Source organism: Corvus hawaiiensis, chromosome 1 (assembly GCF_020740725.1).
Source record: "Corvus hawaiiensis isolate bCorHaw1 chromosome 1, bCorHaw1.pri.cur, whole genome shotgun sequence".
Lineage (NCBI taxonomy): Eukaryota > Metazoa > Chordata > Aves > Passeriformes > Corvidae > Corvus > Corvus hawaiiensis.
Window position 1 is genome coordinate 21,980,454 of NC_063213.1, and position 102,111 is coordinate 22,082,564.

Below are 102,111 nucleotides of genomic sequence, written 5' to 3' on the forward strand. Positions count from 1 at the left end.
TTTTTTTTTAACACTTATATTTCATTTTGGGTTTTTGATTAGCACTTTTCTGTTTTACCCAACTGGTAGACTAATAGTACTTCTAAAAAATATTTTCCATTTGTACTTAATAAACCAAATCAATATTATTTTTAAGCCAATTATTTAGGAATCATTATCTTACCGGGGAATGTAACAATTCCCAGAACCAGAGCTTTGGAAACTGAGCTATAGAGCTCAGTTGAGATGGTAGCTGCTAAATCACAGCTTTGAGTACATTGTAGTCAACTGCCTTAGGGACTTTGATGTCCTTAGAAACCTGAAGAAGTTGCTCCTTTGATTCCAGTTATTTTCACATCTCTCTGCCTTATGAGACAAATTAATTCTTCTGGTTTATATTAGAAGCTCTTCTGCTGTAACTAAAGAGTGTAGGAGCATATTAAATAAATTTCCAATGTTGAAAGGCTTTTTGTTTGATAATTTAGTACTAATGGGTAGGTTTCTGTTGATGGTTGTAGGGTTTTTTTCCCCTTGTGGCATATCAAGTATTTTCCTTCTGTATCTCTGTGATTCAATCAGAGAACTAGTTATTGTTCTTCTCCTAAATAGGATATACATCCAATATAAAAGTACAAAGCTGACAAAATATGTCATCTTTGCTCTGAGTAGCTCAACTGACATAATTTTAGTGATCATTCAACTATGAGCACTTAAATGTGATCTGAGACTACTCTGATCCCCAGAGTAGTTTTGTTTTTCGTCTGACGTGACTTGTATGGCTGCTCCACGTGCACACACACACAAAACACAAACAAAACCATAGCAGCCTGCCTCCCCCCTCTCCCCCCCGCAAAAAGCAAAGACATACTATACCTCAAGATTTGAGGCTTTGAATGTCCTCTAGCAATTCATGCCTGATTTAACCCCATTTTAATGCCTGAGTTCTTTTTCTCCTTATACTTACTTGCTCTTGCTCACCACAAGAGTTTTACATTCCTAGAGCAGAAGTAGCAGAGCACATTTTCCTCTCTCAGGTATTCCCATCCATAGCCTGACACAAAATAATCTACCTGTAGCAGTACTTTGACACATCAGAGTATAAAATTTCCTGTTTGACATGTGGAAAAATACTCTATTCAGACATTCTGTTACAGAGGTGATAAAAGTGGAAGAAGTCTAATTTAAACACCTGAATACAAGAATAACATGATAGCTTCAGCAAAATTTGACAGAGCATGTGCCTGTGCCTTTTAGTGTGGAAAGAACAGTCTCCAACTCCATTGATTAAAAGAAAATGTTGTATTAATTGCAATTATTGACCAGAAAATATTCTGATTTGACTCTAGTTGACTGTTTACTTCATATTTTGTGGTTTCTTGGCTTTTATTTGCAATAGATGAAGACCTGAATTAAGAGTGGGACTCATCTATTCAAACACATCTAAGGAATAAACACTAAGTGGCCAAATTCAACATTAGGCCTAAATCAAAAGCAGCACAGAATTTGAAAACCTTTTCTGTATTTTACCCTTTGCTTCATGTTGAACCACGTGCTTCCTAAGCAGTACTGAACAGATTATGTTTTGATGTGGTTTGGTTTGGTTTCATTTATTTGGCTTTTAATCTGATTTTTCTATTGTTTTATTTAGTAACAGTAACTGAGAAAGTAAGGGATTTGCAAATGAAATGCTACCTCCTTTAATGTTAATGATAAAGGTCTTAAATTTAGTGGGGCTAGAACTTCACGTATTGATTTTAGGTTGAACTACAATAAATCCATGTATGGTGCCGGTACATACTCACACTGATCAGATGAGCTCTGACAAAGAGCTGTTTGTCTTAACATCATTAGAAAAAATGAAGTAGCACAACTAAGTCTGCTGGATAGGCTCATGTTATTGTCTCTAGACAAGAAATAAGATGACATGGTAGCTGCTCAGATAACAGTCACTTAGTTTTACCACAGATCTACATCTCTTATCAATTAATTTCCTAATCAATGAACACTTGTTAATAGTTGTCTGTTAAAAAATGTCCCAGTAAAAGAACTCTTACTTTTGCACAAAGAAAATAGTTGTGGAATTCAGTGCCAGGGGCAGTCAGCAACATATGAGATGAACAAAGGTGACTTTGAGCAATGCTTCATATATTTTCTTATTTGCTGACATAAAGTTAAACTGAACAAAAAAATACCCAGTGTCTCAGATTCCAGCAGCCAATTGCTGCGAGTACCTCTTCAGGAAGCTTCTATTCTGTGGTCAGTCTTGCTAAAGTTTTCCTCTTTCATTTTGACTTTCCCAGCTCTCCCTGAAGCATTTGAGAATGTAGGTCACTTAAGGGAAAGCAGTGCTGAAAAAGCCTTGTGCTAAGGAAACAGCAAGGCATGGCCATTTACATATAAATTCCATCAAGATTTTTTACTGTCTTAACTGCAATGCTGAATCTTAGGTATTGAACTTCACCGCTGCTCATCCTCTCTGCAGTTCTGAGGTCCATCTCCTGGCCATTTCCCCTCCTGTCAAAAAGAGAAGAGTGATTTACATCTCTTCCTAAGAGTATTTTAGGGCTCTGGAAAAATGCTGAGCTAACAAAGATAGAGTGAAATTGGGACTATACATGATAAATTGAATAAACTACCCAAAAAGGGACAACAAAATGTTTTTCAGTGAATAGCTGAGAAAGAAAGAAATCAGAGAATTAATAAGGCTGCAGCAACTACTTTAGTCTTTGTCCATTGTATGAAATTATATTGAATACAGATATTTAGAAATGGCTCAGTGGTACAGGCTTTTGAATGTGTTGTCTTAACTACAAAGTCAGTGGCTTTAACTACAGAGTCACTTCACATAGAGTTAAGATATTCAGTGGATGAAGGACCTGTCTCTTGTCATAACCTTCACATCCCTGAATGCTTTCCTAATAAGACGTTTTTTCCTTTTAAGGAATGACTTTGTGCTACAGTATTTCTATGTTGCTCAGATTCCTTACCGCAAAATGGACTATCCCCAATTTATGTGCACGAAGCAGGTGCAGAGGGAAACTGAGAATGTTGATAGCTTCTCCATGGAAAGCCTGTACAAAATACACTCCTGGAATCCATGTGTCTTAAATCTTGATCCAAAGCACTGGATGTCCTGCAAAGTTTTTCCTTTTGTACAGCTGTTCTCCATTGTCCTACTTTTTGTTAGTTTTCACTTTTTGGAAGGGCATTGGGGAAGAGAATGTAATAGAAATTGGAACAGCATTCCATCTGAAAGAAAGATCATGTGATGAGTTCTCCCAAAACAGGTTTGTGTGCAACAGAGAAGACTGAATGAGAAAGGGTGTTTTAAACTTTACAGCTTCTGAAGCTCTGATTGAAGCTTAACTTTTCATTACAATTTTTGATGGAAGGTTTGGCAATGAAAATTTTATCATGGTCAGTCATTTGCAGGACTATACTCTGTACTGATAGAGTGACCAAGTTATTTCATTAATACATCTGCACATCTCCTGCAGTCTGGCTTCCATATTGGCATGATTTTGTCAATAATTTATATTTCAGTAAAATTGATGAGCAGACCTAATTCCTTAACTATAATCAGATTAGCTTCTATACAAAGTTACAGGACTGCATATGGCAAAATACAGAATGTCCTAAGTCAAACTTTCTGTGCATGAGAATGGCCCTTTATGCTTGGCTACCGATTTGAACTTCTGCCACACTGTTCATGCAATTAAATATTCCTTGCAATTTTGTATATTTAGAAATACATTTGTACTGCCAGTGGGTATCTGGCAGGTAGCTAGTTTTGCCCTCCTGTAAGTGACTACGACTATACACGTAGCTGTACATAGATTGACTGTGTGTAACATAGTATGACATATTGACAATATGTATGTTGCACTTAGATATACAAATGACAATATTTATGACTGTTGGTATAACTTGGAAAGCTGTACTTAATTTTCACAAGATGGAGTAGGCTTGATTGATTTTTAGTTTTTGTAATTATTCCAAGAAGTGGTTAAAACAAGGAAAAAACCAAACAACCCCTATTTTCCTAAATGAAGTGACTACTAGGCATTTAAGAATTATTCCATAGTTTTGATGGAAGTTTCAACCAAATTAATGCTCTTTGATTCACACAAATTTCTGATTCAGACTTACCATATCTGAAATTTACAAGTGAACTAAAGTGACCTTTCATAATAATTATGTGATCTTGGTGATACATTTCCCTGCCCAGGCCTGATGGCTCAAGAAATTCTTTTATTTACTCTTCACTAGTTCTGGCTGAAGACAGGATGTGTCTTCTGATTCATTGAGTAACATAAGATTTATGTAATCTACCATTTTGTCAGCATTACATCTCATGCCTCTCAATCTGGGACCAAATGTTGGCCACAAAGTTTCCCAACTCTGGTGGAACTGGCTTAATGTTAGCAAAGGAGCTGTCTAAGCAGGAAAGAATTCTCTGTCTTACGGAGAACCAGGGAAGGAAGGACGAAATAGCAAAAAAAAAAATTTAAAATAAAAAAACCTTTGAACAGAATTCATATGAGGATAGATATAGAAATAACAGAAATGGCACTAAGTATAGAAGCTTGAAAAGAAGCTGTGTCAAATGCAGGAAAGAGATCTGCATTCCTCCCACAAAACTTTGTCTTGAAGCAGAAGAAGTGGCATGTTAGTTGATGGAGAGAATGAAGTGGGAAATATGTACAGTTTTATTTTGAATAGATTTGTGTATTTCTTGTAGTCTTAATTAAAATCAGTAATATTCTTGAATTCAACATGAAGTCTGGTTGTGCTTTTCTTACTGTGTAACTCTGGAAAGGGAAAATGTAGAGCAAGTTTTCTACTCTCTGTAGAAAGACATCTGTTGCCATCAGACCAGAGGCAAGAAAGTTCATCCTTAAACTGCAGCTTGTAGGAATTTTGCATTCTGAAAGTCCCAGTGAGACCCAGGGTATAGGCAGTGCCTGCACTCTGCTCCATTCCTGGGTTCTAAGGATACGTACTCCTGCTGCAGTAGCTTGGGAGTGTTTAACAAGAGTGTGTCTGAGACAATGACATTTGATCAATCATTTAGTCTGTTTAGAAGAGCAGAAGAGAATTTAAAATGCTAGGTCACACTGAAAAATCATCAGGTCAGGTCTCATGGGAACCCACACAATCAGCCTGTGCCTAGAAGAAAAGATGGTATCCTTCATCCACAGCAACAGCCTACAAACACAGCTGTACTAACCTCCTGGGGAAATGCAGCTAATCTTAGGATAAGACAGTGAGATCTCCAGGTTGTGGTCAAGGGTCTTTTCTCTTGTGAGAGAATAGACTTCCTGAGGAGACCAAGATAATCAAGGGTTGGACTACTCTTGGGATTTTCTGCAAGGCCTTGTTCTGTGGCAGAGCGCTACTGTCTCATCAGTGTACAACTGAATAGATTCTTTTCTGGACTGAGAAAAAAAACTCTTTGTGCAAGGATGAGAGAGGGCTTCTGGGAACTCTCAGGAATTAATCATAACAGTGTAATTGTATTATGTAACACAAGTGTACTGTAGAAATCCACAACATACATGTTGGCATTCACATTATTTCATTTTTTGAAAAAATGTCCAAGGCACACATAGCACCCAATGACAGTATTATTGAGCTAAAAATGAAAATAAATGCAAAGAACTGCCAAATTTGCTTTAAAATATAGAAGAAGTTAATTTCCACACAGGATTATGATGAACCCAAAGTTACATTACTTTTATTAAGATAATGTGATAATATGTTGGGTTGACCTTGGCTAGCCTGCAAGGTGCCCACCAATCCCACTATCACTTCCCTGCCTCAACAGGAGATGTGACAAAAGGCTCATGGTCAAGACACGGACAAGGATATGACACAGTAATAACCGTCATGGGCAAAAGAGACTCAGTGTGGGGAAATCAGTTTAATTTATTGCCAATCAAAAGTACAATAATATGAAATAAAAACAAATCTTAAAACACATTCCTCCCACTGGTCCTTCCTTCTGAGGCTCAGCTTCACTCTTGACTTCTTTATCTCCTCCTCCTGAACAGTGCAGGGGGATGGGGAACAGGGGTTCAGGTCAGTTCATAATGCTTTGTCTCTGACACTCCTTCCTCCTCAAACTCTTCCCCCAGCATGGGGCACCTCCCATGGGAGACAGTCTTTCACAAAATTATACAACACATGTCCTTCCCATGGGCTGCAGTTCTTCATATACTGCTCCAGTGTGGGTCTTTTCTACAGGGTGTAGTCCTTCAGGAATAGACTGCTCCAGTATGTGTCCCCAGATGACCCCCAGATGGGGTCACAGGTCCTGCCAGAAAACATGCTTTATCATGGACTCCTCTCCATGGGGTCACACAGGCCAGATCCAGCGTGGGCTTTTTCTTTTTCAGTTCACAGGTTCCTTCAGGGAGTATCCACCTGCTTGAACATAGGGTCCTCCACAGGCTGCGGGGTGAATGTCTGCTCCATGGGCTGCAGGGGCACAGCTGCCTCACCATGGGCTGCACCACAGGCTGCAGGGAAATCTCTCCTCTGGTGCCTGGAGCACCTCCTGCTTCTTCTTCCCCTCTAGACCTTGGGGTCTGAATAGTTGTCTGTACCATTCTCTTGCCCATCTGCTGCTGTTGTGCAGCATTTTTTCCCCCTAGTTAAATACGCTATCACTGCGTGCTGCCACCAGGCTCAGCTTTGGCCAGCAGTGGGTCCGTCAGCCAGCTGGAGCTGACTCCTTCTAATGCGGGGGCAGCTTCTGGTGTCTTCTCACGGCAAATACCCCTGTAGCCTGCTTGCTACCAAAACCTTGTCATGTAACCGAAATACAGATAATCCAAAAATGGGCTTTTGTGATTTTATACTAGAATTTTCTAAAAATTACTTTGGGAGGTGTAAAAGACAAGCATCTTGAACAACAAGCAACAGTTGAAAGAATAGGAACCTTTACTGAAATAAAGGAACCAACATTTTATCTCATCTCTATCATGGCCACTGGAGAGGAAGGTACCTGGTAGACTGTGAACTGAAGAGTGGAAATGAGGCTGATGTGGATTAGGTTGGCAGCCCATATATGCCCTGAGGTATCACTGATTTATTTTCATGACTCATTTGTCTTTGCCAAACCTTCATGATGCCACATTTTCATTAGTATGACTTTGGGACTAGGAACTAAATTACTAAATTCAGTTAAATTAAATTGCTAAATTAAACCTCTAAAACTCTCTCCATCTGAGAACATAGGGTCTTCAAAGTGTGACCAGAAATAATGTGTTGTTAGGTTCTTTGATAAAAAGCTTGTCTCCACACTCTAAGTTTGCCACAGGACAACACTATCAGGCAGGGGAGTTCCCCTTCATCCTTATGGGGAACTCAGAAAAAAAGATTCCCTGCCCCAGTCTCAGGAATGTCACAAAAGAGAACTGACAATCATCATCCAGGTCTGAAACGCACCACATGAGTCTGGAAAGGCTCTCCAGACAAACTTAAGGGTTGAAGTCAGGGCTACTGTCCAGAGGGTGTAACATACACTGTGGGATGCAGGGGAATAGAATAGAATAGAATAGAATAGAATAGAATAGAATAGAATAGAATAGAATGTTCATCAAGTCCAACTGCCTGATTCCTACAGGGCTGATCCAAAGTTAAACCTTGTTTTTAAGGACATTGTCCAAATGCCTCAAACACTGACAGGCATGGGGCATCAGCAACCTCTACAGAAGACCTGTTCCAGGGTATGACCATCCTCTTGGTAAAGAAATGTTTCCAGGTATCAAGTCTGAACCTCCACTGACATTCAGGGAATCTTAGGATTGCACACAACATCTTTTGACTGGTGTAGGGGACAAAACCAAAGGCAGAGGAAGGGAGGGCTCATCATGGCTTGGAGAAAATGGGTCATAGAAGGCTAAGGGGACAAAAGCAGTTGTCCATGTGTAAACAGGTTGCTGGGCAGAATGTTTGTCTGGCCATGACCCACACCCGATCATCACCTGCTGTCCTTCCTTCTTCCTAAATTACATTTCTAACTATTTTCGTGAATGAGTGGACTGTGTTCTGTGTGGATGTATGGATGTCTGTCAGAAACTGAAATCAGACAAGGGATTATAGGGCTTGCAAATCAGCAAAGTCGTCAACTGAAGAGACTGGAGTGAGTAAAAACAAGTACCAACAACTGCGCTGTGGATCAAGGGTTGTATGTGTCTGTGGTGCAAGCAACTGGACCAAGTGAGAGTGCAAATACCAAACCAAACTATGTGGAGAAGAGATTAAGAGGCTTGGGAAGGAAGTATGTCTCTGGGAGTAAGGCAATTGGAGAAGGTGACTTCCAAAAGGACCAAGAAGTTTCTGCCAGCTGATGGAAAGGATGTAAAATCTGAGGGTCAGCGGAGAGACTGCATGTGTGTGTGTTTGTGTGGGAGGAAGCTGGAGACAACAGTGATCTGGGCTGGAAGGAGGGCCTGTGTAAGATACTGGGTGGTGCTTGCCCAGGAGAGATCCACAGTGTGCATGTTTATGTGCTGCTGTGTGCAAGGAAATCTGTACCAGCAGCTGGAGTGGGACTGTGGCATTTGGGGAATAGTGTCCAGATGCCAGCAACTGGGGAGACCTGGGATCCACGGCTGGTTACTGGATAGACTGCGTGTCTAAGCCCAGCTACTGAGAGAACCCTGGTGCATGTGAGTGAGGAGGTCTCTACCAGCCCTTGGAGAGGGGTTCATTTGTGAGTGTACAGCAGATGAGAAGATTGGGGATCCAGGTAGCAGCAGATCCATGGTGTGTGTCTGTGGGTGACAAGTGAAAAGCAACTACTGTGGGATTGCAAGTCTTAGGAGCTCATATGTCCAGGGTAGAGCAGTGGGGTACATTGTGGATCCAGGGATAGACTGAGTATTTATGGTCAGCAACTGAAGGAATCCACATTATACATATGGATACATTTCCTAACAATGGACTTTCATCCTGATTAGCCAAAAGGCCACAAGATGAAGCCATTGGTGTTGTTTGTGCTTGTGTGAGTGCTGAGTGTTTCTGGCTGTATTGATCTGTGTAGCTGCCCATGTGTGTATATGCACATACGTACTGCAGAAAAGAGTTTGTATGTCTGTGCCTACCAAGAACACATGTTTAGTTTCACTACTGAGTACCCGTACAGGCTGGGGGATGGAGGGATTTGGAGGAGCCCTGTGGAGAAGGACTTGGAGGTGTTTGTGGATGACTTTGATTTGTGCTCTTATGAGACATTACAACTGCATTTGCCTTACACTACCACAAAACCTTCATTCGTAGTACAGCCAAACTCAATCCTAACATGAAGGGTCCTTTAAAGCCCTTTAAATGACATTCTGGGTCATTTCAATAATTGCCTTAAGTTACTGAAATCAGAGATTATAAGATAATTGTATAATAGTTTGTAAACTACTTTGCATCCTGAGGCAAGTATAGTTATATGACCAATTAAAAAAATTAGCCATATATCTCCTGTATTTGAAAAATTTAGAATCCATTGCACATTAGCATTTTGCTCTCCTCCCTCACGACTGCAAGCAGATCGTTTTAACTTCATTCCACCACAGCAGTAATCAAGTTACAGTCCACCAAGCTCTGCGGGGTCATTGGACTCGGGCTGTAAATTCACAAATGAGGGTGCACAACGGCTCACTAGATTCCTGCTGACTCCTGGACTGTGTCTGTGCTCTAGGATTTTGGATGGGATTGCTCTAGACTAGGTTGGTGGCTGCCCCTCTCCGCTGTGCCGGCCTCAGGCTGCTTCCAGGCGAGAGGCAAGCTGAGGGAAGGTGAGGCTTTGACGGAATGCCCGCTGCACCACACAGCCCAGTCTTTCACACGGTTTTCATCTGCGTCGACAACCCCAGCTTCAAGCACAGCCGAGCGGCCATCCAGACCCAAACCTGCCGGAGCGCGGCAGGACACAGAGGACATTGGTACCCCTGGGTGTATCGGAAAGGGGAGGCACAGGATGCGCGAGCCGGGCGAGGCTCTACCTGCCGCCGCGCACCTGCCGCTGCGCGCCGGGCGGCGGGGCAAACGGGGATAACGGGGATAACGGGAATAACGGGGAAACGGCGCCGGCGGGAGCGCGCCGCACCAGCGGCCCATGTAAGGCAGCGGCGGCCGCCCCGCCGCCCCTCAGCCAGCGCGCGGGGGGCGGGCGCGGCCCCGGAAGGACGGCGCGCGCCGCCTATGGGCGCTCGCGGCGGGCGGGCGGTGCCGCGAGCCCGCCAATGGCCGGGCGGGGGGGGCGGTGCCGCTGCAACGGCCGCGCCGGCTGCGGACACCCGCGGCTGCTCCCGAGCGCGCCGGACGGAGCCCGGCCAGCGCAGCCAGACCTGCCGCCCTCCACAGCCGGCGGTGAGTGCGCGGACGCCGCTCCCGGGCCGGGCTAGCACCGCTCCGCCGGGGGTGGGTGGGGTGCATGTCGTGTGCCGTGCCTGCTACCTCCTTCCCGTCGCGCCGCTAATCGATCGCCGGTCGGTTATCGAAGGCGCGAGAGGAGGGGACGCTGGCGGCGCTGCCGGGGGTCTGGCGGCCCCGGTGCCACCTCCCGGTGCCCACCCCCACCGGAGGGACGCCCGAGCCCAGCCCGGCGCGGTCGCCGTCGTCGTTATGTAACTCCTGCGGGGCGCTGCGGGCAGCGGCTCCGCATCCCTCCTTGGGGTTCACCTCCGTGCTGTCCTCTCGATGTTTTGCGCTTCTCCTGCGTCCCTCCGGGAACCGGGGGCAAGGGGCCGGCGGGGAGCGGGGCTCAGTGCGGAACTGCGCACCTTTGCCTGCCATGGGGATGGGCTCCGAAGCCGCATCCTCTGGTCGCCATCGAAGGGGAACGCGCGGCCGCAGCCAGCGTGGGACCCGGGGCGGCTTCCCGGCTCCCGGTGGCATCAGGTCCGTGGCTGGGCGATGCTGGAGGCTGGCTACGAGCGGCTGGTGAGCCCCGCGCTGCCCCCGCGGGCGTCTCCCGGAGGCGCCGGGAAGGAGCCACCTTGCGCGCACACACCGACTGCTCCGCACTCAACAACAAAGCCTCGGCCGCCCCAGCTACTGCTGCTTCATGCGCTCACATAGAGGCAGCTGTCCCCTTTTATGGAGACCGATGGGGAGAGGCGATTTGCCGTTTCCTTTTTTTTTTTTTTTTTTTTTTTCCCCCTTTAAATCCCGGAGTGGTAGCTGGAGGGGCTTCGTCTTCGAGAGCCGCTCCTGTATAGCGTCCTCCACTAAACCAGCATCAGGTGTGGGAGACTATTTAGCGCCTGCAGGGTAATACCCGTAGGTAAACAGCCAAGTACTCCGGGGTGGAAAACAAGGACGAGACAAATCATGTGAATTAATTTGTGACCCCGGCAAGCTCGTTTGAAAATAAATACATCCCCTGCCTGCGCGCCTTCCCCGTCCCTCCTTCGTCAGATTACCAGCGGTTGCAAATATTTCTGCGGTCCTGGGTAAAAGCTGTTGTACGCTGGTGAAATTTTTCCAAGGAGAAGTTGAGTACAAGGTGCTGAACACACATGTGAATAGCATCTTAAACGCTGACAGCTTCGAATCATGTAGGAGATGCTGCTGACAACCAGATTCCCTGTTTATGTTTTGCAGGCTCTACATGGGCAGGTTTGGGAGGGGACAAATTTTTTCGGATTTTACAGAGGGTTGCATAACTGCTCATGTTTATTTGAAAAGAAGAGGAGGAGCAAACCCAAGCCCTAGCCTGAAATGAAACACATGATGTGAGGCTGTCTTTTATTGAGCCTTCCCACTGTTTTTTCAGCTAGCATCATCAAATAGCATGCTTTAGACGGCTGGAAAGGGTTAGCATGATAATAAAACATTAAGGTTTGGTTTTTATTTCTTCTAGTGCTGTGAAAATTTTGAGGAAAACCAAAGAGATGCCTATATACTTTCATAGTCCTAGGCTTAAAGTAGCATCACTGTTTATCAAACCTGGACAATTTATTTTTAAAATGGCAATAACCATTTTTCTAATCCTTTAGTGATGAGCCACTTCTTTATGTTTTTAGAGACCCTTTCCCAACTCAACCTTTCATCTCCCCAGTCCAAACTAAAATGCTGTTTTGAATACCTTTTTACGTCTCTGTGTCACAGTTACATGCGTTTAAATAGTCTGTCATTTGTAACTGCTGAAGTGTATGTCCAGTATTAAATTATAGTACAGTGTAATGCTTAGAGAGCATGCCATGCAAGGATCAAATTGCAGATAAAGTTCACATAGGAATCTCCTGCAGTGCTTGCAGTTGACCCTTGTAAATCTAAGAAAAGATATTTATAAATGGAAATATACATCCACCAAGTAGTCGTTTCTGTGTCATTTGTAATCTGTGGTTTGACTGTGGTGAGAAATAATGTCTTTTAATTTAATTTTTATGGTAGATGTATTCATTCCAGTTACTTTCTGGAGGCATCTGTGTGGTAGAAGCTATTTTTACTTCTTGTATATTGAGCATAATTTGAAAAAATAAAATAAGGCTCTTTGAAGGAGTGAGGCAGTCAGTTATGTCAATTTATGTTAAGGGTATTCTCATTATAGATAGAAACAATTAATTGTACTCAATATATCTCATAGGGCTTCAGAGAATAAGCCATACAGTATTTAACCTTGGTAACTTGCTCTCAGATGATAAGCTAAGATACAAATGAAGACAATATCAGATAATTTTCTTGCTTTGCATACTTAAATTATGTAAGTCTCCAGTGTGAGGATATGACCATACTCACAAGCCTCTATCTCTCTATATTTATATATTATTATGTATATATTTCATATATTACAACAAGAACAGTCATTCTGCGGCATAGTCAGTCACTCAGTGATCTCATGTCCTTTTTATTTGTACATGGATACTGCTTGCAGGCTTGCATAAATGGAATGGAGTCTCTTCAGCAAGCAACAAGGTTTGTTTCTGCCTCCCCCTGAAACCATTTTTATGCAGTGTGTAACTGAAATTAAGTGCAGGGGTATAATTTCCACACCTCCTGTTTCTCTGTTGTACTGGCATGACTACTGTGGGCATTATAGCTTTTAGAAGCCTCTGCCAGTTAGTTGAAAGGAAGTATTTGCTTACTACTTGTATTGCCGTAGTGTCTGGGAGCTGTGGTCAGGGACCTTTACTAATGTATTGTGTCCAATATAATGGAACAAAAACTTGGGCATGACCCCCTAAATATTATGATCCAAAATAAGGAACTGTAAGTGGTGGAGAAGAGTGGTGCAAAAGGGGAATCAAGCTGATGTTAAGAAGGATGCATTGGTATGTGTGTGCATTATCCCGCTGTGTACTTTCTTGTTCTCATGTGTAAGAGCAAAGGGGATTGTAGAACTTTATGTAAGACTCCCACTTTTCTCTGAGGAATATCCTTGGGACATATGGATGGCTTGGGTTTGGGGGATTTTGAAATGTATCTAACTTGACTAAATGCTGAAAATTAAGGTAAAAAAAATCGACATCAACCCAATATGAAAACTTTTCTGTTCAGGCTACCTAATTTTTACAGTTTTTTAAATTTAAGGTTATTTAGAATTTTGAAATGGAGTTTCATTTCAGATTCCGGTTGTACAGGAAAAAATCATAATGTTTTTCCTTTTCCTCAGTGTTTTCTATAAGCTGTTCTAGTTCTTTCTTCATCTCATCCCACTCATGTGCCTAGACCCCCCTGAAATACATAATAACAACTACACCTTCAGCTGAGAGATATTTCTGAATGAATGCATCACTCTGCTCATCCCAAATTGCCCATACATAGGAGTACTGCAAGAACTTCCCATTTCATTGTAACCTGGTTGTTGGGATACTTTGGAATAGTGCTGAAGAGAACTGTGCATTGAAAGGATGTTACTGGTAAAATACCCCTATATAAATATGGTCTTTAAGTACCCAAGGACTGTACATGTGTTACAGGACAAGTATGCATATCCTGCTCAGGTTTCAGGACACTCTTCCTGAGTGGGTGTTTATCTCAAGTGCTGACAGAGCAGAACAGACGGATTCTGTGCTACTCTCAGTTTTCTTGGCTTGCAGTGGTATGTCCCATCAAAACAGATGGGAAGTTTTTCTTTATTGTTAGTTATGTGTGGTGGGTGGCCAATTCACTTTGCTGCTGCTAAGAGGGATTCTTAACTCTGTCAGGACTCTGAGGCAGCTGTAGAGAAGCTTAGACTCTTACTTTTGCTACTTGTCTTAAGGTTCCCTCTTTTCCTCCTCACCCTTCTCCTGCCTCAGTGTCCTGAGTTTGTGGTATGAGTTTACCTTGTCCTGGATAGAAACCCAAGAGCTGGGAACTAAGAATGTACAGATCAAAGGTTCAATGCATTATGTGGCTGATGAAAAGATAATAAAGAATCTGCAGTGTAACTGTTTTAAATAATCATATGAAGTTAATTCTTGCTCAGTTTGGGTAATCTCAGGAATACGCTTCTGTGTCAATGTTCATGTATTGGGAGCATTTGACAAAATGAGCACAGAGAAACTTGAAATAAAAAAAATCAACGATATAACAGTTTTTGCTTGAATCTCTGAGGGTTGCAGTCCTAGTTCAGATTCTTAAATGGAGTTTTATTGGATCAATGCTAAGAAAATTCTTGCAGTAGTAGTGAAAGTGCTAAGAGTTCTTGCTCACAAAATTATTTTTTCATTGTTGATGACACTGTTTATTTTTATTTTAAAAACAGACCTGTTTTGGCCTGTCTCTTCTGATTTGAGTCTTGAAAGGACTCGTACCCAAATATTTCATCTTAGAGGAGCTTATAGATGTGAAAGAACTTACTGATTTAGCAAACGATGTATTTCCCTTCTTATTTTGTACCAGGCTGTGGGTGGTTGCCAAAAATCTGTACTTAAAGGTTGGTTTATTTTCGTGGATTCAGATAAAAGTGAAGTAGCAGATTTTAAGAACAGAAGGGATCTTTAGACCACCTAATCTGATTCATGTATTAGTTATATTGAGTTAGGTACCCAAGAGCAGTAAGCTATGTTTGGTAAAAGTCTGTGTTTCAGAGATACTTGACTAAATTTATCTTCTGTATTAAAGGCAGCCTAATATGCAGACATGAGGAAGTAAAGAATTTTCAGCTATTCTTGGAAGTTACCTTTAGTACCTGGCATGGTTGATTGTCTCTTCATAAGAAAGTCATGTTTCTGAATTGCACTGGCGTAGCCTGAATTTTCAACTGTTGAGTTTTTTGATATCTTTGACAGTAAAGAGCCATTTAGTAGGTGATTCAGTTTCTCTGCAGAGCTATTTGGATCTCTCAAGAATTCCGCCAATGTACTTTGTAACATGTCTTATGATAAAACTTCTTGTCTCATGATTTTGCATCTCTTATATCATCTTCATTTCTTTGATCAGAGGTGGTGCTTTGTGGCTACTAAATCTTACAGTGCTTTCAAGTCTCTGTTAGCTCAGTTTTTCTTAGATCTAATTCTGTCTCTGTCAATAACATCAGTATGGTTCTCTAGATACTTTTACTTATGGGTGGTACTCAAAGTCCCCCATCTTACTGGAGTTTGAAGTGATCTTTCTGTACAGTCTCTGATCCTGTTTCATGGAGTGGATCTTCATTACTTATGGCTTTTCCGGAAATATTTTTAAAGGATTCTGTGAAGTTCAGGGTAGAGTCCGGGCTGGGTGGAGGTGGTGGGAGGATACAATGTACAGTGTGTGAAGAAATGAGGCTAAGCAAGCTCTACAGTTGTAGTGGAACCTGTAGTCAACTAATCCTAAAGTGATGACAGGCCCAGCATGTTATTTGGAGCTGTAAATTAATTGTATGACTAACTACTGTGAAGAGCAGCTGTTGTCTTCCACTCTTTTAGGATCTGTGATTCCCAAGTCTTTTTTTGATACACCATGAAAAAATACCTCATCTAAACAGTTGAGTCTCCTGTTTTGTTGTGCCTTAGTTGGTGTCATATTCTCTTTCTCCTGTGAAGGCGGTTCTAGACACTGGCTTGTACCCTTGCCTGTGTGTGAAATTGCAGAATGTTTGTGTCCAGATTATTCATCTACCACTGACAGCAGCCCGGCAGAGCTTTAGGATACGTACTTAGAAAGTGGAACTCCCGAGTGGAGTAGTGGCATAATGAAGAAAACCCAACATAATAAGAGTTCACCAGTACATGTATATGTTGTGGATGTCTTATTTATGCTTTTACCTTCATAGTTAAAACCTTGTGTAAGTGACATGGTGGTACTACAGGATATTGTAGAGCTAGTTAAGAGTTAGGTAGATAGAGAATTTTTGTATACTTTTAAGTCAGGAGAACATGTTTTTTAAAAGAAATAAGTTGTAATAAAACCGTTACTGATAAAAGTTTGTGTGTCTGTGTACAAGTGCTTTGTTTATATAAAGAGGTGATATTTATGAAGTGGTTCTTTAAAATGGAGGAATGTAATTTACTAAGAACTAAACTTAGTTTTGTGTGTAAGTGATACTGTAGAAGTAACTAGCTGAATAGCAATAGTTTTTAGAAATACAACAGTAACAATAATTTGTCAGGAGTCAAAGTAATCTCTGTGCTTGATAATGTGTTTTCTAAGTTAGATCCTTTAATGGCATATGTGATGGCATATGTTCACAGTCTGAAATACTGTTTTGCTGAGAAGAAACATTGAACAGTTTAAGTAGGCACCTTTTCTGTTACTCTGTGTGTGTCCTGCTGAAAGTCTGAATGTATCTGCATGATCTGGCCAGCCTTGCCCTTGTCCATAGTGCTAAATTCACATATATTGTTAAGAGAACTTGAGGTTCAGCCATGCAGTTCCTCATAAAGCCTGCAAAAGGATTTAATTTTCTTTAGGTAAAGATGAGTTTAACTGTAGATAAAGTTGTTAGCTTTGCTTGTTTTGCAGTGGTCTCTGCTCATTTGTCTTCTCTGCTAGGGAAAATGGATGGCTGTCATTCACTTCCGCATCACATATGGAGAAATATAACCAGAGCAGATCTCTGAAGAGAAATGCTTTAACTCTTGTTCCTACACGTAGCTGTGAAGGAAGCTTGAGGGAAGCTTTAAGAGCAGTCTAAGGCATTGCTTTTTATTAGGAAGGTGTTGCATTTCTCCATCTGTTTATCCTTCCCTAAGCTTGAATATTTATGCAAAAATGTGGGAAAAAGATTCCATCTGCTGTACTTTGTCTCTCCTGTTTTTATTTGGCATAAATGATTACAGACAAAATAAATGAGACTTCCCTTTCATTGCAATTTTGTGAAGTTTTTATAACAAGGGGAAGATGGATCAAGTGCTAAAACAAACCAGAGGCAGTCAGAGAAATTCAAATGCCTTGCACTGCTTCATAATTCATTATGAATTAAATTAACTCATAAAAATAACACCTCCTGTGCTCATTGAAAAGTTGCTTTCTTTTTTGCTTGGATTGGCTAGAAGGTCTTAAGAAATTTTGGATGACAGCTATTTGTGGTGCACTGAATAAGTTTTACCAACAGTGCAGAAACAGATTCTGATAGAAGTTGCATCCTAAGCACCTGCATGCTTACCAACACTTGATGGGCAGGAAAAATGAGCAGAATGGAAGGTAAAAACAGGTAACACTTAACATATAAAACTAGTCATCTGGGGCATATGGTAGAAAGGATTAAGAAATTAGGGAGGTATCAGGGCTGAGATTGAGAGCCTGAGCAGATAGTGCATTTTAGGTTGTAGGAGCCAGAGGAATTTACACTGCAGACTTTGGTTGTTAGCTAGATGGTAGCCTTGATGCTCCGTGTAAACATAACTCTGGGGTCTTCTGTTGTTGTGTTGGGGGTTGCATGGGAGGAAGGTATTACACCTGAGAAATAAGGCTGGCCTGTGCAAAGGTGGGTGTTACAGGAAAGGGGAGACACTAGTGGTACCGTTATTGCATCGCAACTGTGCCATTGTGCTGTTGAATCTTTTCTGCAAATTCATCAATCTTAGCAGTCAGAGGTCCGCTTGATCCTTGAATGATTCTGCTGTTAAAATGTGAATTGGAAGTTTCCCTTGGTTCACACTAGACTTTTGACCTCATTTTAGTGAATTCTTGGTTGATAAGTATTCTAAAGAATGAAGAGTTTTAAAATACACTGTCTTTTCCATTAACATGGATGTATCTGAGGCTGTAATAATGCTGTAGTATTCTAGTCTGTTGTTCTGTCTTAGACAGTTGCACTCATATTCATCCACGGCAGTTAATGTTGTGAGGTGACTTCCATTAAAACTGTTTTTTAACATTGTTTAAAACTTGCTGCAAATGAAAGCAATTAGAGGTTATACAAAGCAGATGAAAAAGTATGTGGTATAGCCCCAAAAAATAGGCATTCAGATTTTTGTATCCTGCTGATATATATACAGATATAGATACAGATTTTTTTTTTTTTTCCCCAGAAAACACTTTTTTGGTGTGGAGATCCTAAAGTGGCTTAAATAGATTTGTAGCTGGTGAGAATATGTTTCCTTTATCGAGCCAGAGAACGCTGGTTCTTAGAGTAGTCATTACACTCATGTATCTGTTTTATGTGACCTTAATAATTAAAGTGGTGTAGAATATGGGTCTCAGGGTCCTCATGATGTTATGAATACTGGCAGCAGAGCAGACATGTTTCCTCATCCCTCTCCTTTGGTTTCTCTATCTGTGGCATGGCAGCAATGGTAACTGTGTTAGAAATACTAAGCTTTCTGCTGAGCAAATAAGCCATGAATTAGTTGTCAGGGACAGGGCAGGCAAGGTACTGTGATGAATTCTGACCTGGTAGGATACGTGCATATTCAAAGAGTTGCGTAAGCTTCTGAAATTGTTGGAAAAAATACTCTGGATTTTAATAAGTCTTCCTAGCTGCTGAGAGATGGATTACTTCTAGGAGCAATTCCCACAAATCTAAATCAAAGCTGTACCAGAATTCCTGCAATTTGTTGACACCTGGAGAGGGTGTTGATAAGTTAAAGAGTGTAAATTAATGTAAATATTCAGTAGAGTTGGCAGTTGGTCAGTACTGAGGCTTTGGGTATTCACACAGCTTTAGAAAATTGACAAGTGAAATTCACAGAAACAGTAACTTCTTGTCCCATCTTTTATGGAAGAATCCAGGTTAATAAATGGCTTTGTCTAGTGGAGGTCACCCAGCTGTCTGTCTGCAGATGAGTATATATTCTAGTCTGGCTAAAAGGAAGTTTGATGATAGTAGAAAACTTTTTCTAATGGGTTTGTCATGTGCTGAGAACACAGATCTGCACTTTCAGTCTATTTAGCATAAGATAGTCGTGATGTCAGTGATTAACATCAGTTAACATGAGTTAGTTTGATCCCAGGCTTAATCTCTATATAATGTGCTGTATTATTTACCTACTGCAGAGTGAGGGGAGGGACAAGAACTGGTTTTTTTTGTGTTGCTAAAGGACACAGACTGTAGCAGTTCGTAACACAACACCTAACAAGTGTTCTGTGGGTTTCTGAAGCTTCATCTTTTGTGGGGGACAGTTGTTCCTTCACAAACCTCCTATACTCTAGCATCTGCTTATACCTCTTTCTTATCTGGCTGCTTTTGGTGATGTGGACCTGCTTGGTTGGAGCATGCAGTATTTGGAGAGGGTGGTATTGGTGTCTAGTCCCACCTTACTTCTTTCTGCTGGTTCTGGAAATTGGTATTATCTGATTGTGTACACATTAAACTTCTTGGATGGTGATGAAAGGCATTTCTTTGGTTAGCTGTAATTGCGGTAGTCAGCATCTACACAGCTCGTGCTTTTAAACAGCAGCTTAATTTTGTTTTACTGAGTTTTAGATTTGGTATTCTAGAGTAATCGCTTTCTTTTGTCTCTTTCATCTATCATCTTGCTATGCCCCAAATTACTGCTAATCTTTACTTCTAGCAGAATCTACCAAGCACCTTTTGATCTCTTTGTCCAGGGAAAGGGTAAGGAAGACTCAAAACAGCATTTGATCTTGAATTTTTGTCAAACACGTTGTTCTTCATTTCTGTTTGAGAGGTCATTTCTTCCACATGACATGATCTGCTTCCTTATCTCTAATCACTAAAAAAAGTTAAAGGAGCTGACCCCGTTAAAAGTCTAATTTCATATCCTGTGTGGTGCAGTTCTTTACCTTCTAATTATAGTACGTTAATATAGTTCTCTTCACACTGTGTTGTTTGTAGTGTTAAGAAAGAAAAGTTTAAATTGAGACTAGGTAATTTTTTCGTAAATCCAGGTAGCTTCTTTTTAATACATTTCATGCTATTACATAGGATTTTAACAGGTAAACTGTAATTATGATTCAACAAGGAGTGTCCATGATAATATTTGGCAACCACCACAGAGCCCTGGTTTTAATCTCTCCTTGACTTTCTGCTTTAGATGGCGAGGATTTATTTGAAATAAGTCTGTTTTGCGTACCAGATTTCACCATTCAAAACTAAATCCTTTTCTGTAGTGTCTGTTCTGCCTGATCCAGAAGTACTCAAAACATCCCAATACAAAGTTCATTTATTAATGAGTGAGAGAAATAAGTCTGGAACTATCTTTCTGAAGGCCAAATATGTTCCTTTGAGCATTTTTCTTATAGAAAGTTTATAAAGTTTTAATTTATTAGCTACTGAAAGTAAGTTAAAAATACTTTCAATTGATACAGCTATCATACTAAAGACTCTACAAGACAGTAAAACACTATTCTGCTGTGCTGTGCAAAGTTGGGTTATGGTTATAGGCAACAAAGCATTAAGCAAAATTGGCCAGCAAGGCACTGACACTGGCTAAGGAAGATTTTGTTCAGGAGATACTTAAAAATGTAGGCACGTGGTTATATTTTCCAATTTCAGATGAGACAGAGTGGCACAGGTGTTTTCTGGTTTATAGCTTGTAAACCGTGCTATTGTTGTATCTTTTAAAGATATTCACCCTGAGTATAGCTTCTTAAGAGAATTGCTAAGAGCAAGAAGGAGCTATCCCTGAAAATTTCTTGGAAAGTTTATTTGCCGCAAGATAAAATTACAAAATGACGCAAACTGTACATACCTTACCATGGCAAATTTCCATGCTTTTCTGTCCTGTTGCATGTATATGAAGGTAACTTCGGTTTTTAATATCCTACACAGACTTTGTTTTTCGCTGATCTGTGCTCTTTCTCTAGCCAGTTAGTATTAGCTTGGAAAATTTCTGGATCTGTATTCCAGCTTCAGTTGATTTGAAATGGAACAAGCTTGGAAGAGACTTCTGGTTTTGGAAGTCAAGCTTCCTTGAATATAGAGGTACATCATAGATCTTCATGATCTGATTTTTAATGAAATAGTCTTTTATATATGTTGTGTCTATAGTATTTTTTGTTTTTTTCTTATGTTCTTTTACTACTGTTTTGGTAGCAAAAGAATGTAGCCTGATGAAACAGAAGATTTGATCTAGATATACTTTGGTAAAAATGTATGCATCTGTAATGTGTGTAGTAGCTTAAAATTTACTGTACATGCTTTTTGTTTTGGAGTTTCAGTGTTGGGATGCTTTCAGATAAGTTTTTTGAGGTAAAATTCCTCTTCTTTAGATAGTAGGCAGGATGCAAAGGAAATAAAAATGGGAATTGGTTACTTTTTAAACTTATTTATGAACTTGACATTTTCAAACTCTTTTTTTCCCCTCTCTGCTTCTCTTTTTTATTTCATAGGGGCACATACAGTTCTCAGGCTACAGTTAGTACATTTCTGTCATATTAATTTTAATTTAGCATTTTGGTTTGTTGGCCAAAACTTCTGCTGACTGTGTAAACAAAACGGAAGGACCCCCAGGCTTAAGATATAACAAGGGATTTAAGCATTTACTTAAATGTTTCCAGAATAGGCAGAAGTGCTTTGGCCATGCTGTGTTTGCTCAAGTGTGAAGGACAAAAGTCCTTTCAGTATGTTTTTAATTAAAATATTCTTTCTAATCAAAAAGCTTAACAATAACTGCTGCATAGCAAGTAGCTATAGGTTATTTCTGTTACAGTATGCAGGAAATGGTATGTCATGGTTGGTTGAGTGACAGCATTTAAGCAATATAGGAAGAGGTTGAATTTTAGAACCCATTCCCTTCCTGAGGTGTTTGTACTGATGTACAGTATATAAGGCCAAAGAACTTCCTATCTGATGAGGAAATAAAACCTTAACTAGAAATACCTACCAATCTCTGCATATATTAATCACATCCCACGTACAGCTGGAACTTTAGAAGAAAGGCCAGGTAAGTATGATGGGCTTTCCAGCACTTATCTAGCACTTGCCAGATTTCTGATACCTGAAGCATCTCTTTATGGGTTAAAATCTGTAGTAGCACCACTGATGTGACTGTGGCAACAGTCTTTATGCAGATGTTGGGGCAGGCAGACAGCGTACCCTGTGCCTAGGCTTTCTAGTGCCTCTTGCTTCTGCCATGCCAGGAGTGTGTGGGCAGAAGGCAAAGGTTTCTGTGACATCTTCTGGCACTTTAGGGGTTTTTTTGGTTTTTTTTTATGAAGACACCTGAAAATAGTATTCTGTTGCTCAGTGTAGGGTTTCATTTGAAAGGCGAACGTATACTCTATGTACTTGGAGTAGTCTGAAAGTTCTTGTCTGCAGTAATGACATCCCTTCTCAGTATTCCTGCATCATGGATGTGTTCATTCCAAATGAATTCCACAGCTACAATTCTTTGCACATAAACTTGAGAAATAAATGGTCTTGATATGAGACTTGTCTTGTACTTGCTAACCCTAACATTAATATTTTTGCTGCATTTCAAAAATACTTAGCTTTTCAGTAAAATAAAAAATAACTAAAAAGCCAAAGTCCAGAAAATAAAGGAATGTTTATTTTTTCTTCAGAAATACAAGTACGTAGTAATGCCTACAGTGTAAAGGACTTAATTCTATTCAAATCAACAGAGTGACTGTGGTGATTGCATTTAAGAAAAAAAGAAAGGAAGCAAATACTAAGTGTTCTTTTGATGGCTGATGTATGATGGTGAAACTAGTTTTGTGTCGTTGTGTCCCTAGTTTCTTGGCCTACCTTTTTCTTTTTTTTTTTTAATGTACTAGAATTTTTTCCTAGATGGGCAGAGTTACATAGTTCTGTGTTTAGACTGATGTTTGATGGTGGAGGCCAGTGAGTTCTCACTAACTTTATAGACCATTTGTTCTTCATAAGTTGTGACATGGACTGTAGCATGTAGATGGACAGAAAGTAATCTAGTGCAAATTAATGTAATAAGTTTGCCCTCCTTTTCTTTGTAGCACAATGGCTGACAAATCGGCCAAACCAACAAACTCCCATGAGGGAGCTGCGGCAGGAGAAATAAGTGCACTGGAAGAGGCCTTTAGAAAATTTGCCGTCCATGGTGATACAAGAGCCACAGGAAAAGAAATGCATGGGAAGAACTGGTCAAAGCTGTGTAAGGACTGTCATATCATAGATGGGAAGAATGTGACAACCACAGATGTTGACATTGTCTTCAGTAAAATCAAGTAAGTTCATTTTAGCCATAATTTCATTGTTCCCCCCACCATGTTTTGTAGACACTATATAAATTTACCTTCTGTTGCTTACAGATGTTGTGTGACACTCTTTGTCAAAATCAATCTCTTTCTTGTTCCTTTACAAAATTTTGTTCCTTGGTCTGAAGATACAGCTTTCAGCTTCTGACCTGCTATCTTAAATTGACTTCGGTTTCACAGGTGTTATACTGTAAAAAGAGGTATAGTGTGATCAGGACAAATGCAGGCTATTCCAATAAACTGCAGTAAGTGCTGTCACTGTTTCCTGAAAGATATCTGAATGAAGTCAGGAAGATCTTGCCAAAGTTTGGCCTCAGAGGACTGAGGCTAAGGTGGGATACGTACTAAAAGTCAATATTCTAACAACAGTCATGATATTCATCACAACACCAGCTCAGGTTCGAAGTGTAGGGCCATGCCAAACTGCTGGTGAATATGGCATGGTGACCCATGGCTGTGATGAATTAGGATTGTCTTGGTGGTCTGATCTTATTTTTGTGACCAGACTGGAGCTTTAGTGAAACTTCCTCCACAGTTGAAAACATAGGCAGGCTTAGAAACTCGTCAAATCTAAGAGAAGATATTAAAGGAAAGATGTTAGCAAGGAATTAATCTGTTATGGCATATTTTGTATGAAGCCCCAAATAATTTTTTTTTTATTTTGCTTTATGTGTAGAATTGGATTATTTTCACCTTTCCTATTCCCCTGGCATCTGATATGATAATCTTGTTTTTTTCTGCTTTTTATTACCACTGTAACTGTTTAAATTGTTTCCCACCTCATTGTGTTGAGAAACATTATTTTTAAAGGAGTCCCTTAGTTGTACTTGTAGCTTGTAGGAACACTTATTTGGCTTGTGCAGTCAACTGTTCTGGTGTTATGCTGGGAGAAGATGCAAGCTGCATTTCTTACAAGGTAATTGGAAAATCTTGCTACAAGCACTGACCCTTTAGACTACATCAAAGTGGAGAAAGGCAGAGAAGTAAAGACCTTTAATCTTGAAACCTGTCCAGTGTGACATACATAGTTAGAATGACCTTACTTGATTGATTTCTTTGTTTTTTTGCTCCTTGGGGATCTTATCTAGATAAATGAAAACACTACATATGCACACTCCCACCCTCTTGTCCTTGTATCAGTCCCTACTTGTGTTTTCTTGAAAGTTGTGTTGATGGAGTTAGATATACCATCAGAGAACTGGCTTATTTGAAATGAATGTTTAGGCTGTGGGGTTTTGTTTCTTTCTTGATCTGTTATATTTTCAAATTTTCTGTGACTTTCATCAGCTTAAAATTTTGTTTTATTATTTCCTGTAGATAAATACAATCTTAGTGCTACTTTTTCATACCAGTTTCTGGGCTCTTTAGTGATAGGACAATCCCATGATATGACATAAACAGATATGCATTGTTAGCAGATATAAAGAAGTATCACGTTTGGTGACTGTTGGGGCAGAAGGAATCCAGTCCTGTTCCGCAGGAGTGAATTTTGAGGTGGCGGGTACCTGAGGCTCCTGGGGAATGTCAGCATATCCCCTTGCTGCTGTTGAGCACTCCCAGCTTGGGGGTTCTTGTCTTTGTCTCTGGTGGGGGAGGGCTAGCTCAGCAGTTCCTCAGACCTTGCTCCCGTGACCTCTGTTAAGTGTTGTCATTTCTCTCGGAAGAGGCATGCCATCTTTTCCTCTATCCAGTTGTCCTGGTTTAACCCCAGCCAGCAGCCAAGCCCCACGCAGCCACTCATTCACTCCCCCATCAGCAGCACTGGGGAGAGACTTGGAAGGGTAAAAGCTGGAAACCTCATGGGTTGAGATGAAGACAGTTTAATAGGAAAAGCAAAAGCCATGCACACAAGCAAAGCAAAACAATGAATTAATTCACTTCTTCCCATGGGCAGGTAGGTGTTCAGCCATCCCCAGGAGAGTAGGGCCCCATCACATGGTAACAAGTTGGGAACACGAACACCATCACTCCAAATGTTCCCCCCTTCCTCCTTCTTCCCCACACTTTATACCCTGAGCATGATGTCCTGTGGTCTGGAATATCCCTCTGGTCAGCTGGGGTCACCTGTCCTGGCTCTGTCTCCTCCCAGCCTTCCAAGCACCCCCCACATTCCTCGTCAGCATGGCAGTATGGAAAGCAGAAAAGGCCTTGGCTCAGTGCAAGTCCTGCTCAGCAATAACAAAAACATCTCTTAATTATCAACCTTGTGCTCAGCAGAAATCCAAAACAGCCCCATACCAGCCACTGTGAAGATAATGAACTCTACCCCAGCCAAAACCAGCACAATAGTGTTTAATAGCTTAGTAGTAACTGCATCAAATGCAAAAGTATCTTAGTTTTAATTGTTTATTAACTTTTTGTTCGTTTCCTACCTCTACATGTACATATAACATGTATTTTATATATTCTTCCCTTTTAAAATGATTTTATTTTTAAATTGTATTGCTTAAATGGCATATGGGACAACCTACAATAGCTGAGATCTGCTATCTTTATTAGGAGGATCTGTATTTTTCAAGTGTATGCTTTCAGTAGGTATACTTCCACATTTTCTTAACTGTTAGGGTTTTGTGGTTTTTTTACATTTTTATTCTTGAGTGCATGTGTCAGCAATTCTTTTTAGTCTAGATCACATTCATTTCACATACAGTATTTTAGGTTTTAAAAAGGAAAGATCTAATGGCTGTAGGAACTTGTGTTAGTAATATGCTTTAACTTAGGAGGGTTAAGCATAAGCTGAGTATACAGGCGTTCTCAAGCATGTTCAGACAGCTGTTTTTCCTTGCTTTCTCTTTTACTTCATATTTAACCCTAAGCTCAAGGATAATGATAGATTTGGTAGTGCATCAAAGCAGGCATGCTCACATAATAAACTCATTTTTATTTTACAAGCAGCTTTTTCCAAGCAGAGCTTTACGATTTTTTGAGAGACCAGGTTTTTCCCCCTCTGTGTTAAATGTAAAACCTTAAACACTATAAAAGAATCTCCAACTCCCCCCAAAAGTGCAAAGTGCAGTTTCCATGCCTCAAAAAGAATTCTGCTTATGGTTACCAGGAGGCTCTGTGCTTCACTCTTGGTTTTGGGCTCTTAAGCTAAAGTGTGTCTCAAAGGATTACCCTCAGCCTGGGATTCTGATGGTGAGCCGCAGTGATGGTTCAATGGGATGGGGCTGGTGGATTTTAGCAGTTGTAGGCTAGCCAGGGAACAACAAACATAAGAAAAAGTGTTTGTCATTCTCAACTCCAATTGCCATCTAGCATTGTGTTAGAATTTCCAAACGTATTTTCTGTTGATTCTGTTACTGGGAAGCCACTGTACTTAGCAGGGTTGTTTTCCAGCAAAGCTATACTTAGAGTTTATGACAATGGCACATGTTGTTCAGACACTAGAAAATAATTAATCTAGTAGAAATGCTCTTTGGATTTATGAGTTACTATGTATAAAGCCCACATTTGTTGTCTTGCTAACTTTCCCAGGCTTCATTTATTATTCTGCTACAGATACTGGCAAAATAAGTAGGAACTAAACGTTGCTGATAGGGTAAAGTAACAAGGAAAATTAATAAGAGATATGTTTACCTAAGAGCTACTGAAAGATAATGTTCTATTTGCCGATTGGCAACTTTCTCTGCTCCAGGAGAGATTTTATCTCTGAAGTAATGAACATTTTTGTAGACTTAACATCCCCTCTCCACCTCTGCCAAACCATCTGAAAGTTTTAAATAGTCTGTGATACTTCTTCAAAGCTGGGACCCATGTGTCTCTCTCTCAGAGTTAGTTCTGTCTTTCAGTTCATTAGTTCATTTAAAGTTAAGTTTAATGTTGTTACAAAGGTTGAAGAAATTCCATTGAGCCTTTGTTACAAATAAGAAAAAAAGTGCAGAATGCGTGAGGATGTCAGGTCAGACATAAACGTAATTTGTCTGTTTATCTTGCATAAAAGTTCTACTGAAGGCCTTCTTGTGAGCACAGCATTTATATGTGCTTGAGGATAAGAAGAAGGAATAGTCTAATGCGAAGAATCTGCAGTAGTAGACATGAAAGAATTATTGCTATAATTGTGTTCTTTGGTAAGAAAATACGTAAATTGGGTGATCTTCCCCCCCCAATATTCCTGTTTAACAGTAATTTATAGGGTCCCACAAGTCCTTCCAATTTGGTGGACTGTAATATAAGTTTATGTTTTTTAAAATTGTCAGCTCAGAAAATACAAGAAATGAGGCAGCAAAGAATTTCACAATGGAATTACTTGAAATGAAAAGCTAAAGCCTGCTTATGAGAGTAGCTGCATGTATGAATATTTATGATTTGCATCCCTAGAGAACAAAGTAAAAACACCTGCATTTTTGCCAAATATTTGGATTGTTCTAATGCAGCTGGAATAGACTGCAGTTTCTATAATAAGTAGAAGAGTAAACTTTCCTTATTTTTAGGTTATCAGGCATGCAATAAAGCCATCTCTTAAAATGTCATTAACTTTCCATACATCCTGCACCTGGAAGAGCAGAAGAAATTGTGAAGAGTGAATTACAAAGTTCTACCATGTCTTATGGGATGACATCTGTTAAAAAATGCAGCAAAGCCAACAGAAGTGTACATAACTGTAAAGGTATTATGCAGTAAGCTTTCTTTTTTGTAGTTTCATGGTCAACACCTGAGATGTTGTACTCCTTTCTTTGTATGCTTTTTGGACTACATAAAACAGTAACACTGGTTGTAGGGTAAATTTTAATTTCAAAGCTAGCTTAAAGTTATATAAAAATCCCTTCTCCTAACTGGTACCAGGAAAACTTTTTCTCTGTAAATGGCGAAAATGGAGCAACCTCTTCTCAGAAAAAATGGCTCATATGATTGTTAAAAACAAGCCTGAAAATACTTCATGGGAAGTAATTTTTTTAACTGGTCCATAAATTCTCTGCCATACTTGAAGACAAAGAAAAGTCACAGTCATGTTCTATGGGAATGGAAGGCTTCTTAATTACTTTATCTGAAGTATTTGTGACAGGACCAAAACTAGTACTCCAACTTTTTTTGTTATGATATTTCCCTGTAGCTCAGGTTTCTGCAAAAATATAGGGGTTTAATATAAATATCTTAGTAATACTAGATCATTCAAAGCATTAATTTTTTCACATACTATCTGAACCTTATATAGATATCTTTCTTTTATATTTTTTTAATGAAAAGTGATAATGGAATGCCGGGCCTACTGAATTTAGAGACATACAATATGCAGACATGCAATAGCATTTGAAGATGGATGTTCTTCATGACAGTGGGAATTCCATGGGTATCTTTTCAGTAGCTGAAACACTTGCCTGCTTTCTTGGAAAATTTCTTCATTAACTGTTTCTTTTCTGGTACTCTTCTGGAGTTCCAAAAGTTTGTCAGCTGTGTGTCTTGTATTGTGCTTGCAGAGTGCAAGTATGGATTTAGTGAGTCTTGTTGCCTTGGAGAAAGCAAGGTCATTGGTGACAGAAGAGAAGGGCACTGAAAGGTTCTGCACTTGGTATGAAAAGTAACATGTGGCTGCATTCTTATTCCAGCAAGATGGTGAGGCACAACAGTCTAAGAACTTCAGGATTTTTGTATTAAGGAAAGCAGAACACCCAAGAATAATAGATGCTACTGAGCTCTGACCAGCATTCCAGCATGTTGCCTTAGGAACTCTAAATTTCTTTGTTTATTGGGGGTCAACAACTGCTCTGGGAAATTTGATATGTTAGCTATGCCATACACATACTCCACTTGTTGTATGTAGTTAACATGGTAATAGTAATAGCCCTGATATAAATACCTCTGCTCTTATTTTAGAAGTGTTACCACTGAGCACTGCAAGAATATGTTTTAAGCACTGCCATAAAACTGCTAATTCTATGACACTATTAGATAGAAAAATAAAAATATTTCTGTTTACACTGGCATGTTACTATGGTTGCAGGCAGGCCTGGGTGACGTCAGCCCTTGGATCTGTTGTGAGCATTTATTTAGGTAGTCATCTCCATGGAAACATTTGTTTGTTTTGATGTTACTATGTGTTAAATTTTAAACAAATTTTTGCAGTTCTATACTGGTTTGTTACTGAAGATGAGTTAAGCTACAGAAGCTTTGTAAATATACCTTACTCCCCACCCTCTAAAATATTCTTGGTAAAAGATCAAGTGACAGAATAATTGTCTTCTGAAATTCCATTAGTAGTTCTTGATGTTGCTTTGACATGTTTTCTTGTTGCTGAGGAAGCCATGTATTATAAAGGCCAGAAAACTCTCCTCCATCTTTTTGAGAAAGGAAGGTTTTGTTCCCATGGAGAATATTCACAACACACTTTATTGTTCCCTGACTTTTGAGCAGACCCACCCGTGCTCTGTCCTTGCTGTCTTGCATGCTTGGCTGTTTAGCCTAATTCCCACAGCCTGGATCAGTCAGGTCTCTGCAGGACTGCTTCCACCTGAGAACAGCTGGGCCTTAATGCAGCAGTACTTCACCATGGCTGCAAGACTTGAAATGGGTAATGTTTGCTCTGAGAAGCTGACAAGAAAACTCTTGGCAAGAATGAGTACATGCTTTCCTCATTTGTCAACTGTAATATAATTGTTGTCTTTTCTTTGTATTGAACAAGTATGATGCTTCTTGCTTTCTTATTGTTCTGAAAGGACTAGTACTTTGACATCTGAGCTCATTCAAAACAAATACCTATCCACGAGGTTTCTCTGAAGCAAATAGTCTTCAACAGAGATTTTTACTGAAGCCTCTCTTAAATTTTTGAAGTACGTAAATAGGTATGAAGTGGTCTTTATATATAAATGAAGCACACAGTAGTTGCAAGCTATGTTTTACATCCCTGCTGGAGACATTCTTCTGATAATGACATAGAAAAGGATTTTTGTAATCCTACTTTATGCATGAAGTAGGCATAACAGTTAACTTTTGTACTTTGTCTGCATCAGGAAATACATTTTAAGTAGATATAGAACAATATGCAGGGCAAAATCTGTTCTGGTAATTCTCAGACAAATTGTGAAGTTGTGTGTTTTTAGGTAGAAGTGAAGGTAAGTTTCAACAGAAAGTGTTCTTTTTTGCCACATCTGTATTTTAATTGAAATTAAGATCTGCCTTTCTTGCCTAAAGAGCCAAATGTAATGTTGCCATTTGCACTTTATACTTCAAAAGCTTTTTATTTAAAAAGACAAAACAGCTCTTCTCCCTCTTCTGCCAAGAGGCATAAATTCTAAAAGTAAACAGTGATTGCATATGAGAAGGAAGATGGTTTTAAATTCACTTGCTGTAACACAGGCTTGTTTTATGCATGTATAATGGCTAAATTTTATACCCATATTGATGTTTGCTGATGAGGATTTTAAAAACACCATTTTGCATGAGCAGACATCACATGAAAACCTATAGGTACAGTGGTGAGTGATTCATTTCCCAGCTGATACGGAATGCTGCGCGATGTCATACATGGTACTATATATAGCAGCTTACTTGGTATTTGCCACACTTTGTGGCATATTCCACCTGTGTGCTACAGGAACTTCTACTGGCTTAGAGTAGCAGTCGGTTGTTGTTTTTGGATTTTTTTTTTTTGGCAGGTCAGCCTATTGTGCCATCATTTAAAACTACCTATTTTTCATTTATAAAAGCAGCTATGTGAAATCTGCCTTAGTTTTACTGACTAAATAAACTAAGTAACAAGCAAGTATTTTCCATACTGTTAAATACTAATGTAGACTTTGATTTCATGGATTGAAGTGGAAGATGATTAAGATGTAGAGGACAACTGCAGCGTTGTCTGCAGCAACCAGGTGGTTGTAAAGTTTAAGATCCTGAAAGGAATGATCAAGATTAACAACAGAATTACAATCCTGAACTTCAGAAGGGCAGGTCTTGGCCTCTTCATCTTCTCTCTGGAAACTGCCCTGGAGAGTTGAAGTGCCCAGGAGAGCTGGTTGATCTTCAAGGCAGCTTCATCAGAGCACGAGAACGTTTCATTTTCATGTGCGGGAAGTCGGGCAAGCGTGGCAGCAGGCTAGCAAGAGTATACATGGAGCTTGTGACTGGGCTGGACCATGAGGAGGAGGTACACAAGAGACGGAAGCAGGGAGAAGGTTTGTGGGAAAAATACAGCCCATGCTTGAAGAAACAGAGAGAGGAAAGTTAAAGTTCAGGCCGGTCTGCATAACCTCAGTCCCCAGGGAGGTTGTGAAGTAAATCCTTCTGGAAGTCCTTTCTCTACACACGAAGGACAAGAAGGTGATTTGGAGCAACCAGCATGGATTTGCCAAGGACAAGTTGTGCCTGATTGACCTCATTGCTTGAGGTTAATCATTCACCTCCCATGAAATGACTGACACTGTGGGTAGAGGGGTGTAGTTAGTATCCATTGATTATGGCAAGGACTTGACCCCAGTCACATCATCACCAAATTGTTGAGGTATGGGCTGGAGAGTGGGCCAGCAGTCTAGGAGGCAGCTCTGGAGGTGGTGGTGGTGTCAGTGTTGTGGTTTAACCTGAGCTGGAAAATAAGCCCCATGCAGCCACTCTGTTTCCCCCACCAGTGGGATGGGGAAGAGAATCAGAGGAGTGAGAAAACTCATGAGTTGAGTAAAGACAGTTCAATAGGAAAAGCAAAAACTGCTCACACAAGCAAAGCACACCAAGGAAGTCATTCATCCCTTCCCATGGGCAGGCAGGTGTTCAGCCGTCCCCAAAAAAGCAGGGCTCCATCATGCAGAGTAGTAAAAGACCATCACTCTGAATATCCCCCACTTCCTCCTTCCTGAAGCTTCTATGCTGAGCATGATGCCGTATGGTATGGAATATACATACCATAGGTCAGTTCGGGTCAGCTGTCCTGCCTGTGTCCCTTCCCAGCTCCTTGCACACCCCCAACCTCTTCGCTGGAGGAGCAATAGGAGAAGCAGAAGCCTTGAAACTGTGTAAGTGCTGCTCAGCAATAACAAAAACATCTCTATGTTATCAACACTGTTTTCCACAAATCCAAACTACCACTTCATACTAGTCACTGTGAAGGAAATTAACTCTACTCCAGCCAAAACTAGCACAGATGGGAAACTTCTGAAGGTGAGGTGACAGCAGTCCTTGCAGTGAGAGTGAGTTGTGGCAGCAAGGAAGGGTAGCGACATCCTGGGCTGCGTGAGTCAGTGTGTGGTCAGCAGGTCTGGGGAGGTGATCCTTCCCTTCAGCTTGGGCTCCTGAGACTGTGTCTCAGTGCCCAGTCTGGGGCTCATACGCTGGAACAGGCCTGGTGCAGGGCCACCAGGATAGTCACAGGGCTGATTGTGGTACATGGTGACCTGTGGGATAAAAATAAATTTCTTTGTGCTCCTGTATAGGCAGTACAAATTAACTTCTTGTTCTGAAATTAGAGTGGAAATTTTATAGGGAAAAAGTGTGTGTGTATGTATGTTGTTTACTCCTAAAATGTCAACATGACCTTGAAATCCCTCATCTCATAATTAATATACTATATATGTTGCAATTAGATATATTTAATCTGCCTGTGTGCATAAAACTACCAAAAATTTAGATGTGGTCTGCTTGAGATGTGATGTTTATGAGTGGAAGTGTGCTCCATCTGATGTGGTTTTTATCTTTCTTCAATCTTTTTGTTTGTCTTTCCTTAAAAAAACAACAATGGGTTGACTTGGGAGAGCCTAGTTGATGTGTCCTTCCCATTATCTAGAAGTTGAAGAGGACTTTTTTACAACTGAATTGGAACAAGTCTCATTAAAGACTGGACATTAAATCCTCACCAGGATTAGTTAAAATGGTATCACTTTCTGGCATTATTGAAGTGGAGTTGCTTATTGGGTTTTTTTGTGTGAGTGTGTCTGTGCACACACTAAACTGAAGGAACACGAACAAAATGCAAATTTTATTTGAAGCTTGATCTCGGTTTCTGACTTTGTGCAGACTTTTAATGAATGTGCATGTATTCCTATGAATGTAAAAACCAAGTAAATACAATTTTGGTAGGGAGTTCTGGTACAATTTCCCCCCCAAAAAAGGGCAAACTTTCCCTTTGAAATTTTTTTTCCATGTTACAGTCATTTTTTGTTTCTCATTTTTACGAAGGTTGTGGATATTACCAGCAGACCAATAATTTTCTAAGCCTTGCTGAGACTGTGAATGTTGGTGCTGATTCTGCAGGCTCCCAGAACATTTTAATTCCATAAAGAAATCTCCATGGCAACTTTTTCTAGGAAGATGTGGTGTTAGATACTGAATTGTTATGGTTGAAGGAGCAGATGTAGGAAAGCACTCAGTTTCAGTGAGGAAAGCTGACTGCAGGTGACAGTGTAGCCAGAAGTGCTGTGGCTAAGATGTTGTGGTGAGGAGTAATGAGCAGCTCACCTACTGCCTGTCACCATCCTTCTTGGCAGTGCACGCAGTCCCAGCACTGATTGCTGAAAAGGCACAGTCAGTCCCTCAGGCAGGCAGGGACTGTTTCTGTACTATCTGGACATTTGTAATTCAGGAAAGAAAACCAACCAGAAAACCCTGCTGCAGGGTGTTGCATCATTAAGTTTCTGCCTAAGCTGTGGAACAGCTTTAAATCAAACCTGCATCTTTGTCAGTGGTGGCAAGCGGTGGAAAACATCTTCAGGCAAAGTTGTTTCAGTGGAGCCAAGAGTTCGTTGTGAAAGCGAGGGCACTCGGTGTCTGTTTTGAATATATGATATTCCTGAAGTCCAGTAGGTTTTCTCGGTGCTTTTCCTTCCCAGGAATTGGTTGTGGAGAGCCTTTTGGGAATGGTGCCATGCTGTGTGCAGAGCCGCCTGGCACAGAGTTCCCGCGAGCTTGCCAGGGGCGTGGTGCTGCAGAAGTGAGCCCCGTGGAGCTGCAAGTGCGTGGTGCTGCACTGCACTGCCCTGCTCGTGGAGCCCACTGCACTGTGCCAGGTGCAAAGCTTTTGTGGCATTTGCTTGGGATGAGAACTGTGAGCTTTTTAGAAGGGATGGTACTGTGTGGTGACAGAAAATGAGGAACGCTACCTTGGCAGCACTGAATCGTCTTTCTTCTTCTTTGCCTCAACTTTGTTCTGGAAGGAAAAGTCCTGAAAGTGTGGGAGATCTTTCAGATTGTGGCACTAGGACGCTCAGAAAAGCAAAAAGATTTCTAGAGTGCTCGTTTTCTAGGCAGAAACATAGAAGACTCTAAAGAAAAGAATAAGCCACCACCATCATCTGGTGAGCAGGAGCTAGTTCATCTGTTTGTCTCTGCTGGTACAGCAGAGCATTGTACCGCTTAGTGCCATTTGTGGTCATGGGCATCGGCAGCTGCAGAACACTGGTGATCTTTGGCACCAGGCTGTGACTCTCATGACTCATGACAGCACTTGCTTCATTGCCCAGATGTCTTGGATCTTTAGTATATGCTCTTCAGTTGCAAATATTGTTTAAAAGTGAAAATAAGCTAACAAGTAGTTATTGTACTCTCAATATGACATTTTTAATGGTATTAAAAGATGCAGCTGATAGCTTTTATATCATTATAATTGTATACAAGGTAAGTTGTTTTTCTTTCAGTTAACAACAGATAATACAGTGATACTGTAACGCAATAGTAGTTCATTACAGCAGTATGAGAAAACAAAATGGGTCTGTACTTACCGTCTGGAATCTATCTCAGTTATACAGGATCTCCAGATATACTCATTACAATTCCCAATGCAGTACCAATTAACCATGGATTTAGCTGCTTTGTGATATTTGAGGTGTTTGTTACTCATTGTGGGGTGGTGTTTGTTAAACTTCTGAATGGAACTGATTGTGCTGAGAATGGAGGGTTTATGTGACCCAGACCGGTGTGGGAGTAATATGAGAAGCTACTGATGAGAGGATCATGGAATAGAGGGTGGGCAGTTCTTATTCATCATCATATGCAGTCTGTATTTCACAAAAAGGTGTTGTGTGTTTGCTTCTGCTAGAACAAGCCTCTGTGGTATGGGCTGCCTTAAAAGTGATGACTGCAGTATTTACCATCAGCTCTCCCGTGACTTCCTGTGCACAGCAGCTACTGCTGCTGCACACTAAGAGAGTTCGTGTCACTAGGGGAATACAAGGAGCCCTATTTTGATACTCCTTGTGGGCTCTCTTCCTGTGTTGCAATTTGAAACAGGTAGTAAGCAACCTTTCTTCCAAATTTAGGCTGTTTACATTTTCTTCCTGTCATGGATGCTGTAAGAAAAAAGATGCCTGGGGCATTTGTAATCCAAGTGGAGATGAGCGTGTGTCAGACTGTTCTCATTTAGCATGGTGTCAATGGAAGGTTTTGTAGGTTTCTCAGCAGTATGCATTGATAAGTGTTTTCAGCTCTACAAGAGCGTTTCTAGGGAGGATGTTTTATTTGGGTTTTTTTGGCACCTTTTTGTTTTCAGCAAAAAAATTTAACAGGTGAGCTGGCATTCTTAAAAGAGCCTATAAATAGGAAAAATAAGAAAAAGGGAATAATTTGGCATTTATAGGTTCTGCCTTTTTTTAGTCTAAAGAGATTTGTAGGTTGAGACATAGGTTTCAAATCTAACAGAACAATATGAGAAGGTACTGAAAGGTAGTTGCAGTAAAAGAAAATATATACCTCATATGGTAACTGATAGCCACTCTATTAGGTGACTGTCCTATGTATATGCAGAAATAAAGAATTTTAATTTTAGATGTCAGATGAAAATGGTAGTGAACTGAATGTTTGAGATTTGAGTTCAGGATATTTTTAATGCTAATAATTAGAATTAATGAATGGTGTGAATGCAAATCTAAAATTAATGACTATAATCTGATTAAATGTTTCTTGTTCCCAGTAAGTCCTGGTACTAGTTTAAAAAGAACAATGAACAGTATTCAGTTTAGTAGATCCTTGAGAGAGCCAGTGCATTTGCCATGTGTTTCAGCAGTTCATCCTTTATTAAAAATACATAAATAGCATGACTTTTTTTTCCAAGACTTTGTTGTGAAATCAAATAGAAATAATTTCCTTACCTTTACAGAAAAGATGGAACTGTGCTGTCTTCTTCCAGACAGGTTGCTTTTTTTTCATCACTTCCTCAGATGAGAGTAATGGGAGAGCTTTACATTATGCTGAAGTGAATGTCATGGCTGGGAAATCTCTTGATCTAAAATGCACAGAGCTAGCTTGATTTTTTTTTTTTTCCCCCCAAGACAAAAGACTGTGGCCTATTGGGACTCCTCTAACCAGATGGAGAAAGCTATAGAGAGGGTACTAGGCAGTTAAGTAAGCTGCTTGGTTTTCCGATTTCTGTACTGAATAGGATGACCTCTGTGTGCTGATTAAACATTCTGGTTTTGAGTTTGACCTGCAAATCCAGCTGCCTGCAGCTTCAGTCAACATTGGCCATTTTGGACAATTTTGATAATTCCTTTCCTGATAGAGTTTTGTGTTCTTTGCCCAACAATACAGTATCTCATCCATGCTTGGAAGATGGTTCCTTTTATTTCCCTTTTAGATGCTATACTGTGTCACCCAGTCATTGTCTTTGAGTACTAATCTGTGAAAGCCATAGTCCAGGTGGACAGTGAAGTGATGGTAACCTGTGGTAAACATGAGAGGTGTAAAAGAGCAGTCAGACTTAAGGACTACCCTTAGAGAACTGGACTTCTTTAATGTTAGGGGCACTGACTTGATGTTATCTAACACGACATTTGCTCTTTTTGGAGGTTGTTCAACTCCATTTGTCAAAGCTTTGAGATAAAGAAGGTGACAAGACATACTTTCTGACCAGTTACCCAAATAACTTAGGCCAAGTGTTGATTAGATTCCTATATGTGCTTGCCCCAGGTGTGATCTCTTAATCTTAGAGGAAGTCATTTGCTGAAGAGCACAGCTTCTGCAACATATATAGTGGTTTTTAAAGGAGTTATATTATTGACTAACCTCTCAACAGCATTATTAATTGTCATATGCTGTTGTTTAAGAAAATGAAGCATAGAGTGTACCTGATTTGCATGTACTCAGAAGATTTCTGGCTAGAATTTCTGCTTGTCATCTTTGTTGAGCTCCATTTGAAAACCTGGAGGGTTTTTTGAGCTTTGAAGTGTGAGAGGATTTGGCTTCTAATGCCTCTAAAGGGGTGGACATCCTGTAAGTGCTGTGGATTAGAAAGATATAAAGACATATAGTAGTTTTTGTAGCTGCGATCTCAGGGCTTTGTTGGCGTGTAGGTATAGGGTACTCTGTAGGTGTAGGATAAGATGTTCAGGAGTGAATAAAGCTTGCTTTGGTTGTGTTCTGCCCTGTCAAACTTTGCTAAGTAATTGAAGGAGAGCATTAGCCTGAAACATTTGCTGTTGAATTCCTACTGGCTTTGCTGTCCTTACTATGAGACATTAAATAACCATAAATACATTCATCAAGTACTTAAGGTAGTTTAAATTGACTACTTGTATAAACATTCTTAATGTAGAAGTTCTGTAATAAAAATGACCAATATGTAACCCTGCAAAGATGTTTGTCACTTGTGTGTTTTGGGAGGTCTCAGAGTAGACCTGCACAGGCTGGTATATGCAGCACAAAACATAGAGCTGAACTGTGTATATATACATGGCATTGTGTTAATCTGTTGGTTTCGTACCATCCTATTTTCTCGCAAGAACCAGTTTGCAGTTGTGCTTTATAGGTTGTGAGGATATACTTGATTTGCTTATGAACAGCATCTACCCTATTGGCACTGCTGGTGGAGGGTGAGACCCCATATGTTGAGTTAGATCCCCCGGAAATTCATCACTGGTCCTCATTCAGAAGATTTTGTACCACAGGTAAGTTAGTATATACCTGGAAAGTAAGACAGTTTTCTGACATTCATTGGAATAAGAGCACAGAAGTCTAATACTAGTTGCACCATTAAATGCCCACTATTTAGAAAACTTGCCCTTCTATACAAAACATTGTGCGAATAGATACATTAAATATTCTTCCACCAACATGCCAGTGGATGACAGTTTGGAGTAATACTTTGTTGCTTCTGCTGGTGAAATCAGAGGCTTTGAAGAAAATACTAGTTTCAGAATAATACTAGTTTCAGAATTGATATAGTAATCCAAGAAAAATGGATGTGAAGCCGCATTTTCTGAATGTAAGTAACTGAGAGCTGCTGGAGATTGCTGGTGTAAGAATGTACTGATGTTTGTAAGATGAACAGAAAGTACCCTTTTGTACATAGCAAAAATCAAGAGGGCAGCACATCTTACCCAGCTCTGGCTTGATACCTTCCTTCAGTAGCTGTTGGTCTAAATAAGTCACAGTTTTCCAAAAGCTTGCTCTTTTATAGTCTCCTCTCTGCTTCCACAATTAATTCCAACGTCCTGGAGTTTTCCCAATCGTTCCTATCATTTTGGTTTGTGATGATGATGTCTGCAACTATGTGGGTAAACCTCCATTTATTGTGAACTTTTGCATGTTTTGAATAGAGAAGTGTGATGTAAATGAGAGAATATCTGTATTGGTATCAACCGTCATAATTTTCTGCCTTTCTTTTGGATTGGTTTCAAATGCACATGAGTCAGCACTGTAAAGACCGATATATAGATCTTTAATCCAGGGGAGGTGATAGATCCCCATAGAGAATTTGGTCACTCTCTGTTTATAGCTTTCACAAAGTGCCAAGGCATTATTGGCATGGACTGTTCTACAGATTCTGTGGCACAACTGAGTGTTCCATCTGGAAAATGTGTTCCCCGCTTTGGACACAGAGAGGGAGGATCAGTCTCTCTCATCCAAGGAATCAAAATGGCTTCTTTCTGAAGCTGAATGTAGCTTTATTGTAACTACTTGTTTGGCAGGCTTTCTCTTTCTCTGGAGTTGGGGTTTTTTTTTGTCAGGAGATGGATAAAACTCTGTGCTTTGCAAAATCTGTATTTTTTTCTCTTCAATCAGTGCTTTGCCTATGTTGAATTATTTAGGTCTCTGAGCTCACAGGCGTGCCTTCATTACTTGTGAGGTATGTTTGGGCTTCCTACAGTTGTTCTTGGTTTTGATTAGTAGGGGGATCTTCATTCAGATTGAGGGTTGCATTGTCAATTGCAGCAACCTTGTGTTGAGATGGAAAATGCCTAGAGATGGCTCTTGAGGTATACAAGATAAGTGGTCAGATGCATTAGCTATTTTTTCCCTAAGCTGTGCAAGGGTAGATGTCTGTCTCCACAAGATCTGGTAAGGAGAAATGATAAAGGCATAGCAGAGGAACTTACTAAAGAATATTCTCTGCATTGGCAATGGTAGACATATGTAATTGGCTTTAGACTTGTGGATCTGTAGAAGAAACGAGGTGCTCTCATGTGCAAGTGTTACATGGGTTTTGCTGCTCTATAATTTAGCCTTAATATTGCCCATCTGCACTTTTTAAAGATAATATTGTTCTCTTCAAGAGGATACCTCTTCAAATACTCTCCTACTCTTGTTTGTAAACTGATTGGGAGACTGTTTTGGCCACAGTCTACCTATTCTTCTGTCTTGCTTTTTGTTTTGTAAAATGAGAATGCTGCCAGTGCAGACAATTACATCTCTAACTGCTGTTTCAGAAGACATGAAGATAAGAAGGACATGGGGAGCAGGACATAATTGTGGATGTTGTAGGTTTAACAAAGAGTGAAATTGAAATCTCCTTTGCAAGAAACAGACATAGAATGGGAAATTCTCCAAGATTGGGGACTGTATATTTAGAGCTTTGCTGTGACAATCCAATTTTCCCTTTCATATGGGAAGGCAATCTTCCAGTAGGGGAGAAATATGCAGTTTCTTCATTATTTCTATTATATTTCTTGTTTTCTTTGAAAGGGAAAATCTCTCTCTGCATATCTGCAGTCTGGATTCTTCTTTCTTGAAGGTCCTGATTTGGTCCTTGGCTTTTGGTTATGGCAAACAGTTTTGTGGCTTTCTCTGCATGTGACCTATGGATATGGACTAACACTGTAGTTAGTTTCTCTTTTTTCACTTGGTGTATCATTCTTGGTTTCACACCTTTCTATCTCCAACCATGGTCCATGACTCTTACAGACTGAGATCATGCTGGCATCAGTTAATGCCAGCTGTCTATTTTTAATGCTGTCACCTTCTCATATTGCCAGCAAAAAATGTTAGCAGATACACATCTGTGTTTTCTCCCTGTCATCAGAATCACTGGAACAACCTCTCCCACAAACACACACTTTTTCACTTAGAGAGTTCACTATCAGTGAGCTGTCACTGGGTTCAGAAATTGCCTTTGTGGTTAGATGTGATTTGATGTGGAAAACAATCCAGCTCTGTAAAATCCTTTGAAAAACTGGAATGTTGCTGTTGTAAAACCATCTGACAATGATATTTTCTTATTGAGACAATCTGATAAAACTTTTGGTTTTAAATTCTGTGTATTAAACTCTAAAGGAAAATTCCACCTTGAACTGCTGCTCTGGCTTCCATAGTAGCATTTTAGTAAGCAGTGAGTTGCTTACTGCTGAGCTTGTCTGCTGAGCTGGCTGCAGTTCCCAAATAGATCAAGCTGTGTTGCTTAATGTTTAAATTATGTTTCAGAAATAACTATGCAAAGCTATTTTTGAAAAATATGTATAGTATTTCTTATGCATAGTATTAAATGGTATTGTACTTTTCTTACAAAAAACTCACTGAAAACCAGTCTGCAACTGGAAATATTTACTTGGAAGGTAGGGAGGAATGTCTTGGAGCTGGGTACCTCAGCTATCAGACTCCGCTTTCTGAATTTCTTGGCCAAGAAACACAAGTAACCTTGCTGTATGCTGGCACAGTATGGTGGTTAACAAACAGCTGCCATGCCTGAACAGTAGAGTGAATATGCTCTATATGAATTCAAGGTTGTGTTATTCATCCCTTTTCCTTCATTTCTCTTGTCATCAGCCAGGGACCTCTTTTCTTTATATTGACCAGTGTAATTTCTGAATTAGGATGGGAGTTTTGTTAGAGGCCTCACTGAAACAGTGATCCAGACATCTTTCTCCATAAGAACAAGCCATAAAATGTTCAAATTGTACTTGTGGTTTTACTTGAGCTTCATAGTGATTTAAAAACTTGTCCTCGCAATACTCACCCTTTGCCTTGCCACCATTTTGCATTGTACTTTGCATGCTGCTCTGATGTGGGTTGGTTCAGTGTAGGAAAAATGGCTCAAAATTTTGGTAGTTATTAAATTCCTGTCTGGAAATTAAAAATCCCTCATAATATTAGACATTGTAAGGATACACAGCTAGGCTTTTTACTGAAGCATCACAAAATCTGGGGAGGAAAATAAGAAAGAAATTCCAGGAAAGTTAGTAGCACATAAAATTAGGGTTTTTGTTTTAATGTAATTTTAAGGAAAAACTGAGAGGAGAAAAAATTTTGGGTAGTATGTTGCTAGAAAGAAGCTTGGATGCTTACTTGTTCCATGATAAAGAGTTGGCTTCAGTTATTATTCTGTCCCTTGTGCAATGGTTTACTTTCAAAGTCCAATTCAGTTCTTAATGAAAGCATAATTTAAGCTCTAGTGTCTTGAGACTTAAGAGTTAAGGTGTTACTATGTCCAGTCCTATTTAATAATGCCATTGTTCTTTATCCCCTTGACTTTGAATTTTCTTTAAATTGAGTAGGATGTCATACCATATAACCATTCAATATCTAGTTCTTAGATATGAAGCTTTTCTGTTCTGGGTCTCATTAATAAAACCAGCGCTGTCTTATGCAACTCTGTTTTCTATTGTAAAAGTTCTGCTTTTTATTCCCCTGTCAAATGTCATATCCTGTCCTTGGTTAACTGATCTCATGAAAAAAGGTAATGTCTTCCCTGAATGTCAACTCAGTCAAAATATTGATGCTGTATGTAGAGAGAAAGCAGTAAGGTTACCAATAAGCCTGAGGGTGCTAACATGGAAGTTCATTAGGTTGTGTCTCTTTTCCTATCTCTGAGTGTCATGTATTTATATAAATTCAGGTTAGTAATACAAATGAAGTCCTGAAAAATAGCTAGTAATCTGAAAGCTGTCCTTGCGAATCTTTTTCTAGTCATACTTATAAACAATTTTGTATAGTTTCTGTGGATTAACTGCTTGGGATCAAATGCATGTGCTTTGTGCTTAGAGGATGTTTGGCCATGCAGCATTGACCTTACTCTTGGTCATGGCTTGTCACAATGTTCTAGTTTTCTTTCAACAGTGTTTGTGTTGGATGTTGTTTCATTATACTTTGATTGGTCTCATTTTTAACCAAATATTTTAACACTAAGTGTGAAATCAAGAGAGAAAATCAAAATAAACCCAAATGCTGGGGTTTTTTGTGCTGTTTCTTTTTTTTTTTTTTTTTTTGTTCTGGGACATGAATGAGACATGTTGTCAGCTCACATGGGATTGCTGCCGACCTGTAGGAGGATGCCTTATCTGTGTATCCTACTTTTCTTTCCCTGGGTTATCAGGCAGTGTGTTTATGTGCACTTCTTTAACTGGTGGAGAAAGTACAGGTGATGTTGGTTCTTCGCCCTGTCCTCTCAGCTGTTATGCCTTTGCCCTAAGCCCCTGCACTTCAACAGCAGAAAGAGCTTTTGAAACTGCAGTGGTTCTATCAGCTTTTTCAGCTCTCTGAAGATAAAATGGTAAGTATTATTATATGAAAATAGCTTCTTACCACTAGCTTGTGTGGTAAGCTGAGCCTGGGGAAGACTGACAGACGAAGTGATTGGCTGTTAAGACTGATTAGTAAATCTTCAACTGTTCTTAACTGCATTAATTTATTTTGTTTGAGGCTGACTTAATGAGCACTATGAGATCATCCTCTTGGATTTTTGTATTTTGGATGTGCTCAGCAGTGTCTCTGGCAGCTGTGCACTGTATTGGGTTATTACACTGTGCTTAGTTTCTGCTCCCTTTCCCTATGGTCTGTGTGTATGCCTAGCCTAGTGCATATCCTTAAGATGACAAGAACCAAAGAGAACAGCAAATAAATTGAGCCTTCTAGAGAAGAGACCAGCATATATGCTGGAAGCCTGATTTTGAGGCATTGTCTTTCTGCTTCAGCACTAGTTTGTCCCCTACCATATGTCGAAGACCTATCTGCTGCCTTCTTTTTTAAATTGCTCCTAATTTCCTACATCTTTCTGTACTTTGGCTAATATTCGTGCTAGTTTCACTCACCCCTGCCATGTCCTTTACTGTCTTAACTTCCACCCAAATTGTGCTGTCAAATGGTATCAGTCCTTCATACACCCAAGGGATGGATTTCTATGTTACTGAACAACATTACCTGCAAGTTTTATGTCATTTATTGGATTCTTTCACAGGAGTAGACAGCATTCTAAGGAGTGATAAGATTATTGTCTTTTATCTGTTGTGTGTATACAGTTTTTACATGCTTTGTGTAGGGTCCACAGGATTGACAACCAGAAGATGGATGATCTCTCTTCTGTAACAAGGAAAAGCTGAAGTACTCTCAGACTACTTGGTAGCACGTTTCTCTTTCCAAACTCTGGTCCTTGCCTGTCATGCCAGATACACTTGCAAACTCCTTTGATGTAAGTTGGGGTATGTGCTTTCTTCAGGCTTCACAGAGTTTTCCTAATACTGCTTTTTATCAGTAGCTAACCATTAAATGAATCTTCATTATTAAATATTCAAATGTAACATTATTTTTGTTCTCTTAAACTGAAAAAAACCTCAAACAAATGTGAAGTAATTGGATTCTGCTACTCTCTTTAATCTAATTTAATCTTTTAATCTAAGCCGTATATAACTATCAGACCTGCTGTCTGCTTGGACTTTCTCTTTTCCTCATCCTCTGCAAATCCCCCTAAATCTCTTCAACCCCTTTAACTCATTTTGGGATTTGCTTTCTTTTGGAAGCTTTTACTTATTAATGTTTTTGCCAAATCATATTCTTTCTCCAGTCCCCCTTCGTTCCCTTCCCAGTACTATTTTATCTGATAGGGTCATAGCTGTTGGGCTTGTCTTTTCTTAAATTTCAGGTTTTATTTTAAAGGAAATGAATTTTCACCATGAGTGAAGCACATAGGAAGCACACAGGATAGAAAAAAAAGTCAAGAAGAGAGAAGTGTTGGCTTAAGTCTCAGGAAATTGTTTTCATAAGAGAAGCCTAAAATATTTAAGTTGCAATGAAGTCTAATAAAGGTATCAACTGCTGGTTTAGTGAGCCATTGACATCCTCTTGCTTCAGATTTTCATAGTGTAGCAGCTGTCCCAGTTTTGGATACTTAGAATAAACTGGGCATATGCTGCTTTACCCTTGCTCATTAATGAGACAAAAGCACCTGGAGGAAAAACTGGCCATTCCAGGTTCAGTTTCTGAGTGAATGATCTGAGGTGTTCTGCCCTTGTAGCCCACTCCCAGAGAGGTTTCTGTAAGTCATGACTATTTGCAGTGATACAGTGAGAGAATTCTGTATTGCATTGTGCTTTCCTTGTTTTTCTTTCTTGAAAAACTGATAATGGCATTCCCCTGTGGTCATGGTAAATGAAGCCGTCTAGTCCAAATCCTGTAGTGTGACTTGGCTGAGATGCTGTCTATCTTAGAGAGACTAACTGTGAAGGTCATCTGGATGTCTTCGTTGTCAGTTGTACTCTTCCCCTCAGAAGAATCCACTAGTGTTAAATAGCCCTGCATTCAAAAGTGACCACTATTTCAGCTGAAGATCTGTTGTAGCTTCTTCCTAGGATGATTTTTTGGAAGGTATCTTCTATGCCTCTTTCCTCACAATTTGCCAAATTACTCCTGCTTGAACCAACACACAGATGTCTAATTTCAGTATCCCAGTTCTACCCATTAATTGGGGCAGAAGTCTGATGTGAGGTGATATCCGAAGTTTTGTTACCTTAATTTTGTTTTATTGGCCACGTCTCTTTAGAGCTGTTAGTGCAGTGCAAATACCCTGACAGTATTAAAGTAGCTTTCTTCGTTTGCTCATCTGTCTTCAGCTGTATTTGTAAAATTTATACACAAGCCTGTGCTTTGGGTTAATCATACATTTTTCAGTTTAATCCAAGAAAATGTTCTCTTTTTCATTTTTAAGGTTTTTTTTGCACTATATATCTAGCAGGTTTTTTATTTTATTCTTGACTGATATGTAGCAAAAACCAGACCTTCACAGGATATCTTAAATACTCCATTAGATTGCAAGGTTCTACCAGGCTGGTTAGCTACTTAGGGACCTACCTTTAGTTCAGGGCTTCTTGGCTATGAATTATCATGCTAATAGCCAGCAAAAATTCAGAGCTGTATAAGAGAGGAGAAAATGAAAATTGTAAACCACAAACAGAAAAAAATAAACCACCAGCACTGCAGCATAATCTGCTTCTTGGTTAAACAGCCTTGAACTTTGTGATTATAGTGTTACAGCAGACATTTTTGGAAAAAAATACATCTGTTAGATGAGTGTTGTATTTTGCAGAGACCAGTACAAACCTATTTTGCTTCAAGGAATTTGAATTTGTCTGTGGTACCTTATGATTGTCAAAGTGTACAGTACAAATACCACTAGCAATTGTTATTGACATACATTATGTTTATAGACCATATCATGAAGATTTGGTGTTTTTACAAGTAGCAAGTAAGAGAAAATATCTGTTCTACTAAACAAAGAGGGGCGAATGCTCTGGGCTGTAACAGTAATAATAATAAAGTTGCTGCTGTAAAGTGGTAAATAAGAAAAGTCTTTGTGTGAAAATCAGTAAGTTTCAGCTGTAGTGAGTTTTTTAGTATGGCTTGTTAAGATAAAAGAGAAACAGCTGAAGTTTGAAGTCAGGGCTGAATATCATTATGAAATACGCCTTTGGTTACCCCCTTAGGATGAAATGCCTGACTAATGGTCTTGTTCTCAGTGATGATGCCTTTATATCATTAATTTGAATAATTTTCAATGATTACTTCTGATAATTTAGAAATGTTTAATATTGGTTAGCAGTTGCCTATGTAGATGTGGGAGCAATAGTGGCAAATCAGAAATAGCCTGATCAGTCTTATTGTGCCAGTAAGTCAGAAACTGTGATAAATAAGCTGCTCATGCATTCTCTTGCCAGCCTGGTCCTTCATTCTGTTTTCTGAATGAATGAGACTGCCTTGGTAAGAGAATAAATACAGGAAGTACTCAAAGTCCTGTTCTGCTTTACAAGAAAAGATGCTGTTGAGTTTTACTTGACTGCTCAGTTGATCAAGACACCCAAGTCCCTGGTGAATTTAGAATAAATAAACCTTACAAACAAAACTCCTTCTGTTAGAGTTTATGGACAAACATTTGTTGGGCTCCCACCTCTAGTTATGGTGTTTTTAGAGCCTTGTCAGACCTACTATACTCCTTAGACCTTTGTGAGTGGATGACAATTTCCACAGCAGAACAGTCCTGATTATTGTATCCTGCCGTAATCCTCCCTGGCACGCTAACAAAAATAGAAGCTTCTCTCAGTAATTCTACATCTTCCTTCCTATCTTCAATGTAAGAAAATAGAAAAACGTCCTATTGTGATGGGAGTTTAGGATGACTTTGGGTAGCTTGGAGATTACATCAGGACCTATTAAGTTGTAGACTGTTGTATTAGTACTGAGCTGTTTTAGTGCTTTGGAGATGAAGGTCTCTAATACTAGCCAAGAATTTTGCCTATTGGATGTGTGGAGTGTAATTGTGTAGCTTTTCAGCTGAAGTTGTGGACAACTGTTAATCCAAGTAGTATTCAAGTATCCATTTGCAGCAGTACACTTTCACACTTAAGAACTCAAGGCACTGTTAGTAGTAATATTTGCAAATGAAAACTGCATCACTTGCTGTTCCAATCTACTTTGGGTCAATGTTTGATACTTCGCACTTTGTTTACTCTGCTAATGTCTAGACACAGAACTGATGCTTTTGTATAGGTGAGCTTGGGCTCCCAAGAGCAAACTGAGGATTTCAAACTTCAGAATCTCCCAATATGTAGTGGCCACATGTGGAGAGACTTACCAAGGAAGGGGAAGTGATGGGAAGCTTCCTAAAATTCTTCTATGTTCATTCTGTTCCCAAGTGTAGGCATAGATACAGGAGGTTGTCATTAGTGTGCCATGAACACAGTTTCCACCACTGAAGGATGATGCATTAGAGTAATTCTGTTTGTTGTAAGAAGCAGAGCTTAAAATAGAATGGTATGTAAGAATGTATCCTTTCTAAACATAAAGGTTTCTTTGTGTCATAATGAAGTATAGGGCTTTAAAATATTTTAGTATTAATGTCCATCATATATTTTGTTCTTTTCACTGATGTGGCCAACTTTATGACACCTAGATTTGTAAAAACCTTTTTTCCCTCCTTCCTTCCCTTGTTTGTTGCTATTTTCCATTTTGTTTTATTTTCTGGTCAGTTTTAATTTTCGTTCCGATGTCTGATTTTTTAGTTTTTTTTTTTTTTTTTTTTTTAAATGTACAGTTTTTTCTCTTGTTTCTATACTAACTCTCTGGAATGCTAAACCTAAGAGCTGAGCGATCACCCTTGGCATGCTTAATTGTCGACAAGTTGTTTGAACTTGTAACACTTGGAAAATGGAACTGAATATATTTGTTTTGCTATTCCCATGGAAACGAGGTATTTATAATGAGCTTCTAAAAAAAGTTACAAATATAGACAAAGAAGCTGATTCTTTGTAGCAGTTGCTTAATAGAAAGGAATTAGTTTATTTGGGGGGTTATGGGTTGGGGTTTTTTTCTTTAGTTCATGAGGTCCGAAAAGCTGGTATAAGGAAGGGGTATCCTGAATGTGAACAGGTGAAAATTAACTGGGGACAGCCTTGTGTGTTATGCAGTGTTCATAGGATTATAATTTTTCATACAATAGTTTGAGTTGGAGGGAGCCGGTTACAGATCATCTAGGTGAACACCACCACCTCGCCCTTCCCCCAGTGAGCAGGGACATATTGCATGAGATCAGGTTGCTCGTACCCCCATCCAACCTGACCAGGGATGGGCCATCTACCATTTCTCTGGACAACCTCTTCCAGTGTTTCACCACCCTCCTGAAAATGTCTTCTTTATATCTAGTGTGACTCTACCCTATTTTAGTTTACAGCCATTACCTTGTCATATCACAACAGCTCTGCTAAAAAGCCTGCCCCCATCCTTTCTTGTAAGCCCCCTAAAAGCCGCAGTAAGGTCTCCTGGATCCATGTCTCCACCAGATTGAAGAACCTCAATTCTCCCAACTTTTTTTCATGGCAGAGGTGTTCCTTCTATCTGGTCAACTCTGTGGCCCTCCTCTGGACTTGCTCCAACAGGTCAATGTTCTTCCTGTGCTGGGGACCCCAGAGCTGGATGCAGTGTTCCAGTGTTCTCACCAGAACAGAGCAGAGGAGCAGAATCCCCTCCCTTGCCCTACTGCCCACGCTGCTTTTGATGCAGCCCAGGACATGGTTGTTGGCTTTCTGGGATGCGAGTGCATGTTGCTGGCTCATGTCCAATTTTCCATCCAATAGTACTCCCAAGTAATTATCCCTAGGGTGTTTTTGTGGACCTGGATTGGAGAGAGTGTAAATCAAGGTTGGTTGAAAGACTTTGTCATTTCTACCTACTCCATCAGTGGTCTCCTATACATTCAACCCATGACTGTACAAACAGAAGTGAGGGGAGCATGCTGTAGTAGTTAGTAGTCATGATGACAGCAACTGCTCAGAGCTCTTCAAGACTGTCTCTAGAGACAGGAGGGGTGTAGGATTGCTGCTAGGTAATTTAGATGCTGGTACATGGCATACATGTACCATACCTCACATACCTAAAGTGCCAGAGCACGTTGTGTTCTTGGGGTTTTCCACAAGACTTGACATATGTTGCAACTGTACAGTTTTGGAGTTAATTACGATGCTATACAAGTGGATTTGATAATATTGTAATAGATGGGGGAGTGAGAGGGGGTATTTTTGGAGTGTAGAAAAAGATAACACATTTCAAAATTAAAGCTGTTTTATTTAGGAAACTGGGGATACAGTTGTAAAAGTCCTTTACTCTCAATCCTATTTTTAACATCACTCCAATTAATGTTGTTTCTGGTAGAGAATATCAGCTACAATGCCCATTTGTTTCTCTTTTAGCTGCAATACTACATTTGTCTATATGTGTCCAGTTTGGCCTTATACCTTAAGCTGAAGGGGAAAAATCCACTCATTTCCTTGCCCCGTGTAAGTGACAGGGAAAAGACCAAATGTGAGCAGTAGGTATACCTGTATCTTAGACCAAGTGTTCTTTGTTCCCTTTGACAGCCATATTTATGTATTTTTCCTTTTAATTCACACACAAAAAAAGTTATGCTGTTCTATTTAATGCATGTGAACCAAAAAAATCTTCATGTGTTACTAAAACCCTGAGATCAGTTGATTTGGTTAGAGCATGGTGCTAATAGTGACAAGGTCATGAGTTTGATCACATAAGAATTGGACTCGATGATCCTTGTGGGTCCCTTCCAGCTCAGAATATTCTGTGAAAAATAAACAAGTCAACACGAATTTCTGCTGGTTTTGCTGAAAAGTGTTCGTTCTCTTTCCCATTGCGATGATCCTGACTGATGATCCAAACTAAACCTATGTGCTGCAGAAAACTGCCTTTGCAAGGCCTGTGTGGCTAGACTTGGCTGTGAGTCTGTAGAGAATTTAGGGCCTTAGGGTGTTGTTGTGCTGAAGCTTTGCAGCGATTGCCAATGCTTTCTTTTTTTATATGAGAGGCAAAACAAAATGAAGTCTTGACCTCTTGAGCTACTTAAAAGTTCTTGGACATGTTTAATCAGAAGAGGGATGTTAATCCTATTAATGAGAATCCTGGAGAAATTCCAGGTAGCTAATTGCAGTTTATTCCACGTGTCTTTCTGATTAATGAAATGCTGGATTATATTCTTCATTTCTAGTGTCATGATGTTCTTTTACTAGCTAATCCTGTGAGATACTCCAGCACATGCTTTACCTAAAGCAGACAAGTAGTTGCAAACAGCAATGTTTGGTCAAAAAACACATCAAGTTTATTTTGTGGGGGTTGCTGATGTTTGCTACGTATATTGGGCTGCATTGAAAATAAAGAATTATTAGTAATGAACAATTATATAAAGGGTTCCCTTAGTGTTTGCAATTATGTAAAGTGTTTCCCTTAGATTTTTGTTTTGAATAGCCATTTTCTCCTTGTTTTAAAAGCCTGGGATAAAATTTCATTTTTTGTTTAGTTAATTGAGTCGGAATCCCTTTATAGTTGTTGGTTGCTAAACCAGAAATCTCCCTTCCCCTTCTCATTAGTGGAGGCATCCTCCAGCTGAGAGGGATTTGACCACTGAAGGTGTGTAAGAGAAGATCAAAGATAAATCCATGACATATCACTGAAATTCCCTTCATAATGGTCTTTTTGACACTTGAATTTAAATTAGATTTCTATATACTGCTTTTCTAGCCTGAGATTTCTGTTGCAAGCACACACTATCCTAGCATCTACTGTTTATTCCTATATAAACAGCTGTCTCTGTTGAAAGGACTGGTCTGGGTTGTGTGGTGGTGCTTGGTTATTTTTTTCCCCTGATTTGCTTGAAATGTTCTCTAAATTGGCATAAAAAGAAATGCTCAAGCAGCAAACAAAGCTTGTGTAGTAGCATGTTTCCCAGCAACGTGGACTCTCAAATATTACTTCAACTTTGAGAGTTTTATAATGTTGTAAACATTTTCTGCTTTTGAAGATGGTACTATTTAAGATTATATCAACATAAGTATCAAAACATCTTTTTCAAAATGGTTCTGTTTTGATCTGCTAAATTTTGGGGTGTAAATTCTTGTTCAAAAGATCAGAGAATCTGTAATTTACTAATACAGGGAAAGGTGTGGTTTGTGTCTGCTGTAATTCATAAAAACTAAAATAGTTGGGTTTTTTTAAATGGTGAGTAAACTCACTAATGCTGTGAGTTTAAAATTTTAAAATGGATTTTAAAATGAGGAACACTAAAACTTGTTTAATATTAGGGAATTGAGTAGAACAGTGTATACTCCACAACGTTATCTCCTGCCTGAACTAAATATTTTAAAATGCTAGAAAAAAAACATGCATTAACCTCCTTTTGGTTAAACACATCTCTGTAGTGAATGCTTTGTAAGAGTTCTATCAACTGAACCCTTTGGTGTGATGGACCAAAAAAGATCTGCAGGAATGATGGTATAAATTGGTGTTCGTAAAGTGTGAATTTCCCATTAGTCAGATTTTGCACCACACACTTGTACAGCAAAATCCTCTCAGTTAAAAGTAAATATAGGTAAGTAATTTACTAATGTGAAAATATGGTCTTCCTATTAGTGAAAACTACAGCAAGTATTCAGCTCCAGATTTCTGGGAGATTCATGAGTTTACTGGTCTACTGTATTGTATTTTCTGTGTATCTGTGAATGTTTTTTGAAGGTGATGGTCTACGAAGGAAAACAGGTATTGAATTCAAATGTGTCAGTTGAAAATTTGTCAGTCTTCAATTGAGGAGGAATTTCAAGTTTTTAAATGCTTTTCAATTGTTTGCTTTATGCAATAGTAGAATTAATTTACTTGTGAATACATGGTGACTTGTAAATAATATGATAACCAGTTATTCAAAGTGGAATAAAAAAGTAGTAAATAAAAAGACTTACCTAAGATGCTTCAGTTCTTGTCTTATACATGCAGGCTTTATAAGTGATCAACCAAATGAGACTGTATTTAATTTGATGAGCTGCAGGCATTTTGACAGTAGACCCAGTCCCTTTATTTCCTTTTTATTTCTGAACATTCATCAAGGGAAGTCTATGAAGTGCTGTCTACTGATGTACATATAAAAAAAGTGATATTCCTGGGATATGTTCTATTTGACACCATAAATTGGCTGCATGGGTCTTCCTGTTCTATTGCAGTTTTCTGTTGTTCACTGTGGTAAACTGAAACCATTCTGCTATTCTTGGAATGCTTTTTGTACTGTCTTGTAATTTCTTTCAATTGCTGTGTGTTTCAACAGGGGAAAGTCTGTAAGAACTATTACTTTTGAACAGTTTAAGGAAGCTCTTCAAGAACTCTCCAAGAAGCGATTTAAAGGCAAAAGTGATGAGGAAGCACTTCAAGAAATATATAAACTAATTGAAGGAAAAGGCCCAGGTTTAACTGGAGTAACGGTATGTTACTGGTCTAATGGACAGATTGTTTCTACCTGTCCTTTGTTCTACTGCAGTGTTGTTATGTTCACCTGCTTCCCTTTACAATCCACAAATCCAATTTCTCCGTGAGCCCGAAGGCAGCAACTGCTAAGCAGAATGGGAGCAAAGACTATGCAACAGCTGAGTATTGCACTACTGTGTATTCTTGTGTGGCACTGTCATTGCTCCTTCTAGGAATTGTACTACCACCTAGTAGCACCTCAGGAATATCCTGAGCTCTTGTGTATGCTTAGAACAATGAAACATTAATGAAGAGTGGTGTATCCAAATCAAAAAGTGTAGAAGGACATTAAGTTTAGAGCCTTGATAAAAAAGTTCTAAGATGTTTTGTGACATACCAAAAAGACTAAAGCAAAGGCATCTTAAAATGCGTTTAATTACACCATGTGAATCCCAGAACACTGGAAATCTGGGAATAATTATCATGTGGTCTGGTCTTTGTTTCTTGTTTGTTCCAAGTCTGTCAGAGCTATAACATTCTTTCTTTTTAATTTTAAAATATTGGTATTAAGCTTTGTATGTGAAAAGGAAGCTATAAAGCATGCTGTACATAAGCTTGGTTGTCCTTTTAGGTGACCAGGCTAGGCAAGCTTTTTTCCAGTATTTTAGGAGATACTCAGTACTATACTTGAATAGTTCTGTTGGTTTAGTTCATCTGCTTAAAATTTGTGATGCTTCTGAATTTTGCCTGTAAAGCTGTGAACAAAAATACAATCTTTTCAGAAACTGGTTCTCTGCAAATGATCAGTGTAAGTATCAAGTGGAAAGATCTCTTTTGAGTTGTAAAATAGTCAGCTTTTTACAAGATTTTATTTTATTACTCTTGTACTCTCATTTGAAACAAGTGGTAATTTTGATACAGACTTAAAATATTGAACCTTCTTTTTTTTTCTTCACTTACTCTAGTAAATTTGAATAACAGCTTCATCTGTTCAGAGATTCTTGGTTTGAATTGTGTACATTATTCTAGGCCTCACTCCTGATTCCATTTTTGGTATTTCAGCAGGCAGACATTGAAATGGTTTGTGTCTACCACTAAGGGAACAGCCTCTTTCTGTGTGGGGGACATGGATGAGAGAGCTTTGCAGATGCAGAGTAGTGTCATATAGGCTCTGCAGAGGTATAAGTATGTGCAAGCAGCAGGCGGAAAAGAGTGAAGGGGGAATATGAGCCAGCAATGTGAAGCTTGACTGTTCAATATGTGCAGTTCTGGGGAGAGTTAAAGTGAAGAAAGGGGGATCAGAATATCTTCTGCTATCTGGAAAAGTAAGGGGCAGGAGGCAGAGTTTAAAAAGGAGGGAGATTGCAGGCTGGGAGCATGTGTGTGTGTGTATGTAAAACCAAGCTTCATGTTTGTTTTGTCATGCTAATTTAGTTCCTGGATGGTAAAAGTGACCCACAAACTTGGCAATTAAAGACATTAAAGTAAGTAAATGAATAGATGGCCACTCTCCTTCTGCAACCCAGGAGTGCATATGTGAAATCTCTGTACAAGCTTTCTAATGCTTTGTTTACTTTGGGAAGTCGATGTTGTGGAAATTTTAGTTTGTGCTGCTTTCTGTATGGTTAGACAAAGTTACATTAAGCTTTTCGTAAAAGTTCTAGGGTAATTCAGTCATGCCATGTAGTGTGTGCCCTGCTCTGTAAAACTCTGCTATAGGTCATGTAGATTTGGTTCAGGTTTCAGACAGAAAACTTTATGTGATTACTGACACATTACTCTAAACATATTAGGGAACGAGCTGGAAGTGTGATTAAGTGAAGCTTGTGAATAAGAATACTTCAGCAGCATGTGGGGATTTTTGAGTCTTAGCTCCTTATGTTCTGTGTTGGGTATTTTGGGGAGGCAGGCGGCAGGGGCAGTATGTCTGGACTAAATGTCAGCCTGGAGAAAGCACTCCTGCAAAAGGACAGTTGGAAAGTTTACCTTCACATTGGACAGTCAGGATTTTAGTGCATGTTGTTGTGATAGAAGTGATAGAAGATTTTTTATCTTTTTCTGTTTATTTTTTCTTCTCCTACAGAATGTTGTAGAATTACAAAAATCCCTGCTTGTGGTTGATGTGGTTGAGAAGGCTCAGCAGCCAGACATTGAAACTGAGTGAATTTTAGGGCACTTTCTAATCTTGCAACAGAACATGTATGATTGACTTTGTCACACAGGAAGAAAAACAACAGAAAAGTGATAAGGTTTAATGAAGCCAGTGGCTTTATTAGCTCCCTTGGTAGTGATCTGTCAATAGAATATACAGTGCAGGCCATGTAACTTGGACATCTTGTAAACAGTCATGTAAATGATGTCTAGGGCCTTTTAATTGGCCTCATTCCTACACAAAGGTTGCAAAGAGCAAAACTGAGGTTCTTTCTTTTCCTGTTCCAAAAGCTGTGTGCCATAACAATGCTGAATGCATTTCTACATCTCCAGGGTAACAGATTCTTGCTTTGTTCATTGCTTGCTGTTAAAATAAAACCAGTTGAACTTCAGTGTATATTCATCAGAGTCCTTGACATAGAAATGCAGAACAATTTCAAGTGCAAGGGATCTGGAATGATCTCATTCAAACCTTCTGTTCATAAGAGGGCTTACTTAAAGCCAGATCAGGTTGTTTAGGGCTCAGTCCAGTCAGATTCGCTGTGAGAGGAGTATGGGTGGCAGGGCAGTACAGCAGCAGCAGCACTTTAAAAGCTGGGTGATGGGTGCTCAGGGAGATGTTGATGTGGGCAAGATCACATTCTCACCAAAATGTACCTGTTAGGGCAAGAGCAAGGAAGCCAGAGTGCAGCCCACAGAGTGTGGTAAATGAGGCAAAAGAGTTGTTGCAGCAGAAGTGCAAAGAGGCCTAGAAATTCCACTTAAGACTATGTGGATCTGCTTGAGGACTATACAGTAGTATTCTGAAAAAGCTGCAGGACATACTGTCCAGCACATGGACATCCATTAAGATGTAGAAGAAGTCTGCAGGACTGCCGTTAGCACATCAGAGTCCTTGGCTCCGTTAGGAAGAAGTCCTATATCCATGTTGCATACTTCAAAGAGCTCCTCCGTCTTCATGGAGGTCAGGGCAGTGGTGGCCACTCTTGTGGGAGACGTGCTGTGGTCAAGGTCCTGAGATTCCAGATGGCGGGAGAAGATGAAGAGGAGACTGATGTGGTATTTGTGGAAAACCCAAGCTACACAAGGTCAGGAGGGAGTGACAGCTGGAGACCAAGTGGACAGAGACTATTGAGATAGAGAAGGCTGAAAGCTTGTGGCGTCTGGCAGCAAAAAGTCATAGATACGCTTCACCTGTAGTTCTTCAATTTCAGAATACATGCAGTATCCTGAGCACTGGTGAGGATCAACAAGACCAATCAGAGTCAGCTGAGCCTGAATTTAGTGCTCACACAAAAGAGGGAAAATGAGTGGTAGTGGTGACCAGCATGGTCTCACGCTGTGGGGACAGACAGGTTCTTTTAAGGATCCTTGGTTGAATGAGAGCTGGCCACAGATTTGTGGTTACATCAGGCCTTAGCATGAGCTGTGTGTTAGTGAAAATCTGGAAACGAGTTGAGTGAACAGTCACAGAAGATTTTGCCATCCCCAATATCTCATGTGTTATTACACTTCCCTGTTCCGAAATGGGTGACACTATACTCTAGCAACAGTGCTGTACCTGGAGTCAGGAGTAATGGGTACCAATCACAGATCACTGAAGATTCTTCTCATGGATGATTAAGGCATGTATTTTCTGATCTCACCCGATGTCTCAGGAGTTTTACTGCTTGGTAGGTGCCAGGATCTGGGATTGTTGCAGATGCTTGGACAATATTTGTCCAGCCTCCTAACATGGACCTCTTCTTCCTCTTCCTTGTGGGTACCAAGAGTACTGCTCTGGAGTTAACCTGGAACATATAAAGAGGAACTACAGAGGTCTAGAAGTGAGGCTGATGGGTATGGAGCTCAGATTTTGTCTTCCCAATCCAGGGAGGAGGAAAGATTGGGCAGATATGGACTGTATGGCTTCTGTTGAAGATGGGGCTTTGGCTTCTGGGACCAGAGAAATGAGGGCTACTCAGCAGGGATGGAATAAATTTAACAAAGTGGAACAAGAGTAACTTTACAAACTAGGCTTACTGATCTGCTGAGGAGACTGTTAGACTGGGTATGGAAGGTTACCATAACCTGAAGATGAAAGATCATAAGGGGCAGAGCAGATATGTCTGGGTGACAAGCCTGACAAGGGAGGCTCTTGCCCTTCTGTAAATGCAGCAGGACATGGTCCATCTCTTACGCCTGCACACAAAAGTATATAGTATGGGGAAAGCAGGGCAAATTAGTCACAGAGATGTGATTCATTGGGATTGTGCAGGTGTGTTAACACAGCTCTTCTGACTGGAGGGCTGCACTGGATGAATAGAGGCTCTTCAGGAAATACATGAAAAAAAATGAGGAAGAAGGATTGTAGTCTATGAAAGGCTTATTTTGACATCTAGCTTTGGAACAAGTCTCATTAAAGACTGGTTGTAAGAAGGATTCAGCAACACCCTCACTTAAAATAAAAAAGTAACTCTGTAATAATATACTTCCCTTTCTGTTTTGTCTTCAGCATCAATATGAATGAAAAACTCCTCCTCAGGGAAGTGTTGGCACACTGTTTTTAGCTTTGTGGAAGGTCATGTTAATCAGGCTGCTAGATCCCACGAGTTGAGACCATGTAATGACTTGCACTGTTGAAATGCTGGAGAACTGGAGTTAAGGGGCTAATCTTACAGAGGAGGAAAGGAAAGGGTCTCTTGGAGGTGCCAAATGGGCAACACCTGATCTGCCCTTACGGCTGGACATTACATGGTCTTCTTTTGGAGCTACACCTGAGTCAGGCAGATTTGAGAGATTAATGTGAATTTATTGCTAGAAGTGAGTCTTACATAGAAGTGCCTATGTAAGGCACCTTTTTGATGTCTTTTGCTCTAGCTCTGGCTGGACTCCTAGTTGGTAAGAAGGTTTATGTACAGTATATAGAGTTTGGACTTGGAATATTATATCACCTGAGTGGCGTTACTGGGAACCACTCAATTGAAAGTCCTCACCAGGATTAGTTAAAATGGTGTCACTTTCTGGCATTATTGGAGTTGCTTATTGGGTTTTTTTGTGTGAGTGTGTCTGTGCACACACTAAACTGAAGGAACACGAACAAAATGCAAATTTTATTTGAAGCTTGATCTCGGTTTCTGACTTTGTGCAGACTTTTAATGAATGTGCATGTATTCCCATGAATGTAAAAACCAAGTAAATACAATTTTGGTAGGGAGTTCTGGTACAATTTCCCCCCCAAAAAAGGGCAAACTTTCCCTTTGAAATTTTTTTTCCATGTTACAGTCATTTTTTGTTTCTCATTTTTACGAAGGTTGTGGATATTACCAGCAGACCAATAATTTTCTAAGCCTTGCTGAGGCTGTGAATGTTGGTGCTGATTCTGCAGGCTCCCAGAACATTTTAATTCCATAAAGAAATCTCCATGGCAACTTTTTCTAGGAAGATGTGGTGTTAGATACTGAATTGTTATGGTTGAAGGAGCAGATGTAGGAAAGCACTCAGTTTCAGTGAGGAAAGCTGACTGCAGGTGACAGTGTAGCCAGAAGTGCTGTGGCTAAGATGTTGTGGTGAGGAGTAATGAGCAGCTCACCTACTGCCTGTCACCATCCTTCTTGGCAGTGCACGCAGTCCCAGCACTGATTGCTGAAAAGGCACAGTCAGTCCCTCAGGCAGGCAGGGACTGTTTCTGTACTATCTGGACATTTGTAATTCAGGAAAGAAAACCAACCAGAAAACCCTGCTGCAGGGTGTTGCATCATTAAGTTTCTGCCTAAGCTGTGGAACAGCTTTAAATCAAACCTGCATCTTTGTCAGTGGTGGCAAGCGGTGGAAAACATCTTCAGGCAAAGTTGTTTCAGTGGAGCCAAGAGTTCGTTGTGAAAGCGAGGGCACTCGGTGTCTGTTTTGAATATATGATATTCCTGAAGTCCAGTAGGTTTTCTCGGTGCTTTTCCTTCCCAGGAATTGGTTGTGGAGAGCCTTTTGGGAATGGTGCCATGCTGTGTGCAGAGCCGCCTGGCACAGAGTTCCCGCGAGCTTGCCAGGGGCGTGGTGCTGCAGAAGTGAGCCCCGTGGAGCTGCAAGTGCGTGGTGCTGCACTGCACTGCCCTGCTCGTGGAGCCCACTGCACTGTGCTAGGTGCAAAGCTTTTGTGGCATTTGCTTGGGATGAGAACTGTGAGCTTTTTAGAAGGGATGGTACTGTGTGCTGACAGAAAATGAGGAACGCTACCTTGGCAGCACTGAATCGTCTTTCTTCTTCTTTGCCTCAACTTTGTTCTGGAAGGAAAAGTCCTGAAAGTGCGGGAAATCTTTCAGTCTCACACTGTTACCCTATTTTCTTGACTGTGGCACTAGATTCATATGATGCTTCTAGCCTTTTAATACAAAAGTTGATTTTATGGGGTCTTTTGAGTCCATAAAATTAATGCAGTTTTCCTGCTGCAAACAAGCCAATCCAGTGCAGCTGCAGAACTTTCAGTGGATATATTTTCCTTCAGCAAACTGCTATATACTTCTGTACTACTGTAGATAAAATACATGTTCTTGACTTCTGTGCTCTCATTTCCTCCTTACTGTAGTTCATTTCAGTTTCCTAAGGACTGATAATACATTTCTGAAACTAGTTCAAATTCTCAAATTGATGAAATGGGTTGTGTTGCTTGCTCTGTAAACTGCTTCTTGATTCATTAGTTATCTTCAAGTAGAAGACAAAATCTGTGTAAGTTTACAGAGTTGTCTTTCTCAAGAAAGGGCAAGGGAGGAATGTGGTATTTGTTAAGGTTTCCAGGGTTCAAAGACTACAGCTTTCACTTCCTGTCTTTGGTATGAGGGCTGTTTCCGAGAGACAGAAGTTGGAATATTGGTAATGTGTAATTTGGATGAGATGTTGGATTGTTTTGTTTTGTTTACTTACCTGCAGTGTGGTCAAACACTGGAATAAGTTGCCCATGGAGGCTGTGGAACTTCGGAGGGTTTCAGGACTCGACTGGAGAAGTTTCTGTGTAAGCCTGTTTGAGCCTTGCTGTAAGCAGGGCTTTATCTAGATAAAGACTCATATTCAAAGGTTCTTCCCAACCTAAATTGTTCTGTGACTTGGTAATTTTAAGTTCTGATACTCCTCAAGGACAGAGAATCCCCCACTCTTTCCAGGCTTGACCAACCACAGTGGTGAAAAATTCTTATGTGTCTAGTTGGAATTTCGTATCTTCCAAATCATGTCTGTTATTGTTTACTCCTGAACTGTCTCTGTTTCTAATATAATCACTCTGTTGAGGACGGGAATAAGATTTGTCTCTCCTTTTTTTTTGTTCTGAGTCTTGATAAACACATTCCCGTCATCTTTTCTGTGTATGTCACATGCTCCAAGCCCCTTGCTCTCTTAGCAGCACTTCTCAGTCAACACTAACACAAAGCGAGGAAATATACTGAATTGCTAACAAAAAATGCACAAAAAAATGAATAAACTCAATTTGGAACACTAAATGATTGATTCTGTTGTGCTAAGTAAAACTTTCTCCCTATGAGAAAGTTTTTTTTAAATAAAAAATTAAAGTCCATGGGCACCTTCTGTGATATGCCAACTTTATGGTTAATTGTATGTTCAAGTAAGAGCTGGAAAAGGAAGGCTTCTATGGTCTCACAGAAAGAAAAGGGAGGAGGTTGGCTCCAAGGAATTCATTGCCTTTAGAATAATGTAACTAGAGACATTATATAACTTACTCTAGATAGTAAACACTTCAAGCAGAATTGCTTTATAAAGGACAGAATCATTTGTATGTGATTCATTGTGAAAAAGAAAGGGGAGTAGTAACTCACTAATGTGGAAACTGTCCTCATCCAGCCCTTTGTGCTCTTCACTAGATTTCTTCCTACATTTTTCTTCACTTAAGAAGGATGGTCAGCTTTCTCCCCCCACCCCCCACCTTTTTTATTTGTCTCCCAATACCCTTGTAGAATTAAAAATGAGCAGATGGGTTGTAGAGAAGAATGAGCTCACAGCTACCCTTTCAATTGTTTTTGCCTTTTGCTCAATATCCACTTTAATCTGCATAGTTGGTTTTGTTGTTCAGAAACAGAAAAAAACATTTTGATAAAAACAGTTGGTTGCACATTCAGTTCATGAAGGCCGTTCACTAAAAATAAGTCATCAGCTCATAGAGGAATCTTTATGGATAAACCTTTCACGTTAAGACACTGAAAGTAATGGTACAGCTAATCCTAGAAATCACATCCAGGCACATGAAGGACAAGAAAGTCATCAGGAGTAATCAGCATGGCTGATCACCAAAGGAGAGTCATGCTTGACTGACCTGTAAATTTCTACAATTAAATTACTGCCCCAGGAGATAGGGGAAGAAGAGAGTGGTATAGTGTCTACCTGGGCTTCAGTAAGGCCTTTGATGTGGTCTCTTACAAGAGCCTCACAGCCCCTCAAGCTGTTGCTGTAGGGGCTGGATGGGGAGACACTGAGGTGGACTGAAAACAGGGTGAATAGTTGGGCCCTGAGGGTGGTGGTGAACAGTGCAAAGTCCAGTTGGAGGCTGGAAAACAGTGGTGTACCCCAGGGGTCCACTGAGTCCATTAATCATCTTCATGACAGGGTGTGGTGTACTCTCAGTGAGTTTGCTGATGACATAGAGCTAGGAGGAGTGGCTAATAGGTCATCCAGATGGGATGGTTGCCATCCAGAGGGACATGTGGGAGATACGGGCTGACGGGAACTTCTGCCAGCTCAGCAAGCAGTGCAAAGTCCTGCAATTGGCGAGGAAGAGCCCTGTGGGAAACAGAAAAGCAGAAACTTCCACAGGGACTAATGAGTTTGATTTACACCCCTGGAAAGAGCTTGGGTTGGTGTAGTGGCAAAGCTACACAGACTTTAAGCAGAAGAATTATAAATCTGTGTTTCTATAGTTATAAGTAAGAATATGTATTGGGTGATATGGTGAAGGGTTTTTAAGTATAGTAATGTGATTTTATAGTTTAAGTTAAGAATTTAGATGTTATAATAGAAGTACATGTGTGTACGTGAGCTAGCAAGTTATTGGTTGAGAAACAGACGCAGTGCAGTAAAAAATACCAAAGGTGATAGGTTACAAAGTCAAAATGAAGTTTTGTGTTAATTGCTTATTGGACCAGAAAGTTATGAATTGCCATGTAACTTTGAAACTCGTGACTGTCTTCAGTTATGGCGACTTGTTAGTAAATCTATGGACTCTGAGACTGATGCCTTGTTGATTTTTCAAGTAATAAATTGTGATAATCGTGATGGTCCCATCTCTTGAATGAGGTGCCTACAGAGCCCCACACACCAGTACATGCAGGGGGCTATGCAGATAGAAAGGAGATTGGTCGAAATGGACCTGGGAGTTAATGTGGACACCAAGTTGAACATGAACCTGAGTGGTGTTCTTGCTGTATGGAATGCTGCTGGTATCTTGGCTGCAAACAGGGTGTTCCTTCCCCTCTGCTCAGCCCTGGTGAAGTCTCATCTGGAGTGCTGCATTCAGCTCTAGGCTTCCCAGGAGAAGAATGATATGGAGCTGCTGGAAGAAGTCCAGCAATGGACCATAAAGATGATGGAGGGACTGGACTGTCTCTCCTATGAGGAAAGGCTGAGGGAGCTGGGACTGTTTAACCTGGGGAAGAGAAGGCTCAAGGGTGAATCCCATCCATGTATATAAATACCTGAAGGGAGGGTGCAAAGATGGTGGAGCAAGGCTTTTTTCAGTAGTGCTCAGTCAGAGGACTTTTCTATGATTCTGTGATATATAGTACCACTAGCTGCTTCTGGTTGAGGAGCCCAAGGTGGATATGAAGTTGTTGTATATTCTACTCTGTATTTACAAAGGCTTTTTTGAATGAAAGCGTCTTAGCACAGCCTTAAAAATGTTTACACAACCTTAAAAAGAAAGGAGTATTTTCTTTTTAATGTATACGCATTCATTGTAAGAATGATGGAAAAGAAGAAAAAAAGGAGAAATGAGGTGGCATCTCATCTCTGATCTTTTATATAAATATATCATTTCAGGGAGTGAGAGCATAATGTACAAGGAATTAACATTGCTTGAATTTTGTTGGATACAAAGTGAGCCTCCCATTTCATAGAAATTTTGCCAACAGCAAATCAACAGGACTTCAGTTGTAATAGTCTGTCACGTGTTGGAAGGGGCACACCAGTGACATTACATGCAACTTAGGAAACGGCTGCAGTTCTTACTCAGTAGAAAGCAATTTGGAGAAAAAATATTCGCCTTGCAGCTACTGCCTTAGTGTTCATTTCCACATATCGTGACTCATGTGATGCAGGAAGCCGCCTGATCCATCTCGGGCTGAAAGACCACAGGATGTGGGATCACTGTTCTTGCTCTGGTTTTGTATGTTCGTTGTGCTGGGGTTTTAGGTTTTGTTTGTTTCTTTGGGATAAAAAGGTCATATTTTTTAACCTACCAAGCTGTTGCCCATCCTCAGTTTTCTTGTTGGTTTGAAACATGTTGCTGTTTTCCCTACAGACTAGTAGGAAAAGGAAGGGCTTGTGTGGCATGCTGCTATCATCTTGTTGTAAAAATCCAACTTGATTTTCTGATAAGTCATCTGTGTTGTGGTCTTACCAGAATGCAGGTGTCTTGATATAAACACCAAATTTCTCAAGTTTACTGCTGGGAATAGTTTTCTGGGAATATCCTTCATTATTGACATGAGCCATTCTATTAATCCTCATTTTACTGTTTCTTCTTTCATGTTAACATGTGTGCATTTCCATCCACTCACACAAGTTTTAGTATGTATGTTACTAAATATGTTACTGTACAAAAATTCTCATGTATTTTTATTGTAGTTTATGTATTGAGGAAAATTTCATATATTTCATGCCACACCTTCGAAACAGAGGAGCAGAACCTGTAGTCTTTCTTTTTCAAATAGTGATTAAGTTTACCATTACAAATTCTCAGAATAGAAGCGCGTCCTGAGAATGAATTTGGTAAAGGAAAAGGCAGTCAGCTAGAGTTTCTGAGAGTTCTCTGTGGATGTGACAGTAGAGAGTGTATGCACATCTAGATAAAACTGTTTTTCTGTAAGGTAGTGGTTTTTAAGTGCAAGGAAAGTAAGTATGTTTTAAGTTTAATTAATTCCATATTGAATACTGCCCTTGTCTTGCATTTGGAATTTTCCTGGTTATAAGGTGCTACCAGGTCATTTTGAACAAGTAAACTGTATATATTAGACCAATACTTCTTCCTAAGCATTGTCTTGATATCTATTTGTTCAGTATAGAAAAATAACCACTTCTGCAAATTGTATTCTTAAGTCTACAAGGCAGAAGTCCCTAAAGAGCGTTTAGCAATGCTGTTTTGAGGAAAGAATGCTCCAGGGGTCATTTTCTTTCAGACAGTGACAGGTGGTGCACATAAAAAAGATGCCCAGATTTTAGCAGTCTTTATTCATTTTAGCTCAAAAGTCTTGTGTGTTTTTTCTTCCCCTGATTTTAAAATACAGATTTAAGGATCAAAGAGGCTGCTCCTAGTCCAAGCACACAAGTTAGCATGCTTCTATGTTGTTGTGAAATACATTTTTTTTCTGTTTGTGTAGTCAAATTGTCTTGATGACAACAAAACTGATTTTTGAGGAGCTTGATATAACTCAGTGGAAGGAAAGTGTTTGCTCAATGCCATTTCATAGACTGCTAATTTGCTGACATTAGAAGTCACTTTCAGTCCTTGCAGTTGGTTACTTCACTTATGAATCCTAGAGTTTAGAATAAAATTGTCTTTCGAAGAAATGAATTCTAGTTGTATTGGAATACTTTTTCTATATTGGTGGAGCCAGGCTTTTATGCTTTGATGGTGACATAATGGATTTTGAACATGGTTCAAAATGTGGAATCAGGATATGACTTCTTTGTATCTTTGGTACTTAGAACTTGATTATTAATCAGAAGTATCTCATACTGAAGGTCTCTTCCAAAAGGTTTTGACGTAATTTGCGCTATTTCCTTTTCTGCTATATTATTATTGTCACTGTATGTAATGGCAAGAAACACACATCTTTTTTATCCTGGAAATGAGTAGGTATTTGCATAGTCTTTGTCATTAGCAAAGATTTAAATCTTGGTAGCATGTAAAAGTATCTGTATTAAGAGTAACTGATTTCTGATGTGTCTTTTTGTTTTGTTTCTTTTCTTTCTTCCAATAGAAAACCGTTGCATCTCCAACTGTTTCACGCCTTACAGACACTTCAAAATTCACAGGTTCTCACAAAGAGAGGTTTGATGCCAGTGGGAAAGGAAAAGGCAGAGCTGGCCGAGAAGATCTGGTGGATAACTCAGGATATGTATCTGGTTATAAGCATGCAGGCACATACGATCATAAAGTACAAGGAAACAAGTAAGGCTGAGGGTTTACAACACAGAGGGGGATAGAGTATATATTTGTAAGGATGACGTTATGAATCCCACATGTTTCGGTTTTTGTGAATGTTGAGACTATGTTGTCAAGAAGTTGTCTTCAGGAACTGGAACTGATTTCAACATCTGCTGAGCTACATGCAGCACAATGCCACTTCATTACATTCCTCATGCATATATTGGCAAAAATAAATAAATATGTAGGTATAAAAAAAAAATATCATTTTGTTGAGCTTTAGATGAAAAAACCCAAACGAAAAAACAGCAAAGCCAAAGTCAAGAGCAGTTATACTACACTTTGTCAATTCAAGCAAAATATCTCAAACATTCCTAATGTTCAGTTGCCCTGATTATGTCAAAGAGAACCTCTTGAAAAGAGGATCTTTTGTAGCAGTCTTTCTGAAGAATATCCCATTACTTAATGCAGTTTTATTTGACTACTGTTTTGGGGTTTTTCTTTAAATGTCTTATATGGGATCTGGCACTTTTCTTAAACCATTCAACAATATACTATTGGGAAGTAAATGGTAGTAATATACTAGGTGCTAGCCTGTGATTGTCATATACCACTCATGGAAAAACTGAAAAAAAAGCTATTTCTAGGACAGTATAGGCTCCTAAAGTATTTTATGTCAACAGAAAGAGTTGGAAAATACCAGCCCTTAACTTCCCTCCTGTCTATACTTTGTGCTTGTTATTGTGTGTACTGTAGCACGGTTCTGACTGGCTGGATTTGGATGGAGCTATTGTACTAACCTGAGAGGTAAAGAACAAGACATTACTAAGAAAGTCTAGTAAAGGATTTTCACAGTCTGTTTTCAAGTTTGCACTGCCTTGCATTGGAAGTGAAGGGAGCATTAAGCTAATAATGCTTTAAAATATTGTTTATGACTGAACACTGCCAATCAGATTGCTATTAAATGAACGTTACTTTGCACATGTGTTGGCACGTAGTCCCTTTAAGCTCTAACATACGCAAGGAAAGCTTATGGCCCCTTGGAGTAAGGACATTTACAATTAATATCTATGTAATTAGGTGCATTTACCCACAAAAAACCCTTAAACCATTATAACTGGGCTACATTTTATGTTAGATTCATTTGAAGCCAAGGGCTTTGATTCTCTGTTCACTCTTGCTGCCAGACTTGGGAGTAATAGTATTTCTGGGAATGGCTTTCCACTGTTACCAGGAGAACCAGTCCCACAGGTGTAAGGTACAGACAGCTGAGTGTGACCTAGCTGGGGTCCAGAATGCCAAAAGAAATTAATTGGAATAAAAATAACTTTTTTTAAAGTATGGGTTGAAAAGGAGAGAAAAGGCCATTCTAATTTTCTGCAAGAGCTGAACAAGTACCCTGATGTATTACTCTGATTCTCTAAAGTTATGAAAGATAGGATGTTCAGTATTCAAAACCAGCTCTTTGCAGTTCTTCCTTGCTTTCTTTCAAAAAGAGCTTGTGCACTGATTTTCACATTCAACTCTGAATAAAGCTTAATAGATGTATTGCTCTCCCCCCACCCCTATCAGCATTCCACTCAGAGTACATAAAATGTAGGTGAGCAGTGTGTGCTGTTATGTGCCATGCAGGTGAATAGTCTCAATTTGGCCAATGTATGGAAAAGGGAGCACTGTTTTTCAGCCCTTAAACTGTTCATGTTTTGTTCTACTGACATTGTGTGGTATCCTGTCTTGTAACTTTGCCCTCAGTGACCCTTTGAGCCCATACATCAGCCTAAAACCAAAACAATGCCAAACGAAAGTCAAGGGCTTCCTTGTGGACTTGGACATCCTTTTGTTTGTTTATAGTTTATTTTGGTGTTTGTTTTTAAGGGGGAGGGAAGTTTGACAAAACTCAGCACACACTGTCGTAAAGATTTAAATGGCTTTTCGCACGGATGGCTTTGGTTACCTGGGTAGATTTTAGATGTGTGTAAAGATGCTCAGGATGCAAAGTGTTCAGCTTTGTGAACCCTTTCCAAGAGTTACCCAGTGTTCTTGAAGAATGAAGGGTTATCCACTCCTGTGCAGCCAATGGGGACCTGTCACACTCCAAAGCAGAAAATAGGATACTTGACACCAACAGCGGCTAAATTATTCTGGCATGGGAGTAAACTGTCTAAATCTAAAGAACCTTCTTCATTACTGGTGCCTGTGCACCTGAAGATGGCTCCAGGATAGTCCTGGTTTTTTATCAATAAAAAAGCTGAGCCTCCAACCTTGATGAATCGTTCAGTAAGTTACAGGCAAAATCAGTGTCCCTGTTTTTCCTTTTGACTTTAAGACTTGACTAATAACTCACTGGTAATGGACAAGCCTCACTAAAAGGTGAAGTCCAGTCTACTGCAGAGTCCTGCCGGCACACTTTTGACCTGGCTGTTTATTGCTAGCTGTCTGCCGTGTCTGGCACATCAGGTCTTAGGTGCACAACGGACAGGCTTTCTCAGGTACCCAAATACAGAGTGTCAGTAATGCCAGAATGTTTCCATACAGGAGGAGTGATTGGTTAGGAAGATTTTAAGGTATAATTAGGTTTGAAGTTGTTCAAAGTGAGAGAGATCAGCACACTCACAAGACAGGAGGCATGCAAGGGAATTGAGAGCGCGGACAGATCCAAGCTGGCACTGGCTAGAAATTGAGCTACTCTATTCTGTTATAAGAGGCCGATGGAATGAGCTGAGGTTCTGCCAGAGTTTACTTTGCACTGCTTGTGCAGTATAAAATCCCTGCCATGAACCAAAAGCACTTTATATGGACTTGATGCAAACTTTGAAATTCTTTCAATGGCATGGTTAAGCTTCGGATCGGAACCTGAGAAGATGTCAGATGGCAGTATTTTGAGGAACACACTCCTTTGTTTCTTCTTTGTTTCTACAGTCTGATAGTTTTAAACCTCAAAGTGGTGCATGAAAAGAAGTCATTCTGATGTGACAGTTACAAAGGAAAGTTGTGGCTGGGAAGATAGTACTTAGTAAAGGTTTTTCTCTTTTACTATGCTTGGTGTGAAAGATAATGGCTATGAATAAAAGCATCTTATGCAGCTGTGTATTAGGGGTTCACTACCTACTTAATTCTTACTATTCCACTAATATTGGTAGGAAATTAGAAGTCTAAATACTTGCTTGATTATTAGCTCTTAAGTTCCAGGCCTGCTTGGGAATGAGGCAAAGTACATTTTCTTATTCTGCTATTCCCTCAACTCTCAGGACAGTAAGTACAGCTTATACCTCAAAGATGACAGGAAGGGATAGCTGAGGAGGTGCAGGAGGTGCCCCCTTTTTAAGCCGTTAGAGTGTTGTAGAGCATATTCTCTTCCGATGCACCATGCTGCAGACTGTAACTAAATTCATGCCTGAAGTAAGGACATGGGAACCTAATAAGGTTTACTGTCCTCTCTTTTTGCAGGGGCATCTCAATTCATTCTATCTAAATTTCCAGCCTGATTTTCAGCATCTTACACTACATAGCACTGTGTTATGTGACATCTTCTATAAAACCCTGTTGTTCCTAATTATCTTTGCTTTCATTATTACAGAAGATGCTACCAAAAGAAATGTGCTCAGAAAGTTCAGATGGCTTTTAGAAATAACCGCCTTAAAGAACAAACTTAAATTTTATTTAAATGCTGTGGCAGTACACAATCCTTACCAGTATGTCTACAGAAGCTTAACCTGACCATCAAAACCTTTACAAGAACAAGAAATAAAAATCCTTACTGAGGCAAATAAATAGTCCTTACAAATAATTTTCTAAAAATAACTTAGTTTTTAAGTAAAATACGCAGCAGTCAAAAGGGATTTTCTTACAAGTGCTTGCTTACTAATTCCCTTTAGTCACTCCATGAGCTTTAGTTGAAAGTTTTGCAACCATCATTATGGAAATATTAAAACCAAAAATGGTTGTCCTGCTCTTCGTGGTTATCAAAGCTATCACAACAGTATTACTGAGAAGCAGACATTCAACACACACATAGTTTCATGAGTCCTATATGAACAGTTGTCATTAATTGTAATCGAATATTTGGAATCCCAAGGGAAATGTTGAATATTAGACTGTAGCCAGAATTTAGCCCCCTTTTTTTTAAACCTATAATACTTCTTACCTCCTTTTCATTTAGGGGAGGGAAAGGGAGATTTCCAAACTACTCACATGTCACAGCTTGTGTGTTTCATCAGCACAGAGATTGTCTTTCAAAGATACTTTGAAGTATGTGTGTTACTGACCTTACCTAAATTAAAATTTCGTCTGACAATTTTTGAGCATTACAAAAAGCTTTCTTCACACATTACCATTTCAGACATCCGTATCTTCACTTCTGTTATCTCGATTAATATTATTTATGGTAGCTGGAATTAGGCAGAAAAAAAAGGCAAATGACTACTATGGGTTGGCTTGCAAGTGATAGGTATCCCAGCCATCTGTAACCATCTGTAGAGAAAATCCTCATGTATATTCCTCCAAAACCAAAACTTTAAAGTTGTAATTGATAGGTTTTTTCTGTAAGGCTTTTCATAGTTATAAAATGAATTTCAATTCTTTGTGCCTGCATGTATGACAGTCAAAACATAACCTTGCCTTCAGTGATGCATGTATTCTGGGGGCACATGCCTGTCATCTGTGAATAAGAATTCTCTGTTTGCACTGGCCAAGAGCAAACCTTTTACCTTCATGATAGAGCAAATGTAACATGTTGCACTGGTATGTGTCCTCTTAACTGACTGTCAGCCTTGCGTGTGTGCCAAAATAACGACACCTTTGTGTACGTTGTTTGTAGTGTGAATATTATGTTCTTGGCTTGTCACTTAGTTGGTATTAAGTAATGTAATGCACAAGACTTGTGTAGGTTTGTGTGTGTGTACACATACTCTTTGGATCCAGCTTAAGTGATTAAACTGTATAAATATTGATGAAAACCTTAAATCTTATGAAGGCCAAGCTCTAGTTCTGCAGCCAGTGCTGTTCAGCTTGGCCAGTTGGGGACACTGTCATTCTCCCTTCATAGCACAAAGGTAACGATCTAAGGAGGCCTTTACAGTTTTACCTGTCTACCCTGTTCTGAGAGAAATCACTTCAGCAATTCTAACATAGACTTGGTGTGACAAGGGAAGTTTCTCCATGGTAAGGAAGTAGGAGAGAGAGAGTTAGGGTGAAAGCAAGCTTTCCTCTGAGTGCTCTCAAGAAACCATTTAAAACTATACTCTCCATGGGCCCTATATTTTCCTTTGCCCCAGCTTTGTGAAGCAAGCTGACACTGACTGTGTAAACAGTGTAAACAGTTGTTCATCATCCATTAGTAAGTATAAAGCTGTGGTATAATGAGTTGGGAACAGGAAACAGGAGTGTCATACGTTGCTTATGGAGTCAAGTCTTGCTTGGACCTTTATAAAATTAAATACCAGAAGCATAATGACAGCTCTTAAACTTGTGTGAAATTCTTAAAGTCTGGAGTACCTCAGATTGATATGTGTACCTCCTGTATTTGGAGTGTTCGCCCATAAAATATCATTTAAACAGTCAGTTGCTCATTTTGTGCAACCCCAAAGTGCCCATTTGGCTTACTTAATATGAGCTGGAAGTGATGGTCAGGGTTGTTCTTTTTAAGTCTTCAGAATCCTAGAACTACTAAGAAACCTGTAGTTGCATTTGTGCTTGCTCATTAAACTCAAAACCAATGCTTTGAATGATGTCCCAGCTAAGAGTAATGCTTCTGGAAGTAAAAGAATATTGCAGATAGAACCTCCACGTCTTAGTTGTCCATGTAATTTATTTTTGCAGGGAGAAAAATCTATTAATATATTCAGTATTTTTTCATGTTTTTCAGTATATTAACCTTGGTATATTGCTTCAAAAACCCTATGGAGAAGGTGGATTTCAACACAAGTTTAAGATACAGCTCTTGGCTTTGTTGTCAGAAAATATTTGAATTGGCTTATTTCATTCAAACTAATTGATCATCCACTCAAGGTAGACTTTGGCAAGAGTAAGCCTGATCATAAATAAAAAGGGGAAAAATCCAGCCTCTTTGCTGAGCATTCTTCCAGATATTTGCAGTTCTGGTAGTCTGAAACAATTTTTTAAAAAAGAAGTTATCTTTTGTATTCATGCACAGATATACATGAAGGCAAAACTACAGAAGAGGCTTTTTTTTTTTTCTCTTTAAACCTTGCATTTAGAAATTGACATTGAAATGCCGAACTGACTAACCTGATTTGGAAAAAATGCTAAGCTACTATCATATTCCATTGCAGCTAAATAGCCAATGAATTAATTTTCAAATACAGTTATACAGCATCTCTTTTTTGTGAGTTACTGTAAAGCTTATGGCACTGTACAAAGTGAGTTTTGATGTCAACATTTGTAAAGGTCTTAATGCTCATGATAATTTGCCCTTACCTCCAGTTATCTTCATGCAAAATTTTTCTACTACTTTGCATATTTTTCAGAAAAGATCAGAAACATAAATAAAGTTACAGTCAAGTAAATTAAAAATGTGGCCCTAAAAGTACACTCAGTTCATCCATCTTTGCATCAGGAGCTACATTATAGATCAGCAACAAAATAAAAAAAGATGGCAGTCTGAATCCCTACAGTGGTAAATTATTTTAAGTTCCAGTTTACATCAGATGAGTTTCTGTATGCTTACATTTGCTCAAATGCTATTTTTAAACAAAGTAATTAAATAATGTGAAATAATACAGCCTGGGCTCTGTTAAATAGGGTTCTATTAATGCAACTGAAATGCTGTGTATGTCTGTAATATTCATGCTAAATATGTAATAGATCTTTACAAAGGCTTTGTGTAAAGTCAGTTAACCTACAAACTGATGTCCTGTGTAAAATCGTGTTGGCAAACTACTTTTGTTAGCACTGTAGTGTATGAAAAGGTAAGATCATAGACAAAAACAAGTTATAGGGTGCAAAAAAGTGTGTTTGTTTTTAATCTTTGTACTGGCTTCAGAATATATCGGCTTTGGCAAATTCTTGCAGCAGGGAAATTTTTTTGTATAATGCTTATAATACAAAGTAATATGTCTTTACATTCTCTAAAGCAGAGAAATGGTCAATGTTGGATAAGTATATTGAAGTTTATTCTTAGCAAGGTGTTATGTTTCACAGATTTAAATATTAGAGGGGAAATATATATTTATACAGAAGTATAATTTTTGAATGAGATTGATTTTCTTCAGTCATGAACAATTTATTTATCCACATTATGCTTTATTCCTTTGCTAGGTTGTTTATCAGTCCATGCTGTTCCAACATCCATTTCTAATTCAATTAGATGTTTTGATTCTTTGTTTGCACAAATCTGGATGTGCATGCTGTCAGGACCTGATCATAAAGGGTGGAGGCAAAACTGTTTTGTCTATGATTACCTAGAGCACTAGTTAAAATTTAATCATTACGCAGCTGGGATATGGAGATAGGTCTTGACATAGTCTTCCTTGGAGCACTGTACACCATGATAAAAACTTCCATTGAAGCTTACTAGTTTTTGTTCTTATTTTCACTTGTCTCTCATCAACCAGGAAGGTGCTGTGTGCTAATAATTACCTGCAATATTTCTAATTGCAGGCTTTGCAAATATTAACATGCAGCTGTATTAGCCTACTGTGTTCACTGTGAAATTTTCAACATGGTAAAAATTTTACATGATCATTTAACCTTACAAGTTTACTTTTTCTCATCAATTTAACACTGAATCTTCATTATTGCAAATGAACAACTTGAGCGTAGCATTTCTTAATCTTAACTATAGTAGATAAACATGTCCTAAGCAAAGATTTTTAACCACTTGATGAAGGGGGCCAGGCACCATTCAGTGCAAAGCACGCTGGGCAAAATCTTATCCCCACTGCAGCCAGTTCCAAAATTCTACCTGGTGTTAGCAAAAATAGAACCACCATTACCAAGGGGTTAATAGGCTTAGTAACCATGACAAGAGGTTGTGGGGGAGCACAACAGTGATTCTCTATTTCCATGTCTTTTGTTTCTGTTAATTTAAAACTACTACTCTTCAATCTTTAAAACAAGTAAAAGAAACTTGAAGGGGGGAATCATATACTACTAGTTTGTACTAGGTTTTTTCAGGAAAAGGAAACAAATTTATATATATATATATATATATATGCAATATATTTTTACACTGTTTATTAATGCTAGAAAGTATTAAATGTATCACTTTATCTGTGTGAATGTTAAAGTAATGACAATGTTATGGATGTTTTAAGCCTTTTGAAGTTGTCTTGTTAAATTCTAAACCCACATTAACAATGGAAAAGCTACTTTGTCTGCAACATTATTGTTGATGTTTTAGGGGAAAAGTTCAAGTGCAGCAGTTGTTTTGATTAGCACTGTAAAAGCTTGGCTTGAAAAGTTATAGTGAAATCCATATTTTAAACACCATTTCTTTAAAGCATAGCTTCTCATAAAGTACGTTACTGCTGTTGACTGACTGTATAAAATTGTATTTTTAGTTGGTAAAGTGATCAATAAATGTGTTACTATGTCAGTTCTGGGATTTATTGAAGTAAATCGTATTTGCTGATAAACTTTGTAAGCAACAGTTATTTTACAGTTTATATGTTAATTTAATTGCTGATGAATTTATAAATTACATCAAAATACTCTCTGAACATCCAGCTGTCTGGTTCTGAGCAGAATCTATTTCTTCTTTACCATTTATTTTCACAGTTTGAATAATGACTAAAGCTGACCATTAATATTTTGAGAATTCTAATATGATGCTTGAATAGCCATGATAATGGTGATCCACCAAATGAGATCTGACAGGGATTAAGCCATTTGTTCTTGACTAGCTACCTAAGATAGCTTAATCCTCAGTGCAAAAGCCTGAGTTACTGCTCTCACCTTCTTTAAGTGGTGTTGAAAACACTTTACTTGTAAGGAAAGTAATTTGCTACATAGAGCATTGTTTTAATGATGTTACATCCAAAAGGAAATGTGGACCTTTTGTTTATAAATAACAATATTACTCAGCTTTCCAGTAGCAAAAATACCATGATTTTATTCAAGAAGCGGAAGACTGAAGTATTTAATTTAATTCAGAACATTGTAACAGCATAATTAATAATGTGACAATAAAAAACCAAGTCACAGTGCTGCTCTAGAAATGCAGCAGTCAATTGACAATTTGTCAATTGTTAATCAACAAAATGAGCAGTCAGTTGCTAATCCAGTGATGAGCCAACTGCAAGGAAACATAACTAAACAGTTTACAGCTACCCTGTCTCTTCTCCAGTTGTTCTCAAACTGGAAATGGTATTCCTTGTTCTCACACACTAGACAGCCTTCTTTAGAACTGCCTTTTAAGTGAAATCTAATACAGCTGTGTCCTGATATAGCTTTTCTTCCTGCATCGAGACCATGGACTGCCCCCTCCTGTACTCCTTTTAACTCTTAGTAGGTATGGTTACTGAAAAACTGTAAAAAACATAGTGAAGCAGACCCTGTAGAAAAATCAGTATTTTTCTTTACCATTCAAAAAGCCTTTAAGATAGGGGAAGATAGTACTCTTCTGCCCTATGAGAATGTAAGACACGAAGATCTGTATTTTCAAAGGAGTTAGGGATTTTTTATTATTTTCCTGTCGGGCCTCTAGAAATGCCCATTCACCCCTACACACCACTTACACGTCATGACTTTAAAATGAAAAATAACCCCCCTCTGCAAGGATGTGTTCTCTTTACTCCAGGAATACAATTATTTGGGCTAGTTTTCAGTCTGTGTAGCTACTGTTGCAATAACTATGCACTCCTGCTCTCGTGTCCGTATGTGCTGTGCAGGCTGATCTTTCCTGCTTCTGTCAGCTGTTCTACCACAACCAGGACTGCACAGAGGAAAGTGTGGAGGCAAAGGCTACCTCTGCCAAATCTGAGTCTTCAGGGGACTTAACCTGGTCTTCTAGTTAGCCTTTTTTTTTAATTTACTCAGCTTTCTATTTAACTCACTGCACTGATTTACTAATAATGTAAACTAACACAAGCACATTGAAAGTTCACGTACTTATTGATAATTATTCATTAGATCCCCTCTCAGTGATCTCTTCTCCACAGCAATAGTGAATATATATGGAAGGAACCAAAGGCAGGGATGTAGGTGGTCTGGGGAGGAACAAGCACAGGAAAATAGAGGGATAAGGGGGTAGTCCCTGGTCCATGCAGTTATTTGGTGATGCCCTGGACCTCCTCAGTGCCAGCTGCCCTGTCTTATTACATTTAATTTCTAACTGTTTTCTTGGGTGAGGGGATTATCTGTTCTGTGTACGTATGTGCTTATGGAAGTCTAATTGCTACCAGCTGGAGTCATACCGTGGGTCACAATAGCCAGTGTTACCTGTGGTGCCAGTAACTAGAGTGGAGGCTGTGGGTGACAGGAACCCATGTGCTTGTGGTGCCAGCAGCTGGGCCAGATGAGGGCTTGTCTAGCACCATTTGGCTGCCAGCAGATACTGAGCTGAACCTAGACTGCTAGCAGGGGCTTTAGCATCAGTTAGCAAAGCGTTCATAAGACTGGGCCAGATACATGTATGTCTCTGAGACAGCTGGAAGCACATACCAAAGGGACCAGGCAGTCTGTAACAGCTGCTGGGGAGGCTACAAGGTCTGATGGTGTGTCTCTCTACGCAGGAGATGATAGAATCTGCAGGATAGTTACTCAGCTGGCTGCACATCTCATCCCAGTTAGTCAAGGGATCCAGTATGTGTTGGTCTGCATTGGGTGGGAAGGGAATGATGACATGAGACTGTCCCAGCAGATGAAGTATAGCTGTGATCTTCACAGACTTGCATGTCCAGATTCCAGCAGCAGGGGAAAATAGGGATCCAGGCACTGGACATTGGATAGGCTGTCTTGCAGGGTATCACATTAAATATATGCATGTTTCCTAATAGCAGCCCTTCATCCTGGTCAGCCATAGACAGGTTGTTGGAACTGATTTTGGTTTTGTTGGTGGTGCTGGCTTTGTTTTTTTAAATTTGGAAGATTTCTCGCTGTGTCCACCAACACTACCATCATGAAACAACTTTGCCTTCTTTGCAATGGTACTAACATCTGTTGTTGTCTGTATTGTTACAAAAACGTTGATTTGTTGTGTTTCTTAACTGATAATAGCTCCCGTTAAACTGCTCGAAATGAGTCTCAAGGCATGTGCATGTCTGCTAATTCTTGATAGAAATTAAAGTTCTTTACATTAAACAATTCAGGCAACCAATTTTGTTGATTTTCCCAGCTAATTTAAATTATTTTTTAAATGTTTCCTTTCAGTAGTATTTTGGTGGGTTTATTCTATTTTAGTACTACTAATTTGAACTTTTACTGCAAAGCAAACTCTTTAAAGGAACATTTCTTATAAGTTTCTTAATGGAAAAAATTCTTGTAGTTATACACTGACATTTATTCAGTGAGAATAGGTTTCATGTGTTGACGTCACTGGACCAGATGGAGTATAAAATATGAAAAGTATAAATACAGTTTTTTAAATATAAGTGTAGAAACCCAGAGTGCTGAGAATATTTCTCTGCCTGTTTTTAAGGGTTCTTACCCCCCTGAACAACAGTTTTGACCTCCAACCTTGGAAAAAATTACCAACGATCAGACAGGAACTAGAAAATACAGTGGTGTGAATTAGGTGATAGATTACTATGTAAGATTGTCACAGGGTGAAAAATTTAGAGGTTTTGGGTTTCTCTTTGTAGTAAATAGGTAACAGTAAAAAATATCAAAATGGAGGATTGTTGTTGTTCTCTAAACCTTCTTCTCCTTCTTCTACTACTCCATGTTCTGCAGGAAAAGTAGTTTGGAATGATTGGATAGAGAATTCTGCAGTTCCTGCCTGTGTTACTGAATAATTGGTAGGAAAGTGAAAATAATGTACGTTTTTAGTAACCATTGTTACATTATGTTTAAAAGGCTGTGTAAATCGTGTTAATTAGAGACTTCAGTCCTGCTTTCTGTGCTCTATGCTGTACCTGGGTCACGCTAGTGGCTCTGTTCCTCTGATAAGACTTAATAAACAACTATCTGGCAGCATTGAAACTCAAGGAAAAGTCTCGGTTTATCTTTGAAACTCCTTGCAAGGACTTCTAGAAAATTCTCTCCCATCAGGAGGGATTTGATTTATGGCATGGTTCAGTGTCAATAAGATTAAAATTTCTTGTATCTTTATATGTAAAACATACCTATATATATATATATATATATATATATATATATATATAAAATTGGTATAAAATGTTTCCCATTATTTGAAATTCCATCTCTGTTCCTAGGCACTGTCACCAGTGTGAAGTGATATTGTATGTTGATTTTGGGATCCTGCTTTAGCTAATTGCCATGACACAGACATCCTGAAGGATGTAATCTTCTTTTACTTAAGTAAATCTTGCCTGCCTTAAAGCAGCATGACATCATTTTGTCCTATGTGCAATCTTTGCTTGTTACCGCCTTCTCATTCTCATCATCCTCATAAACAGCACTTGACAATGGCTTTCATGCTGAGCTGTGTCTCGTTCTGCTCTTCTCAGTTTCTTGTCTGTCCCACCCTATGGGGAAGGAAGCACCCAAGATTTGTAAATGGCTCGTGGTCGAAAGGAATGACAAAAGTCAGAGGCCCCACAAAGTTCTATTAGTAAATTACACACTTAGCATGGAAATTGGTATGTTAGTCCCTGACCTACGCTGTAAGCCAGCAGTGGCTTTTGGGTAAAGGGGTAGGATCAGAAGGAAGAGAAGAAAGGAAGAGATGAATTAAAGAGGGGAAGAGAAAGAGAGACATCATCTGTCTGGCCGATGGGATGTGCAGAGTCCTGGGAGTGCGTGCCTGGGCTTGATGGGAGTACCTTTTTACAGATCAGTTTTGCCTGCCCTGAGGACAGGTTTCTTGCTTTCTATGCAAATTAGTTACCATTTGCAGTCCGTTCTTCCAGACCTGTCTGGACATGGGTTGGAGGGTCACAGGGGTCTTGGGTGGTCTCATATCCTCCTGCTGGATTGGCCCCTGGTTCACAGTTCGTGCCTGTTTCTTCACTGATGCTGTCTTTTGTTTATTGTGCCTCCAGGGACTAGAACAATGATGTTTGTCCCTGCTCTACTTCCACATGGTCCTCTTCTCCAATCAAATCTTGTTCTTGGACAAACCCCCTTGGCTGGCTCCATGGCTGTCTGGTTAATCGTGTTTGAGACGTACACATTAGCCCCTTACTGTCTGGGCTTCTACATACTCTTGGGCTATAGCTTGATCTCATTTAAACATTACCTGAGATAATTTTGGACCAAGTGGCGTTTCTAATTCTTTTTAGAAGTACTATGAGATTGAATTAAAATTTCATTTTAACCTAAAGTTTTACTTCTCTCAGAAGGCAGACCGTATAACAACTCCCATTTTAATTATTAAATAAGTGGCTGTTTCCCTCAGATATTTTGCGCCAAACAGAATGCCATTAATTATGATTATTGATGCCAAATGTTAAAGTAAGAACACTTTATGATGTTGCTAAATACAACTGGATGTTGAACAGAAGGCACGAATTAAGCCCTATTTGCGATGAATTAAGACATATTTTTTCACCAAAGTAATGGGGTTGTGACTTTCCTTTTGGAAACAAGTAAATCCTGTATTTCATGGACCTGTGAAAGGCTAAATCTTCGGCAGGATATTAAAAAGAATCCAGTAGGTGGTGCCCAAGGCTTAGGGGAGACGGGCAGTGCTCAGGAGATCTAACTGCCACCTGGAAACTGTTTTCAATTAAAAAAAGAAGTCATCACAAAGAATTAAAAGTAACTTAAAAATCAAAGTTGAAAATCATTGATGAAACACCTCAATGAGAAGTCCAGGATACAAGCAAATTTAACTTTGCCAATGAAAGTCTCCTTGCACTTCTATGCAGATTCAATGACTACATCTGGAAAAAAACCTGATCTTACTGCTAAAAAGACAAAACCTTTTGTCCCAAAGCCTGCACAATATGATATTGCTAGAGTAGAGCAGGGCGGCTGTGAACCATACCTAGTGCATGACCTTGAGCTGAAACCCAAAGGTCACATCCATTTCTCCTATCACACAGGAGGATGGAAGCACAAGGGCTTGTGGATCAGTCCCCTGTCATTTCCACTGCAGGATATGTGTCCATTATGTCCAGTGTTAGCTCAAGAAACTCTTCAGTACAGCCCATGTGCATGTCTTCCTCCACAGCACTACCTCCAGTTGTTAGCCGAATTCCCTTATGTTTACCTAAGCCGTTACCTCCCTGTGCCCCTGAAGCACTCTCACACACACTGCCTGCTAATAAGCAAGAGGCAATTTTTGGCCAGAGTACACAAAACTCAGCCAGCCACCCACCACAGGTATACACAAATGACTAAAGACTGCAGCCTTTTCTTCAGTAAAGACACTATCAGAAATTTCTATGACTTTTCTTGTGTTGGTCATCTTCTCTGTGTTCCAACTTCCATTTTATAAAATGGAGATGTCAATCATAATTTTTTCTGACTTACTGTCTGTGTAATTTTTCACCACATTTCTGCATGTGACTCCACTAATTCACATTACAGCTTCAGAACAGGGTTTCAGTGAAAGACAGTTATGAATTTGAAAATTTTCCAACACCATCTTTAGAGAAGAAATCAAATCTAAAATGCTATGTTGTATGTAACTTACTTGTATCTTAATTAGAATCATAAAATCACTCAGGCTGTAAGGGACCTCTCCATGTTCTCAATTGTCCAACTTTTGCTTAACTGAGCTCTCTAACTTCAATGTCAACAAAGCTGCTGCATGGTGTTCTGTTGAGTCTTATTTCAAAAGTCATCCTAGGTGCTTGACCAGTGGAAAAAATCCTTTTACATCCAGCTGGAATTGTCTTTGTTGCCATGGAAATGTTAGCTGCCTCTTGTCATTTTACTGTGTGTATTTGTGAAAATCTGGCTTAATCTTCTCCATATGCCCCCATGTGGAAGATAGCATTTAAGATTCTCGTCCTGCTCCCTTTTCCCCAATTTTCCTCCAGGGTAAACAAAACTGTATCTCTCAGCCTGTTCCTAGTGTATGTTCCAGCCTATACCATTTTCTCTGGACTCTTATGTTTTATAACCTCTTTTTTACGTGGGGAACCCCAGAGTGGGATACAGCACTGCCTCATAAGTGTTGAGTAGACAGAAATAATTTATTCTCTTAATCTGCTCTCATTAATAAAGCCCAACTTGCATTGCAGTCACGTTCAGCTCAGTACCTGGAAAAACCCCAAATTTTCTGCAGAGCTGGTACATAACCTGTCAGATCCTGTACCTGATGCAGGGGTTTGGTCTACCCAAGGTACCACACATTGCATTTGTCTTTGCAGAACTCAGTTATGTCTGCCAACTTCTCAAGCTTGGTTAAGTTCCTTCTTAACAGTAAACCAAGTCTAGTTTGCTCTTTGCTATACATTTGTAAACATGAAACTTAATGTAATTTAGAAATTATCTTGTTGCTTTTGGGTGGGAATAGGAAAAGTAATGTAAGTTTACCCAGAATACATTTATTCAGAATAACTTGCTCTATTGACTCACCTTTTTAAAGATACCTATAGATTCACATGCTCATATAAAAAAAGCAGTTATAACTGAAGGTGACGGCCCTGAATATAAGTTGATGGGTCCACCTTAGACACCTAAGTTTGAGCATGCCAAGGAAGTTACGTAAATAAAACAAGTTAAGAGGAGCAAGAATAGAGATACTAGAGTGTATGGATTCTCCATGTGAGCAAGTTCTACAGACAACACATGCTGCAGAGTCATTTCAGCTGAATAGAAACTAGACAACACAACTTCTTGTTAGAAGTTTATATTGCTTAACCTTCTACATGCTACCCATAGCTTTACAGAAAGGAGACTTATAAAAGTATTCCAGACAGTGATAGGTCTGGTAAAAATGATGTAAAGCCTTTATTTTATTTACAAGTAAATCATTGTGAGAGCTTTTAAAATGTAGGACTAAAAGCGTGATGAGTTAACGATCTCCACAATTAAAATCAGATGGCTAAAATAAGTCTGCTAATTTAGACCAGTTAATGGCAGGGTGGTTTGCCTGAGAGCAGCTCAGAAGGCCGCAATCTTCTAGGTAAGGAGGAGACAATGGAGTACTGCTGAACTGGAAAACACTGGGCAAGCTAAAAATTATATTGTGCCTCTATTTATGTGAGCATACATATAAAAAAATAGAAAGTTATAAAAAAAATTCACAGAAATATATTAAAAACAGAATACTAAAATTAATTGTAATTACTATATTCTAATACTATATCTGGGCATAACAAAATAATAGAGCCAAAGCTAGCATTCAAAACATAAATTTGTTTTTTATTGCCAGAGGGGTACTTAAAGGCACAATATGCAGTTATATAAACACAACCAACAGAATGGAAATTTAAATGCAGCCAAACCACACACAAACCAGGTATTTCAAAACAGCAAACCCATTCTGAACATATCAGAAATTCTTTTTCCCCTATGCTAACTAGTGATACTCAGTTCCCAAAATGCTTGCAAACCCATTCCAGATTTAGAAACAAGCTAGCAGGAACATAGGATGCTAGTGTTGAAAATTAATGTCTTAATGAGTCCACAAACGATGTATGAATGTCAAGAGACTAATTGATTACATGGGATGCCAACTGAAAAGGTGCCTTCAAAAGTGAATTAATGCACAAGAAACTGACAAGACTTGTTAGATGTCTCTGCTGCATCTGTGCTGCTGAGTGTGCTGCAAGACAGCTATTTTTAAATGAGACATGTGATGTACCAGAAACATTCCAGGCGCTGAACCATGAAGCTGTATGTAGCCAGTTCACCACACTGTGAGGCTGCAGTACTATATGTGTAATTATCCTTCCTAATACTTAGGCAAAATTTAAATGGTGAGTGAAGTCTTGTAGGTTTTTTTTCGTGTTTCCCTACATTTTTTTCCTGATCTCATCTAACTGTACTATTCACTTTCGAATGAAGCTCAAACTTGTGTGACAGCATTGCAATATCACAATTCAATTAATGCATTTGTTCCTTTGATTGTTCAATTCTGTTGCTGAGGAAGACCTAATTTTAATGCATTATCTGTACTAAATTGCACCAGAGATGCATTTCACTCACTTATCACTCACTGGACTATCATCTACAAAAGGAATTGATTTAATTAGGACTTGTACAAGTGTTTAAGTCAGGAAGTTTGAGCAATGCCACGAAATCTTTCAGATTTGATTGATGAACTTTTATTTCAGTAATGTCATGAATCAATACTGAGGTGGGTAAAAAATGTTGTTGATAAAAGTAAGTGCACTCAAGATAGCATTGTAGGACACGACATTGATGCCGACATAGTAACTGTACACAAAACCTTGATAAGTCATGTAAATTTAGCCATTTTTCAGAGAAAAGAATATTTTAATTTTTTTAAACTCATATGTCAGGAAAAGATTGCTTTGTGATGGTCATTTTGAAAAATCTATTTTATTATGTAAGTTGCTGAAATTCATCTCCCATTGACAGCATATGTTAGAGCTATAAAGGAAGCATTAGGAACAAACTTGCTGACTTTATTTTGATGATACTTTTAGAATATCTAGAAATATAAAGAAAGCATGACAAATATAGAGCAGCAACATGCAAGAGCAAGACGTAGAAAATTCAGGTTGGTATTGAACAATGAGAATTTTTGGCAATAGGTTCTGGGGCCGAAGTTGATGACTGATGTCAGTAGCATTGGGACTTCATGTACAACTAGGAAAGCTTCCGAATACTTTGTTTGAATATGATGACTATTCTTTAACTTAGTCTTACACATGAAACTATGTGATTTCAATCACACAAAGGTAAGCATGCAAACTGTCTGCTTTGAAATTTGGTAGCAGGGAAAATTGAAAAAATAACTTTACTTGCAAAAAATAGTACAGAAATAACTCTACAAAAGTCACAGAAAACATAGGAAGGTCTCACAGTTAACTTCCACTCCCAATATACCTCTTGCTAGTTAGTTAACAGTGCTAACTAATCAGTTAATAGTGTTAGTTACACTAGTAACTATTAATAGAAGTAGCTATCTTCACTGTGGCCTTTGTATCAGTGGTAAAGCAATAAACTACAATATGGATGACAGATGGAAGTTTACAAAGCAATAATATGGCGATTTGTTTTGCAGCTCCAAAGGCAATTAGAAACAGCACAGCTTCCCAGGGGAAACAGAATCTAGTTTTCTTCCCTGATGCTACTGTGAGCACAAGATAAGACAACATTTCCAAGGAAAAGGAAATAAAGCTATCTTGGCAAAAACATTTGTGTGTATCGTCAATTTCTAAGTGGGGTTTGTGAATACCTGTGAATATCTGAAAATGAATCATGTCATATCCTGATAGGACAGTAATATAAAAGCTTAAATACAAAATATAGTACTGTTTTGTATTTCCTGGGTTTTACTTTGATCCCTACTTCAAAACAACCTTAGTCGGAAATAATTTTATATTTCCAGACTGATAGAAATTTGATATTTTACAGAAGCCAGAGTAGCCCAAAAGAACCTTTTAATTTAGATGAGCATAAAGTTAGAAAATAAACAAGACTGAATTACAAATTCTGCTCTTTAATCTTGGCATTCATCAACCTGGGATTGTTACATGTCAAGATGACCTGATGTAAAAGCTCACGTACCCTGAAAGAGAGGGAGATGACAGTCCTTTTCCCGTTTTTTTCATTCTCCATGCTTCCTATGAGAAGTTGCCAATGCACATACTTTTTACCGTGCACAAACTCTTGTGTTCTCTGGATTCCTCTGTGAGCTCATGTCATATGTCAGCTTGCCAAAAAACAAGTCTTTCAGGAAAAAGAAGACTCTCTTCTTTGCTAGATTAATGAACTTGAAGAGTTGTCTGATGAGTGCCAGAGGGAAAGCAAAGGAATGTGCAGGACTAAGTGGCCAGGAGCCATGGACCAAGGAGTGAGTTAGGATCTCTGCCATGACAAGGAAGGATACAGGAACAAAAGCCTTGCTGCATCAGCAAGGCATTCATTCACTCAAATTTTTTTTTCATGAAAATACTCTCTTGGTTACAAACCTGGAAAAATAGTGATTTTATTTTTGTATTACCATCGCAAAAAGTTACAAAAAGTAAAACTCACAAATTTCATTTTAATTACCCCCCCTCCCAAAAAAATCTTAGTGTAATGCATGACAACCAGCTTTTAAAGCAGCATGTGAAACCTAAGTGCTATTTCTCCTTTGCCACTTACAGTCACTTTTTCAAGTTCTCACACCATTTTCTACATTGTATCTTTTGAATATAACAGGTGTTAAATCTCTACAGTTAACCAAACTGGGAAGCTGATCCAGCTGAAAGATTACCAACTGGGGTATTTTTTAGTGTTCAAATATATATATAAGTTTTTTTAGATTTATTTCGACATTCGGCCATACAAACGTCTTAGTGTTTGTGATAGGAAGCAGCAGGTACATTTGTTTCAGCAACACTACTGCTCAGCTTCAGTTCACATATAGACTTAATTGCTATCCCACCTGAGTCAGAAAAACTTCAAAAGTAATAATATACTGATGCCATTTTTCAATAAAAAAACCGTAAGTAGCTAAAGTACCTCTGGAACAGAAACAACTATTCAGGATCCCCATGTGAAGCACCGTGGATTCCCATGATGCTGCCAAGAGTTCTGCGATTTGCTGTGTTTGTGAGTTCCTGTGAAATCAGTTGCTATTAAAGAGAAGTTCCTTCAAGTGTTGTCAGTTAAACATGCAGAGGCAATATGTTCTTCTACATACTCACCCACTGGTGTAATGTAGTCTTTGTGAAAGACAAGAAGTTTGAAATGCTTTTCCAAGCTCTAAGTCTACTTCACTCAGGTCACTGCCAAAGGTTGGTTTGTTCCGAGTGCTCACTTTGAAATAGACTAAATCCATGCATGCTTTCTAAAGGGTCTTTTGAATAGCTTCAGGAAAATATGTTTTAGATGCTGATGATCAAGTGCAGAAGTAAAGTTACCACCTCTGCATGCAACCTACCCACTTCTTAGGATACATGTCTCAGGAATCACCGCCTTATTTACAGTGGTATGTTGCAACTGACTTAGGCACTGAAAGTCCCTCATTTCACAAATGTAACTGTTGCAATGTTGCTCTGCACAGCTGACACTGTTGTAACCTTGTCTTCTATAGGCTTTTAAGATTTGGTGGGTATTGGTTACATCTTTCTTAACCTTAGTTGTTAAGAAAACTCCAATCAACCAACCAACCAACCAACCAACCAAAGTTCTTACCTCCAGAATAACCACTGCATTATGAGAGAGATCTAGGGATTTCAGGTGACTATTTTTTTCAGAGAATTTCAAAAAGGAGTAATTTTCTCCTGTCAGAAAGGAGCAAGGATGGCACATCACCTACTTCAGAGAAAAAGGGCAGGCAGGGTGGGGGCATGACTGGGAACATCCATAACCTCAGCATATTTATAAGAAAGGCAGGTAACATCTTCTACATATTTTAATGCTTAATAGGGCTAATACAAAATGCATGATGAAACTATTCTACAGAATGTCAAAAATTTGGACAACATTTTCAGTATTAAACAAAAATAGGAGGCTTTAATTTCTTGCTGCTGTTTGAGGGGCTTTTTGGTGTTTTTTTAATGGTAGAGCTGGTAATACTAATAATATGGTAACCATTGCAAAAAGATGCTAGAAAGAGCTATTACGTCTTTCAAATGCTACTTAATATAAAGCCAACACTTGCTCAATACCCTGCATACCCACTCTCCAGGATAAAATAACCTCTATGCTTCCAACTTTTCCTTGAAAACAAGTATTTATAGCAGGTGCATATTATGCAAATCACTCTCATGTACAAGGAAAACACACATCAGGTACACAGACCTGTGCTTGATCTTCCTTAGAAAAGAAGCTACGGAACAATAAAAACTCAGTTTCTAAATATATGAGGGTTTTGTCCACAAAGAACATGTGTCATATGAGTCATAAATACAATTTCTTTTTTTTTTTAATGTAGAGGTAGTTTATGAGAGAGAAGGTGGATTGTGTGTTCCCTGAGTTTTGTGGTAGTCTTGGGCCTGTCTCTGCTGAACTCTATGACAGTATTTCTGTAGGAACAACTGTGAAGAAAGGGTATTAATACAGTGCAGGAGGCTTTCAGAGTAAAATCTAGCCAGGATACAAGAAACAAAGTATATATTTCTAAACTGGGAACTCCTACTCTCAGTCTGTGTATCGGGCATGACCTTTACCCCTCCCATGATTTAACTCCACATGTAACATTTTCTTTTGTGAAGGATTTGTAAGCCTTAATGAGCTTAGTTTCCGTATCTAGGAATGCTATTTCCAAGTACCCTGGGATGTTAGAGCATTACATCATTTTTGAAAACTTTTGGTTTTCAAGCATTGAATTATGAAAAACCCTTTGTATTTCACATTACTCAAAGTTCAAGAAACAATTAAAAATTGACTGAAGTATGTCAATGGCACATCTAAATTAAGTTAGCTCTTAAAGCCAGCTGCATCCTGGGCTGCATCAAAAGCGGCATGGCCAGCAGGTAAAGGGGGGTGATTCACATGCTTTGCTCTGGTGAGATCCCACCTGAAGTGCTGCATCCAGCTCTGGGGTCCCCAGCAACGAACAGACATGGACCTGTGGGAGTGATTCCAGAGAAAGGCCATAAAAATTATTAGAGGGTTGGAACATCTCTCCTCTGAAGAAATACTGAGAGTTGGGGTTGTTCAACTGGAGAAGAGAAGGCTCTGGGGAGAGTTTTTTGTGGCCTTTCTGTACTTAAAGGGGGCTCATAAGAAAAATGGGGACAGACTTTTTAGCAGGGCCTTCTGTGATAGGGAAGGGGGGACAGTTTTAAACTAAAAGAGGGTAGGTTCAGACTACATACAAGCAAGAAATTTTTTATCATGTGGGTGGCAAAACACTGGAATACGTTGCCCAGAAAGGTGGTAGATGTCCCATCCCTGATAATATTCAAGGCCAGGTTGGGCAGGGCTCAGAGCAACCTGCTAAAGTTGAAGATGTTCATTGTTCATTGTGGGGGGATAGGACTAGATGAGCTTTAAAGGTCATCCTTTAGAGGCCAAACGATGACGATTCTGTGATCCGTAATCTACTAATAGAGGTAAAGGGTTACTAATGTCAGCTCAGCCGAAACCAATAATAACAGCTGCTGCCAGTACCTGGAAACAGATTAAAAGGGGATGGGAAACAATAGAAATTCTTATGCAGGAATTCCAAGCCTTCTGCCAAATTTAAGAAGAAAGATAAGGCAACATGAGGGTTTTTTACCCACAGCCTAAAGCTGGAAAACATTTAGGTCCCACTCCTCCCATATTGACCTTCCTTCCAGATATGTTCTCCTGATGCTTTATTCTGCATTGACTCTGGTAGTAATTTAATGAACTTTCACGGAATAACAGATAACAAAACCAGAATTATGCAAGAACTTTTTGCTAGGTTACCAAGTTGAATTGTTGTACTGCACAACATAATAAACACCAGAGATGGTGCAAAGTAGAAAGATATAGCACTATAAATGAGAAAAAGAGAAAGAAGAGCAGTGAGGAAAGACAACAAAAACAAAACACCGCCAAAAATCAACTACTTATTAATTACTGTATTAAGAAATCAAATTTAAGAGGATGTTTCTCTCTTCCAGTACTTTTATGTGATATACAGACATCTGAATAAGAAGTTACACATTCTGATTTTGCAGAGATTTACATCCCTTGAACACAGAAAGCAAACTACGACCTAAAATGCAAGATGACAAGGGACTTAATGAAACACTATAGCTATTCTGGTGTATTTTGTACACAGCAACTAAAAATCAGTGTGTTCTTATGGTGTGGTTGGGTTTTTTTACTGGCTGCATTCGTAGGCAAAACACAGAACAGTGCTTATGATTAAATATTCAGAGAGGACAGTTATCTGTGGTGCCAAACCCCAATCCTGGGTTAAATGGTCTGCTGACATGAACCACTGCGGTGTCATTTTATCAATGCATGAATTGTTGGTCGGGGAAAAGCGACATCAGTTAAATTTTCCCGTATTACAGTAACTGCGATCGCTCAGGTTTGCAGCGATGGAGAGCCGAGGGAGCATTGGGGGTAGCACGTACTCGTCTCTGACTCCGCCCGCTGCGAGGGGCTACGGGCGGGGCACGATCAGCCGCGGCCGGTCCTTCCTTCCCTGCCTCCCCGTCCCGCCCACTCCCCGGGCGCTCCCGGCCGGAGACACCGCCCAGCCCTGCGCGCATCCGCCCTCCGCGGGCCCCGGGAGCCGCGGCGCTGAGCGGGCTCCTCTCCTACCGCTCTCCGGGCTGGCGGCGGGGCTTCTGCTCCGTGCGGGGCGGGGGAAGCCTGTGTGCTCCGGGGGGAGTGCGGGGCCGGGGCCGGGCCGGGCGGGAGAGCGGGCGGGAAACGTCACCGATCCGGGCTGCTCCTTGGGAGCAGCGGCCTTGGGGCTGCCGGGCCCGCCAGCAACTGCGGCCGGCTGCCAGCCGGTGCGGAATCCCTGCGCCTGGCCCCCTTCGGCACATGTACGTGCAGCACTGCTACCCCTCGTCAACTGTTCACTTGAAGTATTTTATTCATTGGTGATGAGAAAGTAATCCTATTCTCGTGTAAAATTGCATTATGACAGAAAATAAAATACGTTTTAACATGATGGCTTTCCTGAATTTTTTAAACTGCTGTGGGGACATTCTGAGCTGTAATATGTGTATGGTCTGTGAATGCAGCCGATCAGTTTTTACCAAGTTTCAGTTTAAAACAGCAAACTTATACTCAGGTTTAGTGAACTAGTCCTTAAAGTCCTTTGAACTGTTACCATGTCGCATTTTAGTCTTCAGCCTTGAAAGTGTCTTGTCTTTTTACCTGCCTGTACTGCCAGCTTTTTAAAAAACTGATATAAAGACAAACTCTTTTGAGCACTGATTGTCTAACTGGTTTTATTTCTGTTGATCTTCCCAGAATATTTACATTATGTTTACTATGAATCTGATGTATTATTTCCTTTCAGTATTAATAGGGAGTCTTTTTGTTGGTTTCAAGGGAACTGGATTAATGATACAGAACAGATAAAAAGCCTGATTCTGAGTAGTGGTGAATTTCTTAAAGAGAAAAGAAACCAAATCTCCTCACAAGATCTGATCTTCTCACATTATCTCCTGCCTTAAGAGCTGGTAAGTGTAAAATCTGTGCAGGTACTGTGAATTGGGACAGAGGGCCAGGACGTATGTAGTTATGTTAATGTGCAGATGGGTTATTACTATATTCCTCTGTAACTTGAAGTGCAGTTTATATAGTGTATCTTTGGCTGTTTGTGGTTTAAGGGATGTTAGGGAGAAGGAAGAAAAGAGACTCAAAGGGCAAAGTAGTTGCGACATTCGTATCTATCATTGTGTTAAACATCTGACTTGTGTGCTTTTTTTCTCTTAATTCCTATACATTAGATAGCACCTTTATTTAGATTATACTCATGTCACTTGAAATACCTGTATAGTGAATCCAAACCCACAGAATCACTGGATATCTTGAGTTGGAAGGAACGCACAATGATCGTCAAGTCCAGCTCCCGACTCCACACAGAGCAGCCTAAAAGTTGAACAGCATGTCAGGGTGCTGTCCAAACCCTTGCTGAGCACTGACAGGCTTGGGCCCATGACCACTTCCCTGGGGAGCCTGTGCCACTGCTTGGCCACTCTTGCAGTGACAATCTCTTTTCTAATACCCGATCTGTGTCCACTGACAGAGCTTTATGCCATTTCCTCGCATCCTGTCTCAGTTTCCTAGTGTTCTTTCTGCTTAGTAGGAGATGTTTTTTAAAGATTTTTTCCTTAATTTAATTTTTTATAGTAAACATACTTGTTCCCTATAATATTAGACTTTTTTTAGCTCAAACATCTTACCTTTTCAATTTGATCTACTTTAGGCTACCTGCCATTCTTTATGTTAGCTGTTTAGGGCCTAATTTTGTCACCATTACAATATATGGCTGATTGTCCATGTAAGCTTTTTAAAATTCTTTTTCAATTTTTGGAAATTGGATAGTATTTTATTGCTAACAGAATACACTCATCAATCTATTAAAGCCATTATCAGTTACTTTGAGATTAACATGTAATGTCTTTATTTACAGTAGGGTGCAAGACAAAAGCTCAAAAGTGAAACTTGAAAAGCAGCAGGGTCAAATAAATATAATTGCCTTTAAAATAACTTCTAAAAGTAGAGTCAGGTTTTTTTCATGTTACCATCTTCAAAGCAACCAATCCGACACTTTTTTGCTAGTAAGTCTGGGAAGGATTTCTTCTCTTTTCTTATGGCCAGGGAAAACTTTCAGAGATTGGATGACAGTTTTAGACCACTCTCTATCCCACCTAAGCCAGGCAGGAGGCTTTTGGCATAGATCTATCAAAGTTTTGTTCAGATTTTAGTCTAATGCTATTCTCAAGTCAAGTTCTGTAAGTATTAAAGTGGATAAAATAGAGAGAGTGTATTTACTATGTACATTACCCATTCACCCTAAATTCAGGTGTATTTTGTTCCCATTTTATTCTAACCATATGAATTTTGACAGGAATGAGAGGAAAAGGTTCTATAAGGTAATGACTATAAGTGAATATACCAAGTATATTGAATATGGTATTCAGTACCATTTTCCTCTGCAGATCTCCTGATCTTCAGCAGTGCTTGATCATGTAATGTAGCCCATCTGGACTATTTTTCATCAGTGGAAATGCTAATCCAATAATTTTTTTTCATGTTCAATGTTTCCATGGTTCATCGTATTAATGGATATGAAGACTAAGAAATTTGCAGATCATTAATAATTTAAAAATTAATATTGTTTAGTCATAGAGAGAATAATAACTTACGTCTACCATTACAGAATTTTGCAATACAAGTTTGTTGAAACAAAAACTACTCTCACAAGTTTAAAATAGTGTAGTTAGTTCCCAGAGTGCCTTCAACTGGACATTAACCAGGGGAAAATGAAATGTTACTGTCCCCAAATCTTTTTGGCATCCAAATCCTTTACATTCCTATTAAAAACAAACCTGACTCCATATAAAGCTGCGAAGAAGTCCCTGCAATAAAACAGTCAAAAGAGGATTTTGAGTAGCTGTTGAAAGTTGCAGTTAGAAAAAACAAGATTCACAAGAAAAGAAAGTGGGTTTATGCAGGGTTTTTTTTTTTTTTTGTTTGACTCAGAAAAATAAGTCTCCTGCATTTGTGTAGAAATTGCATTCTGCTCATACGCTGAAGGGTTAATGTGGCTAATCCATGTTCTGTTCAGTGGATTTTTTCCATTAATCATAGTTGTACAAATAATGCAGATTTTAAAAGAAATTAATTATTGTTATTCTGTGAAGGAAGCAGAGGAGAAAGTATTTTGATGTTCTGCCAGTGTTCAAAAGTTTCTCTTTAATTCTGGTTTTAAGATGATAATGTCTGGAACTGTTTATATTATCTTTAGTAGGATTTCTCCAACAAATACATACCAGCCAAGGAGAACTCATTATGTTAAAACAGATATTGTCAAGTATTTCCATGCATTGGGAAGGTTATTTTTTCATAGTGGAGATGTGTTCTTGCAAGCATACACAGTTCTGAACCAGGTGCTAAATGCTGGATTTTTCAGAGCAGTATAGACAGTTTGTCTCAGAAATTTTTATTGCAGTCAACATATTATCTACTTAAAATAAAGTAAGGCAAAAAAAGGAACAGATTCATAATATTGCCAATGAAGAGACTCAAACACAGTACTAGGTACCAGAATTTTCACCATCTGAACATCTCATTCTAATGCCAGTTATCTTCACCCCAAAACAACTGGCTGTTGGTTGTGCTCACGTTCCCTCTGCTCAGGGCAGCTGCTGCTTATGAAGCGCTAATTTCCTGTGTGCTTAAGTTTTTGTTCAGCTGTCAAGAATGATGCATAACTATTAAAAGTTAATCTCTGTCTGTTATTCTAACATTCATTTGCAGCTCTCATTCAAGTGTATGCAAGGAGATTTCAAAAGGCATTGCTGGAAAGTGGGACCCAATGGACAATATTTTTTCTTGATGATTGATTTCTTACCTGCTGTTTTTGCCTTTGAAAAATGTGCCCCAGAGAATTTCTTCCTGTGCAAGACCTACAAGAAAACGATTCCGAATGCAGTGATAGTAAAGCTAGAAGGATACATTGTGTTCAAGATAAAAGACTAGATTTCTCTTAAGAGTCTAATTTAGGGGGAAAATTAAGAAGATCCTAACCCCAGATTTATTGGCCAGGTGAAAAAGAGAGAATTGGAAGATATTGGGTAAGGTTAAAAAGTCTACAAAATGTTTTTGAAAAAATCTGTGGATTGAAAATACTGGCATTAAAACAGCTATAAATGTGTTACCTCAATTTCAAACTCATTAAAATATTTTTGATCAGACTTTCCATGTTCCAGTAAACAACTACCAGTATGGGTTGCAAAAAGAAAGGCAGAAAGATTAAGGACACCTAAAAATATCTGACACTACATAATCATAAAATCATGCTACAAAGGGTAACAACTTTGAGGATTGTGTAAGTGAATGGAATTCACTCTTGTGTCTATTTCTGAGGTTTGCCATACCAGACTAGGAGCCAGTTGTTGCTCTGTGTGAGGCTGTTTCTTGGATGTCATGGAAGGGATCTCTTGAGGCCATGTGCCCAATCCCCATCCCCCACCAGTTCAAGGCATGGTTGGCTAAAGCAAGTTCCTTAATACCTTGTCTGGTAATTTCTGAACATCTCCAAGGATGGAAACTCTGTAGCCTCTCTATGCAACCAGATCCAGTGTTTGACCTTACCATAACAATGGTTTTTTCTTCTTATGTTTAAATGGTATTTCCTGAATTTCAGTTTATGCCTTTTGCCTGTTGTCCATCCACTGGATACCACTGAGAAGAGTCTGACTGCATCTTTATACAGTGGGATTCTCACTCACCAGGTTTGCAGATGGCACCAAGCTGAGTGGCGCAGTTGATGCAGCAGGGAAGGGATGCCATCCAAAGGTATCCTGACAGGCTTGAGCAGTGGGACTGTGTGAACCTCATGAAATTCAACAAGGCCAAGTCCTACGACTTGGTGTGGGCATTCCCCAGTATCCATACAGACTGGAGAATGAAGGGATTGAGAGCCGGTCTGTGGAGAAGGATTTGAGGATAGATACTGGTAGATGAAAAATCAGACATGACCCAGCAATGTGCACTTGCAGGCCAGAAAGCCAACCATATCTTTGTCTGCACCAAAAGCAGCATGGCCAGCAGGTTGAGGGGGTGATTCTGCCCCTCTGCTCTGGTCTCATAAGACCGCACTTGAGTACGGCACCCACTTCTGGAGCCCTCAATACAAGAAAGACATGGATCGGTTTGAGCAGGTCCAGAAGAGGGCATGAAAATTATCAGAGTGAGGATGGAACACCTCTCCTGTGGAAAAAAAAAAGGGCTGCTCAAAAGAAGTTTGCTTAGCTTGAAAGAAGTTGCTCAGCTTGCAGAAGAAAACGCTCCAGGGAAACCTTATTGTAGCTTTTCAATGTATAAAGGGGGCTAATGAGAAAGATAGAGAAAGACAAGACTTTGAGCAACCAGATCTGGTGAGAGACCCTTCCACTGGCAGGGTGGTGTTGGATCTCTGAAGGTTCCATTCAACCCAAATCATTTTATGGTTCTGTGGTTCTAAACAGGCAGGCAGTAACAGGACAAGGGGCAATGGCTTTAGACTGAAAGAGGGCAGGTTTAGATGTTAGACTAGATGTTAGGAAGAAATTCTTTACTCAAAGAGTAGTAAAGCACTAGAGTAGGTTGCTCACAGAAGTTGTGAATGCCCCATTGCTGGAAGTGTTTGAGGCCAGATTGGGTGGGGCCTTGTGAAACCTGATCTAGTGGGTGGTATCCCTGCCCATGGCGGGAAGGGGGAGTGGAACCAGGTGATCTTTAAGGTCCCAGCCAACCCAAACCATTCTGTGATTCTGTAATTGTATACAACATTCAGATAACATAAACACTTGACAAGATCACCTTTGAGCCTTCTCTGCTAAACTAAACCCCAACCCTCTTGGTCCTTCCTCATTTAAGTATCAATATATTTCCCTGACTCAACCGATACAAGCCTTCATTTCAATAAAAAAGGATGGTTTTGCAGGTCAATGATACAGTACCAAAAATAATTTAGAGACTTGAGAAATTTTTTCAGAATTCTGTAATCTTCTTCCAGTTGCAAAGCCCAGTGTATATAGCTTACTGTGTTGTGTTTGGTGTCTAGAGAGAAAATAAATCTGGAATGTTGGGGACTAATTCTCAGTTCAGATCTGTATTCTCTATTGTGGTGAAGAATGAGTCAAAAATCAAAGTTGAGGGTTTTTTTCCTTTCTTTTTCTAATTTTTTTTTTTAATTTCTGTAAATTTTGTGTGCCCAATTCCTCTAAAAAGCTCTTAAAAATCTGAATTTCATGATTGAAATTGTACAGTAAATTAGTACTCACCAATTTTAATTTAAATCTGACTTCAGTTCTAGTATGTACATATATATACTTTATGTGTAGATGTACATAAATATAAATCAATAAAACTGTTATATTTTTTAATTGTTATTTTCTCTTTTGAATTATTTGGTAATTTCAATTGTCTACCAGAGATAATACTTTGCTTTGATAACTAATGAAATTCTATATACTTTGATGAATATGAAGTCAGAATTGATTAAATTGATTAAAGGACTGAATACATTTTGAAGAGTGAAGTGTAAATAACCAAAAAGCAGTGGTATAACTGGAGTATTTTAACATGTTTTTTCTAAATATTTCTAGTAGATAAAAGCTCAAAGGAGCTGGTTATCCAAATGAGCAGCATACCACAGTTTTTACTCCCTTTTTGAAGTTATTTGACAGAAGCTGTAGGCAGATTAAGGCTATTTATAAGAAACTAAAGCAGGTCATAAAACATGTTGTCCCATATTGCTTCAAGATACAATGGGAAGGAAAAGTATTTCTTACTGAAATTGTGAAATAGGTGGTTAGAAACAGGTGTCACCCTAGAATCAGTTACCATAAAAATGCTTGCATCATGTGGTCCTTGTGGCAAGGATTTTCTGTTGCAAATGTAGGAATCTGGACTTGATGACCACTATTCTTCTTTAGAAAAATTGTGGCATTTGAAAAGTAAAGTCACATCTGTTCTTTTATTTCTTAATTCTCAGTAATAAGGTTTTACAGGTATCCTGTGGTGTGCAACAATCAAGAATCCAAAGTAGGTACAAATAAATGTTTGTCATTTCTGTTTCTTCATGCAAGTTTCACCATTCTACTCTGCAGAACTGCTGCGCCTACCAACCAGTGAACACAGATACAGTGATTTGTGAGTAGTGACAGTCTCATCATCCATGTGAGAGAGGTGTTTTTCTGACGTCTGCTCAAGTCGTGTGCTCACATCCAAGCCGACAAGACACCATGTTTAGCTCAGTGTTGACATCATTACCAGAAGTGTTAATACACTTTGCCTGTCAGCACTGCCTTAACTGAAGCTGTGCAGCATTAAATCTGTAATCTGAACTCTGAGTGGCATGCTGAGTTCAGTGTCTTTTGTTTTGCAAATGAAATCATTTCATACCAGTGCATTTAACCTTATGGTGTTTTTGGTTTATTGGGATAATGAATAAAGATCAGGCAGGATTGGACCTTTGTGAGGAAATCTCCAAACATCCTTAAATGTTGTAGCGAGCAGAGGTGGTTACTCAGCAGATGCTGCTCTTCTGTTCCAGTTAGTTATCAGACAGTGCCATGTCAGGACACTTGGTTGCTGGTTTTTTTCCTCAAGCAAAGTCAAGGTCCTGGTTAAAAATCTGATCAGAGAATGGAAAGTGTATCTTGAAAAAAAAATTAAAAAATAATTAAAAAAGTTAGATCCTTATGTGTAAGACTGACAACTGGAAAATTTCCACTTAAAGCCAAAAAAGAAACCAATTTATGAGTGTCATGCAACCTGTAAATTAAGAACTTGATTTCCGTGGGAATACTGTAACATGAGATACTTGAGATACTGCAGCATTTAGTGTATGAATTTAGATTCTGAGTATCACAGGTCAAGTGGAAACAGGGATGAAAGGCAACAGAGTAGCAGTCAGCAGAGCTGTGTGGTGCAGAGTATGAGCATGAAAGCAGTTACAATCACTTGGAATTTTAGAAGCAAACTTTTAACAGCAGTTCTGAAATGGAGCTAAGCTAAATTTCTTTCACTTATACTTTCATATCTGCAATGTATCTGTATCTAAGCTAACAGCCCCTGATAATATTCTTGTAGCAGTTTTTATATCTGATAAACTATTGAGAATTTATTTCCAGAAAGGATATTGTACTCCAGGTCCCTTGCTGGCAGTATAATGTAATTTCTGTATTTTAATAATTTTTCCAGTAGATGGCAGTAGCCACTTATTGGCTGATAAAATAACACCATCAGAGTGCATTATATGAACATACAACAGTAAAATCCAAATATGTTCCTATGTAAGTACTTAATACACAACCAATCTGTAATTGTGTCTGTTACAAGTGTGTCACCTCTTTGACATAACTGAGCATGAAATCTTTTCTGAATATTTTCCTTTTGAGTCTGTTGGTTTGCTTAGAAATATCAGATAGTGTAAAACTAATAAAGCTGTTAGAACGCTACTAAGGGTTAAGGACAAATATATCTCAAAGCATGCATAGTTCTGAGGTCATTCGAGTATGCATACATCTGAAAACTGTTGCGGGTTACTCTGAGTTGATGAATTTTACAATGTCTTACATTCAGATTAAAATGCTTTATTGTAAATTATCTGACATTAAATTGTGCTTTTGTGATTGAAATTTTACTTAAATAATATTACAGGTTTTCATGTGCCAAAATCAGTATGGGTTATTCTGCATTGCAAAACATGTCATGTTGCAAGACTTTCAAAACCTACCACTGTTTTTCTATTTTGTTTTGCTGCTTCTAGGCTTTCTGTCCATCCATGTAGCCTTTTCTGTCCTCAAGGCATGGTACAGAAATTGTTACTGTGCTGTTTAAATGCTGATCTGAAGACTTTTAAGAGTTTGTGCCTAATTCATAAGGAGTTCACAAACCAAAGCTCTTGGTGCTTCATCTGCCATATATGATGGTGGATGGAGTCATATTCTGAGAAGCTTGGAAAGAAGACTTTTTTTCACCAGAGTGACCTGTGTTATTTTAACTGATCTGCAGTTGTATAAACAGTCACCATTATACAGATGAAGGAATACCTGGGATTAAATCTGGTTTTGCCAAATATCTCCTAAGTAGATTTTGGATAAGAATTACAGTGATCTGGTGTTTTTTTCAGAAAGTTTGATGATACCTTGCTAAGTGGGCTTTGGCAGTCTCAGTAACACAAACACAAGAATGTCAGACACACTGGATCTCAGAAACCCCTAAAGAGAAATGGGGAACTAGAAGACCCTGGAAAACACTGAAGAATCGACCTGAACCACAAGCAGAGGACAAAATGAATGCATAGGGCCAAATCCAGTAAATAGAAATTGATACAGTGGTATTCAACTTCAGTGTAGGAGGGTAGGGAGGTTTAAATAGCTTAATGGCACAAACACATTTTTCGAGCCTTTTTTGTTTTGTGGATTAACTGCCTTTCCTACTACCTTGCCTGCATCCTGGCTTCTGTTCAGCTGTCCTGCACACCACCTGTAAGCACAGTGTCCCACTCTGTCTGGGATCATGGTGCATCATCTCTTCCTTTCTGCCAAGCTGACTCTGATTCTCTGAGAAGGGTGTTATTCAGGTGACAGTTTTGAAGACAGACGTACAGGGAAGGGTGAGTGATATCTTTGAGAGGATCAAAGAGCACACATAACTCTCAGCTTTTCACTAATACACTGTCAATATGTGTCTTTACAATATTCACAGGAACATCCAGTTTATCAGTGGTCGTTCATTTCTCTGGGTTGGCAGGGCAACCAGTTTTTACTGCGAAGTTTCATATCCCACCTGGGGAGTAGCTATGCATGTGAGGAAGGTAACATTTTCTCCTTTTTGCCTTATAGCTCTAATGCCGTGAAAAAGAAAGGATGGGGAGAGGGAAGGGGTAATGAATGGTGATGAGAAGGCAAACAACTTCTTAACATACATACCAAAGTAGTCACTTGAATCTGCATAGTGCTATGAAAGCCTAGGACAAGATTTTTATAAGATAAGGTAATTTTTTGGTATTGCTTTCTCACGAATAAAAGACTTGACATTTTCTTCTTACTGTTTTGGATCATTGATCCTCCTTTTATTTCATCATTGTAACATATTCAAAGACTGTGAAATAACATGGGAACTTCGACTTTGTTACAAGATCTGTATTACAAACTATGCATGAATGTGCAGAAAAGTAACACTGAATGTGGTAACACTTATCAAATCTGATTAAACTATGATAAACTACACTGAGCTAAGAAGACATGTAGCATTTCTAAAACGTCTTCTATGAAAAAAATGTATACTGAGGAAAAGCTGAAATTAGTATCAGTGAGTACAAAACATTCCTCATTGTTTACTGAGTTCTTCCTTTCTGACTTACCAAGCTTGCTTTTCTCCTACTCCCTTTGCACTCCCTTCTTACTTGCCCTCCTGAGCTTCTGCAAAACTCATCCAGCAGCAATCAAAGGGAACATGTTTGGTTTTTTTTTTCACTTCTGGAATCTTGGTCTTTCAGTCTTGTAGCTGTGGCACTGTATTATGTCTTGGTTTTTGCTATCTATCTCATTACTGTAGGTGAATTTTTGCATATGCAGACTAAACACTGGTATACCACAGAGGAAGATTTTTCTCTGTTTATGAACCTTGGGGTATAGAGTTAAAAAAAAAACCCAAACATTTTGACAATCAATAGACTTCTTTGATTTAGAGAATGTCAGCTCTGTAAAATGATTTGGTTTTTATTGAGCCTGAAGCTACTCCCTTCCTTTGCGGATCATCCTGATTCACAAGTTTCTCTCCAGTTTTGTATATGTTTGCAACAACTACCTGTGTTCATCATAATTTGCTCCTGACTGCCTGACTTCACTATGAAAATGAGATAGGGTAATAGAACCAAGATGGCAATAAGACCAATAGAAGGGAAACTTTGCTAATGACAGAGGAGCTTCAAGGTTGAATGAATTTGTAGGAGTTGGTTGGGCCTGCTGGGCAGTGAGATTGGCTGTGTGATAAACAAGCTTTGTACAAACCAAGTCAGACAACAAAAAATGAGTAGAGTCCAGCACAATGGTCACAGACCTATCACACAGTGTCCTGCTCCATCTGCTGTGGTAAGTACGATAGAGGCAAGGTGGGTCACTGATGAGCAGCATCCTGTAATAGGTCATTTCCATGTGGACAAAGTCTGGCCTTGGACCAGTTAGATACCTTTGACTCCTGAGCAGTGACCAGCTGTCCCACTCTCATAAGTATCTTTCACATCCCCAGAAAACATGGATCACTCCTACTATTTCAGGCACACTGTTGAAGATTTGCTTCTCTAAGTGGAGAGAGAGGAGGTAGAAAAATTGTGCTGGCCTCACCTCAAACTCTCCTCTCACCTGCTCAAAACAAAGAAAGCAAAAGTTCTCCTAGGCAAGACCTGGCAAGCTGCCCAAGATGTCAAAATGATTTGCTGTGACCCTGCTCTGTGACAACTCAATCAGTACTAGGTCCTGTGCAACTGGCCAGTCTGGATGAATATTGCAGTGTCAATGACATATTTCTAGTGAACACTGTATCTATCAACTTGTTGTTGGACTAAAAATATGACAGGTCATTGGCTTCTAGACTAGCTCTTTCACACAAATTCTACAGTTGGCTGTCTGACCTTCCTGACACTGGTAGTGTCAAGTTCCTGAAACACAAAGAAAACTTAAACTTTGGCAGACACCAAGAAGTTATCCACTGCCACAACAGACTGACCTTTCCCGCTCTAGGTAAGTGTTTATCTCATGTGCATACACGTCTTGATTTCCTGGAAGGAGTATTTAGAATACATGTAAACTTCGTTGGAATGTACTGCTTGTTCTGGAGATGATAGCATTTCTCTAGGTGTATAAATCCATGATTTATGTGTAAGTCACTTAGCTGCTGAGATAAGCAAGTAGGTTACTACTCCAAAGCAGGAATAGTTGGCTCCTAGTGGTCAGCTAGCTCCTGTTGCTATTTACAGCCTCTAAAATCTATTTACAGAGCTGTTTGCATGAACACTCCCTATTCTTTTCATTCATACTTTTTATCCTGATCCCATCTGAGCTTGTTTTACTGTGAGCTTTACACTCAATGTGGAGTATATGAACAAACGTACTGCTCCAGGGAAAACAGAATTTCTTATTTTCCAAAGACTGGCTGTGTGATAAAGATCACTTAGTTTGAATCAGAATTAAAAATTCTGCCTTAGTGCAGGAATGGTGTAAATGCAGAAGTGCCATAAAAGTGTTTCATTATACAGTAATTTGAAGAATTCATTCTGGTTCTTTTTCTTTGGTCTCAAAAAAAATTCATTTTATGGCATCTCTGAGTAGTTTTATGCTATAAAAAGAAGGGTTATTCCTAAATGTCCCAAGTCAAGCAGACAAGGCAGAAGGACAGCTTGGCTGTATGTGGATCTTGGAAAAAGGACAGAAAAGGAAGGTTATGTCCAGTGGAAGCAAGGTCAGGTGACATGGGAAGAATACAGAGATATTATTTGCCAGTGTAGGGAGAAAATTAGTGTGGCCAAGGCTTGGTTAGAGATGAAGCTGGCAAGAACTGTGGAGGGGCAATAGAAAGAGTTTTTTCAAAAAATTAATGGTAAAAGACAGTTACAGCCCATTACAGAATGAGGATGGTCATCTCACAAACAAGGATAGAGAGAAACAGAAGTGTATAATGTGTTCTTTGCCTCTGTCTTCAACATGGGCCAGGAGTTGGACTCAATGACCCTGATGGTTCCCTTCCAACTCAGCATATTCTGTCATTATGATTCTAAGTTATTTCTGTCATTCTGTGTATCCACCTAGCCCCAAGGTGTGGAAACATGAACAGCTCTAGCAGCAAAAGTCTTTACAGCGTTTTTCTTTAATGTATTTTAAGATGAGGAAAGGTCATGAACATACCAGAGTGCTATGGAGCATAACTAGCAAATATTTGTGATCTGTGAGTGATTGTGAGGAGGACAAGGGTCCTGTGATGAACCCAGATTCTCACTGTAGTCTGCTGCTCCCTGCTATAGCATGTCTCAGTAGATGGAAGCACTCAGTATTGAACACCATATATGTGTTAATTGTGCTATTTACTGTCACACAGTTCTTTAAAAACCCAGTCAGACACATTGGGACCAGCGTGAAGAGTAATTAAGATGGTATTGTTCCGCCTTCATTGTCATGAACTCTGGAGGTGCTTGAGGTTGGGCCAGGAAACTGATAATTTCTAAGGCAGAGTAGCTGTTTTGTTCCTGTAGTCCTTGCAAATGGATCTGGAGCCTATCTAATCACATTTTTTTCTTGACCACAGAAAATTCACTTGGGATCGTTGAGAGATCATCGTCTTTCGGGACTGTGCCATTCAATTTGAATGCAGATTCAGCAGGTGCTAAACAAGTGAAAACAGCTCAGCTGACAGCAGTTGCAGACTTAATGAAATGACAGGTGGGAAAAAGGAGCATTTGCCTCAGTTAAAAAATGTATTTCACTAATCAGCTAACATAACTGTGAGGGTATGGTCTTTTGTCAGCAAAGAAAGAACTGAGATAAGTTTCAGGCAAATGCTGACTCTTGAAAAAATAGATTTTTCAGGTATGTAGACAAGTCACTAACTTGTATCCTTTCAGGAGTTAAGGAAAATTCCTGCTTTTGTTTTTTCACCAGTATAGCAAAAAGTTATTTTATTTAAAAGGAAAAAAACCCATTGAACCAGTGTTCAACTCAACTAGT

General features: G+C 39.3%; 1 protein-coding gene across 1 annotated transcript; it reads left to right on the forward strand.

Moving 5' to 3' along the window:
• The first annotated feature begins 10,242 nt into the window (after positions 1-10,242).
• On the forward strand, positions 10,243-73,625 carry LOC125322409 (tubulin polymerization promoting protein). The gene is made up of 4 exons (XM_048296084.1): positions 10,243-10,350; positions 23,209-23,439; positions 52,445-52,598; positions 64,905-73,625. Exons 2-4 carry the CDS (start codon positions 23,213-23,215, stop codon positions 65,097-65,099), a joined length of 576 nt encoding a protein of 191 aa, XP_048152041.1. The 5' UTR covers positions 10,243-10,350; positions 23,209-23,212; the 3' UTR covers positions 65,100-73,625.
• The last annotated feature ends 28,486 nt before the right edge of the window (positions 73,626-102,111 follow it).

Excerpts from the sequence above, each read along its gene's own strand:
- LOC125322409 (XM_048296084.1), top strand. The coding sequence starts at position 23,213 with ATGGCTGACAAATCGGCCAAACCAACAAACTCCCATGAGGGAGCTGCG. Across the intron at positions 23,440-52,444 it reads ATTGTCTTCAGTAAAATCAA|GGGAAAGTCTGTAAGAACTA; the intron begins GTAAGTTCATTT and ends GTGTTTCAACAG. Across the intron at positions 52,599-64,904 it reads CAGGTTTAACTGGAGTAACG|AAAACCGTTGCATCTCCAAC; the intron begins GTATGTTACTGG and ends TTCTTCCAATAG.